The sequence below is a fragment of the Lithobates pipiens genome, unplaced genomic scaffold (assembly GCF_037356315.1).
Source record: "Lithobates pipiens isolate NorthernLeopardFrog02 unplaced genomic scaffold, aLitPip1_a1.2 Scaffold_18, whole genome shotgun sequence".
In the NCBI taxonomy this organism is placed as follows: Eukaryota; Metazoa; Chordata; class Amphibia; order Anura; family Ranidae; genus Lithobates; species Lithobates pipiens.
In genome coordinates, this window is record NW_027507758.1 from 480301040 (window position 1) to 480440177 (window position 139138).

The 139138-nt window shown below is 43.7% G+C and overlaps 3 protein-coding genes across 8 annotated transcripts in view; 2 read left to right on the forward strand and 1 right to left on the reverse strand.

Annotated features, from left to right (window-relative positions):
* RBP2 (retinol binding protein 2) overlaps positions 1-16530 on the forward strand; it is a 21323-nt gene extending 4793 nt beyond the window's left edge. Inside the window, exons 2-4 of the mRNA XM_077488388.1 lie at positions 10660-10838; positions 10921-11022; positions 16392-16530. Coding sequence (XP_077344514.1) covers positions 10660-10838; positions 10921-11022; positions 16392-16445 — 335 coding nt within the window. The 3' untranslated portion in view covers positions 16446-16530. The remainder of the gene's footprint in view (positions 1-10659; positions 10839-10920; positions 11023-16391) is intronic.
* Positions 16531-32170: 15640 nt separating this feature from the next.
* On the reverse strand, positions 32171-63220 carry CBLL1 (Cbl proto-oncogene like 1). 6 transcript variants are annotated; one of them, XM_077488393.1, is made up of 7 exons: positions 63060-63220; positions 53699-53857; positions 51772-51869; positions 43389-43472; positions 43033-43106; positions 42572-42613; positions 32171-33609 (listed from the first exon to the last, which is right to left on the reverse strand). In XM_077488393.1, exons 1-7 carry the CDS (start codon positions 63070-63072, stop codon positions 32580-32582), a joined length of 1500 nt encoding a protein of 499 aa, XP_077344519.1. In that variant the 5' UTR covers positions 63073-63220; the 3' UTR covers positions 32171-32579. The 6 variants fall into 6 exon arrangements, with proteins under 6 accessions (XP_077344519.1, XP_077344518.1, XP_077344517.1 ...); XM_077488392.1 differs by having other exon boundaries at positions 51772-51872; XM_077488391.1 differs by having other exon boundaries at positions 53690-53857.
* A 67-nt stretch (positions 63221-63287) lies between these two features.
* Positions 63288-110916, forward strand: COPB2 (coat protein complex I subunit beta 2). Its single transcript, XM_077488389.1, has 22 exons — positions 63288-63427; positions 65500-65637; positions 68825-68911; positions 70808-70934; positions 71046-71194; positions 71963-72109; positions 74766-74865; positions 79355-79497; positions 79772-79971; positions 80056-80166; positions 83456-83544; positions 83945-84051; positions 88318-88461; positions 90164-90294; positions 91478-91685; positions 91770-91880; positions 92661-92875; positions 93064-93156; positions 94193-94373; positions 95141-95203; positions 108527-108655; positions 110577-110916. Exons 1-22 carry the CDS (start codon positions 63425-63427, stop codon positions 110667-110669), a joined length of 2769 nt encoding a protein of 922 aa, XP_077344515.1. The 5' UTR covers positions 63288-63424; the 3' UTR covers positions 110670-110916.
* Positions 110917-139138: the final 28222 nt, after the last annotated feature.

The window sequence follows — 139138 nt, forward strand, 5'->3', positions numbered from 1 at the left end:
GGTCCGGTCACATGATCCCCTGTGTCAATAAGCAGTGGCTGCAGGAGAGAGGAGGGATCGCTCGACAATGGCTGGGAATTCTGGGAGCTGTGACGTCACTCATAAGTTCTCATGTCCCAGCCGTTGTTGGTGCTCTATCTCTCTGCAGCTGCTGCTCGCTAACACAGGGGAGCCAGAGCTGCAGTGACTGGTCCAGTGCGGACTAAAATTAGTCAAACTTACAGATCTGTTTAACACAGGTTTGGCAGCATAGCTATTGGGAGATGGAGGGAACATGTTTAAACATTGTTAGTATTAGACAGAAATTCCACTTTAGATGATAAAAATTTCCCAAGAATCTCTCCTCAATTAGCTATTCTTGAGCAATTCATCTACTACTCTCAATAATTTCTATGGAGAGGAGATTAAATAGTTCCCCCTTACATCTGAGTCCACAGAGTTTTCCCTTACAATTAAAGAGGGATCTCTGTGGACCCTAATGTAAGAGGGAACTCTGGGAATTCTGAATAAGGGAGGACTCTGATGTAAGAGGAATTCTGTGGACTTTGGTGTAAAGGGGAACTCTGATATAAAGAGATCTCTAGACAACAAAGCCCCCACCTGCATCAGAAGTCCCAGTATTCCCCCTTAAAGCGGAGTTCCACCCAGAAATGAAACTTTTGCTGATCCGGTTCCTGCCCCTGTCCGGTGTCACCTTTCAGGGGGGAGCAGATACCTGTCTAATCCAGGTATTTGCTCCCACTTCCGGCAAAAGAGAGTCGCAGAATCCACAGCAAACTACGCCTTTTCCATCCCCTCCTCCATCTTCCCCCCCACTGTCTTCTGGGAGACACATAGGTCCTAGAAGACAGCAGGGACCACTCAGAACATGCAGCACGTCTCGCGCATGTGCAGTAGGAAACAGGCTGCAAAGCCACAAGGCTTCACTTCCTGATTCCCTTACTGAAGATGCCAACACCTCCACCTGGAGCCGAGGGACGGGTCAGCTTCCGGTGAGGACATCGCAGGTGCCCTGGACAGGTAAGTGTCCTTATTCTAAAAGTCAGCAGCTGCAGTATTTGTAGCTGCTGACTTTTATTTTATTTTTTGCAGGCGGAATTCCGCTTTAAATCAGGGTTCCCGGAGCACGCCTTACATCAGACTCCCCCCTTACTTTAGTGTACTCTATTTCCCTTACATCAGTATTCCCCCCCCCCCCCCCACAGAGTGACACACACTGACCTCTGTCCTGTAGCAGACCCCATGCAGAACACTGAGAGCATGCTCAGGCTTTTGGCTCCCTCTCTGCTCCCTTCACACATGCGAAAAAGCAAGCGCCATGATGTCACTGAGCAACCTGACCCGGCACCCTGCCCAAGTCAAGCTCAGCTGATTGCAATCGGCCTGGTACTGAACTGCGTATGTGCAGTACAGAGTCCACAGACATTTAGAGACAGTAGAAAACTGCCTGTAAATTTACAAACTGTCTGCAAATTTATGTACGGTTGGCAACCCTGCCCTTCCCTCTGGACATGCTTCAACTGAAAAAGTGATGGAGTTGAGTGGAAAATGTATGCCTGAACAGCGGCTACATCCAATCAGATGCAGCCCCTGTTTGGCTATTCTAACAACTGCTTGACAACTTGTCCATCCAAGGTGTATAGATTTTTTTTTATTTTGGGCCTGAGTGTATGGCCAGCCATCTGAAACATGGATGCGGCAAAGGAAGTCAGTTAAATCATTATATGCAGGTCACGTAAGTTCCTTTAAAAGTATTGAAGCCGTTGGATCAGCATGGCAGATAGGAAACTAGCGTTTCAGAGGCTTAGCAATGACTGTGAGCATACTTCCGCCCTACAACTTATTTCTTATACTAAATGAAATCACCCTTACTACAACACTGGAAGCATTATGACTCCACACTGCCCTCTGCTGGAATATCAGCAGAACTGAGAAAAGAAAGAACAATTCCATATCTGAGAACAATAGAGAAAGAGTGGAACTATCAGGGCTCGAGTCCTGCGGGAACGCATGGGAACGGCGTTCCCGTACTATTCCCACAGCGGGAACGCCGTTCCCATTAGCTGCCTGAGGGCTGAGGCTATGCAGCGCGTAGTTCGCCGCCGCTCCTCAGCCGCCGAGTGACTGGTTGCTAGGCAGGGGCCGCTCCGCATCTAGCAACCGGTCACATGACTTCGGCCGTGCACGTGGGCACGCACTGGCGCGAGTCAGTGGGCAGGCTGACACACGCTGCGCGCCTGCTTGGATCCGGAGTTCCGGACTGTCCCCCCCCCTCCTCCCCTCTACCCAGTGCCAGTCAGTCCTGGCCTCCTGGGGCCACACGCTGCACTTTTCCAGTTTACTTCTCCTTCTCTACCAGGTTAGTCACTAGTGTGTAAGTTGCACTCTGCAATACCCTGCCAATACTCATCAATACTCTGCAATACCCTGCCAATACTCATCAATACTCTGCAATACCCTGCCAATACTCATCAATACTCTGCAATACCCTATCAGTATCAATACTCTGCAATACTCTGCGAATACTCTGCAATACCCTATCAATACTCTGCAATACCCTATCAATACTCTGCAATACCCTATCAATACTCTGCAATACCCTGCAATACCCTATCAGTATCAATACTCTGCAATACTCTGCGAATACTCTGCAATACCCTATCAATACTCTGCAATACCCTATCAGTATCAATACTCTGCAATACTCTGCGAATACTCTGCAATACCCTGCCAATACTCTGCAATACCCTGCAATACCCTATCAGTATCAATACTCTGCAATACTCTGCGAATACTCTGCAATACCCTATCAGTATCAATACTCTGCAATACCTTGCCAATACTCTGCAATACCCTGCCAATACTCTGCAATACCCTATCAATACTCTGCAATACCCTATCAATACTCTGCGATATCCTATCAATACTCTGCAATACCCTATCAATACTCTGCAATACCCTATCAATACTCTGCAATACCCTATCAATACTCTGCAATACCCTGCCAATACTCATCAATACTCTGCAATACCCTGCCAATACTCATCAATACTCTGCAATACCCTGCCAATACTCATCAATACTCTGCAATACCCTATCAGTATCAATACTCTGCGAATACTCTGCAATACCCTATCAATACTCTGCAATACCCTATCAATACTCTGCAATACCCTGCCAATACTCTGCGATACCCTATCAATACTCTGTGATACCCTATCAATACTCTGCGATACCCTGCCAATACTCTGCAATACCCTATCAGTATCAATACTCTGCAATACCCTGCCAATACTCTGCAATACCCTATCAATACTCTGCGATACCCTATCAATACTCTGCGATACCCTGCCAATACTCTGCAATACCCTATCAGTATCAATACTCTGCAATACCCTGCCAATACTCTGCAATACCCTATCAATACTCTGCAATACCCTATCAATACTCTGCAATACCCTGCCAATACTCTGCAATACCCTGCCAATACTCTGCAATACCCTATCAATACTCTGCGATACCCTGCCAATACTCTGCAATACCCTATCAGTATCAATACTCTGCAATACCCTGTCAATACTCTGCAATACCCTGCCAATACTCTGCACTACCCTATCAATACTCTGCAATACCCCGCCAATGCTCTGCAATACATACCCTGCCAATGCTCTGCAATACCCTGCCAATACTCTGCAATACCCTATCAATACTCTGCAATACCCTATCAATACTCTGCAATACATACCCTATCAATACTCTGCAATACATACCCTATCAATACTCTGCAATACATACCCTGCCAATACTCTGCAATAAATACCCTATCAATACTCTGCAATACATACCCTGCCAATAGTCTGCAATACCCTGCCAATACTCTGCAATACCCTATCAATACTCTACAATACATACCCTATCAATACTCTGCAATACATACCCTGCCAATACTCTGCAATACCCTATCAATACTCTGCAATACCCTGCCAATACTCTACAATACTCTGCCAATACTCTACAATACATACCCTGCCAATACTGGCAATAACCTGCCAATACTCTGCAATAACCTATCAATACTCTGAAATACTGTGCCAATACTCTGCAATACCCTGCCAATACTCTGCAATACCCTATCAATACTCTGCAATACCCTGCCAATACATACCCTGCCAATACTCTGCAATACCCTGCCAATACTCTGCAGAACCCTGCCAATAGTCTGCAATACCCTGCCAATACTCTGCAATACCCTATCAATACTCTACAATACATACCCTATCAATACTCTGCAATACCCTGCCAATACTCTGCAATACATACCCTGCCAATACTCTGCAATACCCTATCAATACTCTGCAATACCTTGCCAATACATACCCTGCCGATGCTCTGCAATACTCTGCCAATACTCTTCAATACATACCCTGCCAATACTCTGCAATACCCTGCCAATACTCTGCAATACTCTGCCAATACTCTACAATACATACCCTGCCAATACTTGCAATAACCTGCCAATACTCTGCAATAACCTATCAATACTCTGAAATACTGTGCCAATACTCTGCAATACCCTGCCAATACTCTGCAATACCCTATCAATACTCTGCAATACCCTGCCAATACATACCCTGCCAATACTCTGCAATACCCTGCCAATACTCTGCAATACCCTGCCAATAGTCTGCAATACCCTGCCAATACTCTGCAATACCCTATCAATACTCTACAATACATACCCTATCAATACTCTGCAATACCCTGCCAATACTCTGCAATACATACCCTGCCAATACTCTGCAATACCCTATCAATACTCTGCAATACCTTGCCAATACATACCCTGCCGATGCTCTGCAATACTCTGCCAATACTCTTCAATACATACCCTGCCAATACTCTGCAATACTCTGCCAATACTCTTCAATACATACCCTGCCAATACTCTGCAATACCCTGCCAATACTCTGCAATACCCTGCCAATACTCTTCAATACATACCCTGCCAATACTCTGCAATACCCTGCCAAAACTCTTCAATACTCTGCCAATACTTATTCCTGTTTGTGGGATATTTTCTAATGGGCTGTGTAACAGAATTTGGAACAGGGTGTATTTGTGGTAGAAATTCCCTGCGAGGGAAAGATCATCACCCATTGTGTTGATTGTTTTGTTTGACACGTTATTTTGTTTTTGTAAACTGGCACTTTACAATAAATGTTGTACTGTATTTTCTGTGAAGTATATATGCATATGAGCGTACTTTTTTTTTTTTTTTTTTTTTGGTGGGGGAATGGATCTTGGGTGGGAGTTCCCACACTTTTTTTCCCAGGACTTGACCCCTGGGAACTATGTTTATTTTTTATAGCACCATCAATTTTTCACAGTGCTTTAGATATGTATTATACATTCCCATTCGTTCCTGCCATTAAGGAACTTACATCCTAAGGTCCCTAACTCACATTCATACTAGGGCCAATTAAGTTAGGAGCCAATTAACCTAACAGCGTGTCTATGGAGTGTGGGAGGAAACCCACGCATGCACAAGGAGAACATGCAAACACAATGCAGAGAGTGCTGTGGTTGGCATTCCAGCATATCACTGCCCATCAGTGCAGCATATCATTGCCCATTAATGCAGCGTACCATTGCCTATCAGTGCGGCATATCATTGCCCATCAGTGTAGCGTACCATTGCCGATCAGTGCACCGTATCATTGCCCATCAGTACAGCATATCATTGCCCATCAGTGCAGCGTACCATTTCCCATCAGTGCATCGTATCATTGCCCATCAGTGCAAAGTACCATTGCCCATCAGTGCACCGTATCATTGCCCATCAGTACAGCATATCATTGCCCATCAGTGCAGCGTACCATTTCCCATCAGTGCATCGTATCATTGCCCATCAGTACAGCATATAATTACCCATCAGTGCAACATATCATTGCCCATCAGTGCAGCATATCATTGCCCATCAGTGCAGCATATCATTGCCCATCAGTGTAGCATATCAATTCTAATTTCCACTCGCCAAGTGCGAGCAGGCAAGTGGAAATTTTGAGGGCTGTTCTAGGGTACAATCAGATGATGAATCAGGATGAGATTACATGGTTGATTTACTAAAGAAGTATCGGCTGTTCACTGCTGAAATTTCTTACGTTTCTTATCTGCATGGTTATTTCAGATCAGGGACCCAGAAAGTTTTGAAGCCACCAGGTCATTAAAGAGCCAGGCAGCTAGCATTTTGTGTTTGCATGACAAGTTTACATTAACCAATGCCTGTAGCATCCAGCCCCTGTCAGAGAGCAGGCTTGTTCACTGCTATTACCTACTAATGGAAGACCTTCACACCAGTAGAATGATGAAAGCACTCAATGTGCCTTTGCATCCAGCATCTATGTGAACATAAGTTCAGTGGGGGCATTTACTAAATCTGGAGTGGGCAGAATCTGGAGCAGCTGTATAAATCAGCTTTTAACGTCAGCTTATTCAGCTAAGCTTTGAAAATGAAAGATCACAGCTATGCACAGGTTCTCTAGATTCTGGCTACTTCAGTCTAATCCTGGCCATAAAAAAGAAAAAAGGGGATTTAGACCGATAGAACCGGTCTAAAAAGGGGTTACTATTGACAGCAACAATTAATTATTTTAAAGTTAAATTTTATTAAATATCAAAAAAGATTATTTTAATTTACAACAATGCAGTTCCTCAAAAATAATCACTTTCCAAGCCGACCTTAAATTGTGTTGCTAAAAGACAAATTGAACAAAACGTGTCAAACATAAAACTAAACACACCACATAAGTCCGGACACATTGCTATAGTCTGCTAGAACCACTATATATAAATATAGTTATCTTTTTCCATTTGAAAGGACAATCAGTCCCATAACCGAATCACAAAGTGAATTCTCAGCAGACTAGGTCAACAAAAATTGGAGGATTAGGAGCAGTGATGAGGTAGATGAATTGATTTTAAACTGAATCTGCAACCTGAAAGGCAATAAAAATAGTTCATTTGCTAAAGATGGCAAGCAGATTTATTCTAGGCTTGCTAATGAAGACTGCAAAGGCAGTTATCAGTTGGCAAAGAGTTAAAGAGGAGCTGCACCTTTAAAAAAAATATTAAAAACCAGCAGCTACAAACATTGCAGCTGCTGACTTTTAATAAATTGACACTTACCTGTTCAGGGTCCAGCGATGTCGGCGGCAGATGACGAGCAATCGCTCGTCTCTCCATTGCCCCGCCGCCATCCTCTGTCAGGGAATCGGGAAGTGCAGCATTGCGGCTTCACTGCCCGGTTCCCTACTGCGGATGCGCGAGTCGCGCTGCGTGTCTCCACTGCTCCCCGCTGTGTCCTGGGAACTGTGTGTTTCACAGAACACAACGGGGGGGGGGGCATCTGCGGCTAGCTTGTCCCGGAAGTGGGTGCAGATACCTGGATCAGATGAGCGGAACTTCCACTTCAGGGTGCAAATGCAGTTCCTCTTTTAAAGTGCAGTCATCAGCTCACATGAGTAACTAGAGGCTGTCAATGTGCAAAAGTTCATATCGGAAATGAAAAGTAGAACATAGAAAGTAGGAAGAAAGCGGAGGCCTGGCAAGAACCGAAGAGGGGGACAAGACCCCCGAAGCCGGAAGAAGAGGCGGCAGTGACAGAAGACCGGGCCACCGCTAGTAAAAGAGCTAAAGGAAGAAAGCGGAGGCCTGGCAAGAAGAACCGAAGAGGGGGACAAGACCCCCGAAGTCAGAAGAAGACCCCCGGGCGGTAATGAAGAAGAAAGCCGGGCTCCTCCGCTAGTAAAAGAGCTAGCAGAAGATAGCGGAGGAGTCCGGCGAGAAGACCCCCCCAAGACGGAAGAAGACCCCCAGAGCTGTGCAATAAATTATATTAAACCCTTGTATGGTGTTTATTTTTTACATTTTTTTCACCAGGTGAATGGGTAGGGATACATTGTACCCCATACTCATTCACATAGGGTGGGGGGCCGGTATCTGGGGGTCCCCTTATTAAAGGGGGCTCCCAGATTCCGATAAGCCTCCTGCCCGCAGACCCTGACAATCAACAGCCAGGGTTGTCGGGAAGAGGCCCTTGTCCTCATCAACATGGGGACATGGGGCTTCAGGGCCCCCCTTCCCCAAAGCACCCCCCCATGTTGAGGGCACGTGGCCTGCTACGGCTCAGGAGGGGGGGCGCTCACTCGTCCCCACCCCCTTTCCTACCCGACGAGTTGCGTGCTCGGATAAGGGTCTTATATGGGCCTTGGGGGGGATCCCCACACCGTTTTTTCAGCGTAGGACTTTCCCTTTAAGTCCATACCAGGTGACGGGGCCAGTGACGTGTCAATGTCGCCGTCGAAGGCGGTGACATTGACTTCCTTCGCCAGTCCCGGCTACCTGGAGCCGCGTTCAAAATAAATGGACTTTCCTCCGTGTGTGGGCAAGTCCATTCATTTCAAAAGTACGGCGGACTCCCGCCATAGTCCGGCGGACCTAGTCCACCGGAAAAGTCCGGTTGTGTGTGGGCAGGTCCGCTCGTTCGGAAAGTCCGGCGGACCTCCGCTTCAAAGTCCAGCGGTTTGTCCACCAGGCTAAGTCCGCCGGACAGTCTGATCGTGTGTACGCGGCATTAGACTTATTCCCTCCCAGCTCAATCTCCGTGGAGTGCACAATAGAATGAAGAACATGAAGGTAGGTAGGTAGGTAGTAAACACTTTACACATCAAAAAATGGGGTGCAAACGTGTATTTCTCAATATTTTTCGATAATTTTAAACTGATTTGTCAGGAGAGAGGGAGACAAAATATATCTATAATTCAAACATAATTCATATCTGAGAATAACATCAAAACATAACAAAAAGCAAATACAGTATGCAATACATGATTGCACTAATATATAGTACAAACCAACTAGAGATACGATCAAAGGTGAAATTCCACGACCATATGAGACCCACTACATCATATCCCCGGGGGCAAGAATTGGGGTGCATTAGGAGAGGGAAAAGCTTGGAGAGAGGCACAAACATAATATAAATATAATATATAAATATATAAATATAATATAAATGAATACATTTATAAATAATATAAATTTCTCTAAACCCCAATATTATTGTTTTTATAGATATATTTTGCCTCCATCTCTCCTGGCAAAGCAGTTAAAAATCTGTGAAACGCATTGAAAAATACAAGTTCTCTCCTCGTACACCCCATTTTTTGATGTTTGAAGTGTTGATATACCTACCTTCATTCTATATTGTAGTAAATTGAGCTGTATGAAGGAATTCGTCAACTATGTTAAACAAAAAAAGAAGGTTCTTTTAAAAGTGTCACTAAACCCACATCATAAAGAAAACTGTCAATAAATGGTGCATTACACGCTGTTCATTCTTGCTCAGTCACTATGGGATTCCTTTTCTGTATTCTGCAAAAAAAAACCTGGTTGATCATGCTGCTCTCATTCTCCCTCTTCTGTCCATCTCTCCAATTCAGCTAGAGATTTTGCAGAGCAGTGTTGGCAACTCTGCACATTCTCAGTTTTCATGGATTTTCTAGGCTGAGCATTTCCTCCCTATCACATCTGAGCACCCTTATGTGACTATAGAGTCACACATGTGGGTGTATACACAGTGGTAACTGGCAGCCCACTCCCTCCCTCCTCCTCCATGCCCACTAACCAGCTAAACAAAATGGAGGTGGGATAGTACATGTAGATTAATGGTGGCTTCACCTCCCTCTAATTCTAACACACAGGCTGGAGGGGCGTGACACAGCCTGTGACTGTCAGAAATCTCCTCACACAATGGTATTGCCAAAAAATAATAAAGATTTGATTCAAATATATATTTGTATGACAATTTAAAACAGTTTATTGGGGACCACCAGGTCACCAGAACTAGTGTCCCCATTGGAAGATTTTCCCTCTATTACTTTTCTGGGGACAACCCAAAATTTAGGATTTACTTTTACTTTCAATGATAAAATAAACAGGACAAAAAGAGAGGTTCAATCTCCTTACTGGGGGCGCAGACAGCAATAAAAGAACTCACATGGGTTCTAATCGCTCTCCAGACTATCCACACCTAAAAAAAAAAAAGTTTTGTCTTTAGTTATACTTTAAGTGTCAGTAAAAATCTCCCTCAAAAAAAAAATTTGAACACTAATCTTCACACTTAACCCCTAAGAATAAATTCCCATTGCAAGCCAAAATTTTCTCCAAACAAAAAATTCTCCTTTACCAGTACAAATCCTCGCCCTCCCCTATTCCCCCTCCTAGCACAAATCTTATACCCCTCAAATTTTCCCTTTGAGCATAAATCCTCCCCCCACCCCTCCTTCAAATTCCCCTCTCCCAGCACAAATCCCCTCTCCTAGCACTAATACCCCCCCCTCCCCCAAATTTCTCCTAACAAAAATCCAACAATCATCCCTACTAGCACAAATCCCCCAATCCTCCCCACTGTGCCTACGGCAGCCGTCCCTCCTGCTTACCCCTTGTCCCAGCCCTGCATATACCAGGGTGTGTATATCTGACCTAAGATGTGTGTCTGCTTCATGGAAATCAATGATGCATTTATGGATAGTCTATACAAAAAATATTGCAAGCTACTGGCTTCCCATCCTGAACTGTTTTTTTTTATGTTTCCTATAGACATCGATTTTGCTACTCGGAAGATTGCTGCTCACTTGAACCAAACCAAAGAGTTTATCCAGAATGGAAACGAGTTTAAAACAAAGACACTCAGCACATTTCGGAACTATTTTCTTGACTTCACAGTTGGAGTGGAATTCGAAGAACAAACTAAGGGCTTGGACAGCAGGACGGTGAAGGTACAAGCTTCTACAATTATGATTTTTGGCTCTAATAGAATTTGATCTATTGTTGACAAGGCTTTTTTTATCTACTCCACAGACCTTAGTATCCTGGGACGGGGACAAGCTTGTCTGTGTTCAAAAAGGAGAAAAAAATAATCGTGGCTGGAAGCACTGGATTGAGGGCGATAAACTTTATCTGGTGAGGAGATGTGGTCTTTGTTGATGATGCAGCTTTACAGAACTCCAGGCTATGGCACGGAGCATAAACGCTTAAGCAGGAGCCAAAAAGCTAGAGTTATTACCTGATGTCACATGAGAAATAGGCTCCATCTCCTGCAGGAAACACAAGCACATACAAGTTTAAAAATACCTTCCCTAGGCTGATGAATCAGTTATTTAAAGATTGCTGACAAATACCCACATTCTTGGTATATGCAAATTAATATCTTTCACTAGGGTGTGGATCCACCGTCCTGGAGGATTCCTGGAAAAGGAGTTATTAGGTAAGAACTCTAATTTTCCCAAGTCATCCTCCAGAATGGTCACATGAGACCCCAAAGATTCATACCTATGGTGGGACTACCACTTGCAGGACCTTTCGACCGAAGGTCAGATCTTTGGCGGAGACAGAATCCAAGGCTGCTTGGCAGATTTGCTTGATGGAGGCCCCAAATCTCCCTGTCCAGAATGCGGCCTCTGAGCGCATGGAGTGCATTTTTAGGTTTGGTGGATCCCTTTGGTTTTGGGAAGCATAAGCTTCTTTGATTTCCCACCTGATCCATCTACTGGATGATTTGGATGTTGGTTTCCCTTTGTGGATGCCTCCGAATGAAATTAATGGATTTAGCGCTTTTCTGAATGTCGTAGTGGTGTCTGGGTAATGTAGGGCGCACCTTCTTACATCCAAAGTTGAAAATGCTTCCTCTCCCTTGTTGGAGGGATTTTGACAGAACAAAGGTAATATGACCTCTTGTGTCTGGTGGAACGTTGAGGAGACTTTGGGGAGGAACAGTGGGTCTTTCTTGAGTAGCAGTTTATTTGGAAAGATTGTGAAGAAAGGTTCCTTGATAGAAAGGGCCTGTAGTTCACTTGTGCACCTAGCTGAAATGATTTCCACTAAGAAAACTACTTTCAATGTCAGGAATTTCAACAAAATGTCCAAGAGTGGCTCCAATGGCTCTTGGGTTAGTGCTCTGAGTACCAAGGAAAGGTCCCATCGTAATACCTTCACTGGGACGGATCCTACAGATGGCCTTGAAGAACCATTCAACTTGTGGGTTGTCACCCAGTGCTATATCCAGAAAAACGTACAATGTCACTGTGCACTTGAAGCGTGCTTACCGCTAAACCTTTGTTTACCCTAAACCGCTTCTGCTCCTTCCAACAGACAACCCAGCACTGTGCCCACGTTCTGTAATTCTCTGTTTTTGGGTACCATATTTGATGTGTACTTTCTCCACACGTTCCTGAAAATTTTCCTCGTTACTGGTTTTCTGCTTTGTATAAGTGTTTCCACTACCTTGGCAGAAAGACCTTTTTTTCAATAGAATGCGCCGTTCACAATCCAAGCTGCCAATTTAACATTTTCAAGCTGCGGGTGATATACTCCTGACTGCAGCAGAAGGTTGTCTCTGTTTGGCAGAACATAGGGATCTTCCTCTGCCATCTTCTTTAGGGTTGTAAACCATGATCGCTTAGGCCAAAAGGGTGCTATTAAGCCCCGTACACACGAGCGGACTTATGTCCGACAGACTTCCGAAGGAGTTCTGCCGGAGTTCTGCCGGAGTTCCAACAGAGTTCTGACGGACTTTTCGAATGAGCGGACTTGGCCACACACAATCACACCAAACTCCGACGGATTTGAACGTGATGACGTACGACTGGACTCGAATAAGGAAGTTCATAGCCAGTAGCCAATAGCTGCCCTAGCGTCGGTTTTAGTCCGTCGGAATAGCATACACACGAGCAAATTTTTCGGTAGGAACTGGGTCCGGCGGAGTTCCGTCGGAAAAATTTGAAGCATGTTCCATTTTCTAAAGTCTGTCAGACTTTTGCAAATCAAAAGTCCGTTGCAGCCCACACACGATCGAAAAGTCTGACGGAATCATTCCGTCGGACTTTGGGTGTTGAAAAGTCCGCTCGTGTGTACGGGGCTTTAGAATTACTCTAAAGCCCCATACACACTATCAGTTTTTCTGCAGAGTTTTTCCTTCAGATTTACCAAAACCATATAATATGAGGTCAAACCTTAGGAGTTTCAATGTGTATGCAATCAGGCAGGCCCTTCTACTACATGGTTTTGGTAAACCTGAAGGAAAAAGTCAGCAGAAAAACTGATAGTGTGTATGGGGCTTTACACTCTCCATCCGAATCTTCCTGATTTCTATGGGGAGGGGTTGTACTGTAGGGAAGGGAAAAAAAGTTTTTCACTTTCTTGTTTTCCACTATGGCAAAGAGATTGACCTCTGGTGGGCACCATTTTGCCAAGAGTTCTGAAAAAAAATCTCTCGGTTCAGTCCCCACTCTGCTGGGTCCAGCTGAGTTTGGCTCAGAATATCCGCTAGGATGTTGTTCGTCCCTTTTATGTGCACCATCGTCAAGGATAGCAAATGGACTTCCGCCCATGAGAGACGTTGATGTGCCATTCTCACAAAGGGCCCTGATCTGGTACCCCTCTACCGGTTGTCCTATATGACTGACCTGTTGACCTATATGAGCTCCCCAACCAGATGCGCTTGAGTCTGCAGCCATAGTCTGCCCACCCCTAACGAGTCCCTCTGCTACTAGGTTAATGATCTCTGGATCTCTTTGGGAATGTGGTTCACTCCTTTCAGTGAATCGACTTTCCCATTCCAATTGTTTAAAAGGTGGGACTGTAGGGCTCTCATGTGAAGGTGTCCCCAGTGTACTACAGGGATTGAGGCAGACACAACCCCCAAAAGGGACATTATGTCTCTTCTTGTTCCTTGTCCTGAAGTTCTTATCTGTTGTGTCATGTTGACTATTTTGGCTATTTTGTCTTCTGGCAGGATTTATCTTCTGTGAACTAAAGGCAGACTAATGCGAAAAAACCAAAGTGAACAGCTAAAGATGTCACTTCCGCCCATAGCTCTTAAAGGGACATTTAAAAAAAAAAATGTTTTATTGCATTTTAGTGTAAATATGAGATCTGAGGTCTTTTTGACCCCAGATCTAATATTTAAGATGTCCTGTCATGCTTCTTTTCTATTACAAGGGATGTTTACATTCCTTGTAATAGGAATAAAAGGGACACAATTTTTTTTATTTAAAGAAGTGTAAAAATAAAAAATAAAAAGTAAAATAAATAATAATAAAAAAAATTTTTTAACGCACCTCATCCTGCCAAGCTCATGCACAGAAGCGAACGCCTATGTGAGTAGCGCCTGCATATGTAAACGTTGTTTAAACCACACATGCAAGGTATCACCGTGACCGTTAGGCCGCGTACACACGCGGGGACTGTTCGCCCAACTTTGTCCGTCAAACAGTTTCGGCAAACAGTCCGCTCAAAATTAGCATGGACGGACATGGCCACACACACGACGTACGAACAGTTTGCTGAAACCGTGCGCGATGACGTGAACGGCACGTACGACGGGACGAAAAATACGACGTCCTATACACTGCATTATAACTTTCGGCGTGTAAAGCCTTTCTGAGCATGCGCGGAACTTAGTTTGTCGAACAAGCCTACACACGAGGGAACTGTTCGCTGAAACAAGGTTTCAGCGGACAGTTTTTCGGAAATTCCGAAAAACCTTGTTCAGCGGACTGTTCGCTGAAACTGTCCGCTGAAAGCCCACACACGAGCGGACTGTTTGCCGAAACACTGTTCAGCGGACAAAGTTGGGCGAACAGTCCCCGCGTGTGTACGCGGCCTTAGAGTGATAGTAATAATTCTAGCCCTAGCCCTCTGTAATTCAAAACATGCAACCTGTAGAATTTTTTAAACATCGCCAAGATATTTAAGGGTAAAAGTTTGTCACCATTTCAGGAGCTGGCACAATTTTGAAGCGTGACATGTTGGGTATCAATATTACTCGGTGTAACATCATCTTTCACAATATGAAAAAAATTGGGCTAACTTTACTGCTGTCTTATTTTTTTATTCAAAAAGGGACTTTTTTAAATGCACATGGATGCATTTTTGGTTCAAAAGACTTCAGTGGAGATGCTGCAGTAAAGCACGTAGTGTGTTTTTGATGCATTTTGCATTTTTAAATGTGTCCAACAAGATAGGGGGAAAAAAAAAAAACGCAAAACATCAAAAAATATGTGCAAAAAGCACTACAGAAACAGATCAAAAGTAAACTTACATAGGTGTAAACCAGGCCGAAATATTATTTACTATTTGGAGGGAGCCATTCATTAGGTCTCACACTGCAGACATACTGCTATGGGACTGTGGGTATAAGGCAGCCCATAGATCAGTGATGGTGAAACTTGGCCCCCCAGATGTTTTGGAACTACATTTCCCACGATGCTCATCTACACTGCAGAGTGGGTGAGCATAATGGGAAATGAAGATCAAAAACATCTGGGGTGTGAAGGTTCGCCATCACTGTCATAGATGACTTGATCCTCTTTCCTTCCCCCACACGTGAAAAGAAAGAAAATTGCTCGATTCCCCCCCCCCCCCCCCCCAAGCAACACATTCAGTGTTAATGCGGAAATGCCTCCTGCAGCACTTTTGTGTTCTGCTGGCGCGGTGGGGGGGGGGGGGGGTGCAATGAGCCCTCCCAGCTGGCAGAACACAATAACTACTGCTAGCATCTATAGCAGTAGTTATTGTGCAGTAATTATATGTGAAAAAATCTGACAGGCTGGTTGTACCCAAGTTGAGGGATCGGCTTGGGTACAACCAGCCTGCCCATAGACGGATCGACACTCGGTTGGTCCCTGCTGAAGTGGCTGAATTTCAATCCATTTAGACACAATTACAATTTCTAGATGTTGCCAATGACATAACAAATTTTCACTTTTTGAGGCCAGTTTCTACTTCAAACCTGATGCTACTTTTAAGGCCCATACACACGATCAGACTTTTTAACAACGGTCCGACGGACCTGTTTTATCAGACAATCTAACCATGTGTATGCTCCGGGCCAATTGTTTTCGGTTTATCAACGGACAAATGTTCGCTGTGCATGCTCTCAAACTTTCCGGCAACAAATGTCCAATGGATGATAATCCGATTGTGTGTACACAAGTCCATAGGACTAAGGTCCAAAGTACAAACTTGCTCAGAACCAATGCTAAAGATCAGACAACAATAGCAGAAGTTGCTCAAAGAGTGGCGGTAAAGAGCTGAAAAACCACGTGATTTGGTAAAAATTGGCTGAAAATGTTCTGCCGCGTGTATGCATACCAAGTTCACGGCCAACGCCCATTCGGACCAAAATCCGTTGAAAGTCCGATCGTGTGCATGAGGCTTTAAAAAGAGCAAACCACTAAATCCTATAGGACAGGCTGCTTAGATGCAGCGTGCAGCACCATCACTATGCAGGTCACACGCAAACCTAATACCTTTCTTTTCTGTTATTTCAGGATTTAACATGTGAAGATCAAGTTTGCCACCAAGTTTTCAAAAAGAAGAACTAAAGCACTGCCATCATTTTCACTTTGTAAAGAGTGGATACATCTGTGATATATTTTTTGAAATTGAATAAAATGTGTTTATATGAAATATTAGTAATTCATCATTTCTCACGTGTGTACCAGGGGTAAACAAAATATATGCTTGCAGAACTAAAAAGTACTAACAACCCAGAAACTGCCATTGTTGTATACTTGCTTCTAATCTAAAGGGAAAATAAACAGGGTGCTCTTTAGGAGTACATTTACTTTAAATATTACTTTTACAGTAATACCTTGGATTGCAAGTAATGTGGTTTACGAGCATTTTGCAATACAAGCTATTATTTTTTACAAATTCTGACTCGTATTCAAGCCTCTGGGGTGTGCAGTACCGCAATTGGCCAGAGGTGCGGGGGCGCCGGTGACACTTGCTATTATTTTTTTTAAATCCTGACTCAGTTGCAAGCATTGCCTTGCAAAATAAGCAGGATTCAAGCCTCTGGGGTGTGCAGTACCGCAATAGGCCAGAGGTGCAGGGGCGCCGGTGACACTCAGAGCCACTTGGAAACACTCCTTTCTTGAGTGTTTCCAAGCCTCTCTGAATGCATCCGAGCGGCTCTGAGTGTTTCTGGTGCCCCCCACCTCTGGTTACATGCGCTACTGCATACACTAGCAGTGCCACTGGAATGGATTATCTGAGTTTCCATTATTTGGGGACACTAGCTTTGGGATATATGAGTGCTTTGGATTACAAGCATTCTTCTGGAATGAATTATGCTTGTAATCCAAGGTACCACTGTATATTCTATGTTGCTTGCTGTTCCCTTTTTTAATGATGGCATTTCCTAAAGAGCTTTGCAGGTTCCCCCTCTAGTGGAGTCTTTGTCAAGACAGTGCCAACTGAACAAACTTCTGAGATTATATAAATTACAGGAAAAGGTACTTGGAAATCACTATTTTCCATTAGAGCAGTGGTTCTCAATTCTGGTCCTCGGAACCCACTAACAGGCCAGTTTTGCAAGATAACTGAAATACATCACAGGTGATATAATTTGCTGCTCAGTGATTGCAGTATTCCAGTCTGCATCTCCCCAAGGTAATACTTAAAATTTGGCCTGTTAGTGGTGTCCTGAGGACACACGATCAGACTTTCCGACGGGAAATGTGCGATGACAGGCTGTTACGCTCCATCGGACAATTGTTGTCAGAACTTTCCACGGACAAATGTTGGATAGCATGTTTTAAAATTTTCCGTGCACAAATGTCTACTGTCGGATTTTCCGAGCGTGTGAACACAAGTCCGTCGGACAAAAGTCCAAAGTACAAACACGCATGCTCGGAAGCAAGAACGAGCCAGAAGTGGTTGGTCTTGTAAACTAGCGCTCATAATGGAGAATTAACATTCGCGACGTGGCAAATTAAGAAATCTCCAAATGCAGCGCACATTCTCTTCTTCTTTAATGTGATAATAATGAAGCTGCTTTGCTGGTGATACTGATGGAATTATTGCAAACTAATTATCAAAGGCTTTTTTTTCTACTGATAAAGAATATTATTATGCTCTTTTTTTTTGGTCAAGTTATACCATTATAATGCATTCTATGCATGCAAAAATATAGAAAATATACCAAATCAAATTATTATTCAACCAAAAAAAGAATGCCAAAGCAATAACTCCAAGGCCAATAATAAATAAAATGTTATCTCCTCCGATTCTGCAAAATGTCTGGTTGACGAAAAATGAACTGGGGCTTTCCTGCGGGTTGGTTGCACTTTGCCAAAGACATCTTTCTAAGACCCCTTTCACACTGGGGCGTTTTTCAGGCGCTTTAGCGTTAAAAAAAGCGCCTGTAAAGCGCTTGAAAGAAGCCTCATCTGCAGTCCCAATGTGAAAGCCCAAGTGCTTTAAGAGCCCTTTCACAATGTCAGCGCCCGAAAAACGCTCGCAAATCGCTGCTTAAACTAGCAGCGCTTTAACAAGCGTTTTTCGAGCGTTATTGGGGCACTTTTAACCCCTGCTAGTGGCCAAATAAAGGGTTAAAAGCGCCCCCACAAAACGCTGCTGCCAATAGCGTTTTGCAGGCGTTTTACAGGCGCTTCCCATTGATTTCAATGGGAAGGGGCCCTTTAGGAGCGTTGTATTCAGCGCTCCAAAAGCGCTGCAAAGAAGCTGCTTGCAGGACTTTTTTGACGCCCTGCCAGTGAAGCGCCTCAGTGTGAAAGCACTCGGGCTTTTACATTGGGATTGCGGTTGCAGCTTCTTTCAGGTGCTTTTTTTAACGCTAAAGCGCCTGAAAAACGCCCCAGTGTGAAAAGAATCTCGGTGTGAAAGCACTCTGGCTTTTACATTGGGATTGCAGTTGCGGCTTCTTTCAGGAGCTTTTTTTAACGCTAAAGCGCATGAAAAACCCCTGAAAAACGCCTGTGTGTGAAAGGGGTCTAAAAGCGCACCAAACCCTCAGGTAATAACAGAAGTCTATGGCTCAGTGCAGGTAACCTGCAAGCGCACTGCGCTGCACCTGCGGATCAGTTTGAAAGCAGCCCGAAACCCCTGCAAAACAGATATGCCCAAATATACACTGTGATTTAGTAATAAAATTACCTTTAACCACTTAACAACCGCCCATAGCCGATTAACGGCTTCAGGGCGGTTGTTTAACTCTGAGAGGCCGTTAATTAACGGCCTCCCAGAATTCTGCTCTCGCGCGCACACAAGAGCATCCGTGACCGCCGGGTCCAGTGGACCCAGCGCATCACGGATCACGGCCACTCATCGTGGCCGTTTACCACGTGATCGCTCCGTCAAATGACGGTGTGATCACTTGTAAACAAACCTCCCCCTCTCTGTACCGACAGTACAGCGGAGGGGAAAGAGATCGGTGTCAGCAGCGCTGTGGGCTGCATCTGCAGTGCCCACATCGCTGCTCACCGAATTTAACCCCTCCATACCCTGGCAATACTCTGCAATGCCAGCCAATACTCTGCAATGCCAGCCAATACTCTGCAATACCCCCCAATGCTCTGCAATACCCGCCAATGCTCTCCAATGCCCGCCAATACTCTCCAATGCCCGCCAATACCCCGCCAATACTCTGCAATACCCCGCCATAAATTGCCATACCCAGCCATACTTGGAGATACCCTGCAATACCCAGCCATACACGGAGATACCCAGCCATACTCGGTGATACCCTGCAATACCCAGCCATAGACGCCCCCCCTCACCGCCCTCCGGTGCTTCTATCAACTCGCCAATACGATCAAAGCCAGAATCTTTTTTTTTTATTATTTTAGGCTTCCCAGCCTAGAGGTGAGATGTGGGGTCCTTCTGACCCCCAGATCTCACTGTAAAGAGGACCTGTCATCCCATATTCCTATTACAAGGGATGTTTACATTCTTTGTAATAGGAATAAAAGTGATCAAAAATTTATTTTTGGGGAAAAAAATGTCAAACTAAAATAAAGTAAAATGAACAATAAAAAAAAAAAAAAATTTAAAGCGCCCCTGTCCCCATGTGCTCGCATACAGAAGCGAACGCATACGTAAGCCCCGCCCACATATGAAAATGGTGTTCAAACCACACATGTGAGGTATCGCCATGAACGTTAGAGCGAGAGCAATAATTCTAGCCCTAGACCTCCTCTGTAACTCAAAACATGTAACCAGTAAAAAAAAATTAAAGCGTTGCCTATGGGGATTTTTAAGTAGCGACGTTTGGCGCCATTCCACGGGCATGTGCAATTTTGAAGAGTGACATGTTCGATATCTATTTACTCAGCATAACTTCATCTTTCACTTTATGCAAAAATTGGGCTAACTTTACTGTTTTTTTTTTTAAAGCACAAAACTGTTTTTTCCCCCAAAAAAACGCGTTCGAAAAATTGCTGCGCAAATACAGTGTGAGATAAAAATTTGCAACGACCACCATTGTATTCTCTAGGGTCTTTGCTAAAAAAAATATATATATAATGTTTTGGGGTTCTATGTAAATTTTCTAGCAAATAAATGATGATTTTTACATATAGGAGAGAAATGTCAGAATTGTCCTGGGTGCTCCAGAACGCCTGATGGCGCTCCCTGCATTTTGGGCCTCTGTATGTGGCCACGCTGTGTAAAAATTTCACACATGTGGTATCGCCGTACTCGGGAGTAATAGCAGAATGTGTTTTGGGATGTAATTTGTGGTATGCATATGCTGTGTGTGAGAAATAAACTGATAATATGACAATTTTCTGGAAAAAAAAAAAAAAAGGAAAAAAAATCTTGATTTTGCAAAGAATTGTGGGAAAAAATGACAACTTCAAAAAACTCATCATGCCTCTTACTAAATACATTGGAATGTCTTCTTTCCAAAAAGGGGTCATTTGGGGGGTATTTGTAATTTTATGGCATGTTAGGGTCTCAAGAATTGAAATAGGCCGTCAGTCCTTCAGGTGTGATCAATTTTCAGATATTGGCACCATAGCTTGTGGACTCTATAACTTTCACAAAGACCAAATAATATCCACCAATTTGTACTTATTTTTACCAACGATATGTAGTGGTATAAATTTTGGCCAAAATTTATGAAGAAAAATTACTAATCTGCTAAATTTTATAACAGAAACGAAGAAAATTTCATTTTTTTACAGAATTTTCGGTCTTTTTTGTTTTATAGCACAAAAAATAAAAAACCGAGAGGTGATTAAATACCACCAAAAGAAAGCTCTATTTGTGTGAAAAAAAGGACAAAAATTTCATGAGTCCAGTGTTGCATGACTGAGTAATTGTCATTCAAAATGTGAGAGCACCGAAAGCTGAAAATTGGTCTGGTTATTAAGGGTGTTTAAGTACCCAGTGGTCAAGTGGTTAATAAGTCTTCCATTCAGGTATTGCCGGCTGTTGCTGTCCCAGGCAGAGTGGATTTGGTATCACTCCATCCGTGACAGGAGCAGGCGCTATACAGGAAGCATTAGCTTATGTGGCTCTGCTTCTATGCCCCTGGCTTCATTCACAACACTGATGCTCTAGGATGGCAATCCTGATCTGTGCTTGCCAACCCACTTTCCAGAACAGGAGGTCTCCGCTGGCCACTGGTTGGGCACTCCTGATTTACATGTGAGGTGCTTTTTGGGACTTATACAAGAGGAAATTGGGGGGGATTGTCGCTCATTATCTAAAGAATACCCAGACTGTTACTTATAACAAGAGACATTAGCTATCCAAAGTATATAAAGGAAACAATAGGGTTGGGACTTTAACCACTTTCAGACCGGACCAATTTGCTGGTCAAAGACCAGACCACTTTTTGCGATTCGGCACTGCGTCGCTTTAACTGACAATTGCGCGGTCGTGCGACGTGGCTCCCAAACAAAATTGACGTCCTTTTTTTCCCACAAATAGAGCTTTCTTTTGGTGGTATTTGATCACCCCTGCGGTTTTTATTTTTTGCGCTATAAACAAAAATAGAGCGACAATTTTGAAAAAAAACGCATTCTTTTTTACTTTTTGTTATAATAAATATCCCCCAAAAATATATAAAAAAACATTTTTTTCCCTCAATTTAGGCCGATACGTATTCTTCTACATATTTTTGGTTAAAAAAATCGCAATAAGCGATTATTGATTGGTTTGCGCAAAAGTTATAGCGTTTACAAAATAGGGATAGTTTTATAGCATTTTTATTAATAATTTTTTATTATTTTTTTTTTTACTAGTAATGGCGGCGATCTGCGATTTTTATTGTGACTGCGACATTGTCGGGGACCCATCGGACATTTTTGACACATTTTTGGGACCATTGTCATTTATACAGTAATCACTGCTATATAAATGCAGTGATTCCTGTGTAAATGACACTGGCAGTGAAAGGGTTAACCAGTGGGTGGCAGTGTAGGGGTTAAGTGTTCCTAGGGGTGTGTTAGGCTTTCATTTAGTGTACACTGATCTCTGCTCCAATCACATGGAGCAGAGATCAGCGTCACTAGTTGCTAGGCAGAATGGAAAAATGTTGTTTACACAGCATTTCCTCCATTCGGCCGCTCCGTGAGACGATCGCGGGGATGCCCGCGGCGATTGAGTCAGCGGGTCCCGCGACCGGACTCACGGGGGTCCCGACCAGCGCGGGAGCGCGCCACGCTCCCGATGGCGCGCTCCCGATGGTAGGGCAGCATCGAATATTGGACGTACCTGTACGCCAATATGCCTGCCCGTGCCATTCTGTCGACGTATATCGTCGTGCGCTGGTCGGGAAGTGGTTAAATGACATGTGGGGCATGACTGGCAAATAGGTCAGTTGTTAAAAAAATTGTGTTTATTCTCTTAAAACAATGTATAACTTAACGTATTGCAATAAATACATACATGAATTGGTGAAGATAACGATAACATGTTGCAAACCAAAATGATATGAATAACGGTATGGCATATTGCAATGTAAATGTAAGAGACCATCCTCCATTTCATAAGAATACTTGGAAAGTTGAATACTGGAATATAAGCTGCATGAAAAAAATGGGAAGGCATATAGAGTAAAAACATTGTGAAAAACATATTGCATCTCCAGAAGAGACTGATGCATTTCTGTGGATTCGCTCCACTTCTTCAGGGGTGGATGCATCTATAATCTACAGAAAAAAACATAAATGTATCAATGTAGTCTAATGATGTACCCAACCATTAAAAAGGAAGTATATTGAAATATGGTATCGCCAGTTCGGACATTCTGACCTCTGGTTTCAATTTCCTACATATATTTGGTCTGTAAGGATCTAATTTGTCCCAGCTGTGAGTTATCCTTTGAGTTTTGCGGGGTATGTAACTATTTATACAGACCATTGCTGAAATCACATAATTCATTCAATCTATACCACTTTGGTGTCTCTATTTGGATGATTATGTCCTGGTTCTGGTCTAATTCCTCAGATTTCCTTTCTTTTTATTTCCCCTACCTGCTCTACCATCTTCTCTTTGCTTTTTGCTTTTTGGAGCCGGGAGATCTATTAATAATTTTAGATACCAATGTACTTCACTTCCAGCTGACACTTGCCGCTGCTTCTGTGTAACCCCCCTTGTCCGTCCCCAGGGGGGTGCACCTAATTTTCGGATAGGGCACCTCAACAATTGCCCCCTCTGCCTTTTTTGGAATTGTCTTTTTATGTGAGTCATTGGATTTTGACAATAACTTTTTTTGATATCTTGCAAATTATGTTGTACAATGACAATGTTATTTTTTTTTCTGGTATATCTAATTGTTTCTATTTATGGATGCTTCAATAAACCATTGTTATATTTTAATAGATTGTACGGGTGACGCCTCTTGAGAAAGCGACGTTCTGTCACGAAACTAGTCGAGGAAAACGTCCAAACCCTTTATCCAACGACCCCTGACTTTTTGGAGGGGCAACACACACTATTGTAAATTCTAAAAAAACAAATGTAATGATCATGTAATGTCTTTCAATATGTGATTTATCTGTAACTGTCTTCCTTTTTTTTGTGATGTCATTGTTAAATAATATCTTTAATAAATAATTATGTTTTTTTTAATGCCTTTTTCAAAGTTGACTTTCTATATATTGGTACCGAAATAGTCCCCTTTTTTCCCTTGCTGCTCAAAGGTACCCTTCGAAGGTACCATTATCTGAGCTCACATTTTTCTATTAAAAAGGAAGTATAGGTAGGGGAAACAAAGTTACCCATCCCTGGGAGTTTTCACATACAGTATTAGCTGTATATGAAACATAGAAAACTGAAAAAACAAAGGCTGCTTATAATGTCTGCCCCTGGAGCTGTGGTGACAGAAGTCCGTAGGGAAGCCGGGAATACACGTATAATCCCCAAAAGAACGAGTATCCAAGTAATAGTGGGTGTAGACTTGATTTTTCTAAATTTGAATAAATTGTATATATCAGTGAGTGTACAGTGATAATAATGTACTGAAGATAAAAAGAGCTCATAACCAAGTGGAATGAAAGATGTGAATAAAAAGGTGTGGGATAAAACAGGTCAGAAAAAAGTGACCAAATGTACGAAAAGGAAAAAAAAATCATCAGGCTGGTATGTGGTGTAACATAGGGACCAACCATGATGAGATCAAGGAAAATTAATAAAAGCAGGTACTCGGAAATGAGAGGTGAATGTGATACAACTCACAGAATGGTCATCTGGAAGGTGCTCTCCGTAGGTAGGTGATTTTCTAAACAAGATTGTGCCCCTGGTTTTACCACCTCTCCGATCTGAATAAAGAATATCTATACTCAGAAGCAAAAAAAAAATGTAATATATTGCAGCTTACCAGTTCTTAGATGTCATGGCTGTATTAGTTTTGTTTTTTAAGCATTTTCCTTTATTTTCAGCTGGTGATTTGGCCAGCAAGTCTGTTTCCACTTACTTTAACCACTTTCTGCCCACGCTATAGCCAAAAGATGGCTACAGCGCGGGCTTCCTTTGAGGAGAGGGCGTACATGAGCATCCTCCCATGAATGTTTCGCCCCCTGTAGCGCACACTGTCATTGCCGTGTCCTTCGGGCTCAGCTGATCACAGATCGAGGTAAAGGCACACTTACAGCGTCCCTTTCCCATACGATCAGCTGTCAGCCATCAGCTAATCACAGGGTGTAAACATAAGCTAGTTATCAGCTTTTATCACCCTCGTGCTGAGGGAAGAAAGCCAATAACCAGCTAACATTCTAGGGACATCAGCACTGATAATCAGTGCAGTCCCACCAATGATGCCAATCAGTGTCACCTATCGGAGCTGCCCATCAGTGCCTTCCCATCAGTGGAGAAAAATTACCTGTTTGCAAACTATGAAAATGTATTTATTTCTATTCCAAATTTCCAGTCTTTTTTGTTTGTTTAGCAAAAAATAAAAAACCCAGCGGTGATTAAATACCACCAGAAGAAATCTCTATTTGTGTGAAAAAACTGATAAAAATGTCATATGGGTATAGTGTTAAATGACCGCGCAAATGTCATTCAAATTGTGACAGCGCTGAAAGCTGAAAATTAGGCTGGACAGGAAAGGGATAAAAGCACCTGGTAGGCAAGTGATTAACAGACCAAATTGCCCATTAAACATGGCAGTTGGAGAGTTGGGACAAACCTTTTAACACTGACAGGGGTGCTTATAGCTCATACTATATACTTACTTACTATACATACTATAGATCATCTTTTGATCATTTTTGTAAACCCTTTACATAATAGATAAAACAAAAAGAAAAACAAAATGTTGCTGTAACAGCTTAAAAAATGTTAGCTGGAATTCAGTTTTTGTTTGTCCTGTCTATAAATCTGTTAGCCTAAACAAGCAGGTTGATTCATATTTTTTCATTCAACCAGTGAGTTTAATGGGGAACAAAAATGATGTGATTCCCCCATCCACACACGCAATGTGAATGGGGGAATCCTCTGAGTCTTTGTATTGGGACAGCAGCGAGACTTCTCCGCCATCAGAATACACTGATCACTGCCAGTAATAAATACATTTACTTTACTCATTTCATTATACAAACATTTAACACATTAAGGATTCTCTTTGAAGAATGTAATGCATTTCCTGCTCAGTTGAGGTGGTTCACATTCCAAAGTCCTTGAATATACCATGGGGATAAGTGCTGGCCAGCAGACCCTATGATGGATGCAAAACATGAATTCCAAGAATATATTCATATATCAAGAAATATGAGAACAGAATGCACCTGTAAGTAAGCTGCAGCTGCCCATCTACACCAACCCAAGGTGCATCAAAGACTGGCCCTCACCCTAACACTGAGATTTAAAAAAAAAACTTTTTTTTTTAGTTGGATTCAGGATAGAGAAGGGTTACACATGGGGTGTTACATTTTTATTGTTGTCAAATATTAACCCCTCTATTTTGTAATGGTGACCATTGTCTTAAGTGCTATACATACGATCAGAAAATAGTACAATAAATACGGCTTTTGAAATAATCGTACAATAATCTGATCGTTAAATACGAAAAGGTTTTTCATATGATACCAGATTTGCAGAATTTTCATATCCGAAAATACAATACAAATACAAAACAATACATTACATCACTTCCGAATGTTTATATTATGGTACGAGAATGTTCATACTTTAGTAAACTCTTAATTTTCGATATGAGACTAGCAAGCAAAAAAAAGGGGCAATCATTTGTCTCATAAACTCAATGTGTGTACTAGGGCTTTAGAACAGGGGTCTCCAAACTTTCCAAACAAAAGGGACCGTTTACTCTCCTTCAGACTTTGAGGGGCCAGACTGTAGCCAGTGTCAGTAGAAAATGCCCCATCGTTGGCATCAGTAGGAGGAATAATGTCCCATTGTTGGCGTCAGTGGGAGAACTAGTGCCCCAATTTTAGCATCAGTGGGAGGAATAGTGTCACATTGTTGGCGTCAGTGGGAGGAATAGTGCCCCATTGTTTCAGTGAAAGGAATAGTACCAATAGTGCCTCAAGGGGCAGATAAAGGCAAGCAAAGGGCACATTTGGCCACTGGGGCACAGTTTAGAGATTATTTTCTTAGAGGAAGAAAGTGAGGGAAACATCCAACATTTCTGAGTTGTCCCTAGAACAAGAGTTATGAGGAAATCTTCCATGGTGAAACTTTGTTATGGGCACAGTCTAAGTGATTAATCTAAGAGATTTCATCTCTGAGACAAGAAGTTAATGGAAATTTCCCCAATGGGGCACAGATAGTAGAAAATACCCCCTTCCCTACCCTACCTAATCTAAACAAGGTCCATAACTCACATTCATACATATTCGGTCCAATTAACCTACCTATATATGTCTTTGGAGTCTGGGTGGAAACCAGAGTACCCAGAGGAAACTCATCAGGCACAGGGAGAACATACAAACTCCAGGCAGGTAGTGTTGTGGTTGGGATTCGAACCGAGGACCCTAGTGCTACCAGGGGATACATACACTTTAACCATCAGACCCCTTTAGGCAGACCGTTTTAAATGGATTTAACAGTAGTCTTGGTGACATGTAAAGTATGGGATTTTCTATGTAACCCAACCTTGACTGGTGCTTCTTCCGAACCTTATTCCAGACTGGTTTTGCTGTTGCTTGGGGCTGATGTATGGGTAGGCTGAATGTACCCAAGTTGACCGATCAACTTGGGTACAACTTGGGTACAACCAGCCTGCCAGGTTTTACATGCAAATTACTTCCCCCAGCAGGGAGAAGTCAGTGGCTCAGGAGGAAGTACTCTTGTCAACTAGGTCTGTGTTGAAGGCTGCAGGAAAGAAATTTGCTCCATCTATGCCTGGCCTTAAAGTCAGCATGTACCCCCACAAACACACACACACTCTTACAGGAAGTTGTGGATGGAAAATAAAAAGTCCCATCTGCCACCATAGCATAGTTTTAAATGGAGCAGAAATAGGCCATTGATACTTCCTTCAGCTCTGTAGTTAAAAGGTCTGTACTGAGGGGCTGGAGGAATAGTCTGCAGAAGCTGGAACATTGCACCCATGATCCACTGGCTGCAATTACAGTGCTTTGCTGGCTCAAATGCAAAAATATAATAAAATACATATGTTTACTTTTTGCAAAATATCTTTTTCAAAGCTGTAATTCTCCTTCAATTTGGGATCTTTTTACACTAAGGCTTCATGTACACAGGACGCTTTTTCAACCTCTCCTGAACGATTTAACTTGACAGATAGTAACTGGCATTTAAAACTCCAATTTTTTTCAAATAGCCAAAAATGAAAAAGGCCTGTAAACGAAAGAGTTACCACATTTATAAGCTGTTACAGGCATTTAGCGTTTCAAACGCCTCTCAAGATCAGTCCTGAACACATTTGTTTCTGTTACAAAAAAATGCTTCTAAACTCAACTGCCTAGAAAGGACGGTCAACGACTGTGTACATGTACTGATAAGATAACATAGGAGCTCAGGGGCAGCTGAAAAAAATAAAAAATAAACTGCACCTAAAATGTCCATTTACCAGCAGCAGTGTACATGAGGCCTTAAAAATACTCAAGTAGACCATGTTTTAGAGTCTATTAGGTGGTTTCATGGAAATATCATGCAATCAACATATTACTTTACTATAATGTGTAACTATTTCAAAAAACCTAAAAGGTATTGTAATACATACATACACACAGGTATAATATAATACATACCGGTACATTTACACACACAGGTATCAGGTGCTTTAGTCCCCCTACATAAGCCAGACAGGAAAAGAACAGGATGCTGTAAGGACTTTTTGGCTGGAATTACACCTTTCCATGCATTCTGCCTCTTTCATTACTAGGCCCTATAAAACATGTTCATGGATCAAAAAACACAAGACAGTGCACACCGATAATTTGCACAAATGGGGACCTACATAATTTAAACAATGGCTAACCCACTGAAATGTATTCAAATACATAGATTCCTTTTTTTTCCTCTTTTGTTATTCGGTCACCTATATAATACTTTGTCCCATGTAGCTAAACGCTTTATAGCCACTGGCTCTACATTCCTCTTCCTGCTGCTTGTCTCTTCAAATCCAACATAAGCTGCACATATAAATTCAGCCATCAAAGCTGTAGTTGGATTGGCACTTGCAGGAGGGGAGGGGCACAGGTCAGACTAAATAACTAGGGTTCAAAAAGCAAATGCTAAGAGACATACAGGTACGGTGGGTAAAATCACAAACATGTTATTCTTACCTGCTCTGTGCAATTCTGGGGTCCTCTGCCAGTTCTGTCCGCTCCTCCTTTTCACTGTCTGCCCCTATTGCAAACTCTTGGGCTCAGTGTGTCTGTGAAGACACAGCATGGAATGGCCCCGAACCTGATATTATTGACAGCAGCAGGAGCCAATAGCTTCTGCCTCTGAGCCAGTGAGGAGAGAGAGAGAGAGTGCAGTGATGCAATAGAATGAGATCAGGCTCAGGTATTTTTTTTTGTAGGATAATGCCTTATAGACCCCTTTCACACTGGGGTGCTTTTGCATGCGCTACAGTGCTAAAAAATAGCCCCTGCAAAGCACCCTGAAAGAGCCGCTCCTCATACTCCAGTGTGAAAGCCAGAGGGCTTTCACACTGGAGCGCTGTGCCCTGGCCTGCTAGCAGCATCTTTGGAGCGGTGTGTATTCCACTCCTCCACTGCTCCTGCCCATTGAAATGAATAGGGCAGCGCGGCTATATCTCCGGCAAAGCACCGCCGCAGCAGCGCTTTGTGGTGGTTTTAACCCTCTCTCAGCCGCTAGCAGGTGGGTAAAAAAATTGTCCCGCTAGAGGCCGAATACCACTGCTAAAGTGGCACCAAAAATAGCACAGTTTTACCGCCGGCGCCCACACCGCCCGTGTGAAAGGGGCCTTAAGGTTAAGAAGGAGAAGAAGAAAAAAAAAAACAGCCTCTCTCCTTTACAACCACTTTAAAGTGGTTGTAAACCCTTACAACCAACTTTGACCTACAGGTAAGCTTAGATTAAGGCTTACTTGTAGGTCCAAGAAATATCTCCTACACGGTTTAGGAGATATGTGCCGAAAGACAGGCACCGCTGTCTACGCTGCATGCGTCGTGCAGGCGCACTGACCGCGCAGCGGTCAACGGCGAAATGCCGCGAGTGGCGGCTCCTGTGCGCATGTGACGTCAATGCGGCTTCGCTGAATGACAGCGGCGGAGCGGCGAGACCCACTGAGAAGATGGATGCGCCGGACTACAGGGGACAGCGGTGACTTCGCTGGCTCCTGTGTCAGGCAAGTTACACATAATGGACTACTATGCGATGCATAGTAGTCCATTATGCTTTACCTTTGCAGGGAAAGAAAAAAAGAGGAAGTAAACTCATCAGGGTTTACTTCCTCTTTAAAGTGACACTAAACAAAACCCTTCTCCAAAGATAATTCATACACATCCATTACTTATTACCCCTATAATCCGTTTTTTCATTTGTTTCTTTCCATTTTTATCTGTGTCCTTGTAACATTCTCTGTAAACGCCCAAACACCCCTCCACCCCTCACTTTCCTTTGTGCACGGCTCTATGCATACCGCAAACAAATCCCATAAGTGTCAAACTCAGGAGCGAGTGGCTCCATTCATACATACAGTGGAACCATGGAGAACAACCGTAGTCACCCTCTAACAAGAATTTGGTCTAGTACAGAGAAAAAAAAAAAATGGAGGTGGCTGGGACCTCTAGAGACTGTACTGTACTGTACTACTGAGTTAAATGCAGGCTTCAAAAGAATAGAGGTAAAGGTGACCTAACTCTTTGGCGTGCCACATCCCTAGAATTTGAATACAAAAATGGGAATTCCCCTATTGTGGAACTTTTTAGGCACTTCAATCATATAACAAGAAGAATTCATAAAAACAGCCATTATTGATACATCGAGTAAAAGAAACAGAAAAACAAGTGTACATGGTATGAACAGCTAAAAATACACCAACTGAGATATAAGACGATGATACAGTCTGGTTTTCTCTATCCGACACGTTTCAGAGAATATGCATCTCCTTCATCAGGGTGTAAGAGCTATCATTGGCAACTAATCAAATGACATTATAGATGAACATTCCATGTTTCTTTTAAAAACACAGTCTCAAAGATTTCTGCTTTTCCACCCGTTTGACGTAGCATATATTGTCCTAAATGAAAAACACTGTAGTGGAAAGGAGCACCAAAGAGAGCTCTCCACTTAACATGTGGGAACCAGGTAGCAAGGAGACCTTGCAGACTCAAATCCTGCACCTAGAAACCAATTTTGAATCCAGGTGTCTCAGTATAAGTGTAGTAAGAAAAGGGCCTCAAATTGGTAGTGACATGGTTGTAAGTTAGCTTTAGACAGCAAGAGAGGAGTGTTGTATCCTCCAGTGGGGATGTGCAGAAAGACTCAAGACTACAAATTTGAGGACCTTTTCTTACTTCTCTCATATTGAGACACCTGGATTCAAAATTGGTTTCTAGGTGCAGGATCGAGTCTGCAAAGCCTCAGTGCCTAATAAGTCCCTCAATAGGTGCCCCATTTTTGTACTTGAAAAGAATATACTTTTTTTTTAAGCGAGAGTTTAGGGTCAGTTTAACCTCTTTCTGCTGTCTGTATACATATATACCGCATTTTGGCAGGTGGGCTTGCATTTAGGCCACATACGTGGCCTCTCAGTGTTAACTGAGAGGCCGCATATATGCAGCCTAAATGTAAACATTACTGTTCTGAGAGCACGTGCCTTGCACGCTCCCAGCACAGTGGCCTGATGCATTCTTGCACTTGGGAGCTTTTCGATCATGTGACTGCTGCGAAAGTCAATCACAGCGGTCACATGATCCAAATGCCCGCTTCACGGCATGTAGAAACTCTTAAAGGACCGGGAGGCGGTGGCAGGAAAGGGTTAATTTATCCTGACAATAGAAATTAGAAACCAATTTTGGAAAAGGACCGTTTTACAAGTAAATATTTTCAATTTACATTTGACTCGTTGCACCAGTTCTGCCAGTTTCTGTATCATGTATGTGAATCTGGGACTATTTTCTCCATTTGTCACAGATAAGACACTGTTCTTGTTAAAACTTAGCACTGTTCTTTGTCAATTCTCTGAGTCGTGACATACATTAACAAAATGTATGGTAAAATAAAACAAAAACACAAGCCTTTTAAAATGAAGTTGTATTCCTTTTGGGGGGGGTTGTATTTCGAACAAGTAAATGCTTGACTTGTATCAGAATTCTTCTCTAAACCATTATATACATAAAAAGTACATACTTAGTTTAGGTTTCACTGAAAACAAATGTGCAGGAACATTCAGTAGCTTGTGGGAACAGTTTTTATTTAACCACTGGTAAAAAATACCAGGCTACAATATAGCAGTTATAACTGCACATTATTCACACCATCATGGAGAGCAAGGGATACAAACTGTACATCTAAACATACATTCATAAAAGCATCACAAAATGATACCCAATTATGTGCTGTAACAAAACGTAAGACTTGGAAGCAAAGTGGTAAAAAGACAAAACTGTTAGTGCTATGCAATGAGAACACACAAAAAAAAATCACTTTGTATAATATATGCACAACGGCATATTTGGGAATAGGAGAATATCGAACGTAATAATGCATGTACAAGAACTCTCAACAAAGTCTCTATACTTTGTAATGTAAGTTCTCAACTTAAGCATAAAAATAAACCAAATAAGTTCAGTACACACAAATCATTGATAATACGGCCTGTACCGAGCCTGATCAGGATGATGTGGTCCAGGAATGGGTGCTTGGGTTGGAGGACCCTGCATTCGTGGAGGTGGTGGTGGTCCTCTAGGTGCAGGCCATATACTTGGACTCATGCCCCCAGGTTGTGTGAAAGGTGGGCTAAGAGTTCCTTGCTCTTCATTAAACTGTGGCAAAGTGTTAGGATTGTAATGATGTGGAGGAGGGGCATTTACAGGGGGACCACCATGCTGGGGTGGTGGAGGTCCTGGTGGTGGATGATTCATGTATGGTGGCATCTGAGCTATTATATGTCCAGGTGGAGGGGTAATTGGTGGAGGAGCATTCGTCATAGGTGGTGGGGGTCCTTGACTGTATACCATATGAGGTGTACCAGCAGCCTGAGGTGGGTGTTGCATTGGATGACTAATTGGAGGAGGTGGTGGAGGGGGAGGAGCATAATGTTGCTGTGGAGGCATAATATGGTGAGGGTGCGTTACCACAGGTTGACCAGGATACTCAGGATGGTGAAGAGCTGGACCAGGTCCCTGAGGAGCTTCTCTGGCCCCAGAATTGGAATCATCTTGAATAGGTACAGTTATTAAATTGCTGTGTTTTCTAGTATTAATTCGGAAAGCATCTTGACTAACTGGGCGAGGAGGAGGTGGCGCCATAGACATATCTGCCGGGGAAGCACGCATATCTTCATGCTGTTGATTAAAATGCTCATGAGGCACATGCTGAATTGGTGGTGGGGGCATCAGTATGTGCTGCTTAGGAGGCATATGACTCAAGTGGTGCTTATCAGGGGGCATTATAAAACGATCAGGCATTTCTGTAGGTGGTGGAGCCATTGGAGGATGGATTGGTTCAGGCTGTGGACGATTTGGTTTTGCAGCTCTCATATGTCGGTGGTTAATATGTGCCTGCAGGTCTCTCTGGGACAAATATGTCCTTTTGCATCCTTGCACAATGCTGCACATGAACAGAGTTCCACGGGCACACTGCTCGATTCGCTGGACTGGATCATTGCAACTGTAAAGAGGAACAAAAAATTATATAGCAAACTACTATAAAAGACATACACAGTGTTTTGCAGTGGTACCTAGACCTAATAAAATAAGGATTAACATGTATAGTATATGCTTTCTGTGTGCCTTGCATTTTTTTTACCCAGTACAAATTTAAGTTGTAGGAAACCTAAAGAAGAATTGAAGATGCTCCTGCTGGCCTCCTTTTACAACTACTAATAATGTGGCTGTGACTTAAAGCGGTTGTAAAGACTGAAGGTACTTTTACCTTCATACAGTCTATTCATGAAGATAAAAAACTTGTGTGCTGCTCCCCCCACACCCCCCCCTTTGATCCAGCAATGTGCACCAGAGACTCGGCTGCCCGGGGTTTCCCTCTCCTAATTGACTGAGACAGCAGTGGGCGCCATTGGCTTTCACTACTGTCAATCCCAGCCAGCGAGCCTATGAGGAAAGAGTGGGGACAGGGCTTGAGCCGCAGCTCTATGTGTTTTATGGATGCATAGAGCTGGTCTCAGAAACAAGCACGCACCAGTGCCCCATAGCAAGTGGCTTGCTATTGGGGGCACTGGTCCACAGGGAGGAGCCAGGAGCATCCAAGAAGAGGAGGATCGGGGCTGCTCTGTGCAATACCAGCAGGCAAGCATGAAAGGTTTGTTCGTTTTTGTTTTTTTTATACAAGCATTTAACTTCATTTTAAGTACTAAGTTAATGACGTGTGCATGCACGGTTCATTGTACACTTCCAGAATAGCACTACAGGCAGGTAGGACCATCTATGACAGAAGAGACATACACAGCCTCTATTCTACAATAAAAAAAAAAAAACTGCCACTTGGCACTTTAAGAATTGACTTTACTCCTGCTTTAAAAAAATTGAGCATATCTGGCACAAACATGTCTGAATGGGTCCTTTACTTTCCAGGCTTCCCTGGTACTGGCCTGTTAACTGCCAAAGAAACTTGTAGACCGTATATTGTCTAGGCATTACTAATCAGCTGACAGCATTTTGTAACGCAAGGTCCTGCAACTAAGAAACCTAAACAGAAGCATGCAGCTCCTCTCTCAGTACAAATTGGGAGCTAAGCTGGGCCTTCATATCACATTGACGGCTGCACTTGGAAATGATTTCGTGTTATTTAAAGACACACATGTATTGTACATATACATACATAATAGATATAGATATATATATATAGATATAGATAGAGATATATCTCTATCTCACACCAAGTGTGTGTCTGTTCACTGATGTAATAAATGTGTATGTTAAAGCTGAAGTGTATTGTACAAATAGAATACCTTACATTGTTTCCCCCTACCCTCACCATGTAACTTGATTTATTTTCAATAAAATAATTTTGTTTTCAATAATTACTTCTTTTGCAACTCAGTGACATCATCACTGTGTCTATATACTGCTCTTTGCTGTTTGGTGGGAGGGGCTAGCAGGCCCTTGTAAACGTCACAACACCCTGCCTTAGATCTTATTTCAAGAATCCAAGTGTTATATGAAAGAACACATTCCAGGCATCCCCTCAGACATGCATGCTCCTCCCTAATGGTCCATGGGTGCTGCAGACCAGCTGTGCAATTCTTCATGTTTGAACGACTCGATTTGCAATCAAGCAACTGATAAGCAAAACATTATATTTTATATATATATATATATATATATATATATATATATATATATATATATATATATATATATATATATATATATATATATATATATATACACACCTCTCAGCACGCCCCTGTCCTTTCCACAGTCCAGTGCTCCAGTGAGCACAGAGTAGTAACTGTCAAAGACTGCAAATCAGCAGACTTTGATCACTTAGTTCTAGGTGTAGAACCAGTAGTGGACAGATGTAGCATCAGATCTATGTTGCATCCACCTAGGGCAGGGGTCTCAAACTGGCGGCCCTCCAGCTGCTGCGAAACTACAAATCCCATCATGCCTCTGCCTGTGGGAGTCATGCTGGTAACTGTCAGCCTTGCAATGCCTCATGGGACTTGTAGTTTTGCAACAGCTGGAGGGCCACCAGTTTGAGACCCCTGACCTAGGGGAATATGTATGCATGTTTTTTTTTTATTTTATTCCTGCACTTCTCTTTTAATGTTAGGGACATGCAAGCACATATGCCTTCACTTTGTAAAAATAAGATGTTCATCCCAGAGTGACATGTAAAATAGGATCACTATCATATTCCATTTTCAGGGAAATCCTAATGTGAAATCTGCAAATATGAGCTGTGTGAGATACAGTGCCTTGAAAGTATTCATACCCCTTAAAATTTTCCACATATTGTCATGTTACAACCAAAAATGTCAATTTTATCTAATAGAACACAAAGAGGCACACAATTGTGAAGTAGAAGGAAAACGATAAATGGTTTTCAAAATGGTTTACAAATAAATGTGAAAAGTGTGTGTCACGCACTTGTATTCACCCCCCACCAAACCCCCCCCACCCTCTAGTCAATACATTGTAGAACCACCATTCGCTGAAGTTACAGCTGCAAGTCTTTTTGGGGATGTCTCTACCAGCTTTACACATCTAAAATTACATTTTTGCCCATTCTTTTCAAAATAGCTCAAGCTCTGTCAGATTGGATGGAGAGTGAATTTTCAAGTCTTGCCACAGATTCTCAATTGGATTTAGGTCTGGGCTTTGACAGGGACATTCTAGCACATGAATATGCTTTGATGTAAACTATTTTATTGTAACTCTGGCTGTATGTTTTGGGTTGTTGTCCTATTAGAAGGTGAACCTCCGACCCAGTCTCAAGTCTTTTGCAGACTAACAGGTTTTCTTCTAAAGCCCCATACACACTATCAGTTTTTCTGCTGAGTTTTTCCTTCAGGTTTACCAAAACCATGTAGTGCAAGGACCTGCCTGATTGCATACAAATTGAAACTCTTAAGGTTTGACCTTATATTATATGGTTTTGGTAAATCTGAAGGGAAAAACTCAGCAGAAAAACTGATAGTGTGTATGGGGCTTAAGATTGCCCTGTATTTGGCTCCATTCATCTTCCCATCACCTGACCAGCTTCCCTGTCCCTGCTGAAGAAAAGAATCCCCACAACATGATGCTACCACCACCAGGTTTTAATGGTGGGGATGGTGTGTTCTAAGTGATGTGCAGTGTTAATTTTCCACCACGTACAGCGCTTTGCTTTTAGGCCAATAAGTTCAATTCTGGTCTCATCTGACCAGAGCACCTTCTTCCACATGTTTGCTGTGTTCCTCACATGGCTTCTCGCAAACTGCAAACTGGACTTATTATGGCTTTCTTGCCACTCTTCCATAAAAGGTCACATTTGTGGAGTGCACAACTAATAGTTGTCCTGTAGACATATTCTCCCACCTGAGCTGTGGATCTCTGCAGCTTCTCCAGAGGTACCATGGGCTTCTTGGCTGCTTTTCTAATGCATAATAAATAATGCTCGCCTTGCCCAGCCTGTCAGTTTCGGTGGCAGCCATGTATTGGTAGGTTTGCACTTGTGGCATACTCTCCATTTTCAGATGATGGATTAAACAGTGCTCCGTGAGATTTTCAAAGTTTGGGATATTTTAATTTAAAACCTAACCCTGCTTTAAATTTCTCCACAACTTTATCCCTGACCTGTCTGATGTGTTCCTTGGTCTTGATGATGCTGTTTCTTCACCAAGGTTCTGTAACAAACTTGAGGGCTTCATAGAACAGCTGTAGTTATACCGAGATTAAATTACACCCAGGTGGACTCTATTTACTAATTACATACCTTCTGAAGAAAATTGGTTACACTAGATTTTAGTTAGGGGTATCAGAGTAAAGGGGGCTGAATACAAATGCACACCACACTTTTCAGATATTTGTAAAAAAAAAAAAAAAAGAGACTTATAACCCGTTAACATTTTCCTTCCAATTCGCAATTATGTGCCACTATGTGTTGGTCTATCACATTAAATGCCAACAAAATACATTTACGTTTTTGGCTGCAACATGACAAAATGCGGAAAACAACAAGAGGTATTAATACTTTTTCAAGGCACTGTATTTGACTGGAATGGATTTAACTTGACTTAGACAAGCATTAGTAAAGGTTTTAGCTGTCAAAACGTAAGAATGGTACCAATGCTAATCAGCGATTACTGCAAAAATCAAACTTCATGGTAAGCAATTATTAAATAGCAGGAGAAAGAAATTTTATAAAACAGTTCAGGATACCCCTCCTACTACTAAGCATGCCACGGTTTTGTGGTAAAGCAAAGTACCAAGAACAGTATCATCATCAATACAGATGGATAGGACAAGAAAGGGATTTTATGGGGAGTACAAAATCATATTTTCTTTCTTCTTCATTGACGGACATAGGAAGTATTACACTGTCAGGATGTCAAAAAGCAGTCTAACAGGCCAAAAAAAAAAAACTGGGGACTACCTGTAGCTCAAAAAGACACCTAAAAAGGTCCGTATGCCCAAAGCTGGCATCAGATGAGGCTTGAACATTCATCTGATAAAACTTGGAGAATGTGTGAACAAAGGCAAGGTAGCAGCCTAGCAAAACCTGGGAAACAGTAGCCAAATGCCAAAGAGCTCAGGAAAATTAGCACACCTTGACAGTAAAGGGTGACTCTCAATGCCAAGGCCATAAAGAAGTGGTGGAACAAAAAGCTGGTTCACTCATATGGGGACTATCAGGAACGACAGTCAGAATGAAAGGCCAAAATTTTTTTTTTTAGGTACATGTGAAGTTCTGGGTCACAACACCATCTTACCCAGGTATAAGTCTAGAACGCATACAGTATAAGGCCACCAGTTCAGATTTGCACCTCACCAAGGTGAGAGCAACAAGAAATACAACCTTGTGAGCGAAGGCGAAAAGAGGAAAATGCTGGATTAGTTCAAAAGGCGTTTTTTGCACTGGTCGCACAGAGTCACATAGAAGCCACATGGAAGACATCCTACGGAAAGAGCTTGATCAAAGAATGGGAAGCAAGTAGCCTCTGGAACAAGACTGCAAGTGCAGAGACCTGACCCTTGTTGGTACTGGGGGTCAAATACTGGTGCAAATTCATCAAGTAGGGATGATTTTTGGCCTATTCATGTTCTCCCCACACCCAGCAAATTTGCAGTCTGATGAACTACTGAACAAACTGGCCACATCTGACAAGTCTGTCAGCCCAAATCCCCAGCTGCTAGACTATAAACAAAGCAACAGAAATCTTAGGCGATGATGCTGACCAAATATGGGCACATATATCTGTAGTGTTTACTTATCTCTCTCCAAAGCCCTAAGTCCTGTGTCTTTCACTGTTTCGTTGCTCTGTTATGCATGATAACTGATAAGTTCTCCGAGATGGGAGATAAAATCAGCCGGAGATTTGTGTTGGGGTGGGTGTTATAGATTAGCAGAGCGCTCGTCTGGTCTCTGCACAGCTCTGAAAGTATCTTCGTTCTTTGGCCTAGGAGGAGGTGGTGGTGGTGGTGGTGGTGCCTTTTCTCCAATCAGCTGTCAAACAGTGTAAGCCCAGACACCACTCTTACTGCAGAATGAGGAAGTAAAGACGACTGATTTCATCCCAATCACAAAGTCAGTCTTTAAAAACAGTGCAAGTGCAGAGGCAATAGAATGGCCCTGGACCCCAAAACAACTCCAGTAAAGGCCAACCTTTACCAGTACACAAAAGGTCTGGAAAGCGGAACCTAATACCTACAATGGCTGGTCCAGCACTCCAAAGTCAAGTGGAGGAAAGGCCAATTGGCAGCAATGTAGCAGGAATCTTATAAAAAGTATCTGTAGGAAAAAAGTTTAGACCTTTTCAGCTGAATAAAAGACATCGTCCTAAGATACTAGTGGAAAAAAATAAAATAATAATATGAAAGCATGCTGGGATTATTGGGGGTTATCTTGGGCTGGCAATTTTTTTGCTTGCCAGTATCCAATCCTCCTGTGGATGGCATTATAACCTGACAGTACAAGACTTCTTGTATCCCTCAATGAAGAGATTAAGAAAATTATGTTAAATTAAGACAATTAAATGGCATCCCATTTTAAATATTGTTTTTTTTTTTCTCTTATATTTTCTGTATAGTTTTACATTGTTTCTTGCAGAATGGAAACAGGAAAATGTACAGTACAGCAGTTTATATACAAGATCCATCTGTCCCATGTGTTGCAGTCTCAACAGGTCAATTTGAAAAAAAGAGACAGATCAGCAAAGAAAGACAGTGCAATGCAGTACAGGCTAATCTGCCACATTGATAAATAGTGTAATAAAGTTGAACTATGACCAAATAGTAACGTTAAGCCAAGATAAGTGCTTTCTGGAATGAATAAATAGTAACACAAGGCTACAATAAACCTTACTGGAGAAATATTAGTCCTAAACTCTCCAATATGATTACCTTAACCAAAATTTACCCAACATCTCTGCTGGAGAAAAAAGATCCCCCATCACAAATTCAATTTAGCAGTGTGAGCAGCAATAGAAGGGAGCCACAAGCAGAATTTTCTCTACAAATTTCTTTAATTTAAAGCTCTTATATACACCTTTACGTAGCCCAACAATACTGCTAACCTGACTTTTATTTCATCTGAGTATAGTTCAACTATAAAGTGTAACTGAAAAGTTCCTACAAATTTCCCATACCATTTTGTGGGACTAGCTGGCAGATGAGCTGCTATTTGTTTACGAGCTGAACAAGCATATTGGATTAAGAAGCCAGCAGATTAAGGGCCAGTTCACACCACATGCAGTCCAGTGCATTTTTTTTTCTGCATCTAAAAAAGCATGAAAAGTGGGTTATATGGTTTTCAATGGCATAGTTCACACCAGTGCTTGTAGTTCCATTAAAAAAATGCATCTTTTTCCTGCACTGGAACGCTGTAAAATGCATCAAAAATGCACTGGGACACACATGTCCATATTTAAGAAAAAAAAAAGGAGGCTAAAAAAATATAACAAAAAAAAGCACTGGAATGCATCAAAAACACGCATTCAGAAAAGCATCTGGAACACATCTGGACTGCGTTTCTATGGTGTGAACTGGCACTAAAACATGAGCTTTGGAGCAAGGTCTTGGATTATTATTACATTTTACACAACCTAGTTTACCCCAAGCCAAAAAAACTCACATAACAATTCATAATGGACTTATGAAACCAATTTTGATCCTTTTGGGAGCGTTTTAAACTGGTTTAGAAAAAGGTATCTTTCAGCTCACCTGCTTAATAGCAACATGAAGCTATAACTTAATTCCTCCTTTTTGACATAATATGCTGCTGTTGCAAGGATTACCTGGGTGTGGTGTGTCACCGGACTCTGGTGTACCACTGTCTATATCTCCTGATTTACTTATTGGTTTGCAAGTGGTTTTCATTCACTGTAACCTATGCATTTTTCACCATACCGTTCCAATTGCCAATGTTTGTGACAGTTTTTTTTGTAATAATCACTACAACAATTATATCTTTTTATAGCTGGGAAATGTTTAGAAAAAAAGCAACATTACTTAAAGGAAACCTGTACTGAGAAATGCGGGTGGTCTTTGCCGACTTCTATAGAAAATTCTAGTCTGTCTTGCTGCAATGCAAATTCTATAGCTTCAATATTTTCTCAGTCTCTACCTTTGAGCAATTATGCAGACCAGGATTCTGAGCAGGCATAACATACTTATTCCAAGTCAATGCTTCAAGGGGTAGTCAGGCAACTAAAATTTTTATAGGGCGAGCACAATAGCCGACTTTATATTTCTCTCTGCATTAAGCAGTTGATCTGTGGTCATTTGTTTTTTAAAAAGTAGAACTAAAAAGTCAAAACTTTTTTTTAATTTACTTTTGGATAGAGTGGAGAGTAATTAGAACACCTGTCAGATTTTTATTGTTGTTTGTGCCCCTGTTAGGGAGATTAGGCCTATCATGTCATATCTTGTCGTGCTTACTGTTATTGCGAGTGAAAGTAAAAAGGAAATCCCAAATTGTGGTTTGTCCCCAGAACAGCAATATCTTCTAATAGGGACACCAGTTCTGGTCATACAAGTGACTTCTCACTTCCCATTTTGACAAGTGAAGGGAAATCTCCTTAATGGGACACATATGGCAAAACAATCTGACAGAAGTTATAAACCTCCCATATTCTAGCTAAAAAAAAAAAAATGTTTTGCCTATAGTCATACTTTAAGTTTTGGATAGAAGTGAATGGTTAAAGCCACCATAAGTGACAACCATAGTATGATAGATTTTTCATCACTTGCGGCCCTCGTTGCAATGGTCAACAGTGCAAATAGAGAAAAAGAAAACTGCTCAGTGTAGATAGCAATACAAAACGTAACTCTTCCACACTACTCAATTGTTGGCTATGCAAACTTAGAAAAAAGTGAAAAATTAGTCATAGCATTTTATCACATTTGTTCATTTTTTATTACATAACTTGCATGATATAACAAAAAGCCCTGATTTCAGTTTTAGCATCAACATTTGCATAAAAAAAAAAGAATTTCAAGAACATGTTTAATCAGAGCAGGATTTAGCCTTATTTGGCATTTCACAGAGAAGTTTCTGTGGCGGGATAGTTCCATAAAAAATAAACACTGGATTTTCACATGCAAACATGCATGTAGTAACAAGTGATGCTAGTGAGACTCAGGGTAACCACAAACTGGTTAAGCTACTTACAATATAATCTGTTAGGGCAAACAGATGTCCACTGCTGAATAATATTCATGCACGCTTAATGACGTGGGATGAATAAAATCTGGTTGTAGAATTAATAAAATAACATGCCAACGTGAGACTGCATCTACTCTGAGTAAACCGTTCCTATGGTATAGTATTTGCCACACAACATTTAAAGAAAAGTTTCCACCACCAACCCTGTGACCTTAAAAAAAAGAAAAAAAAAAAAGAAAAAGAAAAAGAAGAAAAAGAAAAAGAAAAAGGAAAAAAGAAAATCACTATTCTATTGAAAACCTACCTCACACGTTTATAGGTGTCAGTACTTTCTTCAACAAGTGTTCTTTTGGGAAGGGGAAAGAGAGACATTACATGACAAAATAAAATAAAAAGAAAATGATACACACATTGGTTAGGAACCACTGTTAAAAGTGGCAGAACAAAAAACAAATGTGGGGCACAGTGCTGAATATAGTAGTAAAGAAACAATTACACCTATGAGTATATATGTGGGAGCTGGATATATGTGTCATGACATGCCTAAAGCAACAGAAATAAAATAGGGGGAGATAATTGACAAAGATTGAAATTTACTGAAAATAAAAGGGACAATAGATGCTGAACGTGTGATATAAAGACAAATGGCAAACACCTCTATATGATTTCTAAAATCAATGTCAGGACATTAATGTGAGGGAGGTTAATAAATTAAGTGGATCTATTTAAAATATACTGAAGCTTAACAATATTAAGATGACTTACCCTGGGCACAGCTTATCTGCCTTTTTCTCATGCAGCAGAGCACAGTCATAGCAGAAAACGTGCTTGCAGGGAATCTGAACATAGGAAAAAATATTTCTGGCATAAGCATTTTTTACAAAGTTCACCAATTAAAGTGCCAAATGGCATATGTAGCGGTTTTTCCATATATATTTCATATCTAAATTACAGCAGGCTATGCATTTTCACAAATATCGACTAAAGCATTGTTGTTTTTTGTTGTTACGCAATGTTCTCATCACACCATACTTCCATATGCATTATCTAGAGGTTCATAGCCAAAACCCTCATTTCTAGCCATAAGTGTGCTACGATAAATAAACTAACTATTTACTTACCATGCGTCCATATATCTTGATAGGCAAGCCACATTTGTCACAGAAATGAACAGGAGTATCATCCTTTTCTCCAATAAGATTTAGCTGAGAACAGAAGAATTACAAGTTTACTAAAATAGAAGCATGTGAAGGCAGAGAGTAAATCAAGCATCAGTCTAGCCTTACACAGCAATGGCCTCTCTGAGCCTAGAGTAAATACTGGAAAGGGTTTGATTTACTAAAACTGGAGTGTGCAAAATCTGGTGCAGCTGTGCATAGTAGCCAATCAGCTTCTAACTTCAACTTGTTCAATGAAGCTTTGACAAAAAACAAAAAAAAATAAAATCTGGAAGCAGATTAGTTTCTATGCAGAACTGCACCAGGTTTCCAGATTTTGCACTCTCCATTTATAGTAAATCAACCCCAAATTGTAAACCCCCCCAAAAAAAAAACATCTCTTATTTTCCCCCTGTTAAATATACAACCCTGATTGTGTAGATTTTGCACAGCATCCTTTTTTTGGGATTGGGGTTGTACAGTTGAATGGGGTTTTGTTATTAGTTTGAGAGAAAATAATAATAATATATATATATATATATATATATATATATATATATATATATATATATATATATATATATATATATATATATATATACACACACACACACATATATATACATACACAGTATCTCACAAAGGTGAGTACACCCCTCACATTTTTGTAAATATTTTATTAGATCTTTTCATGTGACAACACTGAAGAAATTACACGTACAATGTAAAGTAAAAAGTGTACAGCATGTATAACAGTGTAAATTTGCTGTCCCCTCAAAGTAACTCAACATGCACCCATTAATGTCTAAATCACTGGCAACAAAAATAGGATTTTTATTACAGCTTACCTGTAAAATCCTTTTCTTGGAGTACATCATAGGACACAGAGCATTAAGTAATTGGTTATAGGCTACCTTCAGGTGTTGACACTGGTAAACCCAATCAAGGAAGTTCCCTTCCTATATAACCCCTCCTCCTTCCAGGAGCACATCATTTTTTTGTAGCAAAGCAATATACTTAATCCCAAAAGAGGGACGGGACCTTTGTGTCCCATGACATACTCCAAGAAAAGGATTTTACAGGTAAGCAGTAATAAAAATCCTATTTTCTTTATCGTTCATCATAGGACACAGAGCCTTAAGTAGATACTTAATGGGTCATCCCATAGCAATGCTACGGGAGGGGTGGGATAAAACAACCCGCAGGGAACTCCCAGAGTTGAGGACTTATACTGCTACCTGAAATACACTGCGCCCGAAGGCAAAATCCTCATACCTTCTTACATCCAACTGATAACATTTTGTGAATGTATGCACTGAAAACCAAGTTGCGGCCTTACAGATCTGAGCCATGGAGGTCTGATGACACAGTGCCCAAGAAGCAAAACCGACCTGGTAGAGTGCGCCTTTACTTCAAACTTGGGAATCTTACCCCTTAAATTATACGTTTCAATTATCACTTGCCGAATCCACTTGGTGACCGTGGATTTCGACGCTGCATGTCCCTTCTTAGGACCCTCTGGCAGAATAAATAAGACATCAGTCTTAAGAATCTGAGCAGTTTTCTTTAAATAGATTTTCACTGCTCTCACTACATCAAGACAATGTAGAGACTTTTCTTCCCTGGAACATGGTTTTGGAAAAAGATGATGGCAGGACAATATCTTGGTTCAGGTGAAAACTTGGCAAAAAGCCTGGACGACGGTGTAACACCACTCTGTCCTCATGAGAAATCAAATAGGGCTCTTTGCAAGAAAGAGCAGCCAATTCTGAAATCCTCCATGCTGAGGATATAGCAACCAAAAATACCAACTAGGGGAATATGTTGTATCGGTTCAAATGCCTGTTTTTGTAACACAGACAAAAACGAAGTTCAAGTCCCAAGGGTTTAAAGGAGGTTTGACGGGCAAATATAAGCCACGTCACCCCTTGTATAAAGCCCCAGACTAAAGAATGAGTAGCAAGTGGTCTTTAAAATAAGACAGATAAAGCTGAGACTTGGCCTTTAATAGTACTTTAGGCCAATTTCATTTCTACCCATAAAATTGTACAAAGGCAAGAATTCTGCCCATCATATCTCCGAGGGTGCCAACCCTTGGATTTGCACCAGGAAACATAAGCCTTCCATACTCTATATAGTATAGTATATAGTTCTGGAAGCTGGCTACCTAGCATTTATCAGGGTAGAGATAATTTACCCGGAAAGCCCACTTTTTTTTTATAATGTGGGTTTCAATAGCCAAGCCATTAAATTTAGAGACCGTAAGGAAGGATGTCATATCGGTCCCTGAGAGAGCAGGTCTGGCCATAGTGGGAGGGACCATGGGCCTTCCACTGTCATCTTTAAGATTTCTGCGTACCATAACCTTCTAGGCCATGCTGGTGTGACCAGAATTATCGGCTTTCTTTCCAGCTTGATCCTGCAAAGAAGTCGAGGCAGCAAAAATGCATAGATCAGCGAGAACTGATGCCATGGGGTCACCAACGCACCCATTCCGCATGCGAATGTATCCCTTGTTCTGGCCACAAAGTTAACCAACATCGTGTTGAACCTGGATGCTAGAAGATCCATGTTTGAAGTCCCCCATCTTTGGCAAACAGCCCGAAATATTTGGGGTGAAGAGACCAATCCCCTGGGAATAACTGCTGGCGACTTAAGTAGTCTGCCTGCCAATTCTCTACTCCCGGAATGAAAATTGCAGAAAGGCATGGCACATTCCTTTCTGCCCAAGTTAGAATATGGTTCACTTCTCTTGATATAGGCCACAGCTGTGGCCTTGTCAGATTGACTCCTGACAGGACAATCCCGTAACCTGAAAGTCCAGGCCTTTAGAGCCAGACGCACTGCCCAAATCTCTAGGATATTGATGGGCAAGGTTCTTTCGGTTCTTGACCACTGTCCTTGGACAGTTGTATTTTCTAGTACTGCTCCCCAGCCTTAAAGGCTGGCATCCGTCGTTACCACTTTCCAGATGACTGGTCTGAAGTATTTTGCTTTCAGCAGATTCTGAGTTAATAACCACCAAGTTAGGCTTTGGGCCACTCTTGGGGACAGCCGCACAGGCAAGTCTAAAGCTTGAATTGTTTTGTTCCAAGCAGATAGGATACTGTTTTGCAACAGCCTGGAATGGAACTGGGCATAGGGAACTGCTTCGAATGAAGCCACCATGGTTCCTAATGTGACCTCATGCAGAGGCGAATGGAGGGATTGCCATTTGACCCGACCCTCCACACTAGCTCTCTTATGGAGTTGATCTTTGCTTGAGGCAAGAACACCCTTTCCTTGGCTGTGTCTTTGATCAGACCCAAGTACTCAAGCCTTTTTAGCGGTATTGAAGATTTCTCTAGGTTGAGGATACAATCCAAGCTTTTCAGATAGATGGTTGTAGTGCATACGCCTTGCTCCAAACGAATCACTGATTGATGAAGTAATAGATCATCTAGGTACGCTACGACTGTTACGCACTGTGCCCTTAACCTGGCTAGAGGTGGGGCCAGCACTTTAGTGAACACCCGGGTGCTGTGGCTAGCCGGAAGGGCATGGTTACAAACTGGAAATGCTGCTGTTCCATCTTGAATCGCAGACACCTATGATGAGCAGGAAATATAAGGACATGCAGATATGCATCCCTGATATTGATTGAGGCCAGTTCTCTTCCTAGAGGCAGAGAAACTACCAACCCGATTGCCTCCATGCGAAAGTAGTGGATCTTCAGGAACTGATTTCACTTTCTTAGAACTAGAATGGGTCGGACATCTCCATTTGGTTTTGGTACCATGAAAAGATTTGAATAAAACCCCAGACCTTGCTCTTTTGTGGGGATCTGTATAATCACCCTTTGAGATATTAAATCGGTCTGTAGCAGTGATGGTGAACCTTGGCACCCCAGATGTTTTGGAACTACATTTCTCTTAATGCACAACTACACTGCAGAATGCATGAGCATCATAGGAAATGTAGTTGCAAAACAACTGGGGTGCCAAGGTTCACCATCACCAGTCTAGAGCCTGAAACTGAGATGGTTTCTTCTCTGGATCTTTGGGAACACTTGATCTCAGGAAACAAGACAGTGAAAAGTCCAGAAATTCCAGCTTGTACCCCAGCGTTACCGTGGGGATGACCCATCTGTCCTGAAATTTTCTTTTTCCAGACTTCTGAAAATGGCAGAAGTGTTCCCCCCCACCTAAGTGAGGGGGGTTGCCTCTTCATGATGAGTCTTTAGGATTCTGTTTTGCAGATTTCCTACCCCAGGGCTTCTTTTGAGCCTGGATCTGAGCCTGAGGTTTTCCTCTAGAGTCTAACGGCCGAGGCTATCACCACTGCTTAGAGGCGAAAGCCCCTGGTGCAAGGGAAAGAGCCAGTTTAAATGAAGGGTGTTTATATTTTCTTCTGACTGGTAAAAGAGTAAGTTTCCCACTAAAAATTGTCTTGATATATTTATCCAAGTCTTTTACAAATAGTCGCTCCCATGAAAGGGAAAGCCAGTTAGGAGGTTTTTACATGCGGTTTCAGCTGACCAATTTTTCAACCACAGGATTCTACGCATATGTACAAGCATAAGCGCAAGGCGGGATGCCTGGTAAAAAGAATCTTTATTGGCATTTATGGCAAAACATAATGCCTTAGGTAGTTCAGCCAAATCCCGAGATTGTTGGGTAGGAAGCTCTCCAAGGGGACCTAGTACGCTTCCTATCCATTTGAATGGAGGATGCGATTAAAGCCGCTAATCTTACTTCCATACCATGGAGGGAGGAGGAAAGGGCATCTTCAGTCAGGTATACAGGTGCTGAGATGTGAGAGGCAGCTGCACCTTCAATTTGTTCCAATGGTTCACCCTGAGTTGCCATAACTGGTAATTCAGGAGAGGATGACAGCGTGGAAATACAGCTCGAGATCCCAATGCTTGGGGGTGAAACCTTTACTTTTTTGGCTGGCGCTATACAATTTGCACTAAATCGCTGAAAATAGTCATGACTTTAAAAGCCGCTATAAAGTTCAGCCTAGTGCTGGGAAAAAAAAAAAAAAAAAAAAAAAAAAAAAAAAAGTGTCCTTTCTGAATCAGGAATGCCAGTTTTTTCAACCACAGCTTGTGTGTCCTTTTGTGCAAGCAGCTCGTTTCCTCCTCCATCAGCAGAGAGACTGACACAGCTGTATTTATCCGCTTTCAGCATGGTGTGCGTCCTCATGGACATTCATGGCACCTGCGTTTAGGCCCGCTCCCTCCAAAAAAAAATGCTGGTTTCCCATACCCAACACGGGAGCCGCAGTGAGTGCTGTGAGGCGCTGATATGTTAAAAAAAAAGAAAAAAAAAAAAAAAAAAAAAAAATATACAGCCACAGTAACACTTTTAACGGCAAAATAGCAGGACCTCCTCACCCCCCACGGCAGGGGGGGGGGGGGTAATGTAAGGGGGGTGCAGCGCTGCTGTCCCCCTAACCCTCTGGTCTCATCAGGGGGAGGGAAACATTTTTTGCCCTTGCAAAGTCTCCCTCCATACGCTGTGCAACCAGAGACAGACTGAGCTAACAGTGAAGACAACAGAGGAAGGTATGTGCATAGACTCCATCTAGTGGAGATTTTAAGGCATGACAACATTTTTTCCTTTAATGGATGAAATACATAGATATTTTTTAATACCCAAGTTTCTTCCCTTATCCTCGCTGCAGGATTTTGCTGAACAGAAAATCCAACCCTCACCCATCACGGCGGGCTGCGTTTAGCAAACATTCAAGGACTGGGTCCCTAAAACAGGGTTCCAACTGCCTTGGGCCATGTACGAGCACTCCATCAGGAAGGTTAGGTAATGTAACAAGACCTAAGCCCTGGGTTCCAGCCCTACAAAGAGAGGCGTTACAGGCAAAACCTCATGCTTTGGATATGAGGTCCCAGGTATCATCCATCTTAAGCCTCAGTGGCAGTTTTGATGGATGCAGCTTCTTTTTAAATCCAGCATGAATCCCTCCTGGAGCTCCTCAGAGCACATCTTCACTCGTGACCAACACCTCAGACACTGGCGAAAAAACTGATGTGCTCCTGGAAGGAGGAGGGGTTATATAGGGAGTAAACTTCCGTGATTGGGTTTACCAGTATCAACACCTGAAGGTAGCCTATAACCGATTAAGTAATTACTTAAGGCGCTGTGTCCCATGATGTACGATAAAGAGAGTGAGTACATCCCTAAGTGAAAATGTCCAATTTGAGCTCAATTATCCATTTTCCCTCCTCAGTGTCATGTGTCTCGTTAGTTACAAGGTCTCAGGTGTGAATGGGGAACGGGTGTGTTCAATTTGGTGTCATCGCTTTCACTCTCTCATACTGGTCACTGGAAGTACAACATGGTAACCCATGGCAAAGAACTCTGAGGATCTGAAAAAAATAAACAAAATAATATTGCTCAACATAAAGATGGCCTAGACTATAAGAAGATGTCCAAGACCTTGAAACTGAGCTGCAGCACAGTGCCAAGACCATACAGGAGGTTTAACAGGACAGGTTCCACTCAGAACGGAGCTCGCCATGGTCGTCCAAAGAAGTTGAGTGCACATGCTCAGCATCATATCCAGAGGTTGTCTTTGGGAAATAGACGTATGAGTGCTGCCAGCATTGCTGCAGAGGTTGAAGGGGTGAGGGGGTCAGCCTGTCAGTGCTCAGACCATATGCTGAACACTTCATCAAATTGGTCTACATGGCTGTCATCCCCAAAGGAAGCCTCGTCTAAAGATGATGCACAAGAAAGCCCACAAACAGTTTGCTGAAGACAAGCAGGCTAAGGGCATGGATTGCTGTAACCATGTCCTGTGGTCTGATGAGACCAAGATAACTTACTTGGTTCAGATGGTGTCAAGCGCGTGTCGCAGCAACCAGTTGAGGAGTACAAAGACAAGTGTGTCTTGCCTACAGTCAAGCATGCTGGTGGGAGTGTCATGGTCAGGGGCCGTATGAGTGCTGCCAGCACTGGGGAGCTACAGTTCATTGAGAGAACCAACATGTACTGTGACATACTGAAAGCAGAGCATGATCCCCCACCCTTCAAAGACTGGGCCGCAGGGCAGTATTCCAACATGATAACGGCCCCAAACACACCTCCAAGATGACCACTGTGTTGCTAAAAAGCAGAGGGTAAAGGTGATGGACTGGCCAAGTATGTCTCCAGAAGGTCTCTGACATCCACCAGCTCTGTGATGTCGTCATGAAGGAGTGGAAGAGGACTCCAGTAGTAACCTGTGAAGCTCTGGTTAACTCCATGCCCAAGAGGATTAAGGCAGAGCTGCAAAATATTGGTGGCCACACAAAATATTGACACATTGGGCACAATTTGGACATTTTCACTTAGCGGTGTACTCACTTTTGTTGCCAGCGGTTTAGACATTAATGGCTGTGTGTTGAGTTATTTTGAGAGGACAGCAAATTTACACCGTTATACAAGCTGTATACTCACTACTTTACATTGTAGCAAAGTGTAATTTCCTAAGTGTTGTCACATGAAACAATATAATAATTATGAAAATGTGAGGGGTGTACTCACCCTACAACCCCCTTGTCTCTGCTGCACTTACCTCTACAGTCTGGGGATCAATTTGGTCAAAGTGGTCATATGCCAGCATATAACCAATCGCAATTTCTCAGATTCATCATGGAATCCCTCAGGAAAGAAGGAGGAAAAAGAAAAGGATTTCCCAGACAGCCACACTGGATGTGTGGGCAGCGACAGCTAATCACTGACAGAGTTAAGTGCAGTAGGGGCCAGGGGTATAGTGGATGTAGGATGTTAGTTCATCTTTTCATTATTTGTGAAAAGGTAAACTTACACTTTAAAGGCATGATCTTCATCTTCAGTCACCTACAATAATGAAATATTTAGTGCCATTAGTGATGCACTGAAATTTTGGCTAATAGACTTTTTTAAAAACCGCCCATTTCAGTTTTGGCCAAGTGCATCCTAAATTTTAGGTTTCAGTACCAAAATTTTCATTTTCGGTGCACCACTAACTGCCATCTATATAAACATGAGCATATTTTTTCCCCCCCAAAAAAAAAGTGCACTTGCAAGATCGCAGCGCAAATACTGTGTGACAGAAAGTATTGCAACGACTGCCATTTTACTCTCTAGGGTGTTAGAAAAAAAAAAAAAAAGTATATTTTTTAATATATATTTTGGGGTTACAAGTAAAAAAAAAAAAAGTTTTTAACTTGTAAACAAGTCTGAAAAATAGGCCCGATCTTAAAGTGGTTAAAAGTGTTTCAATTATGTACTTTGCATAAGCAAAGATGTTCACAAAACAAATACAGAAATCAGCTGTGACCAAAATAATTCCTTATAACAACCGTTCTACATTGATACTGTACCTTGAAATCCCAAAATATGTGCGCTGGAAATCTCCGCTGATTGCCAAACATGTCACTTGTTTTATTTTCATATCTTTCTTCTTCATTATAATCAAAACCTTCTTGAGACAAAAAAATAAATAGATTTGTTTTAGAGTGAAAGAGTGAGTATACAAAGTACTATCACACACCATGTCACAATTAACATCAGCAGAATTAAAGCCTAACTCTGGGTTTGATTCAACTTTACAGTGTTTGTTTGGACCAGGCTGGTACAAGCAAACTATTTCCCATTTCCTTCACTAATACACAAGTTTTTATGTAGCATCAGCTACATGAAGTATAAAGTGCCAGCAGCAGTATTGGGATTTCGGGTCCCATTCCCAAAACAAAATTGAGTCAGGCTGAGTGCCATTCACAGGAAGCTTTGTATTTTAACAATGAATGCAAAGCTTCCTCTGAATTGGCAGTAGGTGAAGAGACGGGCAGATGAGGTCTATTGGCTGCAGCTGCTGTTCAGTGTATGCTGACAGTGCTGAGCCCGAGTCCTGCTGATGTCCCAGTGGAAGGAATTCCTCCATGTGCCTCGTTTGTGTGGATGGAGGAATCTGTTCAATTTTATCAATAGTAAAAAAAAAACTACAATCATCTATGGCCAGATAAATGAGATTTTATAATCAGATTGTAACTTGTGTGTTGACCTAAAAAGTTGAGTCACGGTGGGTGGGACAAACCAGGAGATGAGATTAGAAGACCTCTGACATTAAGGACAGTTCGTACAAAAGATCTGACCAGCACTTATGCTCACCATAGATGTCACAATCTGATTGTACAATCTTCTGTAAATCTACCAAAAGTAATCCAGTGCAAGGGACTGCCTGACTGGACACAAATTGATTAGGTAGTTTATGTAAGACATCATATTAAATAACAGCTTTGGTAAATGTAAAGTTGATGGTACAGGAATTGCATGGTAAGGTTGGTTGTAACATGTATGGCGAGCCTCAGACAGCACTGCTGCTTGGAAGTGAAGACCCTTCTGTTACTCAGAGGTCAAACAGCGGGTTTTATTTTCTAATGCAGTGCTAATGATCACAATCAATTATGATACCCATTTGCAAAAGAAGGCAAGAAATTGATTTCAGTCCACCACATTTCTTCCAAACCTGCTTAGCACAACAGATCCTCTCTTTGGAAAAAGTAGAAATGGCTTTCATTTTTAGGTGTAATGCCCTGTACACACGGTTGGACTTTCCGACGGAAAACGTGTGATCGTATTGTGTCTTGTTGTTGGAAAATCCGATTGTGTGTGGGCTCCATCAGACTGTTTCCGTTGGAATTTCCGACACACAAAGTTTGAGAGCAGGATCTAAAATTTTCCGACAACAAAATCCGATCGTTTAAATTCCGATCGTGTGTAGACAATTCCAATGCAAAGTGCCACTCATGCTCAGAATATATTACAAGATGAAAGATATTGGCTACTGGCATCTTTATAGCTCTGACGTACACGTTGTACGTCACCTCGTTCTGAATAATCTGATTTTCCGACAACTTTGTGCGACTGTCTGTATGCAAGGCAAGTTTGGGCCAAAATCCATCTGAAAAAATCCATTAGGCCAAGTTCAAACCAGACCGCATGGTAAAATGCAGCCTTTTACCAAGCAGGAAGCTGGGTTTTATTTTCAATTTCATTTAAAGTGTCAAATAGTGAACACTTCATTTCTTATGTGCAATATCGAAAAAATCAGCATAACACCAGTGTTGTAGTGTGAACAGGACACATTGTTTTCTATGTGCCCTAGCAGTGACCTGCATTTGTTCAGTGCAAAAAAACACCAGTCACCGTCTAAACAAGCACCAAATAAAAACAAAAATATATCTAAATATAATGTATACTGCAGAAAGGAAACAAATACTAGAGCATAGTACAATATACCTTCTTCACCTTGCTGAGACTTGGCAGGGATCCTGCTCATATTTCTTGGGGGTCGAGGTGAGGGTTTACTTTTATTTGGATGCTTTGAAATGAGCTTAATTGGAATTCGCCGTCTGACATCCAATCCACTCAAGGAACCCATACTGTTTGTACCTTGTAAATCATTGTCTACAATAAGATAAATGACAAATTAGATACAGGTTTACAAGTACTTTAATAGTGTTTATAATAATACTCCTTTAAAGATTTATGTGGTTTATGGTACCATTTACACTTGCGATTTGGGCTATAAGTGATCATATGTGGGAACCACTGCAAGAGGCAGCCCCATTGAAAGCTGCAGCAAATCGTGGCCGCTCACATGTAATCTCTCATAGAGCAATTATGTGCTAGTGATCAGCCCTCGGTGCAGACTGTTTGCATCCTCAGCTAATAACTCGCATATGATTCCACACTGACCTTTTTGCAAGTGTGAATGGCGCCTTAGCCCCTGTACACACGGTCGGAGATTTCGACAACCAAATCCGTCGGATCTTGTCCGAAACTGTTGCATACACACGGTCGGACAAAGTTGTCGAAAAATCCGATCTTTCAGAATGTGATGACGTAATTTCGTTACGATGGGACTACATTCAGGCTAGTAGCCAATAGCTTTGATGTAGGAATTTGATCTGAGCATGCGTGGCACTTGGTCCGATCAAAATTCTCTACACATGATCGGAGTATGTCCGATCGGACCAGTTTGTCGGGAAATATTTCCAACAAGTTGGAAAATTGGGTCCGACGGAATCAGTCCGATGCATACCACACACAGTCAGATTATCCGACAACACGGTCCAATAGGACACATTCCGACGGATTCTCTGACCGTGTGTACAAGAGCTTAGTGTTAGCGGAATGAAACTGTGCATGTGGTGTGACAATCACTGTGTACATAGTTTTTGGTGAAACTTTGGCACCTTAGACAAGCCGCTGCACGTAATAAGAACTAACACAATGGCTAGTCTAGATCCCTTCAAACCAAAAACACTGACAACAAACATTTCACGTCGGAGCTTATGTCCATTTTTATTTGCAATTTCTGTTTGCTATCAAAAATACCCTCTTGCTGTAGTTTGTTATTGAACACATTTGCTGTTTACAAAATAAAACACAGACAATTCACGTTTAACCTTGTCAATACTGGGCACTTTTACCCCCTTCCTGCACAGACCAATTTTCAGCGCTTTCACACTTTGAATGACAATTGCGCCGTCATACAATGCTGTACCAAACAACATTTTTATATTTTTTCACACAAAAACTGGAGTTAGTACTTACCGGTAACTCCTTTTCCGGTGGTCTTCCAGGACAGCCCTTGAGAGATGGAGCTCCTCCCATCGACCCAGGAAACACATTGCCACAGTTCAAAAGGCGGTCCCTCAGGTCCCTGGTCAGTCATTCACCAAGAACCGAAGGATGGAACTGAAAAACATATAAACCATAACAGGTAATAACATTAGTACATCATTATAATCAAATAAAGGGTGGGATCGTGCTGTCCTGGAAGACCACCGGAAAAGGAGTTACCGGTAAGTACTAACTCCAGTTTTCCCAAGTGTTCTTCCAGGACAGCCCTTGAGAGGATCCCCAAGTACTTACCAGATTAGGGGGGGGACCACGGCCTGGAGGACTTTCCTCCCAAAGGCCTGATCCTGACTAGACATTAAGTCCAGTCGGTAATGCCTTGTAAAGGTGGAAAAGCTTGACCATGTGGCTGCTTTACATACCTGCTCCGGGGTGGCACCAGCTCTTTCTGCCCAGGATGCAGACAACGCTCTTGTGGAGTGAGCTTTAACACCCTCAGGAGGATCTCTATTCAAGGCCTTATACCCCTCTGCTATAGCTAGCCTAATCCATCTAGCTATGGTTACTTTTGAAGCTTTCTGTCCCCTACGCTGTCCGGAGAAAAGGACAAAAAGGGAGTCTGAAATTCTGAATGGATTTGTTACTTTAAGGTATTCTAGAACACACCTCCTCACATCCAATAAATGAAAACGTTCCTCTTTCTCATTTGCTGCATTTTGACAAAATGAGGGAAGGACAATATCTTGGGACCTATGGAAGCTAGATGCTACCTTTGGTAAGAACCCAGGGTCTGTCTTTAGAATGACTCTGTCTTCTAGGATCTGTAGAAAAGGTTCCCTGATGGAAAGGGCTTGGATTTCACTGACCCTACGGGCTGAAGTGATTGCCACCAGGAGTACTGTCTTAAATGTAACAAGCCTTAAGGAGGCCTCCGAGATAGGCTCAAAGGGTGACCCCAAGAAAGCTTTTAGTACAACTGCTAAATCCCAGGATGGGACTTTGGTGACTCTGACTGGCTTGCGTCTAGCGACTGCCTTACAGAATCTAGCGACAAAAGGATTTTCCTGTAAACGTTCATCTAGGTACACACTTAAGGCAGCTATCTGTACCTTAATGGTACTTAGGGTTAAACCCTTGTTTACACCTTCCTGTAAAAACTGTAGAATATTAGCCGTGTTTATGTCACGGCTATTCAACCAGCTATTAAATTTTTGCCAGACTTTTTTGTAAATAGCCCTCGTGACTGGTTTGCGACTCTGTAGTAAGGTCGCAATTACCTCATCTGTCAGGCCCTTACTCTTTAAGATTTCCTCCTCAGTAACCACGCCGAAAGCTTCAGTGTGGCGACCTGTGGATGGTAAAGAGGTCCCTGCGACAGGAGGTCCTGTCTGTAGGGAAGCCTTAGAGGTGGACAATCTGTCAATTGTAGCAACGTTGTGAACCATGGTCTCCTGGGCCAAAACGGTGCTACTAGAATCAAACAGGTTTTTTCCTTGAGGAATCTTGCTAGGACCCTCGGAATGAGATGAAGAGGGGGAAAAGCATACGCCAGACTGAAAGACCATGGAGCTTGCAAGGCATCTACAGCCAGGGGCCGATCTCCTGGTTTTAGCGAGAAAAAATTTGGAACCTTTGCATTGTTTTTGTTCGCAAAAAGGTCTACCTCTGGTTTTCCCCAGTGATTTGTTATGAGATTGAATGCCTCTGGGTGTAAGGACCATTCTTGGTTCGAAATCTTTTGTCGACTCAAGAAGTCCGCCGTGTTGTTCAGCTCCCCTTTCAGGTGGACTGCAGAAATGGATTCCAGATTGGCTTCTGCCCACTGGAAAATGCGTCTGGCTACTACCATCAAACGAGGACTTTTGGTACCTCCCTGTTTGTTTATGTATGCTACAGCCGTCATATTGTCTGAACGGACTTGTAGATGGTGACCCTGTATTGTGGGGTGAAAGGCTAAGACCGCTCTCAGGATTGCTGTTAGCTCTTTCCAGTTGGAAGAGAAACATTTCTCTTCCGGGGTCCACTTGTCCTGGACCCAGCTTGAGCCGAGGTGGGCTCCCCAGCCCCAACTGCTCGCATCTGTTGTCAGTGTTGAAGTGATAGGAAGGACCCAATGAACCCCTTTGTTCAGGTTCTCCCTGTCCTTCCACCACCAGAGGGAGCGTTTTATCCTTGAGGGGATCAAAACTTCCTCCTCCAGATCTCTGCCCCTTAATTGTTCTAGCAGAAACCCCTGAAGGTCTCTTTGGTGGAACCTGGCCCATTGTACGGCTGGAATGGCTGCTGTCATAAGACCTAAGACCGACATTACTTCCCTCACTGTACATTTGGGGCTGCATTGAAGAAAAGATATTCTCTGCCACAGATTCAAAATCTTTTCTTCCGGCAGTATAATTTTTTGATCTACTGACTTGATCCAGTAACCCAGGTACAGAATCTCCTGTGTTGGGGTTGTCTTGGATTTCTCCTGGCTGACAATCCACCCTAACCGACTCAGGCTGAGTTGAGTCAACTCCAGATCCTGAGAAAGACGACTCTCCGAGCGTGCTGTTAGGAGTAGATCGTCTAGGTAGGGAATAATTGAGACTGACTGAAGCCTCAGTGGAACTAAAGCCTCTCCGAGAACTTTGGTAAAGATTCTTGGGGAGGATGACAGACCGAAGGGAAGCGCTCGGCACTGAAAGTGGTAAACCCTTGTGTCTATCTGTACTGCCATTCTAAGGAATTTCTGGCATTCCTCCTTTATTGGAATATGCAGATAAGCATCCCTTAAATCCAGGGTAGCCATAAACATCTCTTTCTGCAGGAGATTCTTTATGGAGTAAATGGACTCCATCCGAAATCTCTTGTAACGGATGGAGCGATTCAATGGTCGGAGATTCATAATTAATCTGAATCTTCCTGACGGCTTTTTTACTACAAAAATGTGAGAGTAAAAACCGTCTCCTTGTTCCTGTATAGGGACTGGTGTCAATACTTCTTGATCCACCATCTCCCCTATCAGTAAGGGTAAGGCCCTGGCCTTTTCTGAGTGACTTGGAAGTTTTGTCACTACAAACTTTGAAGGAGGGCGGCTGTGAAACTCCAGCGCATGACCCCTTTTTATTATGTTTAAGACAAATTCGTTTGAAGTTGTCTCTTCCCATTGTGGAAGGAATTGGCTTAATCTTCCTCCCACAGGGACCCTGGCATCACTGGGGTTTGGGATCCTGATTGGGGCGGCTAAACAGTATGCCCCCTTTTCCTTTCCCTTTATGCCCCGACCAATGTTTTTTGGGGATTGAACTCTTCTCTGGTTTAGAGGGTTCTTTAAAGGGACGAAAAATTTTTCTTTGAAAATTTTTCTTTTTTGCGGGAAAGGTTTTCTTTTTATCCGCCGTCCTTTCTAAGGCGGAGTCTAATTCAGGCCCGAAGACTAAGTCTCCTGTAAAAGGGACGCTGCACAGGCGGGTCTTAGACGCCGTGTCTCCCCCCCAGGTTTTCATCCATACTGACCTCCTTGCTGCCACTGAAAGTGCTGCTGACTTAGCCGCAAATTTTACGGAGTCCGTGGAGGCGTCAGAGATGAAACTGGTGGCCTTAAAAAGCATAGGGAAGGATTTCAGAAGCTCCCCCCTAGGAGTGCCTGCTTTTAAATGTTCTTGAAGTTGCGACAACCAGAACTCCAGGTTTCTAGCTACACAAGAAGTGGCTAGAGCTGGTTTTAAGCCTGCCATAGAGGCATCCCAGGGCCTCTTTAAGACAATGTCAGTTCTCCTGTCCATTGGATCTTTCAGGTGACCCATATCTTCAAAAGCCAGATCAGCCTGTTTTGAGATTTTGGACAAAGGGGCGTCTAGTTTAGGATTTTTATTCCAGACCGCCTCTGGGCTCTCATCAAAAGGGAACCTTCTCTTAAGGGATTTAGGAAAGAAAACCTTTTTATCTGGTTCAGACCACTCCTTAAGGACAAGGTCAGAAAGCACCTTATGTATAGGGAAAACCCTTGCTTTCTTTTTCCCCAGAGCCTCATACATTTGATCATGTCTAGATAACTGAGTTTCTTCCTCCTCAATTTCCAGCGTATCATAGATAGCCCCCATTAGCTCATCTACTTCCTCAAGAGACAATCTATACTTTGAGGCTTTGGATGTTACTTGATCCTCTTCCTGACCCGAGTCAGTGTCAGAGGAATCGGGGCTAATCAACGTGGGGCTAGGTTCCCTGATCATACGGGGCTCCCCTGAGCTGGGTGTTGTAAGGCATGGTGAGGAAGAGATTATAGTTGCTTTACTCGTGGAGGCAGCTGCAGCTGATCCCACGTCAGTGATTAACTCCCGGAGGGACTTAAAGGTCGACGCCATTTCCTCTTTAAAGGAGCCCAAAAACTTTGCTAAAGGGGAATCTGCCTCAGATTTAAGCAAGCTTGCAATGCATTGCTTGCATAGGGCTTTGTTAGAGCCAGAGGACAACCTATTCCCACAATTAGGACACTTTTTGCGGCCTGTCTTGTCTTCCCTTGGGATATCTTTAGCCTGAAATAAGAAGACAAAGGATTTCTTAGCGTCAGCCCCATGTCCCTCCTTCAATCACCAAGTGCAAACAATCTCACTGTGAGTAAACCGCCACCGTGGGGCACTACAGGACCCAGCCTACAAACACCACCACTCCACCAGAGTAATAGCATGCCCAGCAGCCTACCTGGGATTGGCTGGTGCCTGTCTCCGCCGGAGTATCCTGGGGAATAGCCTCCATGGTCCCCCTCTGATGCTCCCGATCCCGCCGCTAGTCCGGTATTGCTGGACGCTGGTCGGGCTTCACAGGCACAGCGCTGGCTCTCCCTCTCCTCCTTGTACCTTTAGAGACCCGGAACCGGAAGTCTCGGCACGCAGTGATGACGCGGTTCCGCCGGAAGTGACGCTCGGCGTCTCCGACCCCACCGCAACAAGGAGCTGAGATGGAGGTTCCACTCACCGCTCCTGGGGGAAACCAGCGCCATTCTGCCCCTGGCCACCTCGGCACTGGAAGGAGGAGGGTAACGGGTCTGCTCCGAATCAGCTGGACGGTACCCGAGCCGTTTAAAAAAGGTATGGACCCAAAACTGCAGCCAAGGAATAGGACCCGGTCCCTCATGGCTACAGGTTCTCAGGCAGCCCCTGAGAGGGGCCTTCAGGTTCCTGGCAACATGTTCCTCCGACGGAGGAAACACAAATGACTGACCAGGGACCTGAGGGACCGCCTTTTGAACTGTGGCAATGTGTTTCCTGGGTCGATGGGAGGAGCTCCATCTCTCAAGGGCTGTCCTGGAAGAACACTTGGGAAATAGAGCTTGTATTTGGTGGTATTTAATCATTATTTTTTGGTAAAAATAAATAATGGAAAAAAAAAAAAAGTCTGAAAATTTTGTAAACATATAATTTTTCGCCTTCACTGATGTGGGCCGATGAGGCTGCACTTATGGGCACAAAATGGCATCACTGGTGGGGCTACACTGATAATCAGTACCCTGACTACCTTTACAGGTCCACCCCGTGAGGAGATGCCACTGATTGGCTCGCTTCTCTTCACACTGTCAGTGTGAGGCGAGGAGAGCTGATAAACGGCACTTCTGTGTTTACATGTGACCAGCTGTAATTGGGCACAGCCAATCACATGGGTAAACAGCTCTGTCATCGGCTCTTTACCAAGATCAGGGTTGCACCGTGTCCGAGGGACATGGCGCACCTGTGCGAACAGTGGTGCCGTCATATGGTATTATCCCAGAATGAGGGGGGGGGGGATCTTGCCTGCCATCATTTTACTATACAGGGGATGGTTAAAAAAAACAGTTACCACCATGGTATTGATAGGACGATAACCCCAGCCTGGAGCCACAAGATGCCTTAGGAACCACCTGGACACCCTATTTGAAGGCAGTCTTAATCCCAAGCTCTGGGGGATGGCCACAGTACTAACACTGGAAAATGGTGTGGGCACTGATTGATGAAAACCGAATGAAGGATGACTGGGATGAAAATAGAAGCCTGGCTATGGTGAAGAGAGTACAATGACAGGGAATGACCCAAGCAAGGGTGGAATTAGGTGTCTACTGCACACAGCACTCAGAATGCAATGGTCTGAGCACTAACAAAGGGAGAGTTTGGGACAGAAGATGATCAAGGAGAAAGAAAACCCTGAGAAGGAAGAACAACAAAACAGAAGAATAGGAAGGAAGACAGCCAAGATGGAAGAAAGGGAAAGAAGAAGACTGAGGCGGAAGACTACATGGGAAAAACAAGAGGAAAAAACATATTGGGATGGAAGATGGCCAAGGTGGAAGAACGGGAGGAAAAAAAACGGCCAAGGTGGAAGAACGGGAAGAAAAAAAACGGCCAAGGTGGAAGAAAAAAAAACGGCCAAGGTGGAAGAACGGGAAGAAAATAAAACGGCCAAGGTGGAAGAACGGGAAGAATAAAAAACGGCCAAGGTGGAAGAACGGGAAGAAAAAAAAACGGCCAAGGTGGAAGAACGGGAAGAATAAAAAACGGCCAAGGTGGAAGAACGGGAAGAAAAAAAAACGGCCAAGGTGGAAGAACGGGAAGAAAAAAAAAAAAAAAACGGCCAAGGTGGAAGAAAAAAAAAAAAAACGGCCAAGGTGGAAGAACGGGAAGAAAAAAAAAAAACGGCCAAGGTGGAAGAACGGGAAGATAACCGGCCAAGGTGGAAGAACGGGAAGATAACCGGCCAAGGTGGAAGAACGAGAAGATAAACGGCCAAGGTGGAAGAACGGGAAGATAACCGGCCAAGGTGGAAGAACGGGAAGATAACCGGCCAAGGTGGAAGAACGGGAAGATAACCGGCCAAGGTGGAAGAACGGGAAGATAACCGGCCAAGGTGGAAGAACGGGAAGATAACCGGCCAAGGTGGAAGAACGGGAAGATAACCGGCCAAGGTGGAAGAACGGGAAGATAACCGGCCAAGGTGGAAGAACGGGAAGATAACCGGCCAAGGTGGAAGAACGGGAAGATAACCGGCCAAGGTGGAAGAACGGGAAGATAACCGGCCAAGGTGGAAGAACGGGAAGATAACCGGCCAAGGTGGAAGAACGGGAAGATAACCGGCCAAGGTGGAAGAACGGGAAGATAACCGGCCAAGGTGGAAGAACGGGAAGATAACCGGCCAAGGTGGAAGAACGGGAAGATAACCGGCCAAGGTGGAAGAACGGGAAGATAACCGGCCAAGGTGGAAGAACGGGAAGATAAACGTCCAAGGTGGAAGAACGAGAAGATAAACGTCCAAGGTGGAAGAACGAGAAGATAAACGTCCAGGGTGGAAGAACGAGAAGATAAACGTCCAAGGTGGAAGAACGAGAAGATAAACGTCCAAGGTGGAAGAACGAGAAGATAAACGTCCAAGGTGGAAGAACGAGAAGATAAACGTCCAAGGTGGAAGAACGAGAAGATAAACGTCCAAGGTGGAAGAACGAGAAGATAAACGTCCAAGGTGGAAGAACGAGAAGATAAACGTCCAAGGTGGAAGAACGAGAAGATAAACGTCCAAGGTGGAAGAACGAGAAGATAAACGATCAAGGTGGAAGAACAGGAAGGAAAACTACCAAGGTGGATGAATGGGAAGGAAAACGACCGAGATGGAAGAACGGGGGGAGGAAGAAGACTTTGGGACAGAAGACGACCAAAATCTGTCTGGGCACAACACTAACAGGGAATGGCCGATGAATTGTGGAGGAAGATGAAGACTTGGCCTGACTCAGTACTGACAGGAGGAGGGTGGGTGACTGATGGAAGAAGGGTGTGTGGGCTCTGCCAGGAACATCTGATCGCTGATGGAGGAAGGCCGGGCACTGTTGCCCTGATGAGGAAGCTGGCGGGGCCAGGCCTCATCCTCCGCCTGAGTATCAGGAGGAAGGCATAGCAGCCGTGAGAGCGGCACATCATAGCAGGGACTGCGCAGGTTGCGGGACAGATAGGGCGCCATGATACACCCAACAGGGCAGGCACACAGGGGCGTAGTGAGAAGCCCTGGCCGCCGTCCCCCCGATACTCACCGCTATGGTCCATGATGCGGCGCGGAGCACTCCGGGAGCGGAAGTCGCACAACGTTCACAGGAAAGGGAAGGAGCGCCGCTGCCGGGAGCGCGCGTGAGAGGTGTCCAGAACGCGCTTGTCGGCCAGGCGCGTCCCTGTTGGCCGGAAATCGCCGCGCCGGGACATCTGCCAATCGTAGTATGGCCGCCCCTCAGTTCTGCTACGGCCACGTCAAGAGTTTCTGACACTCTCCAACCACAAGATGGCAGCTGCACATCCCCAGGTCTAAGCACCGACCGGAAGTGGAAGGTTTACATCGCGAGATCGGCCCGGGATCCCGGAAGCTCCACGTCAGTCAGAGGAGAGATCAGGAGGACCCGGAGACATGGTGAGTGGACCGACCCGGGCAGATCGGGGTACCGGAGCCTAGTGTGTGCAAAACTAACCCAACTACATTACAGACTACTGTACGGGAGACATTGACTTACCTCCAGACCCAGCACAGGGAAGGGACCTGGCCTGGCACCCAGCACAGGGAAGGGACCTGGCCTGGCACCCAGCACAGGGAAGGGACCTGGCCTGGCACCCAGCACAGGGAAGGGACATGGCCTGGCACCCCAGACCCAGCACAGGGAAGGGACATGACATGGAACTCATAGACTGCAGGGTCCCATGGCCTGACATCTCTACTGGGAGGATGATTGGGGGTGTACAAATCATTAGTAAGACCTCATCTGGAATATGCAGTTCAGTTTTGGGCACCAGTTCTCAAAAAGGATATCGGGGAACTGGAGAAGGTGCAGAGAAGGGCAACCAAACTGATAAGAGGCATGGAGGAGCTCAGCTATGAGGAAACATTAGAGGAACTGAATTTATTCACAATTGAGAAGAGGAGATTTGAGTTGTAAAGTCTCACAGTTTTTCACCTTGATGCATTAAGGTGAAAAACAACCTGTGCTGCAGCTTGCCCCAGAGCCCCCCTTTTACTTACCTGAACCTGATCGTTCCAGCGACAGGGACGGATTGGTTCCCGCTGCTGTCAGTCAAATCTAATGACGTGGTGGGCGGGGCCAAGTCCTGCTGTCTGTGCCAATGGCTGCAGCAGCAGGACACGGGAGTGCGCCCGCACGAGTGCTCCGAGAGCGGCTCTCCAATGGGGCACTCAAGAAGAGAAGCCAAGGAGCGCTTCCAGGAGACCCCAGAAAATAGAGGATCAGGGCTGCTCTGTGCAAATCCCTTCCACAGAGCAGGCAGGTATGACCTGTTTGTTATTTAAAAAAAACAAAAAAAAAAACCTTTACAATTACTTTTAAGGGGGGATATGATCAACATGTATAACTATATGAGGGGTCCATATAGTGAACTTAGTGTTGAGTTGTGCACTTTAGGTCATCACAGAGGACTAAGGGGTACTCTTTACAGCAGGAGGAAAAGAGATTTAATCTCCAAATATGGAAAGGATTCTTCGCAGTAAGAGTGGTTCTGGCCAACTCAGTAGATTGCTTTTAAAAAGGCCTGGATACTTTCCTGAATGTACATAACTGGGTACTAACATTTATAGGTAAAGTTGATGCAGGGAATATCCGGTTGCCTCTCAGGGGATCAGGAAGGATTTTTTTCCCCTGCTTGAGCAAATTGGATCATGCTCTGCTGGGGGTTTTTGCTTTCCTCTGGATCAACTGTGGGTATAGAATTGTGTATATGGGATTGCATAGTTGTGTGTGTGTGTGTGTGTGTGTTTTTTTTTTTTTTTTTTTTAACTATACTATGTAACTAGATGGACTTGTGGCTTTTTTCAACCTGACTAACTATATGTAAACTTGAAGTGGTCGCCAAAGACCAGACCATGAGCTGGAGATCATCAGCAAGTCTATTGTTACCAGCTCAAATGGCTCTGAGGTGGTGATGGTCAAGGATGTAGTCTTATCAGTAACTATTCATTGAGGAGGCTTCGCAAAGGATTGTTCATTCAGTCATATTAGGATGGAGTTTGTTATATGTCAGGTGAAGTGGGCACGCAGTGTAGAATTAGGAACCATGGTAGTGGAATCACCCGTACCAACCTTTATCAAGTCTCCGATCATTCCATCACATTCTTTTCTTCCTGTTTACAAAATAAACACTTATTTATGTATCACATTTTACAGCACCTTGCAAAGAACTTTGTAGATGAGGCATGTTTCTTACAACAGGATAGACCTAGGGCAGGGTAAATGTTCCAAGCCTGGAAGACTACAGCCGCATCTATGGGCTTTGAACCTGCACAACTGTTGTCAGTGCTTGTACAGTTCTCTGGTGCCTTATAGCTACGAACTGCACAGGTCACTCTGCATTGTACCCTAATCCACCCAACTCCCAATGTGGTAGAACCAGTGAGTGTTATAGAAAATATATATGCTTTACAGGAGTGGAAAGTGTTTTATATCACTAACACTGCGTGTTTTCATTTTTTGTATACAGCCTTTGCGACTTGACATCAAGAGGAAGCTGACCGCTCGATCTGACCGAGTGAAAAGTGTTGATTTACATCCAACAGAGCCATGGATGCTGGCCAGTCTGTACAATGGCAGCGTCTGTGTTTGGAATCACGAGACACAGGTAATGCAGTATATAACTTGTCTCTGAATTGTAAATGTCATGTATTGAATGAAACATGTCATACAGCGTGCATAGATGATGTTTGCTGCTATTTAATTAAAGGGACAATCTTTAAAGAAGAATTCCAGGTATGGTATATTTTTACATAGTTACATTGGTCCAGCTTGGAGCAGTGTAACTGTGCCTATACCATACCCAGCCTGGCTTGGTGCACATTCATTAACTGCAGAGAAAAAAAATAACTGCAAGGTCTTTCATCTGCTTCAGTAGGGTTGGATTTATACCTTTGCTACCTATTAGACTTAGAAATATGTCCAACATGTGGCCACACTTCAGGTTTTTCTGTGGCTATATCAGTTGTTGTAGCTATAACCACAAGTTTTTGGTGGTGGGGTAAAGTATTTTGGGAAGTTCTAAAATGGCACTAAGGCAGGAGCAGGCAACCTTAAATAGATGGCGATCTACCTGAACAAAATGAAGTCGGATATCCCCAGGCACAGTGTCACAACTCATTTAAACCTCTAATTGCCATACTACCGTGTCGCAATGGAGTGCATTGCACGCCAATCATGGATTGAAATCAGGTGGTGAGGAGGCAACATATCGCCTCCTCGCCACCCATCAAACACACTCGGAATTATTTTCAGAGGAGCAGCAGTGCCTACTGCACTTGTGAATGAGCCCTTATTTGCATTCGGCAGCAGCACCTTTAGGGCTCGTTCACACTTAAAGTTGGGGGTGGTAAAAGTATAAAAAGGTATACACACAGCGCAGCAGAAATGAAACCCCCTGTTGCTTTTGGTGGGTGCTAGGGCCTGCCAATCCTGACCCACTCAAATAACTTGGGCCACTCTGAAAGTGCCCAGCACTTGCATGCTTCTACAGGGCCCAAGGGGTTAAAGCAGATAGTGAGAAAGCAACACAACACTGCCTGCTTTAACCCCTTGTTTGCTGTACTGCACAAGGTTGCATAGCATTTGCAGAGTGGCCTCATCCACTTGAACGGGTCATGCTTAGAAGGTGCTAAACCCACCAACCATGACTGGGCATATAACTCCTGCTGCAACATTTTTACACCTCCAGCCACTGCAGTTAACCACTTGCCACCCAGGCCAATTCTGACATTTCTCTCCTACATGTAAAAATCACCTTTTTTTTTTTTTTTTTAGAAAATTTCATAGAACCCCCAAACATTATATATGTTATTTTTTTTTTTTTTTTTAGCAAAGACCCTAGATAATACAATGGCGGTTGTTGCAACTTTTTATCTCACACGGTATTTTTCAAACGCCTTTTTTTGGGGCGGAAAGAAACAGTTTTGTGCTTTAAAAAAAACCCAGTAAAGTTAGCCCAATGTGTTTGCATATTGTGAAAGATGAAGTTACGCCGAGTAAATAGATACCTAACATGTCACGCTTCAAAATTGCACACGCTCGTGGAATGGCGCCAAAGTTCGGTACTTAAAAATCCCCATAAGTGACTATAGAATTTTTTTTAGTGGTTACGTGTTACAGAGGAGGTCTAGGGACAAAATGATTGCTCTCGCTCTAATGTTTGTGTTAATACCTCACACGTATGGTTTGAACACAGTTTTCATATGTGGGTGGGGCTTATGTATGCGTGCGCTTTTTTTATTTTATTTTTTATTATTATTATTATACTTTCTTTTTTTCTTTTGACAAAATTTTTGATCACTTTTATTCCTATTACAAGGAATGTAGACATCCCTTGTAATAGGAATATGACATGACAGGTCCTCTTTATAGTGAGATATGGGCTCAATCAGACTACTAGGCTGGGAAGCCGGAAATAAAAATAAATAAAAATAAACCCGATCACTGCTTCCCAGCCGAAGCGGTGAATGCAGAGGCCGGGTGTGACATCATAACATTACGCTCGGCCTCCGACGATCATGGAGAATCCGTCGACCATCTGGTCTGCTGGAAATCTCTATGATCAGCATCCGGGGGCCGGCAGATCCTCTGTCTGACTCAGCGATCATGGTGGTGAGTCGGTAAAGAGCACTGGAGGGCAGCGGGGGGGGGGGGGGGGCTCATGGTGTAGGGAATCGCCAGCTGAAAACGGCAATATCTGAATGATGTCCGTAGCTACAGGCATCATTCAGATATACCTGCTCAAAGTCCATCAAGTCATATGACGGCGGGCAGGAGTGAGGCGATTAAAGGGGGTGTAGTTGGGAAGGGTGGTAAAACGCATCTTAACTATGGGGTTTTACCGACAATCTCCCCCCTAAACTACTGATGTAAATGAACCCTTACTGTTCTGAGCCCCCTATAAGGTTGCTTTCACACTGATGTGCTGCAGTTTACCTGCGCCATGGGTGCAGCACAGGGCATCTGTGACTTGCCTGGGTTAGCTGCGCTTTGTCACAGACTTCTATTATATCCTGCTGGTGTGGTGGACTTTCTGAAAGTGAACCAGAACCTCCTGCATTCAGAACGTGCACCAAACCCGCAGGATATAATAGAAATCTGCACACGCAGTGAGAGTAAACCGCAACACATCGGTGTGAAAGGAGCCCTATGCTATTATGCCCAGTGCATTGCAGCATAATGACCTGAAGATCTCTACTTTCCTGCTGCTGGCACCACTCTGGAGACTGCTAGCCAGGATAAGAGGTGGAGTGCAGCTGGTATTACTCCTCATGACACAGGAGCCAGCACTACAGAGGAAGCATTGCTTATGCGGCTCTTGCTCCCTACTACAGCTCCAGCTTTACAAGTAGTCTCTCTGCATTGCACTCGGGGAATGGCAGGTCAGCAAGCCCAAACTGTGAGCTACTGGTCACCTGGCTGCGATTTACAGGTTGCTGACCCCCGCACTAAGTTATCTTGAGGTGAAATGGTAAAATAAATTCCTTCCATGGCTTGTAAGTTTAGTCCATTAGGTCCCAGCTGCTGTAGCTCCTGTTATTAAGTTGGGTGTTAGAAGATACACAGTGAGGGAGACTAAACAGAGCAGCTAACAGGAATATGTACCCAGAGAAGCTGCCAGCTTCCAATTCTGGTTTATTTTTGGGGTGAAATGACTAGTTGTCGTAGCTGTGATTTTGGAACCCAACTGGGTTGACGTCAAATTCTTGTTACCTGTCCTTGATGAAAAGTTGAAAATGCAGTACTTTGATGTTTTACTACGTTTGACTTAAAACCTTTATTTGTGCTTTCAGACACTTGTAAAAACGTTTGAAGTATGTGATTTGCCAGTCAGAGCAGCGAAGTTCGTGGCTAGGAAAAACTGGGTCGTCACAGGAGCAGTAAGTTTGAAATAAATACAATTTCACTACAGCAAGTCAATGGATTTTTATTTTTTGTGGGGGAAAAATGCCCTAGTCCTGGTGCAGGGTACAAATGAATGAAAAGACCAAAAAAACTGAATGTGATATTCTAATGTTTATATGCTTGCTATAGCGTATTTTAGTTACCATTTGTATTTCTCTTATTTAATGGCTAACTGTAAGACCCCTTTCACACTGGTAGTGCCCAGCAGTTGGCGCTAAAGCGCCGCTCGTTTTTGTACAGGCCCGTCTGAAGTTTGTCAATGAACATCTAAATGATTCAGAGAAGGGTTGGGAGAAAGTGCTGTCATCAGATTAACTCGACTCGCCATGTTTGGAGGAAGAAAAATGCTGAGTATGACCCTAAGAACACCATCCCTACAGTCAAACACGGAGGTGGAAACATTATGCTTTGGGGCTATTTCTCTGCTAAAAGTACAGGCTGACATTGCCGCATTGAGAGGCCAATGGACGGGGCCACGTATTGTAAAATTTTGATTGAGAACCTTCTTCCCTCAGCCAGAACACTAAAGATGGGTCGTCGATTGGTCTTCCGGCATGACTGACATAAAAACATACTGCCAAAGCAACAGAAGAGTGGCTCAAGAAGAACCACATTAAGGTCACAGAGTGGCCCAAACTGTCTCCAGACCTTAATCCTAAGGAAAATGGAGGTAGCTGAAAGTTCAAGTTGCCCAGTGACAGCCACGAAACCTTAAGGATTTAGGGAAGATCTGTAAAGAAGAGTGGACCAAAATCCCTCCTGAGATGTGTGCAAACCTGGTCTCTAACTACAAGAAACGCCTTACCTCTGTGCTTGCCAATAACGGTTTCTCCACCAAGTACTAAGTCATGTTTTGCTTGGGGGTCAAATACTTATTACCTATACTTATCCTGTCTGGTGATTTGTCACTAAGGAGGGCCGAGAAAAAAGTTTTCTTATTTCTATGTTGTCGCTGCCTTGCTGGCTGAACCAGCAAGGCATCACACCATTGCAGGCAAAAGGAAACCTAGTGTTTCACTTCTGATGGAGTGACACTAGAAACAAGTGAGTACATTTTTCTGTGATGTGTGATCTAGGTCTTGTTTTCAAGGCTCAGTGTGGACTCTCCCATGGCTGGAATACTTCAGTCCAGTTAGGGATGATCGTAATGTGCTTTGACAAAGTTCCACTGTGGTTCCTGCTCTCTAATGTAGAGATAGTGCCTGCTAGTTTAAAGTGGTTGTAAACCCTTACAAACCACTTTGACCTACAGGTAAGGCTTACCTGTAGGTCCAAGAAATATCTCCTAAACCTACACGGTTTAGGAGATATTTGCCGAAAGACAGGCACCGCTATATACGGCGCATGTGCCGCAGACAGCGGCTCGCAGGCGCACTGAGCGTGCCGCTGTCGACGGCGATATGCCACGAGTGGCGGCTCCCGTGCGCGGGAGTGAAGTCATCGCGGCTTCGTCGAATGACAGCAGCGGAGCAGCGAGACTCACGAGAAGATGGATGCTCCGGACTACAGGGGACAGCGGCGACATCGCTGGCTCCTGTGTCAGGTAAGTGACACATAATGGACTACTATGCGATGCATAGTAGTCCATTTATGCTTTACCTTTGCAGGGAATCAAAGAGGAAGTAAACTCATCAGGGTTTACTTCCTCTTTAAAGCAGTACTACATTGCATCTGAGCAGCACAAACCAAACCTGATATTTTATTCGTTTGTAATATTCAAAGCAAACTCTCCCATTCATCCATGCTTTGATTTCTCGGCAAAATACTTTGAAAAACACTCCCTAGCATTTTTTTTTTTTAATTTACGTAACATCTGTTAAGATGCTTTGTATGTGAAGGTGTTAAGTTCACCACTTATTTTTCTATCTTAGGATGACATGCAGATCAGAGTCTTCAACTACAATACATTGGAGCGGGTTCACATGTTTGAGGCTCATTCAGACTATATCCGTTGTATTGCTGTACACCCCACACAGCCTTTCATTCTCACCAGCAGTGGTAAGTTTATTGAAAATGTTGGAATAAAATGTGTTGTTTTTGTATAGTAATGTTAGCATGAGCAGATAGCTGTTTACAGTTGTGTGAATTATGTCTGTCTGTTTCCTGCAGATGATATGATGATTAAACTTTGGGATTGGGATAAGAAATGGTCTTGCTCTCAGGTGTTTGAAGGTCACACACACTACGTCATGCAGATTGTCATCAACCCCAAAGACAACAACCAGTTTGCAAGTGCCTCACTTGACCGCACTATTAAGGTACATTAAACATGGCTGCTTTGTATGATGGTGGAATATTTTTTTAAAGTATAACTAAAGGCAAATGGGTTGATTTACTCAGAGCAAGTATACTGTGCACTGCAAGTACAGTTGCTCTAGATCTGAGGGTAGCTCTGAAATGAGGGGAAGCTCTGCAGATTTTTATCATCCAATTATGTGCAAGCAAAAATGCATTTTTTTTTTCTTGCATGTGGTTGAGTATTCTTTGTAGAGTGATGCTTTACCTAATTTACTAAGGTCTGAAGCAAGTGCAACCGCAGTGCATAGTATATGTCCCTTTTAGTAAATCCTATAGTGTTTTTGTTTTGTTTTGCATAGAGTGGAGAGGGATTAGAACATCTGTCAGCTTTTTATTGCTGTCTGAGTTCCCATTAGAGATTTGGCCTATTTGTCATGTGTACCATGATCACCGGGAGGGAAAGTGAAAGGAAAACCCGAATTTTAGGTTGTCTTCAGGACAGGATTAGAGGGGAGTTGTTCCAATTGGTGACACTAGTTCTGGTGAAAGCCAGGGATTCCTTCACTTTGGCGGGATTTGATTCTTGCTTCCCACTTTGACTTTGGGACAGAAAGTGGCTTGAAATATCCCCAATGGGGCAATAATGGCAACAAAATTGATCAGTGTTATAACCCTCCCTTGCTCTATCCGAAATGAAAAAAAAAACAAGTTTGAATTTTTAGTTCTATGTTAATGTTGGGTGTCATGGTGTCATTTCATTTTACTTCTACTGTCCATGTTTTGCACAGGTTTGGCAGCTTGGCTCCTCTTCCCCTAACTTCACTCTCGAGGGACACGAGAAAGGGGTGAATTGCATTGATTATTATAGTGGAGGTGACAAGCCATACCTCATCTCTGGAGCTGATGACAGACTTGTGAAGATCTGGGACTACCAGGTTAGTGAAAAAAGAAATCATGGGTTGCAAGAAAAAATGTACATGTCTGTAGTTATTGTGCATAGGATGGTGTGTCGCTGCTATCAATGTGTTCCTGGATTCTGGCAATTTTAAACATCAAAGTGTTAGTAAACCCACAACAGTAAAAACTGTATATGCAGTAAAGCATGCTTGTTATATTCACCATGGAACTTAAGGGGTTAATGCTGTGCATCTTGTAAAAAGGCTGTTTGATCCTGTCTTCTCTGATCCTCCCCTTCTTTCACAGTCCCCAAACCATTTTCTGACGGAACAGAATTTTGGGGGCAAGCTGCACATGCTCAGTTTGATGTGTATTACTAGACAGTATTTTTTTTTTCCTGGAAGAGTGCTTGTGATCAGCACAGGGCCAATCGGCACTGTCCACACAGTCAGGGGTCCTGCAGCCTCATTGGACAATCAGGGAAGAATGAAAACTCCTACAAGCGCGCGTGTATATATGTACTGTGGGGAGGCGGCTCCTACAGGCAAAATCACACAGCGGGACTCCAAGTCTGCCAGGACCGGCTGATCATTCACGAGAGAAGCGGAATGGTGGTCTTCCTAGGTAAACAAGGCAGATCGCTGTTTTGCTAGTAGGGGAGACAGAGATCCTGTGTTTCTGCTAAGCACACAGTTAGCACTCCCTAGGAGCACATTTAACCCTTTGATTGCCCCTGATGTTAACCCCTTCCCTGTCAGTGTCATTAGTACAGTGACTGCATTTTTTATTTATTTATTTTATTTTATTTTTTTAGCGCTGGTCCCAAAAAGTGTAATTTAGTGTCAGATTTGTCCGCCTCAGTGTCACAGTCCCACTAAAAATCACTGATTTCAACCATTACTAGTAAAAAAAAAAAAAATTCCATAAATTTGTCCCATGGTTTATAGACACTATAACTTTTGCACAAACCAATTGATATACGCTTATTGGGATTTTTTTTTTTTACCAAAAATATGTAACAGAATACATATGGGCATAAACTGATGAAGAAATGTAGATTTTTTTGAAAAGAATGTATTGGGTGTGTTTCAATGCAGAAAGTAAAAAATATTGTTTGTTTTTTCCAAAATTGGCAGTCTTTTGTTGCGCAAAAAATAAAAAAAACACAAACACAGAGGTAATCAAATACCACCAAAAGAAAGCTCTATTTGTGGGGGAAAAAAAAGACCTCAATTTTATTTGGGGACCACGCAATTGTCAGTAATGCAGTGCCGTATTGCAAAAAATGGCCTGGTCATAAAGGGGGTAAATTCTTCCAGAGCTGAAGTGGTTAAACCACAGCTACTTGGTTGTAGGAATGTTTGTTAGGCAGGCCATACATGGGTCGAATTTGTAAAATCTTATCTAAGAATTTTCGTTCGTATCTCGCACCATTAATGGGCTGCAGCAACAGTCGATTTTCGTGTGGCCGTCGAATTTGAGTAATCAGACATGTTGGAAATTTTTTGAAAAAATAATGATTTTCTAATCAATGATTGGAGAATCGTGGGGAGAAATGTAATCGAAGAAAGAAATGCGCATGTGCAAGAACAGAAAATTCCCGGATAGAAAAGAAGATTCCCGGCCACGAAAATTTTCTGATTTTCAAAAGAAAATTCTTTCGAAATTCGACCATGTATGGCCAGCCTTAGATTTTCAGTGTGTATTCTTGTCAAGGATGAACATCAGGATGCAATATTTATAGCTATACCATCCCCCTAATCTTGGGCTCTAACCATCTCTGGGATGAAGCATAATTAAAAAAAATCCAGAATGATTGTATGGCTGCTTCTCCTCATCATGATGTCATTGTTGGCAGAAGTGAGTCATGCAAAATTATTTGTAGCCCTGCAATTTGGAACCCTTCCAAGGTGAATGAGCTTTGCTTCTCTCCTTTAGCCACTGGAGTGTATTGTACATGTAGAAATTATAAAACATCAGCACCAATAGGTTTAGACTGCTGACAATGCTAGTTAGAAACCTTCCATCCTACGTTTCATGTGAGTCTGGGGTGAGTCATGTACAAACAGCTGATTGTTGTCTGGTTTCCCAGATAGGCCATTTTCATATTTACTATGTGCTCCTGGGAATGTATGTTGAGCTGCACGATTAATCATCAAGAATCGCTATCGCAATTTATTTTTATTTTTTTTATTTTTATTTATTTATTTATTTATTTATTTATTTTTTCCGCAAAGAATTCTCTCTGTTCTTGTGAAGCAATAGCCGTCAAAAGAAAGGAAGAGAAAATCCGGGTAGTCTGTAAAGAATCAAAACATTCTTTAGCAGTGAAACTTCGGTATTAACATTGTAACAATTTGTCAATGGAAAAGACTTGTGTGTAAGTGAGGAAAGTCCTGCACTTACCTTAAACACTAAACCCTTTTCTGACATTTGTTGGTTTCAAGTTAAAATCTATTTTTAACTAACCAGTAAAGTTAGCCCAATTTCTTTTGTATAATGTGAAAGATTTTACGTCGCGAGAATTGTGATCTTTTTATTTTAAGCAAAAAAATTGTGATTCTCATTTTGTCCAGAATCATGCAGCTCTAAATTTATGTTACATTTTTTATTTTTATTTTCTTTATGAATCTGGAGCATGCTGTTAACAGCATTTGCAGAGTTGATGATTTTCTCCTATATTTATTTGTATAGAACAAGACTTGTGTCCAAACTCTGGAAGGACATGCTCAGAATGTTTCTTGTGTCAGTTTCCATCCCGAGCTCCCCATTATAATCACAGGCTCAGAAGATGGTAAGTCTGAATGATTTCAATATACATTTTGGTAGAGATGTTACTATGAGTGCAGAAAAAAAATATTTTCAACAGGTAATAGTACATGAAGATGTGTTTAAAACTATAATGCCTTGTACACAGGAGTGGAATTTCTGTCGTAAAAATCTTGGATGGTTTTTCCAACAGAATTACGCTCAAGCTTCGCTTGCATACACACGGTCACACAAAAGTTCTCGGAACTTTCGACCGTCAAGAATGCGGTGACGTACAACACTACAACGAGCCGAGAAAATTAAGTTCAATGCTTCGGAGCATGCGTCGAATTGTTTCCGAGCATGCATAGGAATTTTGCGTGTCAGAATTGCAGCAGACGATTGGCAATTCCCATCAGAACTTTTTTTGGAAAAATTGAGAACCTGCTCTCAATCTTTTGTCGGAATTTCCAACCAAAAGTTCACATCGAACTTATGCTGGTGGAATTTTTGATCGTGTGTATGGGGCATTAGACTTCCACATTTCTCGCTGACTGAGTTTGAGAAGCTATGCATGAATACCCAGTGTCCCATTCCATCTCTGTGCTCTAGAAAATGTTTGGGAGGAGGGGGGGGGGGGGGAACGGGACATGATGGGAAGCCGTATATATATATAATATAGTGAGAGACCTGCAGCCTTTTCCTCATACACTCAACTTGACCACATATACAGGTGCATCTCATAAAATTAAAATAATTTATTTCAGTGATTCAGTTCAAAAAGTGAAACTCGTATATATTATATTAGGGATGCACCGAAATTTCGGCCACCGAAACATATCGGCCGAAAATGCCCTTTTCGGCAATTTGCCGAAAGGAAAAAACGGCCGATAATTGAGCCGAAAATGGGGCGGGGCCTGGGGCGGAACCCCGCCCCGCCCCTGGTGCCTCCCATGAAGGGGGTGAATAGCGCAGGACTGATGCAGCCAGCGATGCCCCTCTGCAGTGAAGAGAGCCGTCTGGTTGAATAGAGCGCCGGGAACATCACAGCTTTAATTTCAATAGCTGTGTGTTCCCCGTCGCGCGCCGTCACACACAGACCCTCCCCCTTGTCCGGGGAACTTTGATAGACAGATCACCTGTCCAGATTGGATGGGTGATCTGTCTATCAAAGTGCCTGGACAAGGGGGAGGGGCTGTGTGTGACGGCGCGCGACGGGGAACACACAGCTATTGAAATTAAAGCTGTGATGTTCCCGGCGCTCTATTCAACCAGACGGCTCTCTTCACTGCAGAGGGGCATCGCTGGCTGCATCAGAGGAAGGAGATTTTCACAGCATTGCCACATATTGATAAGATTATTTACATTAGACTGATGTGTTTATCTAAGAAAACTATTGATAAGAGCGGACATTCCCTGTAAGTAAACACAGGATCACCTCACAGAATTACACCTACAACTGGGGATGCACCAAGACAGTAAGTACTCGCTGACTACATGTCTGCATCACAGGGGGCAACACTGGCTGCATCACAGGGGGCAACACTGGCTGCATCACAGGGGGCAACACTGGCTGCATCACTGGGGGCAACACTGGCTGCATCACTGGGGGCAACACTGGCTGCATCACTGGGGGCAACACTGGCTGCATCACTGGGGGCAACACTGGCTGCATCACTGGGGGCAACACTGGCTGCATCACTGGGGGCAACACTGGCTGCATCACTGGGGGCAACACTGGCTGCATCACTGGGGGCAACACTGGCTGCATCACTGGGGGCAACACTGGCTGCACTTATCTCTTTTATCAGGTCGCCAGTCTCTGACCACCTCCTGTACCGTGTCGCCAGTCTCTGACCACCTCCTGTACCGTGTCGCCAGTCTCTGACCACCTCCTGTACCGTGTCGCCAGTCTCTGACCATCTCCTGTACCGTGTCGCCAGTCTCTGACCATCTCCTGTACCGTGTCGCCAGTCTCTGACCACCTCCTGTACCATGTCCCCAGCCTCTGACCACCTCCTGTACCATGTCCCCAGCCTCTGACCACCTCCTGTACCATGTCCCCAGCCTCTGACCACCTCCTGTACCATGTCCCCAGCCTCTGACCACCTCCTGTACCATGTCCCCAGCCTCTGACCACCTCCTGTACCATGTCCCCAGCCTCTGACCACCTCCTGTACCATGTCCCCAGCCTCTGACCACCTCCTGTACCATGTCCCCAGCCTCTGACCACCTCCTGTACCGTGTCCCCAGCCTCTGACCACCTCCTGTACCGTGTCCCCAGCCTCTGACCACCTCCTGTACCGTGTCCCCAGCCTCTGACCACCTCCTGTACCGTGTCGCCAGCCTCTGACCACCTCCTGTACCGTGTCGCCAGCCTCTGACCACCTCCTGTACCGTGTCGCCAGTCTCTGACAATCTCCTGTACCGTGTCGCCAGTCTCTGACCATCTCCTGTACCGTGTCGCCAGTCTCTGACCATCTCCTGTACCGTGTCGCCAGTCTCTGACCATCTCCTGTACCGTGTCGCCAGTCTCTGACCATCTCCTGTACCATGTCCCCAGCCTCTGACCACCTCCTGTACCGTGTCCCCAGCCTCTGACCACCTCCTGTACCATGTCCCCAGCCTCTGACCACCTCCTGTACCGTGTCCCCAGCCTCTGACCACCTCCTGTACCGTGTCCCCAGCCTCTGACCACCTCCTGTACCGTGTCCCCAGCCTCTGACCACCTCCTGTACCGTGTCCCCAGCCTCTGACCACCTCCTGTATCGTGTCCCCAGCCTCTGACCACCTCCTGTATCATGTCCCCAGCCTCTGACCACCTCCTGTATCATGTCCCCAGCCTCTGACCACCTCCTGTATCATGTCCCCAGCCTCTGACCACCTCCTGTACCATGTCCCCAGTCTCTGACCATCTCCTGTATAAAAATATTTTTTGAAAACAGTCATTTTCGGTATCGGTGCTGTTTCGGTATCGGTTTCGGTTTTCGGCCTAGTGTATTTTTCATTTTCGGTATCGGTTTCGGCACCAAAAAACCCATTCAGTGCATCCCTATATTATATAGATGTGTTACACACAAAGTGATATATTTCAATTTTTTTTTTTTTTCCTGTGAAAACCCAAAATTCGCAGGCTCTCAGAAAATTAGAATATTACATAAGACCAATCAAAAAAAAAAGAATTTTTAATACACAAATGTTAGCTTACTGAGAAGTATGTCCATGTACAATATAATATGCACTTAGAACTTGGTTGGGGCTCCTCTTGCATGAATTTGCTGCATCAATGCGTGTGGCATGGAGGAGATCAGCCTGTGACACTGCTGAAGTGTTATGGAAGCCTAGGTTGCTTTGATAGCTTCCATCAGCTTGACTGCATTTTTGGGTCTGGTATCTCTCATCTTCCTCTGGACAATACCCCACAGATTCTCTATGGGGGTTAGGTCACATAACTTTGCTGGCCAATCAAGCACAGTATTACTATGATCATTAATCCAGATATTGGTACTTTTGGCAGTGTGGGCAGGTGCTAAGTCCTACTGGAAGATGAAATCAGCATCTTAATAAAGCTGGTCAGCAGAGGGAGGCATGAAATGCTCTAGAATGTCCTGTGTAAGGGCTGTGTTGACTTTGGACTTGATAAAAACACAGTGGACCAACACCAGGAGATTATATGGCTCCCCAAATCATCAATGACTGTGGAAACTTCACACTGGACCTCATGCAACTTGGGTTCTCTGCCTCTGCACTCTTCCTCCAGACTCTGGAACCTTGATTTCCAAATGATATGCAAAATGTTCCACAGTCCATGATAATTTGAGGAGCCATGTCATCTGCTGGTGTTGGTCCACTGTGTGTGTTGTATCAAGTCCAAAGTCTGTATAGCCCTCTACCAGGAAGTTCTAGAGCACTTCATGCTTCCCTCTGCTGACCAGCTTTATGAAGATGCTGATTTTACCAGGTTTAATGATCATGGTATTGCTGTGCTTGATTGGCCAGCAAACTCACCTGACCTAAAGCCCATTGAGAATCTGTGGGGTATTGTCAAGAGGAAGAATAGACACCAGACCCAACAATGAAGACAAGCTCAAAGCAACCTAGGCTTCCATAACACCTCAGCAGTGTTTCTCCCTATAATGCCTATGTTTGGTGCAAAACTAAAATAAAGATTACATTAAAAAATGATTATACTAAGGTGTACAGTAACTAATGGTGGCTAACTAGGTCACTACTACATTTTATTATTTTTATATATATATATATATATATATATATATATATATATATATATATATATATGTGTGTGTGTTTTAAGGAATAAAAGGTGTTTAATTTGGTCTAATGCATAAAAAAATAGTTTTTTTCTTATTTATAGCAATATATTGTACAAAAGCTGTGATCAGTTCAGACATTAGAATGCACACATTTATAGGCTAGAAACATTACATTGTGAGAAGCAGAAAGAAGACTTTAGATAAACATATTTTGGGGGGGCACAGGGTACTCACATTTCATCAAACTTTCTTTCCCAACAGGCACTGTTAGGATTTGGCATTCCAGCACTTACAGACTAGAGAGTACTTTGAACTATGGCATGGAGCGGGTCTGGTGTGTGTGTGGACTCCGGGGCTCCAACAATGTTGCTCTTGGGTATGATGAGGGCAGCATCATTGTTAAGGTAATTCATGGAAAGTTACAAGTATCATTTAAGAAAAAAAAGGTTGATTTATTTTTTACAGCATTCTAGTGGTCTGCACATAATTGTACATTTTACTATTTATCATTGGCGCAGATGTGGTTAGTTTCTTCACCTATATGTGCTAGTAGTTTTGTAAAGTTATTTGTTTAAGATAAAATATTAAGGTACCCTTTAAAAAAAAGCTGCAATATTAACAGATATACAGATGCCTCTGCATTGTTGCTATTGAACTATATGGCTATTCCCTTTCTAGCTTGGTCGTGAAGAGCCAGCTATGTCTATGGATGCAAATGGCAAAATCATCTGGGCCAAACACTCTGAAGTGCAGCAGGCCAATCTGAAAGCCATGGGTGAAACAGAAATTAAGGATGGAGAAAGGCTCCCTCTCGCTGTAAAGGACATGGGCAGCTGTGAAATCTATCCACAGACCATACAACACAATCCCAATGGAAGGTAAGGACCGGTTTTCTGTGTATCATAGCTAGTGTTTATTATGCAAATGCACTCTACAGCTCACAAGTCACTATTTGATTTCAGGTTTGTGGTAGTGTGTGGAGATGGAGAATACATTATATACACAGCTATGGCGCTGAGAAACAAGAGCTTTGGATCTGCACAAGAATTTGTTTGGGCTCATGACTCCTCTGAGTAAGTGGAATGTTTTATCTTTTCTCTACTACAGTAAATAGGTCTCTTTAAACTATAACTAAAAACATTTTTTATTTATTTTTTTCTTCATTTTGGATGGTGTAGAATCATGGATTTTGGTTTGTCCGCAGAAAAGTAATACAGGGGAAATCTTCCAATGGGGATGCTGGTTATGGTGACCCGGGGAGCCTCAAAAGATTCCCTTAATGTGCAGGGGTTTCCCCTCACTTCTTGTTTTGGCTATGGGACAGGAAGTGAAGGCAAATCTCTTCGGTGGTCTTCGGTGGGACACAGGTGGCGGGGGGGGAAAAAATGGACAGGGGTTATAACCATCTTTGCTTTATCTAAATGGAAAAGAAAAGTGTTGCCTATAGTTCTACTTTAATGTTGCTAGTGCAAATCAGGCTTTAAAGTGGTGTTGCCACCAAAAAATACAAAATTGTTAAAAAATCTTAAAAAAAAAATTGGAATTTTTTTTTTTTTTACTCACCTCTAAATACCTGTAGCTAGGGGGCCCCTCGTAGTCTGCCTTCTTCCTTGCCCGGGCTGGTGACATCACTTCCTCTCACACTGCACAGTCACCTGGGACCTGTCACGTGTCCCAGGTGACTGTGCGGCGTATCACGGTGCCCTGCGCCGCTCGCGCATGCGCAGTGGGTGCCCGGCTGTGAAGCCACAGCCTGGTGCCCACAGTACGAATGACGGCACCGCGAGCGGAGGGGGGGGCTTCGTTCTTCCGCATCACTGGACCCTGGGACAGGTAAGTGTCTGATTATTAAAAGTCAGCAGCTGCAGTATTTGTAGCTGCTGACTTTAAATTTTTTTTTTTTTTTTTTTTTTTTAAGGGGGCACCCCACTTTAACAAGAATTGCGAGTAGTATTGAAAGATCAGTAGTTACAAAGGGCAAGTATAATTTAAACCTTTATAGTGGTTCTGAAGTCAAAACGCATTCCCTGCATTAAGGTAAAACATGCCCCACTATCTGTTCTCTAACTTACTCATTTCCTAAATGCCAACCTTACTCCTGTCACTGATACAGTGCTGTTTCAGCTGCAGCACCGCTCCCCTCATTTTCTGGTCTCACAGGAGACCATGAGAGCAGTGGGAGCCATAGGCACCTGCTTCTGTCAGTTAAACTTATTTGAGGAAGAAGTGGGGGGTGTGGCTTACCAGCGCTGTGTGTATCTGCAGACACACGCACAGCCTGGCTCGGGAGCATGCACTCACGGGAGCCACCATAGCACACAGCTTTCTAAGGGGGCATCCAGAGGGTGGAGCCGACAGAGCTGATGGTGGACTCTCAGAGGGGGTAAAGGACCAGTCTGTGCAATATCATTGAACAGAGCAGGTAATTATAATTTATTTTTTTATTTTAAGCCAAAAAAATCCTTTATCACTTCACGCAAAAGAAAAAAAAATCCAATAAAGTTTCCCCAAATTTTTGCAGGTTTTTGCATTTTTACTCACTGGGGATGTAGTAGGGGTGTTGAAAATAATTGGTGCATCGATGCATCACGATGCAGCCTTAAACAATTCTGCAATACAGAGAAGGGCTGCATCATGATTGCATGATGACGTCATCCCGGCGGGACACATTAGTGCCTTCAGGGTGCTCTCCGGCCCGGGGATACCCCCCCCCCCCGATCCAGGGCCGCCAGGCTGTCAGGGCCACTTACCTCTCGGGCCCTTCGCTGGCCATCCTTCCTGGGCACCATGCAGCGGTGGGGTACATGCTGAACCGACATCCTGCCAGCAGCAGACACAAGAGCACGGCTTACTGACTGGGCCTGGAGTGCTCTCTCATTACCCCGGGGCCGGCCTAGCCCTGCCGGGGGAGCAGGTGGAGGAGGACAGGGGCAAGGAAGAGGAAGGTCAGGCTGGGAACGATGTTTCGTAGGGCCACTACCGCCGACATAACCAACCTTACCGCCAGCTCATCGGGCCTGACCTCAAGAGCCTGCAGAGAAAACTGCCCCTGAACAGGCCCATGGGCTGCCGCTCTCACTGGACTGCTCAAGGGGGCCCTGCTTTCCGCCTTCACCGTGCATGGCATCCGGTATGAGTCTAAGCTCCAAACACCCAACATCATGAGGCTCATCACCCGGGAGTCGGGACTCACCTGAGCCCTACTTCATCTACACCTACCGACCATTACTTCATCCACAACTGGCTGCAGCTCTGCTTCCTGTTAAGTCGGGACACTACAAGGCCCAGCATTCCTTCTCACTTGGGCCTGCCACACTATATCTGGGGGGACTACAGGTCCCAGCATACCCCCTCTGTTTTCATCAGGGCCTGCTACACTAACTGTCAGAACTACAAGGCTCAGCTTTCCCTATGTTCAAATCAGGTCCTGCCACACTACAATGGGGGGGACTACAAGGCACAGCATTCCTCCTCTCCTGACAAGGGCCTACTACTCTGCAACTGGGGGGGGGGGGGCTACTAGGCCCAGCATTCCTTTTCTGTTTTTACTGGGCCTACTACACTGCAACTGGGGGACTACAGGTCCCAGCATCACCTCTGTCCTAACCAAGGCCTTCTACACTGCAACTGGAGGGACTACAAGGCCCAGCATTCCACTTCTGTCCTTAATAGGGCCCAATACACTACAACTGGAGGGACTACAGGTCCCAGTAATCCTCCTCTCGGAATCAGGCCCTACTACATTGCAGCTGCAGGGATTACAAGGTTTAGCTTTTCCATCTGTGTTCTAAACAGGACTGCTAATGCTATACTACAACTGGGGAGACCACAAAGCCCAGCATTTCTTCTCAGTTCTGACCAAGGCCTAACACACTGCAACTGTGGGGACTACAAGGTCCTGCATTCTCTCTGTCCTAACCAGGGCCTGCTGCACCACAGTTGACGATTTACAGCCTTGAACGATTCTGATTGCTTAAAATTTTTGATAAAAACCATGGGCAGTAATCGTGATCCATCGAAGAATCTAATCGTTGACTGGATAATTGTAATCGAATCATGACATCAATGAAGATGCGCACCTCTAGAATGCAGATCCTCAAAAAATCATACATGCTCACACCATGTATGACCCGGCAAGAAAAAACACATTATGGTGAATAGATGAGTATGTGAATTTTAGTTTTTAGTCCTAATGGTCAACTAAAAAGTTTGCTCAGACACTGGAGAAGATTACTTAGGATGTACCTCAGACTCCTGGTCGACTCTGAACCATTATTTTTCCACAATACCATGATTTTGTATACAGAGAGAAATAGAATAACCACCTTACAGCTGCCATTTCAATTCTTATATCACTTACAGGTATGCTATTCGTGAAAGCAACAGTGTAGTGAAGATCTTCAAAAACTTCAAAGAGAAGAAAAGTTTTAAGCCTGATTTCGGCGCAGAAGGTTGGTGTCTTCTGAAATGGCATGGATCTTTCATTTATCTAGCACTTTTTTTTATTTTATTTTTTTTAAATCTAACCTTTTTTATCTATGTTACTTATCCTATCCTGAAAGAACTCTGATAGTACCAAAGCTTGTCTTCCACTTTCTGTCTCCTATACATTACTATTGGGCTAGTGAAGCAACCTATCATAGTGGACAGTTGGATGTGTGCGATCATAAACTTGAGCTTGATTTTGAATGTGAGATACAGAGATATGAGTTACTGATCAGAATTTCTAAATGTCATAAATATTTTATTTTTACACAAGATGCATGCATTTTCAGTTGCATTCTATGATTGCTGGTTACCTGTTATAATTTGTCAACTAAACAAGACCAAATATATTGCACACTCTTCCAGGTATCTATGGCGGCTTTCTTCTTGGTGTCCGCTCTGTTAACGGTTTGGCTTTCTACGACTGGGAGAATACAGAACTTATTCGTAGGATAGAAATCCAACCCAAACATGTGAGTTCACAAAATGCTAAGCAGAAATACAGTGCCTTAAAATTATTCACACCCCTTGAAATTTTGTCATGTTACAACCAAATATTTAAATGTATTTTATTGGGATTTTATGTGCCAACACAAAGTGGCACATACCATATTTATCGGAGTATAACACACCCCAAGTTTAGGAGCATTTTAAGGAAAAAAGTTTTAGGAGGGAAGTTTAAGGGAAAAAAAAATTAAATTTAAATGCCCGTCAATGCAGCCTTATCAGTGTGCATCTGCAGCCTTGTCCATCATTGCAGAATGATCAGTGTCATTTGCAGCTTGCCAGTGTCATTTCAAGCTCGCCCAGCGCCGTTTGCAGCCTTCCATGTTTAAATATCCCGCCGCCGAGACAGACCGAGCAAGCGCCGCCGAAAAATACCGAGCAGCGCCGAAAAAGACCGAGCCGTCTGCTCGGCTCCGCTCGTAGTCCCACCTCCCTGCTGTTTCTGGAGCGAGCGCTGCCGAAAAAGACAGAGCCGACTCTACTGTGTACTGGGCGGGACTGCAAGCCGAGCCGAGTACACAGTAGAGTCGGCTCGGTCTTTTTCGGCAGCGCTCGCAGAAACAGCAGGGAGGCGGGACTACGAGTGGAGCCGAGCAGACGGCTCTGTCTTTTTTGGCGCCGCTCAGTGTTTTTTTTCGGCGGCGGTCGGTCTTTTTGCCTCACAGACAGTGGGGATCAGCGTATAACACGCACCCACGACTTTCCCACGATTTTAAGGGGGGAAAAGTGCATGTTATACGCCGATAAATATGGTAATTGTAAAGTGGAAGGAAAATGATTAAATAGTTTTCAATTTTTTTTTTACAAATAACTATCGGAAAAGTGTGACATGCATTTGTGCATGTCACACTGATACACTGATACCCCTAACTAAAATCTAGTGGAACCAATTGCTTCATAAGTCACCTAATTTAGTAAATAGAGTTCACTTGTGTGTGTAATTTAATCTCAGTACAAATACAGCTGTTCTCTGAAGCTCTCAGAGGTTTGTTAGAGAACCTTAGTGAACAAACGGCATCATGAAGGCCAAGGAACACACCAGACGGGTTAGTGATAAAGTTGTGGGCAAGTTTAAAGCAGGGTTGGGTTATAAAAAAAAATATCCCAAGCTTTGAACATCTCTCGGAGCACTGTTCAATCCATAATCCAAAAATGGAAAGAGTATGGCACAAATGCAAACCTACCAAGACATGACCGTCCACCTAAACTGACGGGATGGGCAAGGAAAGCATTAAAAGCATTAATCAGAGAAGCACCCAAGAAGCCCATAGTAACTCTGGGGGAGCTGCAGAGATCCACAGCTCAGGTGGGAGAATCTTTCAACAGGACAACTATTAGTCGTGCACTCCACAAATCTGACCTTTATTGGAAGAGTGGCAAGAAGAAAGACATTGTTTAAAGAAAGCCATAAGAAGTCCCGTTTGCAAGAAGCATTGTGGGGGACAAAGCAAACGTGAGGAAGAAGGTGTTCTGGTCAGATGTGATCAAAATTTAACTTTTTGGCCCAAAGGCAAAACCCAGTGTGTGGCGGGAAACTAACACTGCACATCACCCTGAACACACATTCCCCCACCGTGAAACATGGCGGTGGCAGCATCACGTTGTGGGGATGTTTTTCTTCAGCAGGGACAGGGAAGATGGTCAGAGTTGATGGGAAGATGGATGCAGCCAAATACAGGGCAATTTTTCTGCAAAAGACTTGAGACTGGGGCGGAGGTTCACCTTCCAGCAGGACAATGACCCTAAACATACAGCCAGAGCTACAATGGAATGGCTTAGATCAAAGCATATTCATGTGTTCGAATGGCCCAGTCAAAGTCCAGACCTAAATCCAATTGAAAATCTGTGGGAAGACTTGAAAACTGCTGTTCACAGACAATGAAATCTGACAGAGCTTTATGTTTTTGGTTGTAACATGACAAAATGTGGAAAATTTCAAGGCAGTATGAATGCTTTTTTCAAGGGACTGTATTCTTTGCATTTAAAGACATAATATATTAGTGTTCTAAAAGTTCAGCACAAATGATTCTAGGGCAATTTGTACATTGTAGTCAAAGTAAAACAACCATTTTGCATTGTTAACCACTTGCCAACCAGCGCACGCCGATATACTTCCTAACTTTGAGGATGGATACCGTTATTATGGCAGCAGCTAGCCTCGTATTCGGCGGTCGCCTACAAGATAAAGGTGGTCTCTGCAGCAGATTAGCCGCAAGATCATTTTTATCGGCGAACGGGAGAGGAGCCAATGGCTCCTAAGGGGCCATTTTATTTATTTATTTTTTTAAATCATTTTTTGAAATGACAAATTGTTTGAAATGACAAAATGCATACATGAGTAGTGCCTGCATATGAAACCGGTGTTCAAACCACACATGTGAGGTGTCGCTGCGATCAGTAGTGCAAGAGCAATAATTCTAGCCCTAGACCTCCTCTGTAACTCAAAACATGCAACCTGCAGAATTTTTTAAGCATTGTGTATAGAGATTTTTAAGGGTAATGCCCTGTACACACGGTCGGACTTTCAGACGGAAAATGAGCAATCAGACTGTGTTGTCGGATATTCCGATCGTGTGTTGGCTCCATCTGACTTTTTCCGTCAGAATTCCTGACACACAAAGTTTGAGATCTTGTTCAAAAATTTTCGACAGCAAAATCCAATCGTTTAAATTCTGATCGTGTGTAGACAATTCTGACGCACAAAGTGGCGCGCATGCTCAGAATAAATTACAAGACGAAAGCTATTGGCTACTGGCCTCTTTATAGTCCCGTCGTACGCGTTGTACGTCACCTCGTTCTGAACGATCGCATTTTCCGACAACTTTGTGCGACCGTGTGTATGCAAGACAAGTTTGGGCCAAAATCCGACGGATTTTGTCGCCGGAATGTCCGACTCTGTGTACAGGGCATAAAAGTTTGTCACCATTTCACGAGTGGGTGCAATTTTGAAGCGTGACATGTTGGGTATCAATTTACTCGGCGTAACATTATCTTTCACAATATATGAAAAATTGGGCTAACTTTGCAGTCTTATTTTTTAATCCCTTGCTGTCCGACTCACGCTGATATACATCAACAGAAGGGCATGTACAGGCATATTAACATACCTGTACATTGCTCTTTAAGGCGCAGCATTGTGGGTGCCCGAGCTCCGTGAGTGATTGCGGGTCATTGAATCCGCGGGGATAACCGCGATCATCTCACGGAGAGGAAGAATGGGGAAATGCTGATGTAAACAAGAATTTCTCCATTCTTCGTAGTGCCAGGAAACTGATCACAGCTCCCTGTGATCGGGAGCGGTGATCAGTGTCGTGTTACGTGTAGCCCCCCCACAGTTAGAATATCACTCGCCTAGTGGTTAACTCCATCACTGCAGTCACATTTACACTGTAATCAGTGCATTTTTAATCGCACTGATCGCTGTATAAATGTGAATATTCCCAAAATAGCACAAGTGTCTGATCTGTCCGCCATAATGTCGCAGTCATGATAGAAATCGCATATCGCCGCCAGTACTAGTAAAAAAAAATACAAATTCCATACAACTATTCCCTATTTTGTAGATTCTATAACTTTTGCGCAAACCAATCAATAAACGCTTATTGCATTCCCCCCCCCATAATTGATGCTCTTTTTTTGTTTATAGCGCAAAAAATTAAACCCCCAGAGGTGATCAAATACCACCAAAAGAAAGCTCTATTTGTGGGGGGAAAAAGGACATCAATTTTGTTTGGGAGCTGCGTCGCATGACCACGCAATTGTCAGTTAAAGTAAAGCAGTGCCAAATCGCAAAAAGCGCTCTGGTCTTTGGCCAGCCAAATGGTCCAGAGCTGAAGTAGTTAATTCAAAACTGTATTTTTTCCCAAAAAAAAGTGCGCTTGTAAAACCGCTGCGCAAATATGGTGTGGCAGAAAGTATTGCAACGTCCGCCGTTTTATTCTCTATGGTATTAGGGGAAAAAAATTATAATGTTTGGGCGTTCTAAGTAATTTTCTAGCAAAAAAAGCTGTTTTTAACTTGTAAACAACAAATCTCAGAGGCTCGGACCTTAAGTGGTTAAAAGTCAAACGGTTGTGTTTATAAAGCAGTAAATGTGGCTTTCACCAAACATTTACTGGTGGTAAATCAATCATTTTAATTTAAAACACATTTACCCAGAGTTAGTATCAGATTCACTGCTTTATAAGGTTCCCATAAGGTACTACATACACTGTGCTATTTATATGTTGCAGATTTTCTGGTCCGATTCTGGAGAGCTGGTCTGCATTGCCACAGAGGAATCATTCTTCATTCTCAAATACTTGTCTGAAAAAGTGGCTGCAGCACAGGAGACGCATGAAGGAGTTTCTGAGGATGGAATAGAGGAGGCTTTTGAAGTAAGTACAACATAATGATGTATGTGCCATCCTTTAGCCAGAGTATTCCACGAGGGGAATAAAGTATTTGACCCCCTGCTGATTTTGTACGTTTGCTCACTGACAAATGATCAATCTATAATTTTAATGGTAGGTTTATTTTAACAGTGAAAGATAGAAGAACAAAAATATTTAGAAAAACCCATTTCGAAATAGTTATAAAATAAAAAGTATTTGACCCCTTTGCAAAAACATGACTTAGTACTTGGTGGCAAAACCCTTGTTGGCAATCTGAGGTCAGATGTTTCTTGCAGTTGGCCACCAGGTTTTCACACCTCTCAGGAGGGATTTTGTCCTACTCCTCTTTGCAGATCCTCTCCAAGTCATTAATGTTTCAAGGCTGACGTTTGGTAACTTGAACCTTCAGCTCCCTCCACATATTTTCTATGGGATTATGGTCTGGAGACTGGCTAGGCCACCCCAGGACCTTTTAATGTGCTTCTTGAGCCACTCCTTTGTTGCCTTGGCCGTATGTTTTGGGTCATTGTCATGCTGGAATACCCATCTATGACCCATTTTCAATACCCTGGCTGAGGGAAAGAAGTTCTCGCCCATTTGACGGTCCATGGCCTCATCCTTTGTCCCTTTTGATGCGGTGAAGTTGTCCTGCCCCCTTAGCAGAAAAACACCCCCAAAGCATAGCGTTTCCAGCTCCATGTTTGACAGTGGGGATGGTGTTCTTGGGGTCATAGGCAGCCTTCCCCCTCCTCCAAACACGGCGAGTTGAGTTAATGACAAAGAGCTTGATTTTGGTCTCATCTGACTAAAACACTTTCTCCCAGGTCTCATCTGAATCATTCAGATGTTTATTAGCAAACTTCAGACGGGCCTGTACATGTGCTTACTTGAGCAGGGGGACCTTGCGGGCGCTGCAGGATTTCAGTCCTTCATGGTGTAGTGTGTTACCAGTTGTTTTCTTTTTGACTATGGTCCCAGCTGTCTTGAGATCCATTGAAAAGATTCTTCTGTGTCGTTGTGGGCCGATTCCTCACTGTTCTCATGATCATTGAAACTCCATGAGGTGAGCTCTTGCATGGAGCCCCAGACCGAGGGAGTTTGCGAATAATCACACCAACTGCTGACACCCTCTCACCAATCTGCTTGGAGATGGTCTTGTTGCCCATTCCAGTCTTGTGTAGGTCTACAATCTTGTCCCTGGCATCCTTGGACAGCTCGTTGGTCTTGGTCATGGGGGAAGAGATTGAAATCTGATTTCTGTGGACAGGTGTCTTTTATACAGGTAGTAAGCTGAGATTAGGAGCACTCCCTTCGAGAGTTCTCCTAATCTCAGCTCGTTACCTGTATAGAAGACACCTGCGAGCCTGAAATATTGCTGATTGATAGAGGATCAAATACTTATTTTACTCGTTAAAATGCAAAGCAGTTTCTAACTTTTTTTTTTTTTATGTGTTTTTCTGGATATTTTTGTTCTTGTGATTATTTCTTTGTCAGTGGGCAAATGTACAAAATCAGCAGGGGATCAAATACTTTCTTCCCTATATGTAGATATCTATGCTGACAGTTGTGCTCTGCATTGTCGTCTAAGTGGATAATCTACAGTAATAAAGGAAAAGTTTTTAATCTATTGTATAGATAACACTGTTTTCCTGTGTTTGTTTTTTTTGTGTGTGCTAAATGCATGAATCTATAACTTTCCTACCAGGTTTTGGGTGAAATTCAGGAAATAGTAAAGACTGGCCTGTGGGTTGGAGACTGTTTTATCTACACCAGCACAGTGAACAGACTCAACTACTATGTAGGAGGAGAAATTGTTACCATTGCACACTTGGACAGGTAAGTGACTTCAATCTTGGCATACACACACTTGTTACCATTCAGCTGTATAAATGAATAGGATAAAGAAAAGACAATCAGTCCTTGTGCATGATGCCCTAACTTACAGCAGCAAGAGTCTTTTCTTGTGATAGTCTGCTGTTGCTTAAATTCGTCTTTCATAGCTGGAAAAGCATTTTATGGAAAAGCTGCAAAAGCTAATTTGGCTGTACTTCTCCTGGGGGTCACAGGAGTGCAGTTCGCTTTACTCTCCTGTGACCCGTTTTCAGCAGACAGTATGCTGAAGCCCTCTGTTGGCTGATGTCACAGAATCGGTCCAGGCTCAAGCAAAATCAGAACAATGAATCACAAACAAGATTTCTCAGCATAGTTACTGAACAGCCTGCAAAATAACCGAATTGGCCCTTCTAACAGTTTAAACAAATCTTTAGGCTCGGTTCACACTGCAGTGGTGCGGAAGCCCTGCAAAACCACTGCAGGTTCCACATCGCATGTTTACCCGCAGCAGTTCACACTGCCCTATGCAAACTGTTGGGAGTGTCAATTAAAAGTTAATGACACCCCCAAATCTGTTTGCATATGACAGTGCGATCTGCAAATTCGTACTGGAATTGGATCGCATGGGTGTGAACACCCACGCAATCCGATTCTGCTGCGGACCAAAAAAAGGCTCCTGTGCAAATTTGGTCTAAATGCGATGCAAAGTCAGCCATACTATCTGTATGACTAACTTCGCATCACACGGACGTCGCATGTGATTTGCACTGCAGTGCGAACCACATGCGATCTCACACCACACAGCAGTGTGAACCGGCCCTCAGGCCTAAAAAAATGTAGAAACTGCTATGGCAGCGAAAGGATGAAAGTCAGTCTTCATTCCCACTGTGACCTGTGTTTAACTTTTCAAACTGGAGCGATTGATACTTTAAAAGCTTTAACAAACCTTGCTTATAGCTCTGAAAATGCTCTGTAAAAGCTTGATGTTCACACTGCTCTTATACAAGCTAAAGATTGTGTGAGCTAGGTCTTAAGGGCTTAATTCGTTTTGTGGTGTATTAAAAACGCATGGTTGTGCTGCATTTTTTACTATTGCTGGTATAATGTCTGTGCAGTTTTGTGATGGAAACATTAAAGAGTAGTAGAAGTGTGCTTTACCCCTCATGTACAACTTGTCTTCCTTTAGGACCATGTATTTGCTGGGTTACATTCCCAAAGATAATCGTTTGTACCTGGGAGACAAAGAGCTGAACATTGTCAGCTATTCTCTGCTGGTGTCAGTTCTGGAGTATCAGACAGCTGTGATGAGAAGAGATTTCAACATGGCTGACAAAGTCATTCCAACCATCCCCAAAGAACAGAGGACACGTGTTGCCCATTTCCTGGAAAAGCAGGTAAATGAATGGATTCCTATATTGTATAGTTTCTTTAAAATTTGCCTTGTGGCTTCAATCATTCTAACTGTATTCCCTCTGCAGGGCTTCAAACAACAAGCCTTGGCTGTGTCCACAGACTCAGAGCATCGCTTTGAGCTGGCACTGCAGCTAGGAGAACTAAAGATCGCATATCAGCTGGCAGTAGAAGCAGAGGTAATGTCTAGCCTTGTTCTATTTTTCCTTCCTTTTCTTATTAAAGCTTTAGTGCACACTAAAAGTCTATGGTGAAATCTCTAACATCCTATAAGTAATAATATATTGAAATTCAAGGACTTTACTCTGTCAATGCAGAGAATGGGCTACCTCTGTGTTAAAGCGGTTGTATACCCTTTTATTTTTACCTACAAGTAACCCTATAATAAGGCTTACCTGTAGGTAAAATTTAATATCTCCTGAACCTGTACGGTTTAGAAGATATTCACTTTGCATGCAGCCACTGATGTCAGCAGTGCATGCACTGTGAAGGCCTGGCAGACACTGCTGGACCTTGCCAGGAAGACTCACGCACGTGAGTGACATAATCGCTGCTTCAGCCACTCACAACACCGGAGCTGCGAACTTGGAAGAAACGCCAAGGGCAAAATGTCAGCTCCCTCGGCGTGGACTGGGATCAGATGCCGGCACTTCATTCTGAGGTGTGTATTTCATAATGAGCTAGTATGCGCTGCATACTAGCTCATTATGCCTTTTTTCTTAAAGGTTTTTTTTTTTTTTTTCTGTGTGGGTGTACAACCGCTTTAAGGTACCTACAGACATTAAACCATAGGTTGGCCATCCATGCACACTCCAGTGCATGTGTAAGCACTTATACTGCTGCTGTATATAGTGACATTAGAGGAATTTATTCATGCAAAATGTTACATTTATTGATAGGTTTACATTGCATGTGTTTTTTTGGCTAATTTAATGAAATCTTTTCCCTCCCATTTATAGTCTGAACAGAAGTGGAAGCAGCTAGCCGAGTTGGCCATCAGCAAGTGCCAGTTTGGACTGGCTCAGGAGTGTCTACACAATGCTCAGGATTATGGAGGTCTCCTACTATTGGCAACATCTTCAGGAAATACTACCATGGTGAACAAGTTGGCTGAAGGGGCTGAAAGAGATGGAAAGAACAATGTAGCTTTCTTAAGCTACTTTTTACTAGGAAAGTAGGTGAAACACTTTTTATGTAAAACCCACATACTGTCTTCAGTCATATAATCTTGTGCATAATTTCAGCTTTTTTCCAAAGTGCATGCAAAACAAGCAGCCTGACCAGTCCCCATAAACTTCAATACATATTGTAATAATAGAAACGGTGTCTATACCATTTATGAATCATTTGCTTCCTTTGCAGGGTAGATGTTTGCTTGGAGCTTCTAATTTCCACTGGTCGTCTTCCTGAGGCTGCTTTCTTGGCACGTACTTACCTGCCAAGCCAAGTGTCCAGGTGAGTAGGAACATTTAGATGGTGTTTTTTTTTAATTTTTATTACTCATCAGCACTTGTTCTATTTAAAACAAAAAACTTAAAGCGATTTGTGATTTTTACCTACAGATAAGGCTTACCTGTAGTTAAAATGAATATATCCTAAATTTACACCATTTTAGGAGATATTCACCCTGCACACAACCGATGACATCAGCGTTGCATGCGCTCTGAAGGTCCGGCTCATCGTGCCGGAACTGAGGGTTCGCACGTGCATGCGCGGGAGTGATGTCATCGCGGCGCTGGCCACTCACAGCGCTGGAGCCTGCAGACTTGGAAAGAACGTGTCAGTCCCCCTTAGTGGTGATCAGGCACCGCTGCTGGGGCTTTGTCTAAAGTAAGTATTTCATAATGAGTTAGTATGTGGTGCATACTAGCTCATTATTATTCCTTTTTGTCTTACAGGTTTGTTTGTTTGTTTTTTAACAGGGTTTACAACCACTTTAAGGTTGTCAGCTGGATAAATATTTATATGTGCGCACTTTATTTAATGCCAAAGTAGTTTTGTTAAGCCAGTCACTACACACCTGGGTGGGAAGGTTTTTCAGTGTTGCATCCTCCCAGTGCTGTCTTTCTCCCTCAAACCAGTTCATTGGGAAATTGGCATTTTCACCAGAAGATGTAAAGGTAAACTAGAAAACATTGGAGTGGTCTTCCTGGGAAGGCAGTGCTTTGTCCATCAGCGCATGTCACTGGACTGGCTGAACAGAATTACAAATTCCTTGGCAAGTTAAACAATTTAAATATATATTAAGCTCTTAAAGTGGTTCTAAAGTCTGAACATTTTTTTATCTTACTGCATTCTTTGCAGTAAAGTAAAAAATGTTTAGGCATTAGTATAAACCTTACTTCGCCAGAAGCTGGAATATCTCTTTTGGACGGAGTTTAACATGACTTTTACATATTGTTGTTTTTAAGAACGAGTGATAAAGTTTGTGAAAAAACAGTAATGTCTAGCCCATAATAAGTATGGATAAAACTTCAATTTCTTTTTCTAGGGTGGTGAAACTATGGAAGGAAAGTCTGTCCAAGATCAATCAGAAGGCAGCTGACTCCTTGGCTGACCCTACTGAGTATGAGAATCTTTTCCCTGGTTTACGGGAAGCCTTCCAGGGGGAAGAGTTTCTAAAGCAGCAGAGCAGTGCCTTACGACCAGCAAGTGAATATCGCCATGTCACTGTGAGTACTTGTGTGAAAAGCTGATTAGCCTCTTTTTATACTTTTTTTGGAAAAGGCCAACTTTATTTTTGATAAAGCACAATTTACAGTACATTCGATTACATATGTATATAAAGGTATAGTTCACAAAACCTTTGGTGTGGTTCTCATTGTACATAGATCTCAATTCAGTTTTGTAGAGGTGTGATTAGCATATGCATAAATACTTTCTGTATCTCAGTGCAATTGAATTTCTGGGAAGGGTTCTAAAGTTCTGTACCTTTTAGGTAATAATAGTACTCTAATGAAGTTTTATGTTATCCACAATGTTTGGGGGTTTTCATTCACGTTTCCCCATCCTTCAACCATCTATCCCATGCTTTAGAATAATTTTGAGTGCATCCCCTATGAGCATATACCAGTTTTATAAGTGGTAATGTGTCATTAACATCCTTCTTCCATTGCTGTTTTTTATACCTTTTTACTAACCTAGAAGCCATCTTAATTTGGTACTTCAAGGCTGATTATAACTGAGATAAACTCAGACAAGTAGGCCATAGTAATGATGCATGTCTCTATTTCCAGTGACCAAATGGGGTTTCACATTAATGATATGACTCTGAAACTATGAAACTGAAACAGTTTTTTGTATCGGTTCAAAATATAATCCTGTGAGGGCTAGCACTTGTATTGCATTTAGTAATAAGGCTGTGTGAATGATCTGGTCACAATACAGATATTACCATCAATGGGTTTTCATTTAATGGATATTGTCTTCTGTCTTCTAGCCAAATGAAGAAAGAAATGTGTTGGCTGAAGCAAAGGGATTTGTACCTCCTGATGCAGCAAAGGTGAGTTCTGTGACTGGTGTAGCATGAGTGTCAGTAATTTATAGTGGTAATATTTATAACCTGCACCTCTTCAAGTGCCAGACTTGTCAGACTTGTGTCAAAAGTGCTTCATGTTGCTATGCGGCTGATAGCGGTTGTTATAGTCGAGGGAGCTCAGTGTTTTACAGGGACTGTTGTCTGATGTAGATAACATTCCTGTATCTGCAATAACAATGTCACTGTGCTCCCGTCCAGCAATGTGACATGTCAGGTGAAGAATGCAGTCTTGATGCAGTGTGACATGTCAGGTGAAGAATGCAGTCTTGGGGCAAGTGACTGGTGTCAATACTAACCAAAGCTAGAGGTTCCCAGTTCTTACATATATACCCCATTAGACATGTCTAAGAACTGTTTCTAAAAACTATTATTCTTATACGGGATTTGAGTGCCAACAGCTTGTGCATCTCTTTACAAGTTAAAGGGAGACGGTACAGTTACAGTACAATTCATTACAGGAGCGTTAGGAGGGCCCTGCTCTTGAGAGCCAAACTAAATAACGTAATTGTAACATACAGGAAATGGAACTTGTATTCATAGACCATGGGTTATATGCAGGCTACCTTCAGGTGATTGGACACTGGCAAAAGCTTTGCTAAAAACTCCCTGCATGCATTCTCACATAACCCCACCCACTCCATGGGACTCCAATAGTGACAAACTTATAGAGAAGCTTTCCTTCACTAATCTAACACTTATAACAAGATCCAGCCAACTGTTGCAGGGATTGCTAGCAATTTCTGTATGGTGTTTACACTAGCTTAAAAAACAGGCGTTTTAGAATCGTTTTTGAAGCAGCACGAATGCCTGTGAAAAATGATGTGCATTGCAGCGCCCAGTGTTGTTTACATGGTTGCGTTAGCATTGTGTGGCGTCAGAATTAAAAAATGTGTCACTTGCCATGCTTTGCCACATTTGAGATGCGGTTAGCAAGTGTTACTAGCTGAGATGATAAATCAAAAATCCTTATAACAAAAAAAACCAACACAGAGGGGATGTCTGGCAAGCATTTTTTTAACGCGGCTCAAACGCATCGAAGCCTGCACCGCTAACACTAAATGAACCCTATCAGTTACCCTCGATGTACATCTTGGGAACCATACCCGGACCCCGCAGCAGTGGGGAACAACCTATAATGTTTGCTTCAGGCACTGCATCCTATGTTTGGTTGTAGTTGCACACATGGTGCTATACAGGTTCAGGGCCATAGGCCATTCCTTGGCACTCAGACTCTGAAGACCCTTATCCCCCTCCGGCAACCAGCAGCAAGGCTAAGGTAACACAAAGCTTCCCGTCAGAGAACCCAGAGCAAAATTGAGGCTGCTAGCCAGAATGTGCAGAACTGACCACACACAAATCACTTAATCACTATGGTGCAAAGGTGGTGAAGACATTGCACTTGATTTAATCACTGTTGGTGGAAACGTGGATTGAAAATAGACTGCAATCATAAATGTATTGTTTTTTAATGGTAATAAGTTTTTAATAGTATTATTTTAACCCCTTCCCGCCGAGCGTACGCAGATCTGCGTACTCGGCTTCCGGGGGGTATACCGGGATGATGCCCGCACCTGCAGGCATCATCCCGGTGCCGTTTTGTTCAGCGGGCGATTGGCTTTCCAGCCATAACAACCGATGCGGCTAAAAGCCGCTCGGCTGTTATGCCGGAGGAGCGGGAGGGGACGTCCCCCCCTCCCGCCGCCTCTCGCCGCTGTTACCGGTGCTCCCGCTCGATCGGGAGCACCGATCAGTGGTCCGACGCCTCCGGCTGCTGCGGAGGAACTGGAACGAAGCCGTAATCGGCTTCGTTCCAGTCTCCTCATCGTAAACACGGAAGCGACGTCATGACGTCACTTCCCGTTTACTCGGCTGCCAATGGCGCCGGTTTTAAAAAAATATCCGGTATTCAGAATCGCCGTTTTCGGCGATCTGAATACATTGAAGTGTAAAGGAGGGGTGGGGGGTCTTTTAGACCCCCGATCCCTCCATAAAGAGTACCTGTCACCACCTATTACTGTCACAAGGGATGTTTACATTCCTTGTGACAGCAATAAAAGTGATCAAATTTTTATTTATTTTTTTCCCCAATCGTCTTTCAGGACAGCCACCTTAGAGAGACACCGGCTCCTCCCCTCTGAGGAAACACCGCCTTCATTTTCATGATTTAAGCCTCCTCCTCCCTTCGTTCCTCAGTTATGGTGTTTCCTCCGGCGGGGAGACATCGCCAAGGAACCTGAAGGCTGAATTCGGTTGGTGAATCTGAAAGCTATCCGAGCGGAGCCCCGGCCTCGTTCGGCTATCCGACCATTTATCGGTCGGTCCGGGACAGTCCTATCAGCGGGGAGCTGAAGTGTTCGTACTGTCCATATACCCTAAACTTCGCTTGGGGAAGCAGGAAGTTTATGGGGTCGTCTGTTCGTTCACCCGTGGGTGTTTCAACGGAACAAACAGTCCAGTCGGCTGGGGAAGCTGAATACTCGACTGACCTTTACACGCACTCCAATCTTCGCTTGGGGAAAGCAGGAAGTCTTTGGAGAGGTTCATCCCTGCGTTTCGCCCAGTGGGGTACTGAACGAAGGCGTCCAGGGCCCCCCTGTGTATGCAGCCGGCTGGGAGCTGGAAGCCGGACCGGTAGGCGGGCGACGTCAGTTCCGGTGGGGGCGGACCCCTTCGTTCAATCCGCGTCTTCCGGTTCCGGACGCGGCACGTGAAGGGGAACCTAGCGTTCGGCTGGTGCAGCCTCTCTTTCTACAGTCTGCACAGGTAGCTGTTGGAGGCACGTTCGTACCACGCTTCCTCAATGGGAGAATGTCCGAAGCAGAGGCTTCAAGAACTCCTGGAGATAACAGCACCAGCCACTCAAAGGTAATAGCCCTGGAGAGGGGTTCCCTTACCTTATAACCAGTAGCTCCACTGGTGTGTTTTCCCCCTAGGTGGTCGGGGGGAAGGGCAGTGCATCTGGGATCCAGGTGGAGATTGATCCTAGGAGGGGGCACTCCCGGTGGTTCTCTTAAGTAGTGCTGGTGTTTCTTTTCTTTTCTTTTTAAAGTTTATGCTGCTCTCTCTCTTTTGCTTCAGGTATCTCAGAAAGACTTAAGCAGGTCCCCCCTTGGCTCTTGGAGGAAGTGTCCTTCATGTAGAGCCTCTTTGGGGAATTCCTGGTTCAAGGCACTTTGTAAGGAGTGTTTTAAAGGCCTGGATAGCTCAGTCCGTAGCTCTGTTTGGGTGCCATTAGAGAGCAGGCAGCAGAACAGGGTGCAGATCTGGCGGCTTCTGTAAAGGTTTCAATGCCCTCAGCTCCAGAGCACTCTTTTCACCAGCACAGCAGAGTGTTCCACCTAACCCAATGGTTGTTCCTCCCACAGGTTAGGGAGAATCCAGAGGGTTCCAGAGGGAAGTTGAGGAAGAAGTGGACAGTGCCGTCTCAGACTCCCAAAGGGAGACTGAGGGTGAGGACTTGGATGGGGAACCCAAAAGAACCTCACGGTATAAACTTCCCCTGGATGAGATGGAAAGGCTCTTGAGAGCTGTCCAAATCACTTAGGAGGCACTGTCACCCCACGATCAGATGTACTAGGGCCTAGGGGGAGCGGGTGTTCCCGGGTCATGACGTCTTGATTGATGCCATCAAGGATGGCAGGATCCCGAAGGAAAACTTTTCTTTTCTGGTGCATTAAAGCAAAGGTTTCCTTGGGCGGAAGAGGAGGCTCTCATCTGGAATAAAATCCCCCGGGTTAGATGCGGCCTTTTCTCAGATGTCCAGGCATACTGACCTGTCCTTGGGGACATGGGGGCACTTTTAGACCCTATGGTTTGAAGATGCCTGGGTTTTACCATAAGGAAATCTCTAAGCCTACCATAGCAGCCACAGTGGTGGCTCGTAGTACAAAGTATTGGCTTATCCAGATGAAGCAATGACGGCAGAGGAGTCTTTTCTATCCTCCTTTTCCCGTGCTGCTTTAGGCATTGGCATACTCTGCGGATGCTTCGGCTTAATTCATTCGATGGTATGCAAGGTCCTCGGCTCTGACCAACTCAGCCTGGAGGGCCTTAAGGCTGTAGACATGGCAGAGGGACAGGGCGTCCAAATCAAAGCTCGGTGGAATCCCTCTTTAGAGGAGACCTGCTGTTTGGGCCAGGTCTTGAAGCAGTGCTATCGCATGGCTTATAAGAAAGAGGCCTTTCCCCTTAAGAAAAAAATAGGGGGAGCAGTTAAAAAGGGTCCTTCTTCCCCCAGTGGGAGATGATCACCTCCAATCAGTTTGTGTTGGGGATCATCAAAAGAGGTTACCGTGTGGAGTTTTCAGAGCTTCCCCCTTTGAGACTCCTTGTCACTGAGCTGACAAAAGGTGCCTTTCTTTCCTCTGCAGGAGTTAGAGGAATAGGAAGTGGTAATAAAGGTCCCAGCAGATTAAATAGGCAAGGCTTCTATTCTCTCATTTGGGGTTCGCAAGCCTGTGGAAAAGTTCAGGCTCATCCTGAGCCTGAATCGTCTGGGTGTCTTGGTCACCTACAGAAGTTTTTGGTTGGTTTTAATCATGGGGTGAGGGCACCTCTTCCACCAAAACTGTTTCAGGGCATCGATAGTAAAGGATGCATACCTGCATATTTCCAACGCAGAAAGCCACCAGCGTTTCCTCATGCTGGCAGGGATAACCTCGGTAGGGGTGCTACACCTTCAGTTTAAAGCACTCCCCTTTGGGCTATCCCCTTCTCCCTAGTATCTTCACCAAAGGGGGTCACCTTCCTGCGATGGTAGAGGTCCTGTCCTTCCTGCGTCTCAGGGTAGTCTCTGTGATCGTGTATCTTAACGATCTTCTCCTGTTTGTCCCTTCTCTGGCGCAGTTGAACGGGGATCCACAGCTTATAAGGGACCTATTAGGGAGCCTGGGTTGGCCTCTGAACCTACGGAAACTCATCTTAAACTTCTTCCCAAGGGGGTCACCTTCCTGAGTAAAGAGGGTCAGGTTGAGCTTACTGACATCCACGCTCCTAGCTGTTCAGTGGACGGGGTTACGTTATTGTCGTCTGCAAGCTATTCATCTTGAAGGTTTGGGGCCACAGTAGAGGGCCTTAGGACTCTTTGTTTTCGGTTCTAACTCGGGTAAAGAAGCCAGGAGCGGTGGCGTGTGACAATGCGCGCCGTCTCCCAAAGGCGCAGTCTGCGGTTGGATTGCGTATGTCTGAGTTCTAGTCCACCCTGTGTCAAATCACGAGGGTCTCTGTTGCTAGCTTTAGCACGGTAGCTCATGACTGATCACCGAATGGCAAAGGTCACAGCTGACAGTCCCGTGCTGGCAAGGTAGCAGTGAGTAACCGACTTAGAGCATTGAGATAATACTACATAGCCTGTATTTTAAAGTCCCTTTGGTGGGATAGGGGAGCATGTTTGTCACAAGGCCTAGAGTGGATTTGGCCAATATCCAAGAAGGAGGGAGTCAAAGAGACCCTCAAAATTGGAGGGAGTTGAGAGCAGTAGATCTGGTTCTCAGGACCCCGTAGAGAGTGCTCTGGGGACATTAGGTAGCAGTCATGGAGACAATCCTTTGGCAGTGGCTTACGTCAATAAAACGGGGGCTTCTGGAGCAGAGCCTTAAGGGCCTTAGCGAAAAGCCACCCTCAGATGGGCCAAATGTTAAATTCCTGTCCTTCCAGTGATCCGGTGGAAAGGAGAGCAAATTCAGGTATTAGATGCCTCAGCAGGAGAACGCGGGGAGAGAGCAACCAGGTTCTCAAACAGGACGTTTTCGAAATGATCACCCGGGGGAGGGGGATGCCCTCGATAGACTTCTTTTGCCCCAAGGGAAAACGCGAAAGAAGCCATCTCCTGTTCTATGAGCAGGGGAGATGGGATGTCGGAAGCAGACGCACTAAGCACAGACTTAGGATTTCTCTAGGTGCTATGCTTTCCCCCTTCCCGTCCTGATTCCCGTCTTGATTCCTGCAGAGTTGAGGAAGTTCTGGTGACTCTTTCTAATCGCACCTCATTGGCCCAGGAGGCCGTGGGTCTCCATTCTTAAGGGCCTGTCGGTGGAACTCCCCTGGGTTTTTTCCCAGTGTCCAATCTGCTGCCCCCAGGTGGAACCTTGCAGCTTGGCTACTGAGGAAGTTCCGAATGGCAAAGGGGTCTCAGACTGTTAGTAGCCACTCTTTTGAATGGCAGGTAAATGGAAGCTCAGACCATTTTTTTGAGGGTATAGAGGCGGTTCAATAGCTGGTGCTCAGAGAACTCCTTCAAGGAGCACAGCTCGGGGGCCGTTCTAGAGGTCCGGTAGTCAGGGGCAGATAAAAGGTTAGCCCCGAAACATTGGAGAGTCAGGTATCCGTTTCAAGCGTGTTCTGAATAGACTTCTAATGTCAGACCTTGGGATAGTAAGGTTCTTCAGAGCCTTAAGTAGGTGAAGACCAAGCCTTTGGTCGCCCCCTTCCCAGTCGGGATCTTGCTTTAGTTTTACGGGTTCTCACAAGGGAACCTTTTGAGCCGTTAGAACCTTGCTCGTTAAGATTGATCACTCCCAAAACTGTATTTTTGGTGGCAATCACTACAGCAGGGAGAGTAAGTGACTCGAAGCCCTTTCTATTAGGGCACCTTTTTTACCTAAGGTAGCCTCTAGTTTCCATAAGAATACAGGAGATTGTGCTACCTACTTTCTGTTCGAATCCAGTAGGAGAACAGGAACACATGTTTCACAGATTAAGATGCTAAAAGATGTGTTCTTCATTATTTGGATTGCACAAGGTCAGTTCAAGAAATCTGATTCATTTTTTGTGTTGTTTTCTGGGGCTAGGAAGGGTTCCAAAGCCTCTAAACGTACGATAGCTAGATGGTTAAGTTAGCCATTGGACAGGCGTACGTGACAGGGAGGTTAGGTCCTCCAGTTGGGGTTAGAGCACACTCAGCCGGGGCAGTGGCAACTTCTCAGGCAGAGTGGGCTGGGGCATCTCCTGCACAGATCTGTAGTGCTGCAACGTAGTCCAGTGTTTCTACGGTTGTGAAACATTATAGACTGGATCTTCTGTCAGCCAAAGAACAAGCCTTTGGCCGTATAGTACTGCAGGCAGTGGTCCCACCCTAAGGTAATGTACTCGCTTATCCTCTCTAAGGTGGCTGTCCTGAAAGACGATTGGGGAAAAATGGAATTACGTACCGGTAATGTCCTTTTCCAGGAGTCTTTCAGGACAGCACCGGTTCCCACCCAAATTGTGTGCAGATCATCGGGAACTCATTACATGAGGCCGTCAGGTAAGACTTAAAAAGTTTATTTGTTTGACGTGTTCTTGTGTCTCCCCAGTTTGGCCGGAGGTACTCTGGAAGAACTGAGGAACGAAGGGAGGAGGAGGCTTAAATCATGAAAATGAAGGCGGTGTTTCCTCAGAGGGGAGGAGCCGGTGTCTCTCTAAGGTGGCTGTCCTGAAAGACTCCTGGAAAAGGACATTACCGGTACGTAATTCCATTTTTTAAACAATTTAGTCGTTTTTAAAATAAATAAAAAAAATAAAAAAATAAAAAAAAAAAATTCAAAGCGCCCGCCGTCCCCGCGAGCTCGCGAAGCAAAGAAAACGCATACGGAAGTCGCGCCCGCGTATGTAAACGGTGTTCAAATCACACATGTAAGGTATCGCCGCGATCGTCAGAGCGAGAGCAATAATTCTAGCAGTAGACCTCCTCTGTAACGCTAACCTGGTAACCGTAAAAAATTTTTAAAGCGTCGCCTATTGAGATTTTTAGGTACCGTACTTTGTCGTCAATCTACAAGTGCACGCAATTATAAAGTGTGACATGTTTGGTATCTATTTACTCGGCGTAACATTATCTTTCACATTACGCAAAAAAATTGGGCTAATTTTACTGTTTTGTTTTTTTTTATTCATGAAAGTGTCCCTTTTCCCAAAAAGTTGCGTTTAAAACACCACTGCGCAAATACCGTGTGACATAAAATATTGCAACAATCGCCGTTTTATTCTCTAGAGCCTCTGCTAAAAAAAAATATATAATGTTTGGGGGTTCCAAGTAATTTTCTAGCAAAAAATATGGATTTTAACTTGTAAACACCAAATTCCAAAAATAGGCTTAGTCATGAAAGGGTTAATATATTTATGTTTTTGGACTTTATTTAACCACTTCTGGACCATCCAACACACATATACTGCGGCAGGGCGGCCTGGCTGCACGAAACGACCTACAAGTACGTTGTTTCATGCATGAGATGCTGTGAGCATGTGCCTGCTGCACTTGGGGGTCACGCGTGCGGGTCCAACGGACTATATGTCTGCAGGCCACTCTGCTATCCGATGTCAGAGCGGGTGATGGCGGGACTCCAGGTCAGTGGGACTGGCCTGCGAAGGGGAGGGGGTCCAGTGTAAGTTCACCTTACAGATTTTCTGTAAAGGTGAACTTACACTTTAATATGTGTGTCCAAGTGATCTCAAAATTTAACCCCAAATCTCCCTCTCCCAACATAGTTATTTTTAATTTACCTGGTTTGTGACAAGAAACTGCTTTTATTACTCCTTGTAATGTCATCACCCCCAGGTGACTGGGAGCTTGATTTCTATTCATGTAAGCACACCCCAAGAACCAAAGGTCTTTAGAAAACAAGGCATACTTACCTAGTTCTTAACCCCTTCACGCCGGCCGTGCGCAAATATGCCGTCTCGGCTTGAAGGGGTTGTGCTGGGGTGATGCATGCAGCTGCATGCATCACCCCGGTACTGTTTTTAGAGCCGACGGTTGGCTTTCTTGGGATAACAACAGATGCAACTAAGAGGCTCGAGCGACAAGCCGGCACATCCGCTGGCTGGCCGGAGACCCGAGCGAAGCCGGAATTGGCTTCAATCAGGTCTCTGATCTAGTAACCTGGAAGCAATGTTATGTCATCACTTCCGGTTTACAGAAGACTTAAAGGCGCCAAATAAAAAAAAAAAAAAACAGTATTCAAAACTGCAAAACTTGAATGCTTTTAAGTGTAAAGGATGAGTTTGGGGTCTTATAGACCCCAGATCTATCTATAAAGAGAGTATCTGTCACTGCCTATTACTGTCAGAAGGGATGTTTACATTCCTTATAGCAATAAAAATGATCAGTATTTTTTTTTCCAAAGGAACAGGGTAAAATAAATAAATAAATAAATAAATAAGAAAAAAAATGTTATTAAAGCACCCCCATCCCTCCATGCTCACCTGTGAACACATACGTAAGTCGTGATCGCAAATGTAAGCAGTGTTCAAACCACACATGTGAGGTATAACCTCTCTAACTCTAAACTGGTAACCTATAGAAATGTAAAGTGTCACCTATGGAGAACTTAAGTACCGTAGTTTGTTGCCATTTCACGAGTGTGACATGTTCCGTATCTATTTACTTGGCGTAACATCATCTTTCACATTATACAAAAAAATTGGGCTAACTACTGTGTTGTTTTTTTTTGGGGTTTTTTTTTTTTATTCATGAAAGTGTATTTTTTCCAAACAAATTGTGTTTGAAAGACTGCTGCGCAAATACAGCGCCTATAGGGATTCCACCAAAATGCATGTAAAATAAAAATTGAAACAATTCCTCCACCTTCCACCATCTAAAATGACAATGTTATCCAAGTCTAAAAACGTCTTCTCAAGGGATTAAATAAAGAACTCAATTTACAAGTGTTCCTAGATGCTACTTAGACCCTTCCCCTTTGTATGGTTCCATCTATCTGTGTGTACGTTCCTCTAATTGTACATGGATGTGCAATAGTATTGTATTTTATAGTTGAGTTATTTTCCGTTTTTTGTTTCTTTGTCATACTATAGGATGGGACGTGCCTCTCTTTTTTTTTTTTTTTGTTTCTTTTCTTTTTTGGGTGACCAGCTTGTCCGTTGGAAATTCTAGTATTACTCTATTTATTTTGGTTATATTTAATTTAGCAGGAATTTTTGTAGTTGATTGCTGTGTGTGCAATACATTGACAGTTTGTCCATGGGGTTTCTATAAATTAAGTTATTGATATGAGCCATATAACACCACCCCTGCATCTATTTGATTGAATACATACATTGTGTTTTTGGCTTTCCTCTATGGAAAAAGTAGGCTGGATTTGATGTTTTTTTTAAACACGCTACAGCTAGAGGGCGCCACATCCTGGCGAAGGTGGGGTTTCCCAGTGCAACGTGTTGACGTCATGTTTTTGTGCGTCTGACGCTGTCCGTTGCATCCCTCTGCTCCCTGTGCATTATGGCGGTTATGGCGTGGATCTGATTGATGGAGTGAGGTTTGGAGATAGTGTCCAGGAACACTCAATATGTAAATATGCCATTAATCTTGCTGTGTCATCTGCCTCTCCACTATGCATAGGACATTCCCCTACCTTGCCAGTTTATGTATAGCTGCCTCTGGGTCCCATACATTGGATGATGTTTTCCCAGTTGGCGTTTGCCACTTGCTATCCATTATCATCATCATCATCATTATCATCATCATCCTACTCCATGTTTGATACATCCAGTTGTTGACAATAGTTACTTGCCATTTCCTTGCCGTATTGATCTATTTTTGACTGTCAGCATGATGTTCATTGGATCCTGCCATTGTTTGCAGCTGTTCAGTCATTCCAGCCTCCAATTGCCAACATTTGCCATACATTTGGCTTTTGAGACTGACAGAGCTATCCCCCCAACCATATACCGCTTCATCTTGCCCTTCCATTTCATAGTGACTTTATATACGATTTGATCTATGATGTGATGTGTGGGAGTATGTATGCACGGATCGCATCTAGAAGTTTTTAGACTTTGACAACATTATCATTTTAGATGGTGGACGGTGGATGAATTGTTTCAATGTTTTTTGACATGAATTTTCCATTAATAAAATGACATATTTTTTTTAAGCTTTCGTTCTTTTAATTTTTTATTACTATTTCCCAGTGACTCAATCATATGGCTCTTTTGACTGTCTCCTCTAGTCTACATTTTTTTATGCTGTTTTATTTGCCATTGAGCCCCTTGTCCTTTGGACTATGAGTGACATATCAGCATGGATGTCACACCACTTCCTTAAACTAAACCTCTCTAAAACTGAGCTATTAATATTCCTCCCTTTACATGCCCCCCTCCATGACTTTTCCATCAAAATCAACAATGCAACCATCAGGCCCTCCCCCCACGCCAGGGTACTAGGTGTAACCCTAGACTCTGACTTGTCATTTCAGCCCCAAGTCCAATCGTTGTCAAAAGTTTGTAGATTTCACCTCCATAACATCTCTAAAAACCACCAAGCTCCTCATTTACTCCCTTGTTATATCTTGCCTTGACTATTGCAACTCCCTTCTCATTGGCCTGCCTCTCCATAGGCTATCCCCTCTTCAGTCTATCATGAATGCTGCTGCCAGACTTATCCACCTTACCAACCGCTCAGTGTCTGCCAACCCTCTCCTCCAATCCCTACCTTGGCTCCCAATCACCCAGCGAATTTAATTCAAAATACTAACCACAACATAAAAAGCCATTCACAACTCTGCCCTGAGCTACATCACCAATCTTGTCTCCAAATATCACCCAAATCGTCCCCTCCGTTCTTCTCAAGACCTCCTACTCTCAAGCTCTCTCCTCCTCCTCCCATTGCTTGTCTCCAGGATTTCTCCAGAGCCTCTCCAATCCTCTGGAACTCACTACCTCCACTGGTCTGGCTATCCCCTACTCTTGCTACCTTCAGGCGATCCCTGAAAACTCATCTATTCAGGGAAGCCTATCACGTCTCAAACTAATCTCCTACCACTTCCATCAACTCATTCCCGACAGTTATAACCTTTTGTACCACCTGCCCCACCCTATTAGATTGTAAGCTCTTCTGAGCAGGGCCCTCTTAATCCTCTTGTATTTTATTGTATTGCAACTGTATTGTCTCCTTTTTATATTGTAAAGCGCTGCGTAAATTGCTGGCGCTATATAAATCTTGAATAATAATAATAATGAGTGGATGAGTTTTCAACGGTACTTTATTGGCTCTAGTAGTTGGTTTTTTTTTTTTTTTGCTTTTTATAGGGATTCCACAACAGAAAAGATAATTGGGAGGGAGTTTATCTGGAGAAGCAGTGCCTAGTAGCCAATTGGCTTCTATCTTTTATTTATAAAAACTTCACTGAACAAAATGATAGAAGCTCATTGATTGCCATGCACAACGAACTGCTCCAGATTCTGTCTGCTCCAGTTTTTTTTCAGCACAAAAGAATACATTTACCTTTTACAGCAGATCAACAAGTCTGTTTATTCCTTGCAGGTCCTACACAGGCTACACTTTATGTAGCACATCTGAAAATATTAAGAAATAACAGCCTCCTGATTTATTACATGATGCATTTCATAAATAGTCACCCCTGTCACCCCCCCCCCCCCCCCCCCCCCCAATGGTGATCTAAACCTTTAAAGAGGAAGTAAACTCTCCCACTCTGATGCTTCTTTTCATTTAGTCCATTATAATAAGTCATTATCAGACTATAGCCACTGTAATTCAGCCCAAATCACATACTACTTACTGTTTAAAGAAACTTTAAAAAACTTGTTTCCAGGGGTTAGGCAGCGCCATCTTAAGTATTGTTTTCTCAGTCCGCAGTGGAGTGTATTTCTGCCCTTACATTGAGCACTTCCTGTACTGTTAACCAAGCCTTCTTCTCAATCCAACGTTTCTATGGCAACCCTGCTTCCCTGTTCATAGCTTACTTGTTTATTTCATAGTATTTATTTGTGCCGATGTCTAATGTTTCCCTTTGTCGGACTTATCAGCTTCAGCTGATAAGACTGCAGTAATGGCCAAGTTTAGACTGTATGCGAGGTCACATGTGTGTAGGAGGAAGCTCTGAGTGATTAGCAGAGTTCAGTGTTGTGCTGTAGGAAGTCCCGATAACAGATAGATAAGACATAGAGTGTGCCTTAAATCCGGGGAGATCTGGGCATGCTCAGTGACTTCATTCTACAGAGCAACAAGGATAACAACAATACTAAGCAAGTAAGAAGATATCTACATGCAGTGTTCATTAGGGTTTTTTATGCTGATTTACATGGGACAAAGTTGTGGGGGAGGGTTTACAACCACTTTAAGTACTGCATTCAGGATCAAACACTATTTGTTTTATACTGGTGTGAATAATACATCTTGAGTGTTGTATGTATTATTACATAATTGCTTATGTGGCACTAAGACTAAAGGGAGCATGAAAATATGTTTGATCCAATAAGTGGTAGGCTCAGGGTTGTAAGATTTGTCTGGTAGCTTGCAGTCTAACATGAAACATTTGCTCTATTAATTTGTTACAGGAAGAGGAAACTGAGAGAGAAGTAACTCCTCCCCCTGCTGCACCTGAATCCATAGTACCCTCTTCTGCTCCAGTTGCAGCTCCAGTTCCCACCCCAGTGAACCCAATAGACAAGATCACAGAGGAGAAGGTGAGTGATGTATAGATTGGTATCTTTAATATCTAAAAAAAAAAAATCATCTGACACCTTACATTTCTTAATGTGGCAGACCTCTGTGGAATTGCAGTCCTTTGGCAGGTTGTTTACCTAGTCAATTGAATTAGAACAGGACTACCACAAAGCAAATTCAAATATACTATCAGCAGGAACTTATATAATAAATATATATATTAATGTGTTGCGCCGATACCACCTTTTTAAGACCGTATAGGTACTGATCCTTTTTGTAAAAAAAAAATAAAAATTTAATTTGGTGCAAAGTAATAGTACAAAAAGCTTATTGACTTATGCCGTAAAAAGTACAATCAAGGTAATTTATACAAAAAGAATAACAAAATATACTGTGTGGTTCTTGAGCGAAATATATATACACTCCTATTTATTAAACAGTATACATATAATATAATCTTCAGTGACCTACAGTATTTGGTAGAATTATTCAGGGTTAAAGAAGGGATTGGCATGGTTAAGCCATAGGTCACATTTTTTGTGGAAAAGTGGTTAGTATTTTGTAATGTATGGAATATTTTTTCCATTCGATTAATATTGTTGATTCTGGTTTTCAAATGTGAAACTGAAGGGGATTTCCAGTGCTATGCTATTAACCAGTGAATAGCAACACATATTGTGTGGATCAATCTCATATTATGTATGGAAAGACAAATAATAGGGGAAAATAGGAGATGGTTATAGATAGTGAGGTTTATACTACTATCTGAAATTTTGGAAGCAATTTTTTCTAGTTGCTTCCATATCTGAGTAACTCTATCACAAGGTAGTGATACTTTTTTTTTATTTTTTATTTTTTTTATGGCATGTGACAGTGGCACTAATATGCAGCACTGATGAGGCGTGAACTGTCAGTTTTTTATTTTTTTCACTATTCCTTTCATTATTTATGTATATTACTGTATTTATCGGCGTGTAACATGCACCCCAAGTTTAGAAGGGAATTTTAAGGAAAAAAACTTACATTTAAATGCCCATCAATGCAGCCTTGTCAGTGTCCATCTGCAGCTTTACATTGCAGTCTTGTCAGTGTCATTTGCAGCCTTGCAGTTTAAAAATGGCGCCGCCAAAACAGAGCAGATGTCCTGTGTATCTCGGCAGCTCACGTGGGAAATCGGGTACGTGATTCTGTCTGTACGAGCCCTTCTGCGACGTATATCGGCATGAGGCGGTCAGCAAGTAGTTAATGACATGCATGCACTTTGATAACAAAAGACCTGTGTGATTACATCTCAATATTTCTGGTAACCTACTTCAGATGGAGCCACCCACTTGTAGGACATAATTGAAAACGGGCAAGTAGTAAATGTATCCAAAGCCAAAATGTTTTTTTTGGGATAGACTGGTTAAACTTCCTGCCAGGTTATTACTACTGCCTGTGTCCCCATTAGGGGAATTTCCCTATTTGTCCTGGTGACGACCACCAGGACTAAAATTGAGGGAAACTTTTTAAAGTTGTGAAATCGCTCTAAGATGGGATTTCCTCTCACCTCTCTGTTGTGTCTACAAAGCAGGAAGTGAAGGGACTTCTCTCAAATTGGACACTGATGGTAAAAGAAAATGCAAATCCTGACAGGGATTTAAATACCTTACTTTTAAATTTTCCTCCAACAACAGCCCGTTTTATCTCCATTCCTCCAAATGGCAGAAGGTAGGTATGTTTACAATGGTTCAGGTAGGAGGGACGTTCTCTTAAGTAATTGTCCAAAATGATACCATGTGAGAATCCCTCACAATTTAAGATGCTTTGAGTATTATGTATGTAGTGGTATGCCATTTAGGCTCATTCTTGGTTACAGATCTCTATCATCGGAGTCTACATTGAATCTATGCATACATATCTATATATTACTTTAAATCTATTTATTTCCCTTGTTTGCAGGCCTTCCTTGACCTGGAGGAAGATTTGGACAACATGGAATTAGAAGATATTGATACAACAGACATAAACTTAGATGATGAGCTCTCGGATTAGTATGTCATATTTGGGATTTTTAAGTTAAGTGACCAAACCAGTTTGCTCCCTTCATTTGCTGACCATCCTGCACACCAGAGCTCCGAGGTCTCAGAAGTCAGAGGTCTGGCCCTTTCTTGTGCAGTGTGGGCACACAGGACCTTTGTATATTTCCTCCTTGTTCCTTCTCCTTCCATATTTTCCTGTTTTTGTCTCAAAGGAAACATTTGATTATTGTGCATTAACTAAATAAAGGTTATTGCTAACATTTGTACTCTGCATTCATTTCTCACTGCATTCAAGTATTCTTAATCTAGAAAAGATATAGATTTTTATAGTTTACGCAGTAGTATAATGTGACCAGTCAGCCAATTCATAGTTGAAGTATTTGAGTCAGTGAATTTCAGGGTACACATAGGTGCTGGATGTAAAAAGGCAGCCAGAGATGATACAAGCCACTGGTGTTTACCACCTGTAAAAAAACGAAAAAATGCATCGCTACCTTACTAATCATTAACTAACAATAATGGTGGAACCCTCTAATGTATGGTAATCTCGATGAACTTCAATATTACAATACCGGTCTGGGTGATAAGTAACTTCACATATAATATATATCAAACTAAGAAAAAAAAGCATAAAAAAATGAAACTTTAAAGTGGCGTTTCCGACAAAAATATGAGTAAAATTCCCCCAAAAAACTAAAAAAATTGGATAATTTTTTTTAACTCGCCTCTAAATGCCTGTTGCTAGGGGGTACCTCGTAGTCTGCCTCCTTCAGTGCCCAGGCACCCGGTGTTACTTCCCCTCGGTGCAGTCATCTGGGACACGTGACAGATCCCAGATGACTGCGCGACGTATCGCGGTGCACGGCGCCGCTTGCGCATGCGCAGTGGGTGCCCGGCTGTGGAGCCACAGCCTGGTGCCCACAGTAGGCACGACGGCGCCGCCTAGCGGAGGGGGACGACGAGCGGAGCTTCGTTCCCCCGCATCGCTGGACCCTGGGACAGGTAAGTGTCCGATTTATTAAAAGTCAGCAGCTGCAGTATTTGTAACTGCTGACTTTTATTTATTTATTTTTATTTTTATTTATTTTTTAAGGGGCACCCCACTTTAAGATATTTTTCATACAAATTAACTTTCATCGTTGAATTTCAGTTTCACTTTGTTTTATTTTTAGTTTGATATGCATTACATGTGATGTTATGTTGGTAATATTGACGTTTATTTAGCATACCACACATTAGAGGGTTCCCCCATTATTACGTTATTGATTAGTAAGGTAGCAATGCATTTTTTGGTATGGGTATGGGTTTGGGAGCACATAACAGAGCTTAGCAGCAAGCCTTTTACTCCCAATTTTAAATTTTTACCTCCCGGAGATTCATTGTAAAGCAGTGATTACTGATTATACTACAGATCTGCAGATCAAAGGGATGAGCTTAGCTCTGCAGATGCTGTCAGTCCAAGCAACCCGGGAGGTTAAAAAAAAAAGAAAATTATAAAATGTCTTTAACCCCTTATTAATCAATGATTTATTCTAATCAGCCCTATTTAACTCCTTCCCCTTTCTCCCATCAACTATTATTGTTTTTTTGTTTTTTTATATAGTGTTTTTTTATTTTTTATTATTTGTAGCTTACTAATCATTAACATCCAAAATTTGTTTGGTAATTTTTTTTCAGTGTCACATTTAAAAACGAGCACAATTGACTAAAAACACTTTTCATCTGTAAATACCTTTGCAATGCTTTTTATCAGAATTTGTGTACTTTATCTACAGTAACCCTTTTATTTTTTTTTATTTTTTTAAATTGGTTATTTTTTGTCTAAAGATTGCATAAAAAATTCTCCAAGATGACACAAAACAAAGGCCTTCTCTGTCCTTAACCACTTGACCTCCAGACCTCCGGAAGGTTTTACCCGCTTCATGACCAAAGCATTTTTTGCTAATCGGCACTTCGCTAAATTAACTGATAATTGTGCAGTTAGGCAATTGAATTTATGTAATTTACACAAATAGAGCTCTCTTCTGGTGATATTTGATCATCACTTTTTTTTTTTTTCATTGTATAAAAGAAAAAAGACTGACAATGAAAAAAGAAAAAAAAATACTACTTTTGTTATATAAAAAAAAGTCTTAATAAATTTCAGCCATGTATTTTGCTACGTCTTTGGTAAAAAAAAAAACAGTAAGCATGTATTAATTGGTTTGTAGGAAAGTTATGGTGTGTGTGTGTGTGTATGTGTGTGTATATATATATATATATATATATATATATATATATATATATATATATACTGAAATTTATACAGCTATAACCGATATACTTTAATGGCAGTGATCAGCAAATTGTAATGGGACTGTGATAGACAATCTGGCACTGACATCGCTAGTGACACTAATACAGTGATCATACTGTACACGGGCAATGGCTGGGGAAAGGGTTAAAATCTAGGGGCAATAAAGGGATTAACTGTGTGTCTAACAAAAGGTATGTGTGCTGCTTTTATTTAATTTACTGACCTGGCTATTTTTTCTCCCTGCTTTTCAGGGAGAAGAAATGGCTAGATTTCTATTCGCTACAGAGTTCTGTGTGTTTGTAAACACTGAATTCTGTGGTTGAACCGATCAGCAGATTTCAGCCCGAATCACTTACTGAAAACTCATCCATGCACGTGCCCCGAACCTGGAAGACGAGTACATTCTCCAGCCTGCCTGTGCTGCCCATCTGCAGTAAATCTACTGTGGGCAGTTGGCAAGTAGTTAAATATATTTTTTATTTTTTATCACTTTGTTAGTAATGATAAAGTTATTGCGAAGTAAACAGGTCCATAGCAGAAATGTAATAAATGCTCTGCTCTATAGGGGATGTACAGGTTAAGTAATAAAAATGGGACAGGTTAGGTATTAAATATTGGGTAAATATAACTGATTGTAAAAGATGCTTAAAAACGAGCCCACCTATAAAAGCACCGCTCAGCGCCCAGGATAATTGCACTCTTGATCTCTATGTAGTAATAAAAATTACACGTGAAAATACAACACTATTTGTAAAATCACACTATAAAAGCAGCTGCTAAAAATTTTTTTAGGAGGGAATTTTAAAGAAAAAAAACGTACATTTAAATTCCCATCATTGCAGCCTTGTCAGTGTCATTTGAAGCCTTGTCCATCATTGCAGCCTTGTCCATTGTTGTACCCTTGTCAGTGTCATTTTCAGCCTTGTCAGTTTTACTTGTAGCTTTTATTTTTAAAAATGGCGCTGCCGAGATACAGAGCTGGATGTCCTGTGTATCTCGGCAGCGCTCAGTAGTTCTCGGCCGTTCTCGTCGGCCTTCGGCTCTTCTCGTCGGCCTTCGGCTCTTCTCGTCAGCTTTCGGCGGTTTTCGGGAGAGAAGGGCCGAAGGCGGCCGAAAGCTGACAAGAAGGGCCGAAGGCGGGCAAAAGCCGACAAGAAGAGCCAAAGGCGGCTGAAAGCCGCCCAGAGGCTCCAAAATGGTGGAGGATCGGCGTATAACACGCATCCACGATTTTCCCCTGATTTTAAGGGGAAAAAAGTGCATGTTATACGCCGATAAATGCGGTATATAAAAACACTCAAAATTGTGGAGTCCTTTGTAATATTGTAGCAGCGCTCTTGTCAGATAAAATCAAATGACAAGCTTCCATATAAAGTTCACATATGAGACAATGAAAGTGAAGGAGATCAATTATAACTTGTGCTGTGATTTGTCCAACAGCAAACACCATTGTTAGTATTGTTTTTGTAACTATAAATGATTGCATAGATTTAACTTGTATTCTCAATTTCAGCCAGCGGGTGGAGCTGCATGCTCGTTTCGTGTTTTCCAGCCTTTCTTAATCACTTTGCTACTCTGAACAATTTTATAATTTTCCTTTTTAAAAAGAGGTATTTACAGCAGCTGCTATGTTTTAGTTAGATTATTATTATACAGGTTTTAAATAGCGCCAACAGTTTACGCAGCGCTTTACAGCATTGGGGCAGACCGAACAATTACAATACAATTCCATACAGGGGGGAATCGGAGAGCCCTGCTCGTTGGAGCTTACAATCTAGGATTCTATTCTCAAACTACTGTTTGTAGGGTTAGAGTGAGAAGAGCAATTTTGATGAATCTTACCTGAAAAACCCAGTACAACCATACTAAGCTAATAATGCATCATAAATATAATATAGAACTTGGATATTGGTGTTTAGCGCTAATTATAATTGACTAATAGGCACATTTCCAGCCTCCCACAGAGGAGTCTTTTTGCACATTGGGCATTTGTTGAACAGGAGAAACGCAGTAACATTTTAATGAATGCTTATTTAGAAACAGAAGAAACACATAAACAGTTTACTGAATATTTATTTCGAAAACGTGATATAAGATAATTATATGTCCAGCACAGAAATACACATCCAGTGGTATCCACTGTAGCCAAGCAGTGGTGTCATAAAAATGCTGCACTGCTGGCAGTCTGTGGATATGCTTATAAAGCCAGTTCTATATACCCTGTATTCTTTGCTTCCATTTTACCAAAAATCTGATAAAAAAAGATAAAATACAAATAAGGAATCGCTTGCTTTCCAAAGTTTGAATAGCAAATTTAATAGAATTGATTTAATTTAATATTAGCCCATAGGTAATAGATAAATGTGTCTCATATGCTTTTAACACTCATCATCCATTTAGTTTTATTCTTTAGCACTGCAATGAAGTACAGTAGATGACCACCTCTTGTAAGAGGAAAATATTGCAACTCTGGAGCACTGAACATACAATCTCTAATATTTTTAAACACAGGAAAGCACAGATCATTTATCCAATGACAACTCAAGGCGTATAACATATCTAAAAGGTATTATTAAACCGTGTTGTGCGTAATAACATGCCATGTCTTTAAAGAACTCCAGGTTTTTCATAGACTCACCCGTAAGGCCGCTGAATGCCCAGTATAAAAACTGTATGTAGCTGCCGCTACATACAACATGCTACGCTGTGTTGCGGTTGTGAGCAGAGAATCCACAGCAGCAGCTTTTAGCCATTCAGTGGAAGCAATGTATTCTATCGATGAATGCAAAGCTTCCTTTGGCTGAGTTGGATAGATGGGCTGATCATGTCACACCTCTGACTTAGCCAATCAGATGAAGCTTTATATTCATTGATGGAGTACATAGCTCCCCCTGAATGGCTGAGCTCTGCTGCTGTAGACTCTCCTGTGTTCCAGGTATGAGACAGGAAGCCTGTGCTCACACCCACGACACGGTGCGGTATGTAGCCTCGGCTACATATAGTTTATACTGCACATCCAGTAGCCTCACAGGTTAGTGGGGGGACATAGTTCAGCATAAACAAACTATTTTAAATTGATTGTGTGAAAACCTGGAGTTCCTGGATATCACACCCCTTCATTTCCATTTGCTTACTGGGCATTTAATCCCCCTTCCTGCCCATGACGATTTTCAGCTTTCAGCACTGTCACTCTTTGAATGACAATTGCACCCTCATGCAACACTGTACCCATATGATTTTTTTAAAATCATTTTTCTTCATACAAATAGAGCTTTCTTTTGGTGGTATTTAATCATGGCTGGGTTTTTTTTTTTGCTAAAAAATAAAATAAAAAATAAAAAAGACCGACATTTAAAAAAAAAAAAAAAAAGTTTCATAGTTTGTTATAAAATTTTGGAAACCGGTAACTTTTCTCCTTTATTGATGTGCCCTGATGAGGCTGCATTGATAAGTGGCACTGGTGGGCACTGAGAGGTGGCACTGGTAGGCGACACTAAATATTTTACAGGCGCTATAGTGCTAGAAATAGCGCCTGTAAAGAGCCTCTCCTGTCACTCCAGTGTAAAAGCCTGAGGACTTGCACACTGGAGCGGTGTGCTGGCAGGACACTCAGTCCTGCAAGCAGCTTCTTTGAGACGCTTTACGAGCGATGTATACACCACTCCTAAAGCTTACCGGCACTTTTAAGCACTGGTAGGTACTGAGGTGGCACTGATAGGTGACACTAATAGGCGGCACTGCATAGCAGCAGTGGCTCTCTGTGTGAAGGACCTATGTCCCTCTGACAGAAGCTGGTAATCTGATTTTTTGTTTTCTCACACTGGCAAAAAATAAAAATAATTACGATCTTTTGTTTACCTCGCCTGATCAGCTGTCGTTGGCTGACAGCTGATCACATGGTAAAGGGCCAAGATCTCATTGACTCAATGATCACAGAGCGTGCCGGTGGCACATTATCGGGAGGATGTACATGGACACCCTCCCAGAAATTAAGGCCTGTGCTGTAGCCATCTTTTGGCTATAGCATGGGCGGAAGGTGGTTAAAATAATTGTGACTCCTGCACTACCAACCCTATTATAGTGAATAAGGAAAATTGTTGCGCATACTTACTGTAATTTTCCTTTTCTGGATCCTCCCCATGTCAGCCTACTATGGGTCAGCTCCGCCCCCTCTGACCCTTCCGGGACCTCCTTTTTCCTAGCCCATAAAGGGCAGCTGTCTGCCCACACCAGAGTTCAAAAAAATACCCGCCTCGTGACGGATAAACTGGGTGTGAATCCTCCGCCTGAGATGGGGAGGATCCAGGAAAGGAAATTTATGGTAAGTATGGGTAACAATTTTCCTTATTCCTGGACCTCCCCATGTCAGTCTACCATGGGATGTAGCAAGCTTTCTAAAAAGGGAGGGAAGATAAAAAATAAGCCAAATCCTCAATGCTACTCAAATTTTTAATGGGCGACAGCCGCCATAATAACCATAGAGCCAAATGTCTCCTCAGGCGGGCAAGCCAATTATCCTGTAATGCCTAATAAAAAGGTGTTGGGCATGCTCCAGTTTGCTGCTCTGCAAACTACCTCAGGGGCGACCTTTGTATATGCTGCCCAGGATGCTGCCATACCCTTCATCGAATGTGCTTTGATCTCTGAAGGAGGAGGAAGGCACAGAGTTTTGTATGCAATATGCATGGTCTTTGACAAATATGGAAGAAAAAACTCTGGATGTTGCCTGCAACCCTTTTAGGCCCCATTGGGAAAAAATTACAACAGATCTGCTTTTAGACCATTTCAGGTAGGCTGAAACCGCAGAGCCCTGGTCTAACCTACTCCACTCATCATCAGCTGTATCTGCCAGAAAGGCTGGGAGAATGACCTCCCAGTTCATATGAAATGATATGGCAACCTTAGGTAGTAAGCTTGGAATCGGCCTAAGGACTATCATGTCTGGGAGCACCAAACAATATGGTTCTTTAGATGAGAAGGCGCACAACTCGGAGACCCTTCTGGCCGAGGCAACAGCTAGTAAAAAACAAAAAACTGTTAAAAGAAATCATGAACAAGAGAAAGCTTGATCAAATAGAGGAACCAGCGATGTTCGCAAGACTAGTGTTAAGTCCTCTTTTTTGAAAAAACGATTTCAATGGAGGTCTGATTTCTATGGCTGCCCCTAAAAATCAGATCACCAGCGGATGTAGAGAATATCTTGTACACGACATAGCCAACAAAGTGAGGATTTGACCCTTCAGGGAATTATAAGCTAACCCTTAGAGACCACTCTGCAGAAACTCCAAAATGTTAGACACTGAAGGAGATCCAAGGTCCCAACCCCTTTCTGTAGTATTCCAGATCGGGTGATAGGTTACATTTGTGGACCTCTTATGAGCCTGTAATAATGTCTCCACTACACCACCTGAGAGACCCAAGCCAGTTAAAGCCTCCCTCTCACTTTCAAGTTATTAACTTCATCCTCCTGCAGTTCGGGTGTCAGGTCCCACTCCACAGAAGGAGATTTTGACAAGGAGGCAGTGGGATTGGCGAGCCCAACTTTATCCTCAAAGCCAGAGGAAACCACGGCTCCCTGAGCCAGTAAGGTAAGACTACTATTGCTGTGATCCTTCTTGCTGAATCTTCAGCAGGATTTTGAGAGCCAATGGAAGCAGCAGGAACACATAAACCAAGGGGAAGTTCCAAGACCTGGACAGAGCACCCTGACCCAATGCCTGTGGACGCCAGGTCCGGGAGAAGAAGCAAGGCAGTTGACAATTCTCCTCCAATGCCATAAGATCTATTGATTCAGGCCCCATTCGTTGATCCTCAAAGTCTTGACTCAAGTGATCTGCTAAAACCATTCCCAGGCCCTGGGAGATAAGATGCTGTAAGAGCCAAGATTCTTCTCTGCGCATAGGAAGATTGACATGTCACCTGAAGGAGAGGGTGACTTCTTGAGCCCCCTTGAGACATATAAGCCACCGTAATTGTTGCCCAAGAATCTAGACAGCTCGACCTTGCAACATAGGTTGGAACACTAAGAGAGTGCGTCTGACAGCATCCAATCCTAGGAAATTCACAAAAGTTCCATTGGCCTTAAACCTGCTGTCCCAGGCAGTGTGCCCCGCAGCCTGCCAGACTGGCATTGGTCGTCACCACTATTGGTTCTAAGGCCTTCAATGGATCTCCGTGGGAAGATTGCAAGCTACTAACCACCAAACCAGGGACCAGATTATCTGAATTGGCAGATGGAATTTCTGGTAGAAGGAGTGACGATCCCACTGAAGAAGAAAGTTTCATTGAAACCTCTTTCTGCGCCACCTGACCCATGGGACTACTGGAACTGTGGCTGATGGAACCCCCAGATACTGCATGCATTCCTTCACCATCATCGAAGACCTTGCTATCACTGCTTTTGTTTAAGACTGGATCTCCTGGACCTTCCTCTGAGGAAGAGAAACACCACCCTGATCCGTGTTGAATTGTACTCCTAAATACTCCAACATTTGTGTCAGATGCATCTGGCTCTTCCGATAGTTGAACACCCAAGTGAAACGAGCTAGTGTTTGCAGGTGAAATTCACATGAAGTAGAAGGAGCTCATTTGACGGACCCAGAAGTAGCATGTCGACTAGATAATGGAATATTTGCACTCCCTTGACCCTGAAAGTCGCGACTACAGCAGACAGTAGCTTTGAGAACATTCTCAGAGCCCTGCAGAGACTGAATGGGAGACATTAAAAGTACGGAAAACCTGAGAAAGCGATGCTGAGATGCGTCTATGGAATCAAGAAGATACGCATCCGCCAAATCGATGGAAACCATCCAGTCTCCTAAGTCCACAACGGAAATGATAGTTTCCCCTGACTCCATTTTGAATGGTGGAACCTTCATGAAACAATTCAGGACTTTGAGGCCAAAAAACTGGTCCGAAACCCCCTGAAGCCTTTGGGAAAAACAGAGGGGAACATACTCTTTGACCCAATTCATGCCTTGGAACCAGAAGGATGGCCCTTGCTGCCAACAGCTCCCCTATATATTCTCTCAAACATCTGTAGGAAGCCCAGTTTCTATGAATAAGGTCTGATGGGGCCTTGTTCTGAACTCGAGACAATAATTCAATCCAGGCATCCTGTAATATGACTACCCAAACCCCCCGAATTAGGCTAGTCTTGCCCCTCCTTGAGAGGGTTAAGTGGAGACACCTTCAATAGGACTTATTTGAAGCCTTAGAAGCTTTGTTGGCCCTGGGCTTGGAAGGTTGAACCGGCTCCCTTCCATGAAAAACTGTAAGTACTGGCCTCGCTGGACCCTACTTTGGATCTCTTGTTAAACCGAAAGGGTCGCTGTTGTCTTTTTCTCTTCTGCAGGATTAGGCTAGATCTGCCACCAGAAACCCGCTGAATTGCTGATTCTAAGTCTTCCTGAAGAGTATCTTCCCTTTGAATAGAATTGAACATAGACTGTGCTTGGAAGCCTTTTCGACCGACCAATGCTTCAACCATAAGTCTCTGTGGCTGTGATGGAATGAGCCATTATCTTTGCTGTGAATTGCTGTGTATAGCGCACAACGCAAACTGAATTGCCTCATCAATCGCTGTCATCTTTTGAACCGGCTCCCTGACCTGGTGAACAGCGACTTCAGCCACAAACTCTACAGCGGTCCTGAAAACTACAAAAGAGAAGAACTGCCACTTCCCAGACTTTCATCTGAACATCCATCCACCAGCTCTGCTACCCACAGCCTAAGGCTGGACTCATGCACTCTCCCTGCATTCCGCAGATCCGCACCACGGAACATGCCCCATAGGAGGCCATGGTATATGAACGGTAGCGCAAAACCGCAAAAAGTCCCAAAAACGCACAGGTGCAAATCCAACCCAAGTGCTGCTGCCACAGAAGTGAGCACTACCGCCAGCCTGCAGGCTGCTTCAGCCAAACTATACAACCTATTTAGGTCTGTGTTTATTCTGCGATCCATAGGATCCCTAAAGGAGACTGAATCCTCCAGCGGAAGCGTAATGTGGCAGGCGAATCTTGGTAATGAAGCATCCACCTTAGGCATAGTGTCCCAAGGGTTACAGCTTCGATACTCTATTATGCACATTGAGCTTCTCAGGCCCCGCCCAGTCACTTTAATTTCAGAAATGAATGGGAAGGAAGCTAAAGATTTCTTTAAATATGGGTAGTATCTCTGCTGTTTCTTTGAGGCCTCCACCAAGGGGAGAACCAGTGCAAAAATCAAACGTATGCGATTCCGAGACCATCTCAGCCTCAGATGGATCTGAATCGCTATCGACGTCAAAGTAAAAACGCACTGAAAACACATGATCTGAATCTGCAAATGCTGAAGATACAGCAGGATTCCTTGAAACACTGCTCAATCCTTCCTTGACTGTGTGCTTAATGTAGGATTTAACCTGGCGTGCATTCGCAGCATTGTCCTGAGCCGCCTCCTTGAAGCAAGATGCACACAACCGCTTTCCTCTGATGACCTCAACTGAGCAAGCCCAACAGGATCCTTCTTCTGCCTGGGCCGGCGATGAAGACCTATCTGAAGAAGAGGATCTTCTCTGTCTGTGCCCAGATTTCCTCTTTCTAGAGGCTTTCTGATGTCTTGACCCCTCCTAGCTCAGGTCCGAGCGACTAAAGTGAGGTAAGGGCGAGGGAGATCTGGAATGCTGTGACAACAGGCGTCTATCCAGCTGCATGTGACTCTGCGAGTTGTCATGTCTAGCCTTTTTACTCCTTTGAGGCTGGAATGCTGATTAGGAACCTCTTTGCAGGCATTTAGCTCACACTGGGCCCTTCTCTCTGTAAAACAGAGGATGTGCTCTCTTTTAAAGCGGTTCTCCACCCTGAAGTGGAAGTTCCGCTCATCTGATCCCTCCCCCCCTCCAGTGCCACAATCGGCACCTTTCAGGGGGGTGCAGTTACCTGGATAATCCAGGTATCTGCACCCACTTCCGGGACAAGACCCCCGCAGACCGCCGCAGATGTCGTCCCCCCCCCCCCCCCGTTGTGTTCTGGGAAACACACAGTTCCCAGGATACAGCGGGGACCAGCAGAGACGCGCGGCGCATCTCGCGCATGCGCAGTAGGGAACCGGGCAGTGAAGCTGCAACGCTTCACTTCCCGATTCCCTGACAGAGGATGGCGGCGGGGGCAGCAGAGAGACGAGCGATCACTCGTCATCTGCCGCCGACATCGCTGGACCCTGGGACAGGTAAGCGTAAATTTATTAAAAGTCAGCAGCTGCAATATTTGTAGCTGTTGGCTTTTAATATTTTTTTTAAAGGTGCAGAACCGCTTTAAATAAACAAATAAATAAAATAAATAAATAAATAAAATAAACTTCTCCATCTGAATCTTCAGTGCTAAGGCAGCTAGGCAGGCAGGCAGGCAAAACTCCCCAGATCTATAAAGGCACAGGATAATAAAAACACTCTGACAGACAAGTAACACAGCAGTAAGAAATGAGAGTCCTGGAAATCAGGCTTACCAGAGCAGAGTAGCAGATTGATCAGCTGGAGACTGAGATTAACCCTAGAGTACAGAGCCTGCTGCAAATCAGCAGTGAGCATTCTGGTGTTTGCTAGGCAATCCAAGAGGAAGCTACCGCTGACCTCACCTGCTCAACTGAGCTTCCTGAAAGGAATACATGTGGGGGTGGTGAACTACAAGACCCAGCGAGCCAAATCACTGCCTGAACACATAAAACATGGAATGAGAGAGTGCCAACACCTACCTAATGAAGGTATATACAGTCATTTATACTGCCAGTGACCTTTGCCAGTAATACACAGTCATTTATACTGCACCTTTTTATCCCAGCACCAAGGGAACCCACACTCCTCAGGAGATTTACTGCCTCTATGGGGGGGTCTTCTGATACGGAAGAGGCTGAACTGGAACAGGATGGAGAAAAAAATAAATAAATAAATAATAACAAAATAAAAATAAACAAATAAATTTTAAAAGGCGTCCGGGGCGAGGACAAAAAAATAACTCTGGTATGGGCAGACAGCCACCCTTTATGGGCTAGGAAAAAGGTGGTCCTGGAGGGGTCAGAGGGGGCGGAGCTGACCCATAATAGGCTGACATGGGGAGGTCCAGGAAATAATGATTATTATGGCTGCTGCTGGCATCCAAATGTGTTCCCACAAAACAAAGAAAGCAATACTGAAATACGTAATGCCGTGCTGCCCCAGCCCCACTCAAATGAATAGTAAAGGTGTGTGAATGCAAAAATTGGGAAAACCGTGCATAAATCAAAATACAGTAATATTAAAGTGTTATCCAAATGATCACAAATTATATGAAACTCTAAACACATGCAAGCATAATTATATAAAGTAAACCAGTAAGAAAAAGTGACTATAAGCGTGATCTAAAAACGCATATAATCAATGCGTATTTCAACACATAATTAACTGTGTATGTGACTAATTAGGAGTAAGACTCTAAAATACCCACTGCAGTGCTGATATTTACAACAGAGCTAAAGTGACATAAATATATAGACTGTGCAGATATTCAACTGAGATGTGAGTATTCAGTTGAATATCACATGAAGCGACATATGGCCACGAAAACGTACTGAGGTAATATAGGTAGTTAAAGCACTATAATCTCAGAGCATATAACTGCACAGTAAGTATCCCGTATAATAATAAGTGAATGCTAATAACGGTGCACAGACCTAAGGGCAATAAAATCATAAACTGTGAAGTGATAATACTAAACACATATAGGTGAGTGTTACCTCACACAAATACCTGCTACTGGTATACAGATCTTTAAAATAAGAACATATAAAGTCTAAAAAAGACTATCAAAAGCAGGAATGTATAACATCCCTGAAGAGGAACAAATACAAGTCCATCTAGATGTATAAAAAACGCTCATGTGAATAATTTCATCTGGTTGATGTACATTCTGCATTTATATAAAGTTGACTGACGGTGTATTCAGTGTTGGAAGTGAACACTCAAACAATGGTGGTCAACTTCAAAAAGTAGGGTAGAAGATGAGGTACCCTTACCGAAATTGATGGACTCACAGGCCATATAGTGGTGAGTCAAACAAGCTTGTATCGAAATAGGGTCAATGGAGATGTTAGCCAAATGGGTATAGATGTAGATCTTGATCCCAGGAGATCAGTGAATGACCCAAGCTGCTACTCACCAACCATTGAAGTAAAAAATACTATCAAACTTTTTGATTTCAGGCAGCTCCAGAGGAAAAAGAAGCCAGACCCCAAAACTTTCTAACTTCCATATACACAACTGGAATCCAGTATCAACAAGATTAGAATTTCCATCTATTTTGAGACGACTAGAGATGATAATCGGTGCTGGTAACATTGCTTGAGGTTTCCGAAATATACAACAATGGAGGTTTCCATTGATGAGTCGTGACTGGGGATGACTGAGCCATAAATGTGGATGGATAAGCCATGGATGAGGTGGCTGAGCATAGATGGATGGATGTGATAGTTGAGCATTAATGGATGGATGGAATGGCTAAGTATGGATGGCATGGCTAATTATGGATGGGGTGGCTAAGCATGGGTGGATGAGTATGGATGGCATGGCTGAGCATGGATGGCATGGCTGAGCATGGATGAATGGCTGAGTATGGATGGCATGGCTTAGCATGGATGGATGGCTGAGCATGGATAGATGGCTGAGTATGGATGACTGTAATTATGGATGAGGCATGAATGGGCACAGAGCAGCGCTGTGAGCACTACAGATCCAGCCCACAGCTCTGCTGCAATGGATCTCTTCCCCTCTCCTCTTGCACTGTACCAATAGGTACGGAGAGGGGATAGAGAAACCGGGCATGTGCCGGCTTGTTTACAACTGATCGCTCCATCATTTGAGCGATCACATTGAAAAGGGCTGCTGCCATCGGCCCTATACCTTGATCTGTGATGCGCCGGATCCCCTGCACCAGAACTACCTGTTAGTTTAACTGCTTGCCAACCGCCGGCTGTCAAATGACGGCCAGGTGGCGCGGCTCTTGTGGCGGGAGGCCGTCATATGACATCCTCCTATTTAAACAGGGAATGCGCGCGATCGTGCACGCGCATCCCTTTTTCTTCGGTGGCGGCGTGTCACGGAGACACCGCTCGCCACCGAGGGTGGTGAACAACCATTGGGTATGGCTGTTTACCACATGATCGGAGGTGATGAAGTCACGGCCGATCACAGATTGTTAAACCCCCACTGTGCACGTCGCGTGATTGTGAGCATGTCATTGGCGACGTGTTCCCGGGAACACTGCTCGTCACCGAAGCTGGTAAACAGCCATTGGCCGGCTGTTTACCCACGTGATCGGCTGTGATCGTTTCACAGCTGAACACTAAATGTAATGTTCTCCTTCTCACACACCAATCGGTAAGATCTCGTTACTGCTTACAGTGTACACCAATCACACTGATTGCCCCCCCCCCAATAAAGAGGACCTGTCACCACCCATCATACCTGTCACTCATAGTCCATCAGAGTACCCGAGTACCTGTCACAGCCCATCAGAGTTCCCAAGTACCTGTCATAGTCCATCAAGAGTACCCGAGTACCTGTCACAGCCCATCAGAGTACCCGAGTACCTGTCACAGCCCATCTGAGTACCTGTCACAGCCCATCTGAGTACCTGAATACTTGTCACAATTCATCTAAGTACCTGAGTACCTGTCAGACCACCTGAGTACCTTTCACAGTCCATATGAGTACCTGTCAGAGTTCATCTGAGTACCCGATTACCTGTCACAGTCCATATGAGTACCTATCACCGCCCTTCAGAGTACCCGAATACCAGACACCAGGCCATCAGAGTACCTGTCACCAGGCCATCAGAGTACCCGAGTACCTGTCACCAGGCCATCAGAGTACCCGAGTACCTGTCACCAGGCCATCAGAGTACTCAAGTACCTGTCACCAGCCCATCAGAGTACCCGAGTACCTATCTGCAGCCCATCAGAGTACCCGAGTACCTATCTGCAGCCCATCAGAGTAACCGAGTACCTATTTGCAGCCCATGTCTCATAGAATATACGTTGGGGTGTTTGCTTTCCAAAATGGGGTCATTTCGTGGGTAATTCCATTGTCCTGGTGCTCCAGGATCTTCAAAAGTGTGATAGGTAGGAATGAAATGAGATGTGAAATTTATGATCCTAGAACACCTGAAGGTATTACTTCAGTGTTCGGCCTCTCTATGTGACCAGGCTGTGTAAAAGTCCTACACATGTGGTATCGCCATACCCAGGAGGAGTAGTAGAATGTGTTTTGGGGTGTAATTTTTGCTATATACATGCTATATGTTAGAAATATCTTATTAATTGACAACTTTGTGTAAAAAAAAAATGCGTTTTCATTTTTTTCCACATATTCCAAAAAACGTCTGGAAAAAAAAAACGTTCAAAAGACTCATTATGCCTCATAGATTATACATTGGGGTGTTTGCTTTCCAAAATGAGATCATTTTGTGGGCAATTCCATTGTCCTGGTGCTCCAGGACCTTCAAAAGTGTGATAGGTAGGAATGAAATGAGATGTGAAATTTATGATCCTAGAACACCTGAAGGTATTACTTCAGTGTTCGGCCTCTCTATGTGACCAGGCTGTGTAAAAGTCCTACACATGTGGTATCGCCATACCCAGGAGGAGTAGTAGAATGTGTTTTGGGGTGTAATTTTTGCTATATACATGCTATATGTTAGAAATATCTTATTAATTGACAACTTTGTGTAAAAAAAAAATGCGTTTTCATTTTTTTCCACATATTCCAAAAAACGTCTGGAAAAAAAAAACGTTCAAAAGACTCATTATGCCTCATAGATTATACATTGGGGTGTTTGCTTTCCAAAATGAGATCATTTTGTGGGCAATTCCATTGTCCTGGTACTCCAGGGCCTTCAAAAGTGTAATAGGTGGTTGTGAAATGAGATGTGTCATTTTTGCTCGTAGAACGCCTGAAGGTACTACATCAATGTTGGTGCTCTGTATGTGGCCAGGCTGTGTAAAAGTCTCACACATGTGGTATCGCCGTACTCAGGAAGAGTAGCAGAATGTATTTTGGGGTTTTTGGGGTGTAATTTGTTGTAGGCATATGCTGTGTGTGAGAAATAACCTGATAATATGACAATTTAAAAAATAATAATAAAAATAAAATCTTCATTTTGCAAAGAATTGTGGGAAAAAATGACAACTTAACCGGTTCCCGACCAGCGCACGACGATGTACGTCGACAGAATGGCACGGGCAGGCATATTGGCGTACAGGTATGTCCAATCTTCAATGCCGCCCTGCCATCGGGAGCGCGCTCCCGCGCTGGTCGGGACCCCCGTGAGTCCGGTCGCGGGACCCGCGGACTCGATCGCCGCGGGCATACCCGCGATCGTCTCACGGGACGGCTGAATGGAGGAAATGCCGTGTAAACAGCATTTCTCCATTCTGCCTAGCAACTAGTGACGCTGATCTCTGCTCCATGTGATTGGAGCAGAGATCAGTGTTCACTAAATGAAAGCCCAAACCCCCCACAGTTAGTAACACACCCCTAGGAACACTTAACCCCTACACTGCCACCCACTGGTTAACCCCTTCACTCCCAGTGTCATTTACACAGGAATCACTGCATTTATATAGCAGTGATTACTGTATAAATGACAATGGTCCCAAAAATGTGTCAAAAATGTCCGATGGGTACCCCACAATGTCACAGTCACAATAAAAATCGCTGATCGCCGCCATTACTAGTAAAAAAAATAATAATAAAAAATTATTAATAAAAATGCTATAAAACTATCCCTATTTTGTAAACGCTATAACTTTTGCGCAAACCAATCAATAATCGCTTATTGCGATTTTTTTTACCACAAATATGTAGAAAAATACGTATCGGCCTAAACTGAGGGAAAAAAATGTTTTTTATATATTTTTGGGGGATATTTATTATAACAAAAAGTAAAAAATAATGCGTTTTTTTCAAAATTGTCGCTCTATTTTTGTTTATAGCGCAAAAAATAAAAACCGCAGGGGTGATCAAATACCACCAAAAGAAAGCTCTATTTGTGGGAAAAAAAGGACGTCAATTTTGTTTTGACTGCGCAATTGTCAGTTAAAGCGACGCAGTGCCGAATCGCAAAAAGTGGTCTGGTCTTTGACCAGCAAAATGGTCCGGTCTGTAATTGGTTAAAAAAACTCACCATACTACCTACTTAATACCTTGGAATGTCTACTTTCTAAAAAGGGGTCATTTGGGGGGTATTTGTATTTTCCTGACTTGTTAGTGTCTCAAGAAATGAGATACACCTGATGTATTGAAGGCCTGATCAGATGTGATCAATTTTCAGTGATTGGCACCATAGTTTGTAGACTCTATAAGGTTCACAAAGACCAAATAATATACACTAATTTGGGTTATTTTTACCAAATATATGTAGCAGTATAAATTTTGGCCAAAATTTATGAAGAAAAGTGACTAATTAGCAAAATGTTATGACAGAAACAAAGAAAAAGGGATTTTTACGTTTTTTTTTATTTATAGCACAAAAAATAAAAAACCCACTACTGATTAAATACCACTAAAAGAAAGCTCTATTTGTGTGGAAAAAGGGACACAAGTTTCATATGGGTACAGTGTTGCATGACTGAGTAATTGTCATTCAAACTGTGAGAGCGCTGAAAGCTGAAAATTGGTCTGGTCAGGAAGGGGGTGTAAGTGCACTGTAATGAGGTGGTTAAATAAAGGGCACTACTGTAATCACCAGTCAGCCTAAATAAAGGGCACTACAGTTATTACCTGTCAGCTTAAATAAAAGGCACTACCGTAATTACCCGCCAGCTTAAATAAAGGGCACTGGCGTAATTACCCTTTAGCTTAAATAGAGGCCACTACCGTAATTACTCGTCAGTTTAAAGAGCACTACCATAATTTCTCGGCAGCTTAAATAAAGCGCACTACTGTAATTATTTGTCAGCTTAATCACTTAAGGACTGCCCACCGCATATATACTGCGGCAGGGTGGCCATTTTGCACAAGACACTGTGGGTGTGCGTGTTTGCTGCACAGCTGGGGGAGCCGGTGCACTGGTCCGGCGGCCGCCTGTTAGAAACCATGAATCAGACTGAGAGAGAAGTACAATTAAATCACACTTGTTTATTAATAAAAATAAAAAGGTAAATAGAAAAAGCGTAGTCAAAGCATAGCCAGAGTCCAGTAACCTTATCGAGTAGTCAAGCATAGCCAGAGTCCAGTAACCGGATCAGGTAGTCAAGCATAGCCAGAGTCCAGTAACCAGATCGGGTAGTCAGCCATACCAGAAGTCAGGGATCCAAGTAGAGCAACAGCAAGCAGGATAAGGAGCCAGAAGGGATGTCAGCAAGCCAGTCTTTAAACAAACCGCAGGAGATGGTTTCTGTAATGTGACGAAGGCGAAGGCAGAGGTGAAGTAAGCTGGAAGGCTTTAAGTAGGCAGGTCAGACGAGCATGATCAGGAACAGCTGGTAACTGTGGAGAGAAATGAGAGCTGGCAATTAGCCGACAGCAGAGCAGCCAGCCCAGAGAAGGAAGGGCTAAGCCAGCCCTGACAGTACCCCCTCCTCAATGACCCCTCTCCCTCAGAGGGCCACCTGGCTTGAGGGGAAACCGTCTATGGAACTCGCGTAGGAGGACAGGGGTATGTACGTCAGAGGATGAAACCCAGGAGCGTTCCTCCGGACCGTACTCCTTCCAATGCACCAGGTACTGTATGCGCCCACGGAACCTACGGTAGTCAACAATGGATTGTACCTCATACTCCTCATGGTTCTCATCCTGAATAGGGTGAGGACGTGACACCGAGGTGGTAAATTGGTTACAGACCAATAGTTTCAATAAGAAGACATGAAACACATTTGAGATGCGCATACTAGGAGGAAGGTCCAACGCATAAGCCACTGGGTGAGGAAATAACTTTGATTATCTCATGGTGAAGAGCCCCTAAGGCCATGGACAATGGAACCGTCTCATGAGTCACATGGGCAGGCTGTAAAGGTCTCCCGTCAAGAGCCTCAATGGCAAGTGGAGTGTCACGCAGCTGCAGCAGAATCGAGTGCGAAACAAATGCAGCATCAATGAACAGGCCTGCAGCCCCAGAGTCGATTAGAGCCTGTATCTTGATGGACGACTCAGCCCAAGAAAGGGTGACCGAAAACCAGGGGCTTATCCTTCTGGATAACTGGGGACGAAACAACGCCACCTAAGGTCTGTCCATGACAGGACCTCAAGGTTCGGGCGTTCCCTGGACGGGTAGGACAAGACTTCAAAAAGTGACCTGCCTGGCCACAATAAAGGCACAATCTCTCCCTCCTCCTAAAGGCTCTCTCATCCGCAGAAAGACGCGTGAAGCCCAGGTGCATGGGTTCATCTTCACTGAACAACTCGGTACCAGGAGGCATGGGAGGTGAGGGAGGCATGGGTGGGACTACAAAGCTCGGAGGCAAACGTACAGGAGGCTTCCACAAGCGCTCCTTAGGAGAAAGTCTTTCTCTGAGTCTGAAGTCAATGAGGATGGCAAATGAGATCAAGCTCTCCAACTCAGTGGGTATATCTCGGGCTGCTATCTTATCCTTGATGGAATCCGAGAGACCATGAGAAAAAGCAGCCACAAGGGCCTCATTGTTCCAAGCAACCTCTGCTGCCAGAGTACAGAATTCAATTGCATAGTCAGCAACAGTTCTCGTACACTGTTTGATGGACATGAGGCACTTGGCAGCAGAAGTGGAGCGTGCGAGAAACCCCAAATACCCTTTTAGAGGAGGCCACAAACTGAGGGTAACTCAAGACAACAGGTTTTTGCGTCTCCCATAGAGGGTTAGCCCAGGCCAAGGCTCTCTCAGAAAGCAAAGATATCACAAAACCTACTTTGCTTCTGTCCGTGTGAAACGCCTGGGGCAGCATCTCGAAATATATGTCAACCTGATTGAGAAACCCTCTGCATTGAACTGGATCGCCTACAAATCGCTGGGGAAGCGGAGCAGAACCAGACATACCTCTTATAGAGGCAATACTCGAGGCGGGTGCCTGCACAGAGACTGGCGCAGCAGCGGGGACGGCCTACGACTCAGGTTGTACCAGAGCAGCCAGCGTGGGGGATTCCAGGTGAGCCGTGCGATTCAGGAGCGTTTGTAACGCCATGGCAAACTGATCCATGCGGTGATCTTGCTCATCCAATCTGGAGCCAGAAGGGATGTCAGCAAGCCAGTCTTTAAACAAACCGCAGGAGATGGTTTCTGTGATGTGACCAGGGCGAAGGCAGAGGTGTAGTGAGCTGGAAGGCTTTAAGTAGGCAGGTCAGATGAGCATCATCAGGAACAGCTGGTAACTGTGAAGAGGGAAGAGAGCTGGCAATTAGCCGACAGTTGAGCAACCAGCCCAGAGAAGGAAGGGCTAAGCCAGCCCTGACATCGCCACAGCTGTCCGCCAGCCACCCGCGATCACTCCTCAGAGAGGCAGAATGGGGATCTGACAATGTAAGCAAAGCAGATCCCTGTTCTGACAGGAGAGTACAGATCCTAGTGATCTTGAACAGCGATCTCTCTGTACTCCCAATCAGTCCTCTCCCTCCACAGTTAGAGACATCTCCATAAGACACACTTAACCCTTTGATCACCCCCTGCCAGTGTCAATTATACAGCGATATATGTTCTATGTGTGTGCAGTGCACTGTGGGGCGACTGACAGTCTAAAGTCTGTTAGGTCCGCCAATGTAAAAACAAGCATGTGATTAGAGCCTGAGGCACTAATTGGCTCGTTGACCCAAACCCGCCCACTTTTGACTTTAGTGAATCAAAATTTGCCACGCGTCACTTCCGGTTTCCCAGCCAATCAAGAGGCTGAAGATTGGAAACATGGAAACAGCAAACCAGGTACCAGGGGAGCCATGACAGCGACGGAGCCCCCATTTTTGCCCCTCCTCAAAAAAAATTCACCAGCCGCCACTGCTGAGAAGCAAAGCAAGCCTTTAGTGCATGTAAGTCTTTAGCGTATGTTTCATATGCGTTTCACCAAGTATTCCCCAGAGCACCCCTTAGGATGCAGACCTCTTCCCTTTTATAGCTCATGGGAGGGAGGCTGGACCCCAGCGAATGCCCGCAAACAAACTGGGAAAGTAGGCAAAACATTAACCCCTTCCTCCTGAACTGGGCAGCTTGGTGCTAAATCCTTTAAAATCAGAAGTGGTAGGAAATTAAGTGCGTACATTGCAAACTTCCCTTCACGTATTGTCATGGCCAAGGCAATAGATTCCCATCACATATTTTTGGCTAAATCTAAGTAATATATAATTGTAGTCTATAGCGTGTCATTGTAGTCTATAACGTGTGATTTTGGCGGATCTGACAGTAAGCAGAAACAAAGCAGGTATTTTCAGGCTCCAATTTTTGATCATGCTTTCACTGTTGTCAGGATTTTGGTACGCATTTTTACTTTGTTTTTCCAGATAATTAACTAGGGAGAAATGTTTATGGGCAGGGTCGGACTTACCATTGGGCTTGACTGGGCTCAAACCCGGGGGCCCCGCCTATTTACGTTTTAAATATTGCATCTTCTTTACGTTTTAAACACTAGGCGTCCATGCTATAGCCGAAAGAAGGCTGCAGCGCGGACTCCAATTGCCAGTAGGACGACCCTTGGCCAATCACAGATCGTGCTAAATGGCCAATCACAGTGGCCATTTAGTCCTCGGTCACAGTGTCCAATGGGAGATGATCTCATATGTAAACATATGAGATCATCTCTCATCGCTGGCTCTCCCTCCTCACACACAGACAGTGTGTGAGGAGGGAGAGCGAACGGCTGCAGTGTCAAGGTAACAAAAAAGAAAAAGGGTAAAAATAAAGTGCTCACAGTGCCACCTGTCCCCAGTGCCACATATAAGTGCCATCTGTCATCAGTGTCACGTGTCATCAATGCCACGTATTCGTGTCATCTGTCATCAGTGTCATGTATTAGTGCCATCTGTCATCAGTGCCACGTGTCAGTGCCACATATTAGTGCCATCTGTCATCAGTGCCACATCAGTGTCACGTGTCATCAGTGCCACGTATCAGTGCCATCTGTCATCAGTGCCACATGTCATTGTCCTGGTGCTCCAGGGCCTTCAAAAGTGTAATAGGTGGTTAAGAAGTTAGATGTGCAATTTATGCTCCTAGAACACGTGACGGCGCTCCCTGCATGTTGGGCCTCTCTGAGGCTGCTTTCACACTGGGGCGGTATTCAGGCGTTACAGCGCTAAAAATAGCGCCTGTGTAGCGCCTGAAAAAAACCGGCCCCTTTCCCTCCAGTGTGAAAGCCGGAGGGCTTTCACACTGGAGCGATGCGCTGGCAGGACGGTGAAAAAAGTCCTGCTAGCCGCATCTTTGGAGCGGTGAAGGAGCGGTGTATTCACCGCTCCTATACCGCTCCTACCCATTGAAATCAATGGGACACCGCGGCAATACCGCCGGCAAAGCGCCGCTGCAGCGGCGCTTTGCGGGCGGGTTTAACCCTTTTTCGTCCGCTAGCGGGGGTCAAAACCACCCCGCTAGCGCCCGCAGACCGCCGCTAAAACGACGGTAAAGCGCCGCTAAAAATAGCCGCGCTTTACCGCCGACGCTGCTCCCGCCCCAGTGTGAAAGCAGCCTTATTGGCCAGACTGTGGAAAAGTCCCACACATGTGGTATCGTAATACTCAGGAGGAAGAATGTATTTTGGGGTGTCGTTTGTGGTATACACATGCCATATGAGAGTAATAACCGATTACATTGATCTCAATTTTTATTCTCAGTTTATCCTGAATTGTGTAGCTCTAATACATAGCTTGTGTATGTATCATTCTGTTCTATTTAAAGTAATGTATAGAAGGTAGGGCCGAAATTGACTCAAGCCCAGGGGCCCCCACCACCCTAAGTCCTGCCCTGTTTATGGGTCTCACAACAGAGGTCAGGGAATTCCACTGAATAACAGCAACTGTAGAAGACATCATATTGGTTGAAAAGCCTTTCAGCTAGTCTAGATTTATTTGGATCATAACTTAAGCCCCGTACACACGAGCGGACTTTTCGACATCCAAACTCCGACGGACTGAGTCCGTCAGACTATCCGATCGTGTGTGGGCTGCAACGGACTTTTGATTCGCCAAAGTCTGACGGACTTTAGAAATGAAGCATGCTTCAAATTTTCCCGACGGAACTCCGCCGGACCCGGTCCCCGTCGAAAAATCCGCTCGTGTGTATGCTACTCCGACGGACTAAAACCGACGCTAGGGCAGCTATTGGCTACTGGCTATGAACTTCCTTATTCGAATCCAGTCGTACGTCATCACGTTCGACTCCGTCGGAGTTTGGTGTGATGGTGTGTGTCCAAGTCCGTTCGGTCGAAAAGTCCGCCAGAACTCCGTCGGAATTCCGGTGGAACTCCGGCGGAACTCCTTTGGAGGTCTGTCGGACATAAGTCCTCTCGTGTGTACGGGGCTTTACAGTTCATCTGTGTTACCAGTGACCTATTACAGTCTGTTCTTTAAATATGCACACTTGTAGGCTTATACATTAAACCATGTGAATGTATGTTGGAATCATTTGATGACTGGATCATCGCTAGGGTCTAGCCAGCTTCTAAAGTTTAAGGGCTGCCTAAAACTGGAAACTTTTTTGCTTCTGGAAAGACATCTGAATGTATTTTATAAACTGTGATTATCTGAAGAGCGGAAAAATGCTATACATTCCAAGAGGATAGTTCCTTTGTATCTCCAGGATAAAGCACACAAACTAGAACAGGGATAGGCAACCTTTTGAGCACAGTGTGCCGAAAAAAATCTTTTCAAAGAAATTGAGAGTGCCGATTTTATAACAAAAAAAAACACCACTGTAACCCCCTGCATATCTGCCCCACCACTGTATTACCCTGCACATCTGCCCCACCACTGTACTACCTGTACCTCTGCCCCATCACTGCACATCTGCCCCACCACTGTACTACCTGTACCTCTGCCCCATCACTGCACATCTGCCCCACCACTGTACTACCTGTACCTCTGCCCCATCACTGCACATATGCCCCACCACTGTACTACCCTGCACATCTGCCCCACCACTGTACATCTGCCCCACCACTGTACTACCCTGCCCATCTGCCCCACCACTGTACTACCTGCACCTCTGCCCCACCACTGCACATCTGCCCCACCACTGTACATCTGCCCCACCACTGTACTACCCTGCACCTCTGTCTCACCACTGTACATCTGCCCCACCACTGTACTACCTGCACATCTGCCCCACCACTGCACATCTGCCCCACCACTGTACATCTGCTCCACCACTGTACCCCCTGCTCATCTGATCCACCATTATACTCCCTGCTCATCTGCCCCACCACTATACCCCCTGCTCATCTGCCCCACCACTGTACCCCCCTGCTCATCTGCCCCACCACTGTGCCCCCTGCTTATCTGCCCCACCACTGTAACCCCCTGTACATCTGCCCCACCACTGTACTACCCTGCTCATCTGCCACACCAATGTACCCACTTTTTCATCTGCCCCACCACTGAGACCCCCTGCACATCTGGCCCACCACGGTACCACCCTGCTCATCTGCCCCACCACTGTAACCCCCTGCACATCTGCCCCACCACTGTACTACCCTGCACATCTGCTCCACCTCTGTATGCCCCTGCTCATCTGTCCCACCACTGTAACCCCCTGCTCATCTGCTCCACCAACGTTCTCCCTTTCTCATCTGCCCCACCACTGTACCTCCACCACTGAACCATCTTCTCATCTGTCCCACCAATTAACTTATCTGCTAATCCGCCCCACCACTGTAACCCCCTTTTATATCTACCCCACAACTGTACCACCTGCACATCTTTCCCACCTCTGTCCCCCCTGCTTTTCTGCCCCACCACTGTAACCCCCTGCACATCTGCCCCACCACTGTACATCTGCCCCACCACTGTACTACCCTGCACCACTGCCCCGCCACTGTAACCCAATGCAACTCTGCCCCACCACTGCACATCTGCTCCACCACTGTACCCCCCTGCTCATCTGCCCCACCACTATACCCCTGCTCATCTGCCCGACCACTATACCCCCTGCTCATCTGCCCCACCACTGTACCCCCTGCACATCTGCCCCACTACTGTACCCCCTGCTCGTCTGCCCCACCACTGTACCCCCTGCTCATCTGCTCCACCACTGTAACCCCCCTGCTCGTCTGCCCCACCACTGTGACCCCCTGTACATCTGCCCCACCACTGTACTACCCTGCTCATCTGCCCCACCAATGTACCCCCTTTCTCATCTGCTCCACCACTGTAACCCCCTGCACATCTGGCCCACCACTGTACCACCCTGCTCATCTTCCCCACCAATGTACCCCCTTTCTCATCTGCCCCACCATTGTAACCCCCTGCACATCTGCCCCACCACTGTACTACTCTGCACATCTGCTCCACCTCTGTATGCCCCTGCTCATCTGTCCCACCACTGTAACCCCCTGCTCATCTGCTCCACCAATGTTCTCCCTTTGTCATCTGCCTCACCACTGTACCTTCATGGACATCTGCTCCACCACTGAACCATCTTCTCATCTCTCCCAACACTGAACTTATCTGCTCATCTGCCCCACCACTGTAACCCCCTTTTTCATCTACCCCACAACTGTACCTCCTGCACATCTTTCCCACCTCTGTTCCCCCTGCTCTTCTGCCCCACCACTGTAACCCCCTGCTTATGTGTTCCACCGATGTACCTCTTTTCTCCTCTGCATATCTGCCCCACCTCTGTACCACTCTGCTCCACTGCTGTAACCCCCTGCTCATCTGTCCCACCAATGTACCTCCTTTCTCCACTGTACCTCCTGCACATCTGCCCTACCACGTACCCAGTGGCGTAACTAGAACCTTCAGGGCCCCGATGCAAGAAACCATGAAGGGCCCCACTGAACCCCAGCCAGGGCCCTTCCCTCCGAGTCCGGCGGTGGAACTCCAGGGCGTGGTTACAAGTATGACCTTTGTGAGCCCTGTAGTTCCACCACTGGTATCAGTAGTTTTTTTTTATTATTATTTTTTTTTTTTTTTTTTTTTTTTTTTTTTTTTTTTTTTTTTTTCTTCCACGTCAGAGTTCGTGTGCTAGAGACTCATTCATATTGCCTCTCATCTATATCACTGCACAGTATCTCATCATCGTGGTTTATGCATTATTATTTATTTTAAAAAAAAAAAAAAAATTTTTTTTTTATTATACTTTTTTTTTTTTTTTTTTTCCCCCTTTTCTTTTCTCTCATTATTACATAACCGAACAGCATTTACAATCCTTCCTAAATCATATCTAACCAGCAACAACTCCCAGTGAAATTTATTTCCTACCCCCCCCAGCCCATACCATCCTAGTTCCGCTCCCCCACCCCCCCCTTCCCTAACCCTCCCACGCAGACTCACCCTATCCCTACCCATCCTAATTCCTCCCCCCCAAGCCCCCCTTCCCGTAGGTCGCCCACAAACCCATATACTCAAGCACATCGGTATTCTACCACGATATCTCTTAATCAGACTAATCTATAGGAAATCCCAACTCTATTATCCAAGAGGTCCAAATTCCCTTCCACTCTCTATAGTTTCCTCTCCTTACATACAAAGTTTTCTCTTTCCAGACCAAGTCATTAATACATTGGATCCATTCTCCTACTGTGGGGGCTCTTTCAGCTTGCCATCTTTGCGTGATCAGTCTACGTGCCTGAAACAAACATCTTACCACTGCTGCCGTGATATGTTTCCCTTCTCTCGGCTCTTGCCTGCATCCCAGTACACACAGAATCGGGTCCATTACCATTTCCAACTTAAACACCCTATTAATACTCGCCAACACCTCACTCCAATAACGAAAAAGCTTCGGGCAGCGCCACAGCATGTGTAGGAGATCTCCCTGTCCCTGACACCTAGGGCATCTGTCGTCTATCCTCCTACCAAACTGACATAATTTTTTGGGTGTGTAATAAGCCCTGTGGATCAACATCAACTGTGAAACTTTTTGGGAAGGGGAGATTGAGGTTACCGGCCCTAATTCCATAATTCTCCTCCACTGTGTATCCAGTATTTCTCCTACATCCTCTTCCCATTTCTTCTTCAAGTTCGGGTGAGCGGTTTCCTGATTAAGAATCATACCTAATTGATTGTAGATACCTGAGATAAACCCCTTTACCCCATCTGTAGTGAGCCACTTCTGAAGCAAAGGGGTTTTATCCCACGTGGGCATATTTCCCCCGAATTGTGCTGCCAGGGCGTGTCTCACCCTCAGGTAGCTGAAAAATGAATACTGTGGTATATCATATTTATTTTTTAAATCCGAGAATGTCCTTAAGGCCCCTCCATCATAAAGCTGGATCAACTTAGTTATACCCTTTCTTTCCCATGATTTAATCTTACCAATGGTTAATATTTCAGGTAGATTTTTATTGTCCCAGAGGGGTATAGATTCTAATAACCCTGAATAACCCAGTTTTAACTTCACCTCTTTCCATACCTTAATTAGCATTTTAGTTATCGAATTATTATGTCGAAAGGAGTCGGCCTCCAGGACCTCAGCCATGAGTTCATGTGGGGCTCCTATCATTCTAATCCCTCCTTTTAGCTTCCTTCCCTGCTCCGAGTCGCAACCCGCCAGGTGCTGCATCTGCGCCGCCAAGTAGTAGCTCCTAGGATGTGGAACCGCTAGGCCTCCTCTATCTATTGGCATTTGCAACGTTCGGAGTCGTATCCGGGCCTTGCCTTTCTTCCAGATCAATTCCCGAAAGAGGGTCTCTAATTTCCTAAACCATTTTTTACAAATCCATACCGGCGCATTGTGCAAAACGTACAGCAGCTGAGGCAACCAAATCATTTTGATCAAGCTACAACGGCCCATTACCGAAAGCGGAAGTTTACTCCAGACGTCACATTTACGCTTAAATTTATGCAGAAGGGGAATTAAATTTTTATTGATATATTGATCAGGGTTCTGTGTCAAAAATATGCCCAGGTATTTCAACGCATCTACCTCTCTTACCTTTATACCCGGCGGCAAAGACGCAACAGCCGGGGGGTCGACTCGGAGCAGTTCGGATTTCGCCCAGTTGATGGCCAACCCTGAGAGGTCTCCAAAGCTTTCTACTAAAGTGACTACCTGCGTTAAGGATG

Bases quoted from the DNA above. Each gene is read 5' to 3' on its own strand.
- CBLL1 (XM_077488390.1), bottom strand. The intron at 43,107-43,388 runs GTAAGTAAATAG...TCCTATGTTCAG, and splicing joins TCAAGATATATGGACGCATG to ATTCCCTGCAAGCACGTTTT. The intron at 33,610-42,571 runs GTAGGTTTTCAA...TCCTCTTTACAG, and splicing joins GACACCTATAAACGTGTGAG to TTGCAATGATCCAGTCCAGC.
- COPB2 (XM_077488389.1), top strand. The intron at 79,498-79,771 runs GTAATTCATGGA...TTCCCTTTCTAG, and splicing joins AGGGCAGCATCATTGTTAAG to CTTGGTCGTGAAGAGCCAGC. The intron at 94,374-95,140 runs GTGAGTACTTGT...TCTGTCTTCTAG, and splicing joins GTGAATATCGCCATGTCACT to CCAAATGAAGAAAGAAATGT.